The sequence below is a fragment of the Sabethes cyaneus genome, chromosome 1 (genome assembly GCF_943734655.1).
Source record: "Sabethes cyaneus chromosome 1, idSabCyanKW18_F2, whole genome shotgun sequence".
NCBI classification, from domain to species: domain Eukaryota; kingdom Metazoa; phylum Arthropoda; class Insecta; order Diptera; family Culicidae; genus Sabethes; species Sabethes cyaneus.
In genome coordinates this window covers 115,943,085-116,087,263 of record NC_071353.1, presented here as the reverse complement: position 1 = coordinate 116,087,263, position 144,179 = coordinate 115,943,085, and the positions used below count along the sequence as shown (strand labels likewise).

At 42.2% G+C, this 144,179-nt stretch overlaps 1 protein-coding gene across 1 annotated transcript; it reads right to left on the bottom strand.

The window, feature by feature from the left end:
• Positions 1-35,001: 35,001 nt before the first annotated feature.
• Positions 35,002-121,314, bottom strand: LOC128743347 (transcription factor Sp9-like). The gene is made up of 4 exons (XM_053839905.1): positions 121,210-121,314; positions 36,336-36,616; positions 35,487-36,274; positions 35,002-35,426 (listed from the first exon to the last, which is right to left on the bottom strand). Exons 1-4 carry the CDS (start codon positions 121,312-121,314, stop codon positions 35,002-35,004), a joined length of 1,599 nt encoding a protein of 532 aa, XP_053695880.1.
• Positions 121,315-144,179: the final 22,865 nt, after the last annotated feature.

Sequence of the window (144,179 nt, the reverse complement as noted above, 5' to 3'; positions counted from 1 at the left end):
ACGATCCAGTGACGTGGCATTCGACCCCGTATGGTCAAACTAATGCACCCTCACTTCGGCTACGAATGAAGAGCTCATTGCGATTGTCAGGGGCTTAAAGACGAAGAAGGCACCCGGACTTGAAGGAACACCGAACGAAGCATTGTAGATGGCGATCCAAGCATATCCTGATATGTTTAGAGAGACGCTTCAGAACTGACTAGAAGCATATAAATTTCCAGATAAATGGAATATCAAAGATTGGTGCTGCTACCAAAACCGAGGCGATCCCTCATCGTACAAGCCTAATTGTCTAATTGACACTTTAAGCAAGATATTAGAGCGAGTAATCCTAAACAGGTAAACACCTTTTTCTTGCTTAAACACATGTTATGGAAAGTGAGACCGGGCTGGCAAAGACGCAGTATGGATTCCGCAAAGGGAAGTTCACCGTCCATGCTATCAAGTTAGTCATAGAGAGGGCTGAGATACCGATGAGGCAAAAAAGGTGAGGGGCTAGGTATTGTGCCATAGTCACGATTGATATCAAGAACGCCTTTAATAGCGCTAGCTGGGGAGCGATCCCCCTTACCTAGCAGCAGCAGTAAGAGCCCTAGAGACCAAAATTACGGCAGGGAAACAAGTGATTGTCTCTAAAGGTAATGTAAGGTAATGGGAGTCATGGCAGACAACAGGCTGAACTTCACCAGCCACGTGGAATATGCTTGTGGTAAGGCGTCGACAGCGGTTACTGCGCTGTCCAAGATTATGCCGAATGGCTATGGACCTAGCAGCAGTAAGAGACGTCTGATGGCCAGCGTTGCCATGTCCGTGCTAAGGTATGGTGTACCGACTGTGAGTATAATAGCATCATATCGCTGAAAGTATATCTGCATACTCGCAAACGAGGATGTCGAGTGCCATAGGCCGGGAAATGTGAGAGGCCTTCGCGATAGAGTTTGGCCGGACTCTACAAGTAGGTGGCAGAGTGAATGCGACCATGCCGAGCACGGCAGATGGACCCAAAGGCTAATCTAAAATATTTCATTTTGGATCGGCAGAAGACATGGCGAGGTAAACCTTCGCCTCATGCAATGTTGGTCATGCCATGGGTGCTTCAAGAAGTATTTAGACGTGTGTGGAATGGTAGGTTCACCTTGCTGCTTCGTTTGTACTGTAGCCGAAGAAACTCCGAAGCACGTGATGTTTCACTGCCCGCCTTTTTGAAGCCACTCGGCGCCAGATGCTTACCGTCGTTGGGGTGGACACCAACGCCGACCACATTGTGCAGAGGATGTGTCCTGAAAAGCGCGCGAGGAGCGCCGTCGACAGGGCGGTGACGGGCGTGATGGCCGAGTTGCAATGGCTAGGGCGGGTACAACGGCAGGGCTTGACATAGCTTAGCTAGGGTCAGCTAAAGGGTGGAGATAGCCAGTTCAGGGTCTAGGTGGTTGGTACAGTAGTTAGGGCATGATAGGTGGAGTTTCAACGACGAACGGCGCAGCGCCGAAACTTGCTGCTTGGCAGCTGTGGATGAGGACGAGTGGTCTGGTTTGAAGACACAAGCCAGTCTAAACGAAGCGACTGAACTATATATATAGTAACTATAGTTATCACCTTTTCGTGTACCTAATGGCGATTAGTGGATACATCCATTCGAAAACATTTAAATGCTTTTGGCAGCTCTGCTTTCGTACACTAGAGCTTTCGGACAGCTCAAGCACCCACACTAGCGAACACGAAATACTCGTGTATATACATATTGTTTGCCTCATGTTGGGGAACAGCTGATGCTGGAGGAACAATTCGAAAAATAGCGATTATTAGTTGTGTCGCTCCGTTTGCCACACTGCAGAGCACATATTTTGGTCAAATTTATCATCCTGGTTCCAATTCAAGCACACATTTTGCATTTTGCACAAAATTTGCCGGCATTTAACCTTCTGCGGTTGAGGTGGTAGCCTGACAGACACCAGAAATCAGAAAAATGGTGCAGATGCGTTATGTATTTATTGCATTTTGATTCTTATCTTTGCAGTGTCTTCCCGATTCATATCTCCAGTCTAATTACACCCAAAAGGTTGCTAAAGATATGTACTCAATTCTAAACTAATTAATATCGGAATTTAAATAATTCAATAATAGGAATAATTAAGTTAAGTTTGGGTGTCCAGCAGACTACCACGTCAGCATAATCGTTAAGATTAGGGCACCTCAGCCGCAGAAGGTTAAGCCAGCGGAAGACGAAAATCATTATGTACCTTGGTGACAAAGGAATGCATCTCTTTTGTTTACTGTTGTTGTTTGCCTCATTTTCAAGCACCAACACACACGATTGACTGACCGTACAGAACAGCTTAAGCGATGAACTGAACATTTTGAACAACTCTTCCGAGTTTCAAATGTCAGAGACCAACAAAGCCAGCAGCGTATGACGACTACAGTTCGTCGAATTAGTTGCGTCAACTCGGAGGCGCCATCGCTGGATGAAATTGTAGCAGCCATCAAGAGTATGAAATCCAATAGAGCGCCAGGGATAGACTTTATTTCAACCGAAATGCTCAAAGTTGACCCATCTTTGTCAGCCCAGATGATGCATCAGCTTTTCAGCAATATGTGGGAAACCGCAACTTTTCCGGTGGACTGGATGCAGGGCATATTGGTCGAAGTCCCTAAGAAAGGAGACCTAACTGAATGCGGTAACTGGCGTGGCATCACGTTGCTCTGTATTACTCTCAAAGTACTCTGTAAGGTAATCCTTAACCGAATCCAGGAGAACATCGACGCTATTCTCCGGCGGCAGCAAGCTGGATTCCGTGCTGGCCGATCATGTGTAGACCATATCACAACGCTCCGCATTTTATTGGAGCAGATCAACGAATTCCAGGACTCTCTTCTGCTGGTGTTCGTTGACTTCGAAAAGGCGTTCGACCGACTCAATCACGAAAACATCTGGGGCGCACTTAGGCGTAGAGGAGTTCCAGATAAGCTAGTCCATCTCATCGAGGCTCAGTACGAGGCGTTCTCGTGCAAGGTTTTACACGACGGCGTCTTGTCCGACCCCATAAGGGTTACTGCTGGTGTGAGACAGGGCTGCATTTTATCACCGCTTCTGTTTCTCATCACTATGGATAAGATATTAGTTGGAGCAATTGACAGTAGACCAAATCGAGGATTGTCTTGGAATCCTCTAACGATGGAGCAGCTAAATGACCTCGACCTAGCTGACGACATTGTCTTGCTCGCACAACGCCGAAACGATATGCAGAGCAAGTTAGATGACCTCTCCGAAAGCTCCCAGGCAGCAGATCTCACAGTCAATGTAGCGAAAACTAAGTCTATGGTAGTGAACACTGACAATTCCACCAACTTTACAGTAGCGGGACAACAAGTTGAGCAGGTAGACGCCTTTCAATATTTTGGTAACCAGACAACACCCGATGGTGGTACCAAGACTGATATAGCCACTCGTATGAGGAAGGCCAGGGGTGCCTTTGCAGGTCTGCGAAACATTTGGTGCTCAAACCAGATCACTCTACGTACGAAAACCCGAATCTTTAATTCAAACGTTAAATCCGTACTGCTGTATGCCTGCGAAACGTGGTGCGTCTCAGCAGAGACAACGCAAAAACTGCAGGTATTCATTAACCGATGCCTGCGATACATCATTCGTGCCTGGTGGCCTGATAGCAGGATATCCAACGAGGAACTCCATCGTCGGTGCCATCAACGGCCGATAACCACAGAAATTCGTGAACGTAGGTGGAAGTGGATCGGATACACGTTGAGGAAAGGAGCGAACGAGGTTTGCAGAGAAGCATTCGACTGGAATACACAAGAACAGCGTAGAAGAGTCAGACCCATCGTCACAAGAACAGCGTAGAAGAGTCAGACCCAGAGGCTCATGGCGACGGAGCTTAACCAACGACATCCGGGCTGTAGACGAGAACCTGTCCTGGCGACAGGTAAAAGCCATGGCGGGTAACCGTCAGCAGTGGAGATCTCTGATTTCATCCCTTTGTTCTGCCGGACCGGCGGACATGGACACATAAGTAAGTAAGTAAAACACACACAAAACAGGAAAGCTCTCTTGACAGTTTTACAACAACAATCAAGGGTGGAAGTGTTCAGTTGATGTCAGCAGAGTTGCCAAAAGCATGTTAATATTTTCCGAAGGTTGTTTCCACTAGCCGCCATAAGGCATGCGCAAAGATGGAGAAGTCATCGGAAGATTTCCTATGTTCTACGGTCGGGTTTCCTTGAAAATCATTAATATACGTTATAGGAGCATCGATGTTCATCTCGATTTTACACGAGTATTTCCCGTGCAATTGATTTTCAGATTTTGAACTACATTTCGTGACACATATTGCTTTTTGCACTACTCATTTATACGTTTATTTGTTAAAAAACATTCGTGTTAAGATTTCTCACTCGGTTGAATACAACATAACTTCCTTCATAACACAATCAATGATACCTGGATCGTATGCGTCGAGGCTTCAAGTCTTCCATAAATGAGCTTGTTTAATATTCCAAGCTACATATATTCACAAATACCGTTGAACCAGGACAAATAATTGAACTAACAGATGACTATCAACCATGACTTACCAATTTAGTTTCGCAGTGCGCGAAGTTCGGCGCCGGAACAATTTCACTTCTTAAATATTCCTTGCAAAACATTTCGGTCGTTCATTAATCGTGTGGTTCTCACCGCCAAAGTTCGCGACTCGCGGCTCGCTTCCACGAACCAATTGATTTAATTCTCAATTAATCGTAATTACCTTTTCGGTCGCGCAAATCTCCCACAATCTGTGTTCGGCTTCTCGGCCGGCCGGCTGGTGGCGTTAACGGTTTGGGTGTGCGTTTATGAATGATTCCTTTGAAATACCCACTGCGGGACCTACTGCTGCGTCTAATGGGGACTTTCAGCTTTTGTTTCGGAAACAGCCACAGCCACCAGAAGGCCAGAAGAACCCTTTCATCTTTCATCGTCGTCCGCGCTGCGTGTGGTGCTGTCGGTGGCCGGCTCGGCCGGGCCAACTCCGAAGAGCATTATTTTTGACACATTTTTCCCTAAATTAAATTTATTATCTCTGCAGCCGCTGTCCGCTTCAGCCGGAGGGTCGGTCACACAACACTAATGGAGTTGGCGGCGCCTGCAAGTGTGAAATATGACTTTCCGGCTTGGAACGGGTTGGAAAGCGGGCCGCTCGCTGCTGCTGCCCATCACTTGACTTTGAACGAACGGGAATGCGAAACAGGAAACCAGCGGGATTTCTATTTCTTTGCATTTTCTAGGAATTTTCTCGGCAGGCTTAAAGATCCAATTAAACGGATTGCAAAGCGGCCGATCGAGGTTTCACGTAATTGAGCCGCTTCGTGTGCTTCGAATTACAGACGGCGTAATTAATCAGAAGTATTAGGAGGAATAGGCTACACAACGTGCGCAATAAGAGCAAATAATCGAATTAATTGAGATATTTCCGATGCTAATTTAGAGCAATTACGCACCAAGTCGATCGGAATTGAAGCTAACCTGATTGAGAAACTAGTCTCGCGACAGGTTGATTTTTATGCCCTGATTAGTACACCGGTTAATAATGCAACATTCAATTGTTGAGCTTCTTGGGAAGTAAAAACTTGCATTATTCAGCTGGCTTCTAATTAAACATACATATTGTTACTTGCTGTGAACAATCAATTAGTTTATAGTTTAATTGAAAAATAAGTTGAATATTAAATCTAATTCATTTAAAATTGATCTTGAGAATCTGAATCAATGATGAAAACAAATCAAAATGTAAAAACCAGCAGTGAGTCTAACTGCTAGGATTTTTTTCAGACTTATATACGACCAACCGCAGATGCCGCGAAATTTCGCGACCGTTACCTGTCAGCTTGCGATTTCGCACGGTGGAAAAACAAACCAATTGTTTCGACAATTAAATCACTAATGATAGACGCACTTTTATGCAGCCATTTCCCTAGCGCGCAGCTCGACGTCACTACTGCACTGGAACACAAGCGGACCGCACGTGGTGATTGTTTCTGGGTTCGGCCCTCTTAGAGTATGTACGAGCATGCTGTAAACAATGTCTATTGTTGATTGTTTATCTGGCTAAACGATGTTTGCGGTTTGAAAATATTTTCCAACTTCACGTGCCATCCGCTTGGAAGGATTCGATTGTTCTATCTGCGTTCCCCTTCCATCGTTAAAAGCAAACAAAAAAGCGCTGGCGCGAAAATTCGGTGTCCAAATCGAGTTTATTGAATCGGAATTAAGAAATAATTAAAAAGGGTTTGGTCCTGACCGGCCCCCAATCCGATGCGGGAAGCGAAGGCAAAGATTAATTTTTTGCCTTTCTACCGGTGAACGATGGAAACGTTTTCGCGCGACAGTGAGTGAAATCGAGCGCAGCGTGTGTCGGTAATTGTTTTGTTTTTATTCGAGCGACAATTGAGATTTGATTGCAGTGCTGAAAGGTTACCCAGAATTGCGAACCGTTGCGTTGAAATTGAAATTACCTTATGGATTGTGATTTTCCTGGAGATAATCAAGGTAAGCCGGATATTTAATCTATTGCTAATCGATTTCTTGCGAAAGGTTACAGATGACAGCGAACTAGCGTCTCGCGGATAGTTCATATGTGCAACCCAAGAAAAGAACGTTAAAGCAGCACTAACCATTCAATTGTTCTGTACGTTAAGAAGCTTCTATATAGGCAGCATCTCGTCTAGCTTCCAGTAAGTTAGGTCTGGGATAAAAATGAGTACAATAATAATCCACTCCAACTTTGGAAAAAACCTAGAAATACCCAAGAAATATAGCACCTGATTTTCAAGAGAACAAACTGGTTCATGAATGTCAACAAAGCCGCCGGTAATGACCACCTACTAGCAGAACCTACAAACATTGTCGAGAAATGCCGGGTACTCCGCTAGACCGGGATTTCCGAGATCTGGAAAGAGATGAAATCACCGACGGATTAGATAGAAGAATTTTTTAGTTGTGTCTGGAAAATTTTTTTTATTTCATTTTTTTTATTTACTTGCTGATCTGTCTGGATCATTTGGAGCCTTTAGTTTACTAGTTCCTATAGCCTTTTGATTTGTTACCGCTAAACAATACACATGTTGGTATACATCTATAAGTTTGCCTCTCCATCTAACCTGTATAGAGTAGGGCGGGGCATAAGTGCGATGTTTGAAGTTGTCATCAATTTTCGCAAGATATAAAGAAGGACAACAACAAAATATATTTTATTGTGATGCAGCTATTCAATGTCTTTGCATTCAAATATAAATCATCTGGAACAATAGTGTTATTGAAAATAAATTCTTCATTCTTCTGATCAAGTGTCGATTCGCACTTTTACCCCACTAGCGGGGCAAAAGTGCGAATACCGCGGAGCAAAAGTGCGAAGCTCGAATCCATGAAATTAGCACAGCAGTAGCTAACAAAACCATATAATCTTCAATCTGCGATATGCTTCGGTAAGGAATATTCTCAATTTACATCTTATTCCTATTTTGCGCTGGTGTATTGCAGCCTCCGACAGATCGAAACTTTCCCAAACGTTTGTTTTTTGTTTCATCAGCGGAAAAACATTGTTTTCCTTCGACCAACATCTGTAGAGCACACAGTTTTCTGCAGATCTTTCATTTCTAGTATCTGTAATATAGCGCCAAAAGCTGTATATAATTAGCTATACATTTTTGTCCCCTCCATGAATCGCAATTTTGTCCCGTCCGTGAATTGTACTTTTACCCCGCTAGGCGCTTGACGGGCTTTCATTAAATGATGGAAAAGCGAAATATATTTTGCAAACTCTTTTCACCGTATTTTCAAAACAGATATGCGAGTGATTTTTCAAATTTTCAACAAGTAATATCCTCCTGTTGATATCGTATTACCCGTGTAACCGCCCTAAAATAACATTTGCACATAACTGAGCAACTATGCTTCGTAAGCAACCAAAGTTTACGTTAGATTCAAGCTGTTAAAGTAGTCGCCCAATAATGCCAATGTAGTCAATTTATTCGGAATCTGCACCGATAAATCATTAAATCGGACTTTTACCGCTCCTTACTCTACAACAAAGGTAGAAATGTAGTTTCAACCACATTCATGGTTGTTTTACGCACAAACAAAAATTTCGTTTTGTTTCAAACTGATATGTATGATTGAAATGAAAATATTTATTGTTATATCAAAAATTCAATTTGACAATACTTTACTTTTCATTCTAAAACTGTTATTTTCTTGATTCAAATAAAATTTCGTGTTGAAACAAAAATATTCTTAGGTTGTTATTAAAATTTCGATTGAAACAAATTGGAATTTTTTCGCTCCGTGATAGAAACGAAACCTTTCCTCGAACAACCCCGTTGAGAATCACGGCTATAACGCTGACAAACGAACAGCGTACCGTCATCCGGGGCGAGATTGTGCCAAAAAAGCATATATTTTTGTTCTTTAGCTCAGTATACACACAATTTAGGAACTAAGTTGATTCCAAACCTGTCAAGATATACTAAATTGTTCAATTAACAACTACCGTAGAGATGGTTTAGTTACAATGAAACCTAATTTTACTGGAAGTGCTTGAACTTTGGCACAATCTCACCCCTTCTAGGGGGTGACATTGTGCCAAAAACATAAAGTTAGGCTAAAAACCTAAATAATGAACATTAGGATGTTTATAAACAATACACATAAATATAAGTATAAAGTAGTTCACATGGGGCCGTCCATGAACTAAGTGGACTATTAGGGGCAGGGGGTCCGTCAAAAACAACGCATCATACAAAAAGTATGAACGAAAATAACCCGGAGAGGTCTGAAATAACTAAAAATGAGTTCGTAGTCAATGGACAGCCTTTATATAGCCAGTAGCGATTCTAGGGTTAACAAGGGGGAGATATATGAAGGGGTGTATCCTAAGGGGCATACCTATTTGATCATTTAACAAAAGTAACCATTACTTCGTTCGAGAACCCGCGGCCGCAGAACATGTGGCCCATCCCACCCCCTCCCCCTCCTTAAAATTGGCAGTTTATACACGGTATAATATATTCGTCTTATATTAGAGTGTTCATTCAAAGTATCTGAAATTTTCAGAGAAAAAGTAACAATTAGTTTAAATTATTTAGCAGACCTATGACGCTGTTTGCTTCAAAATAAATGATACAATCTAATCTGTCAACATATTGTGCTCAATAGTAAAGAATGTGAATGTACTGGTGTATACTGACGTATTTTTGTTGTGTATGTGAAATCCACAAATTGGATCGATCATTATGGCTTGGCACAATTTCACCCCTGTGAAGCTCGAAAAGTACAAAGTTTCGAAAAATATAATTTTCGTAATCAAAACTTGTCCAACGCATAATAACCTTTCAATACATTGTAAATGATTAGTTTATATACCTTCAAAATAGCAAGTTGATGCGATTTCTTGTTTGGGTTGGTTTATGCGGGACATTTTTTACAAGCGTTATTTCCGCGTATTTTTGATCGCGAACTTTGAAACCCTGTTTTGACTAAATAGTTTGCTAATATTATCTGTGTTCCATTCTAAGTTATGAATAAATATGTTATGTTCATGATCATTTTGAATTTAGGTCACCAGTTTCTATAGATATAATAAATTTCCACAAATAAACATTTTTGGTTTTTGGCACAATCTCACCCCCGTGGCCCAATCTCACCCCGGATGGCGGTACCTTACAATTCGCAAGGACTTGCATAGTGTCGTCGTCCCGTCAGTAAAATGAGTTAGATTCTCGATCCAAGAATCGAACTTTTACCCCGTCAGTAAATCGAACTTTTACCCCGCTAGGCGCATGACGGGGTTTGATTAAATTATAGAAAAACGAAATATATTTTGTAAATTCTTCTCACCGCAATTTCAAGATAGATATCTGAGTGATGTAAAACGCTGCTACAAATTGTCAACAAGTAATATCCTCCTGTTGATATCGTATTTTCCGTACAACGAAATATTACATCAAAACTGTTCTAAAATAACATTTACCCATAACTCAGCAACTATGCTTCGTAAACAACAAATGTTTATGACAGATTTAAGCTGTCAAAGTACTCACCCATCCATGCCAATGTAGTCAATTTACTCGGAATCCGCACTGATAAATCATTGAATCGCACTTTTACCCTCATCGCACTTTTACCCCTCCTTACTCTATTTGTATTTTCCCGTATATCTGATGCACGGTAAGTACCCTTGGATTAGCGGTCAAGTATATATTTATCCATGTCCTCCAACTCCGGGTCTGCATCGTTAGTTCACTTAACTCGCCTCATATTTTGGTCGTCATATACTATTACTTCAGGTCGAAAGTGACCGCTTCGGCGAATCGCCAAAAATATGCCTCTCCTCCGAAATCACTTTCGTATTAACTTTTCCTTTGTCGTGATGTTGTCCTCGCGTTATTGTCATCTACAAGAAGGATGTTGTAGATGAAAATGCGTGCTCTCAGATCGTTTACGTTTGACTGCTGGAAGAAAGCTTGAAATACCTGAAGAGATGACCGTGACGACTGATAGATGGCTGTAGGCTCGCTCGGGGCGTTGACCGGATTCTTACGACGCACCGTACAGTGCCAAATTGTGGACGGAGTAGTTAACCGCAACGTCCACGTGCTCAATACTCCATAAGTTTGGTTAAACGGTATGTAAAAAGTAAGTTCGAAAACAGACACTGAGGAATACGTATCTGTCATAGTGATGTCCGATTTTTTCAGTTATTCGATTAGTTAACAATCGATTACTTTTTAGGCGGCCAATAATCGACATCGATTAATCGGCGCTGCATAATCGATTAATCGAAATAATCGATTGGTTATAACCTTTATGTCCTGTAACGGGGCGGGATGGGTTTTGGGGCAGGGAGCAGTGATAACCTTCACTTAAGCGCCAGGCAAGGATTAACTTGCCGTAAAGGAGCGTGTTTAGCGATACAATCCCGGTCCGGCTAGAATACCTCAGGGCAGGTCCATCAAACGCTCAACTATAAACTTACGAACGAAATGCCGACTAACCTAACGTCGGTTGAATCCGTTCGGCCGACTCAACAGGGGGACATGAGCAACCATCTGCTAGTGCAGTGTCCCCTAGGCATCCTACACTAATCTACCGGAGGCTAACTCGCGAACCGATCTGGGGGTGGGGGCACATTCGGGGACTCACACTTTCCGAGGACACATATCGTAGCAAACACCATTTCGAGGGTTAACAGATCTTCATTTACACGTTTCGCTTAATCTAGTGGTTAGTTTTCTTCAGTTTTTCTTACGGCCTGCTGCTTCTTGTCGACGAAGGGTCTCTGATGTTCCGATGAACAGGTGACTGTGCTAGACTAGCGGTTTCGTAGACCGCTTATAGATAGCCCGTACCAAATACGTGGTGGGTGGCAAATGGTGAATCGAATGTTTTAGTTCGACCGGGTCCGACATCCGGTAGCCGGTACGAACGGTGATGAATCCACGGACAGTAACAATTGGTTATGTGGTGGGTACCCAAGTAGCACTTGTAACCAATCATAAAAATAAAAAAATACAAAAAGGTTGCACAGCAGTTACATTTAGGATACTTGTAACGAGTTAGGTTACATAAAATTAAAAATAGTTACTTTTTAGTTTTCTAGTGACAAAAATCTCAAAAAGTTACCAGGTAGTTACCAAATGACCAAATTGAAACCTTTTTTGACGTAGTACTACGTCTTTGTTTACTATACTGGGACTGGGTAGCACTTTGTAAAAACGAGAAATAGAAGTGTAACGTTTGAATGAAATATTTCAAACGCTAATAGCTACTATACTACTGAACGAAACATAACAGTTAATATGTCGTTGGATAGATAAAATGTCCAGCAATTTTATAGTAACATACTAATAATAATTTTTTATACGCTAAATAGTGAAAATGTGTGTAAAGATTCAAGGTCGAATTTTTCCATACATTTCCCTTGTTATCGCCTAGCTTCACAGGCACGGACGACAATTAGATACACCAAAGGATTTGGATCCAAATGATAACCTTGAGACCACTTTGTAAGCCACACCCCTTTTCCAATCCAATCGGCAACATCGATGGCTATTGACGGCAACACCGGTCCCAAAGACAAGCGGAATCAGAGGGCAATGGCCAACGTGAATCCCACACGATGCACTTAACATTACATTTTGCATTATCCCCATCGCAGACATGCGAAATTGTTCGATAGCTTGCTCAATCAGTGTCGGACAATCATTTAAGCAGCAGCAGCCGATATGGTTTCCTCCACCACCTACACTAGCTTACAAGCAGCAGCGGCAGTGCCAGTGACTATAAAATGGTACTCTTGGTTCGCCGTCTGCTCATTCATCGCACAATCGCACTGACGGACGGTCAGTATTTACCATCGACGGCTATTGGTGGCGAAAGCAACGGCATTTGGCGGCAAACACCAGCGATCGGAACCAACAACGATAGCAATCGGGAGTTAACAACGATAGCATTTTGGCGGCTATTGGAGGCAAATCCAAGAACCTTTGCGGCATCTAATGTCATTTTCGATGACAATTCGAGGCACCCAATGGCATTTTGGCGGTTATTTTCGCAAACCAACAGTAAATGGAAACGGATCGACTGACGGGCAGCAAATTCAGCAGTAGGCTGTGTGGTCTTAAACAGTTCTTATAAGAACTATAGTAATTGAAGAATGAAAAGATTTTTCTACACTTTTCTAAATGGTTAACGTTCCATGGAAAATGCTTGCTCATTCAGCGTCGGTTAATCATTCGAGCAGCAGCAGCAATTGATCTGGTTTCCCCCACCACCTACACTAGCTTACAAGCAGCAGCGGCAGTGCCAGTGACTATAAAATGGTACTCTTGGTTCGCCGTCTGCTCATTCATCGCACAATCGCACTGACGGACGGTCAGTATTTACCATCGACAGCTATTGGTGGCGAAACCAACGGCATTTAGCGGCAAGACCGGTTATTGGTGGCAACACCGATTGTTGACTGCACTGAAGAAGTTGATGTTACTTGTAACCAATGGCCCTTTTAAGGGCCGCAAACTAATTAAATGAAGCATAATCAGAATTTATCTCAAATGTGCAAAATGGTTTTGATTATTATTTGTAACCAACGGCCAGAAACTATTTGAAGGAAGTTGGTTCAAATATCAAACTACGCATAACATATTTATTACAATGATCTGTGGGCTGGCCATTCATTGCTATTTCAACCTTTGTGAAATACAGTAGTGATTTGTTAAAGAATTCGCTATGTCTAAATGGTTGCAGGCGTTATATTTACCTAACCACCGTAAACGTATTCGTGAACAAGTGGCTGGTGTAGTAACTGAACCAAGGATATCCTTAACAGGCGCAGAGCGTACTAGATTATCACGCAAACGAAAGCGTGAGAGTGCTTCTAGTTCGGCAGGTGAAGTTGCAAGTTTGTCGCACGAAGAGGCATCGCCCGCGGATATCAATCCATCGCATACCGTTATAATTCCGTCACATGAAATGACAGGTAAGCATATTTATAGAAAATTATCGCATGCTATTTGAGCTCAGCTTGAGCTGTTTAGAAAGAAGTTTATAATAAATTTCGTAGCGAAATTACAAAAATACACTACAACTGAGTGCATTGATGGCAACAAATATTTGTTTATTCGTGAATCTAAAATTGAATCTAAAATTTCAACTTAAATTAGTTGTGAAAATCTGGTGAATACTTAAATTACATAGTGGATCGTAAAACAATGTTCAAACTATCTCTGCTCTATTTACTGCTAAATTGCTAGGGAATAGTAGGGAAGTGAACTGCTTGTATCCTCATGACTCAAGAAATGCACCGATTTTATTGTCCAGTCCCAGATACACCTGGCTGAGCTTCTATCAAGCAGTTATTAATAATTGTGTAAGACAGATTATCTAGTTTGACATATTATTTAATGAGTATTATATGACACAGTCCTACGTCACCCTTTCGTACAACCCTTAGGGCTGTATACCTTGTAGTTTTTCGAACTGTCATCAACTTGCTGGTCGCAAAACAGTTAATTTTCCGTTACGAGCAGTTACGAAGTCAAAAAAAGTCGGCTAGTAACATTTTCGCAACAATTTGTTCACTGTTCCTTGTAAACACAACGGATTAAGGAAAAACTAGACCTGAAGAATATTGCTAATGGTAAAGATAAACAATTGGTACACGGGTTGTGAAATGCTCTTGTAAATGCGTTTATTTACTTAATTGATGGTACTTGGAATCTTCTCCGCCCAGACATTGGTATTAAGTAAACAAATGATGATTATTCTCAAACGTCAAAACGATCAAGTTACATCGAAACGAAACCGGCAATGAAATTAGGTTACAGTGTAACTTAGAAATGACGACATAAGAAATAAGTGACTACAACAGATTTAATATTGGTTACCGTATAACCGATACCGTAACCAGGTCGAAGGCTAAGGTTACGTACAACTAGAATGTAACTGAAATGTAACCTTCTATGATTAACACTGGTGGTAACTGTTTTATTCAAACTGAAACTATTCTTTGATATTAAATTAACACTTTCTTTTCACAACAATCACTAAAAATACCTTTTCCCGATATCAACAATGTGAACAATGAACAATGGCTGCTTAAAATCATTTCATGCAATATGCCGAAAACGATACAAAACTTCAAGGACGATGGTGTAGTAGTTAGAACCAAAGGCAAAATGGCTATGAATTTTACTGTGATAGAAGTGATAGCGAAAACAACTTGATTTTTAATGGTTTCTAGGTGAATGCTCCACTAATTCATTATTGCTAAGAATAAATTTAAAAAATCAAAAAATTAAAATTTAAATTTTTATATTTGATTTACAAAACATCAATTTTTCAAAGAAGTAAGTAACGAAAAGCTATATTAAATAAGAGCGCGTGAATTTTTCAAAGCTAGAATCATGCATTTCACCATAAATTTGAAACTGCATTAAAATTTGTGTTGAAATAATAATTTATACACTCTTCTATATTCAACAGTTAAATTTATTGCTTGACGTTGACAGCCATAGATTGAAATAATAAACCTGCTACATTTTCGCTATGCAATAAAAGTTACAAGATAACTAATTTGCCACCAATTGAAAGTCAATTTACAGTTTATGTGTAACTTCAATAGTAACCATTTTGTAACTATACATGTTACATATTGGTTATTGAGTGACTGTTAATGCAACCAGATTTAGTTACATAAGTTGCGCTATTTCGGTTACACAACTGTTATATTTTAGGTTACTGTAACCGAAGTTTTACATTTAAATTTGTCGCATATCAGCCGCTGCGACTCAATTGTGACAACGTGTGCTACTTGGGTATAGCATACGGTTGGCTCTTCGGCGATCGGTTCCTACGATCGATGATGTATAGGGCCACGGATGGTAGCAACTGCCTGCTCGCTCGGTGTGTTGCTCGGAGAATCGGATCACGCACTCATGGTCGACACGTGTTGAGGCCGACTGACGACGGTCGCGCTCTCAAGATCTAAGGGAAGACCTCCGTTTGAAGGAGGGTGCTGGTGGTCTTTTGCTTCGTTCGACTAGGTAATCTAACCTCGCTTTAGCGCCTATATTTTCTACCCGTGTTTTTTCCACTTTACTTCTACTTATTGTATCTTTTCCGAATACTAGTTTACTTCGCTTTTCGTCTTCTCATGTATCACTTTGCGTCTTCTAACTTCTAGCCCTTTCCAATCTTGTGTGTCGTCTCTTAGGTGGTTATCTTTAAAATCGCTCATTCCCCAGACTGATTCGCCTGTCTCGTCAAGCACAGGACTTTACGACGGGACCGACGATTCAGCTTCGGCTAGTTTCGCCAGGTTCCATCCGGTGGGCATTAGCAGGGTTTGTTTACTGTCGCGGTACCCTAACCTTTTTTCGGGGATAACGGCAGGTAACGCGAACAGGTTTTTAGTGACGGTTGTGTGTGGGATTGAACAATAGGGTTTGTTACCTTATTTATTTTGTAACCTTGTTACAATCCCCGACACCAAAAAATAGTTTTGCGTCCCGTAGTACTGTCCACGAGTGTTTTGGAATGTGCAGTCAGACTTAGGTTAGTTTCATAGAAATCGAGGAGACCGCATTTTTTGGTTTTTGTATAGAAAAAGACGAAGGGTATTCAAAGAATAAAATTTTAAATAATCCGGCATAATCGATCGGCCAGTTAATCGATTATCTAATAATCGGAACATAAAGCAATCGATTAAAAATTAATCGATTATTTTAGCGGATAATCGATTAGTTCGATTAATCGAGAAGTAATCGGACATCACTAATCTGTCATTGAATAAAATACACATAGTAGAATTAAATTGGATAAGTTTTCTTATTTTTTATTTTTAGGTTTCGTATTCTACTAAGACGCTCCAAAAACTTCAGTTAAACGGTATGTGGTTTCCGGTTATTCCACTAAAATTGACACTACGAAGCACCGGACTTTGTTGCCGAACGACGCTGGTATTACGGGATCTTCTCGGGGCTCACGAAGAAGAAACTCTGGGGTACTCGAGGGTTCCACAACGTGTGGCACAGCGGCCTGCTGTTTAGGCTGCACCGTTACAATTTTCCGATGTATCTTATCAAGATCATCAGAAGCTATCTGTCAGACGGAGTGTGCCGGGTATCTCTGAATAGTATCTGTTCGCAAACAAAAGTCAGAAAGATTTAGCTGTTTGTGTAAAAAGGCACTCAGATCATAGAGAAAATTAGAGTGATTAGCATTGGCGGAACTAGCGTTCATTTCTAGGGAGGGCTATAGCCCCCGGCATTTTTTCGACCATTTTATTTCCTTGGCATATTAAAATTGAATGTACATTGATGCATGGGAACTTTAAGTTGTGATGCCTATAAAAATTACTCTCATATTTTTATTATGTAAAGTTATCTAACTATAGTTTTTTCTTAAATTTAAAAATCCAGCTTAATTGTTCTAGGGGGGGCTAAATGTCTTCTAGGGGGGGCTTAGCCCCCCCTAGCCCCCCCCTAGTTACGCCAATGGTGATTAGAGTTCAACCACAATGGGACTGAGTGGTAGAACCCATACTATCCGATGCCTTCGGGCTTTTGAGGATGCTAAGTACACGAAAGATCTGCGAAATGTTGCGAACCATATTCTGCAGGCATTGATAGCGATTGGATATTCCGAAACGTGATTACTGAATGTCGCATCGCGTATTTGCTCATCGTGTCGTCGACGTGTCCACAGATAATTTTAAGCGGTTTCTATATCTGCAAACGTCGTCCAACAGAGTGTTGCCGGAAGCTTACCGACACTTACTGAGATATTACCAGAGGTATCAAGTTTTGAAAGTCTTACAACGGTACCATCAGTGATACCGATTCAATCAATAGAAACGTTGGCGGTCAACATCGAAATATTCCACCCAGGCATCGCAGGATTCAAGGAAGCCGTGAAGTCAATCAAGCCACAAGCCTTGCGAAGAGGAGTGGATTTGAATACTGCTGTAATGCTCCGATTACAACTTGGTTTGATCCATGGAATCCGCCAGTTTGGATAAAAGTTTGCGGTACACAACTTCCTAAGCGTTGCTCCATATAATCCTCCCTTACCCTCATCTTCCGCTCTTTCCTCTTTGCGACTGATCTCAATCTGTTAGATCCTATCGACTCTTTCACTACTTTCTTCTACAGTTCCCTTCGCCAATTGTATAATCCAGCGTTTTAGAAACTTGCAGTTACAAAAAAGTAGCAGTTTCCCGAAGTGTGGTGGGTAGTTTTGTACGCCAACGGCGATTTCTCAGTTGCCCATTAACCAATAACTTTGAATAGTGGCGCATTATTAGTAACTAATATAAACTAGTCATCTACTAATAATCAACTTTATAGGTTAATGGACAAACAAGAAATCGCGGTGAGCGTGCAACACCACCCACCGCCTTTTTCATGATTTATTACTAAAACGGCTTATGCAATTGATACGACATCTTCAGCAATGTTATACAGTATTACTATGCGCATCTTTATAAAAAGTTAACCAGCTTTTTACGAGCCATAATGGCGGACGTGTTCGTAATATTTGAACGGCATTTTTGACATTTCCCTAGTACATCGCACGTTTTCTTTCCGCGCGTTCACAATTAAACTAAAGGAATGTGCGGAAAGAAAACGTGCGATTTATTACGTGCGAAAGTGAATTCCGCGCAGTAGATCCTATTGCGGGCACGACATTCAAGTATCACATCTACTACAGTGGCGGCGATAAAGCAGAGCATGGAGTCGGATTCGTATTACATGGAAAACAAATGAAGCGTGTCATTAGGTGGAGGCCCATCAATGACCGTCTATGCGTGTTGAGAATTAACGGCAAATTCTTCAACTATAGTCTGATAAATGTGTACGCACCGACGAACGACAAGCCCGATGACGTAAAAGAGGCGTTCTATGATCTTCTCGACAGGACATATGGAGACGTGAACGTGAGGACGTGAACGAACAGTGGAGACACATCCACGACGCGATCAGTACTACAGCGCGGGAAGTGTTGGGTACTACTGCTACAGCCACTTCCAGTGAGTGGTTTGACGCAGAGTGCCAGCGAGTGACTGATGAGAAGAATCGAGCCAGAAGTCACATTTTGGCTGCAACTGTGACATGCCAGAGCAGAGAGAGATACCGAGATGCTTGAGCTGCCGAAAAGAGACTTCACCGTCGTAAGAAACGTCAGCAGTGGGATCGCGTTCTTGCGGAGGCGGATAATTGTTTCGAGAGGCACGATACGAGAAGCTTCTTTAATACGATAAACGGAATCAGGAACCGGACCGTGCCAACTCCTGTTATGTGCAACGTCAAGGAGGGGAACCTGATTACCGAAACATCGGAGGTGGCTAGGCATTAGAAACAATATTTCGATACATTGTTGAATGGTGAACAAGATGGAACGGTCAACAGAAACAGGATAACGATTGAGGATGATGGACAAGCTGTGGATCCTCCAACTTTGGACGAGGTTAGAAAAGCAGCGAGAGAGCTGAAAAACGGCAAAGCAGCTGGAAAGGACGGCATCCCCGCCGAACTTTTGAAAGTCGGAAGCGAACGGCCGTATTGTGCAATCCATCAGGTTATACTAAAGGTATGGAGTGAGGAGAAATTACCTGCGGACCTGCGGAAGGTCTCGTATGCCCAATGTACAAAAAGGGTCATCGACTCGAATGCAGCAATTATCGAGGTATTACTCTTCTCAATTCCTCATACAAAATTCTCTCCCGCATCCTGTTTCTCAGACTGAGATCGTTGCAGGAAATCTTTGTTGGCTAATACCAGTGCGGTTTTCGAGAGGGACGCTCCACGACGGACCAAATGTTCGCCTTGCGACAGATCCTCGATAAATTCCGGGAATTCAACTTGCAGACTCATCATTTGTTTATAGACTTCAAGGCGACGTACGATTCAGTTGCACGAAACGAGCTGTGGCAGATTATGCCTGAACATGATTTTCCAACAAAACTGATTAGGCTGATACGTGCTACCCTTGATGGTTCAAAATCAAGCTTCAGGATAACGGGTGAGACATCGGACTCGTTTGTGACGTTAGATGGTTTGAAGCAAGGTGACGGATTATCGAACTTGCCGTTCAACATTGCATTGGAAGGTGCTATTCGAAGGGCCGGCGTGCAGAGAAGCGGTACCATCATCACGAAATCTCAAATGCTCCTAGAGTTCGCGGATGACATCGATATCATCGGTGTTAACCGTAGAGCGAGGATAGGGCTTATCATAAATTCTGCCAAAATAAAGTATATGGTGGTTGGTAGAGAGCGTGGTAGCCCTTCGGGTGTTGGAACTGCGGTGGTGATAAATGGAGATACTTTTGAAGTGGTCGACGAATTTGTTTACGTAAGTGACATGTGACAACGATGTGAGCCGTGAAGTAAAAAGGCGGATAGTGGCTGCCAACAGGGCCTTCTACGGATTACGTAGCCAGCTGAGGTCCCGTAGCCTACAACTCCGTACAAAACTCGCGCTCTATAAGACGCTAATTCTCCCGGTGGTACTCTACGGCCACGAAGCGTGGACGTTGAAAGAGAGCGACCGACGAGCTCTTGGCGTTTTCGAGCGTAAGATCCTGCGATCAATTCTTGGCGGCATATTAGACAAAGGAGTGTGGCGCAGGCGCATGAATCATGACATATACCAAGTGTACAATGATGCGGATATTGTTAAGCGACTAAAGTATGGCAGGCTACAATGGGCTGGCCATGTAGCAAGGATGCCGGATGAGAGACGAGCGAAAACAATATTTAGCAGAGAGCCCGACAGTGACCGACGACTTCGAGGCAGACCCCATACCTGTTGGATGAGCGCTGTTGACGAGGATGCTAGAACAGCGGATGTTAGGGGCGACTGGAGAGTAGCAGCCCAAGACCGAGTAATGTGCAGACGGCTCCTGAATTCGGCATGGATTCGATAAACGGATTGTCGCCGAAAAAGTAAAGTAAATAAAGTAAGTAGTAGATATTATACCTTTAATACAACAAAAAATAAATTTTTTCAAAAAAAAAGTTGTTTAGATATTTAACTTTTTAATTTTATTTTCTGTTTTTTGTCAACAAAAAATTTTTTTTTACAATAAACGTATTTTATTTTGGAAGGGCAACTTTGCTTAAGACACCATTTCGATTAAACCAACCATTTTTCCAAATTAAAATATTTAATTCATTAGGACCATTTTCGGTTAGGCTCTTTTGATAAAACAGTCGAGATCTTAAAAAAATCATTGATACGGTAAAATGACACCTTTTTTTAAGGAGAATATCTACACAAAGTTTCAGCTAAATCAAAAATAACAAATTAAAAACGTTTTGCCAAACTCCGTGGAATCGCTCATATACTATAGAGTTTTGGCGTAGGACTACGTCTTTCAGGAAGGTAGCTGGCATAGGGGGTAATTCCAAAAAATCGAAAAATGCGAACATCACGAAAAATGAAAGATTTTAGGCGCTAATAGCTTAACGGTTTCCAAGGGTATGAAATGGGGAAGGCAAATGAGGAGCGTCCAGTATAGGTCTAGCTATCCCAAGTCTCTACCTAGCGCCTCCACGTGGCCATACCCGGTAATGCTCTATTGAGTAGCCAAGCTAGGAGGTGCGATACTGGGTGGTTCCCGGCTGCCTGATCTCAAAATCGAGGTTTTAGGCAGACGGCGGAGCCACACGACCTTGTTAATAGGTAAGCATAAAATAAGTTATTTTAATTTTTTTTCCTTTTAGCTTATGAAGCACCTCTTATGGAAACTAAAAGGACGCAACTCGAATTTCATTCGAAGGACTGCTGATGAGATTGTTCTATTTTTATCCACCTATACCACATTTCATAAATAAACTAGAATGGAGAAGAGGGAGGGACCATCAGAGCACTTGTTTGAAGCGTTGGGGCTAGGGAGAGTGAAACAGTCAACTTTCTAGGGTTAATCTTGGCCAGATTAACAACACATCGTGGATAATGAGCGGGCTCTTCTTCCCACCTGCTGGAGTCATTCTGCATTAAGACGGTTTATTCAACGATTGACTCAGGCGACTTAGCCCTTGGAAGGAGATTCTCTAAATCCCTGGTACGTGTAAGTGATGTTGCTTATCGACCAATTCCCTTTTGGCCCTTCATACAAGAGTTGGGAAGCATGACCAATCGTTGAATATCTTCAACTCTTTTTGACATGATAGGCTCATTGCTATGAACGGATGTTCTGCTAAGGCAGGTGGTAGTACCATATATTCAAATATTCATAATAGCTTAGCGGTTCCCAAATCGATTTTAAACATTTTTACGTCAATCGATTGGAAAGTTTTCTACGCATCCACACCAATAATGAAACCTATTGATTTCAAAGTACGTACTGTTGAAAAATTGAAAATAATGAAGCATTGCCTAACTGTAAATCCTCGCTTCGTGATTGGTTGGAAGATTCTTTACGATGATCTAAACCTATACCAATTTGATATCTGTGCTTGGGAAGTAAGCCAAAACAAGTGACAAAGCTTCGTCATCTCTAAAAGATTTCTTAACACCGCGATTAAACCTAGACCATTTTGATGTCCTTGCTTGGGAAGTACGCCAGAAAGAGCGACAAAGCCCTCTCGTGCCAACAAATTTCTTTCGAACGCGATTATACCTTGTCTAATTTGATGTCTGTGTTTGGGAAGTGTGCCTGAAAAAATGACACAAGTTCATTGTTTCAACAGATTGCAAATTCTTTACGGCGACGCGAGTCGATTCAACCTAGGTGAATTTGATGCGCATGTTTGACGTTTCATTGGAAGTGTAGTGAAAAGATATTCTGATGATAAAATGGGATTGAATTGGTAAAATTCCTTCAACGTGGTGAAACGATTGGTACTAAAATCTTTGATTTTTGTAAGGTAACAGGAAAACATTAGTGTGTGTTCTTGATTTTGTTAAATTGTTTCCAAATGCACATAGAAATAACTCTGAAAAACGAGGATTGGACGTATACAATGTTACTATTTTGTAAATGTTACATATAACGCATGTAGCTTGTATTTATGCTGCATATAGTATGTATACATGAAGAATCGAATGATGATATGCATGAATACATGCTACTGTCACTACAAAGTGACTTGTACGTAGTCCTGCGTCACCTACATATGTGGTCGTGTCTTGTACACAACCCCTCTGATTTTTTTGAATTTCGCTAAATGAATTTTCTTTGTCGAGAAACTCAGCCGAGTAACCAGAATTTTGACCAGTATCAGAATCTGGGTTAACTCTGCAGAAGCAAAGCAGAAAAAAAGATTTGCCTTCAAATATTGCTAGCTAAATTGTTTGTTGTTTACCTTTTCATCGTGTCGTGACTGTAATTACTGGGCCCGTACAGAGTAAAATCGACTACGACGTGACGCGACGTCGCACACATTAGTTTAATTACGCAGCCCGGCTTCCGGCGAAAAAGGGTTGCGTATCAAACCGGTTTACTGTCAGGACATCATATTAGTCGAGATTTAAGTGACATAAAAAGAAACAGTAAAGCATAAAATTAAAAGTTCTTTGTAACAGTGTACAGCTTGTATCAGTGAATGAACGATAAATTCGGTTCATAAGATTTAAGAAAACAAGTACCATTGCTATCGAGTACAGTGTATGTTAAACAGCCGATAACTTGACTACTCATATTTTTTTCCCCTTTCTATCTCTTGGATTTTTTTAGGAAATTCAGCAACCACTAATATCTCACTCTCGCAGAAATTGTTACGCGTACTCTAAAAGAACTCCGCTTGTTTTTTTTAATGCATTCGTGTTTGCGTACATCAGTAATTGTGTCACACAATGTTTCTACAAATGGTTCGATCTCTGAAACATGACTGTCTAGGCAGTATCTCTCTTGTTGAGGGCCAAATCAACATATGCATTGAATCTTCTTGATACCGTTATCATCAAAATACGACCAAACAAGTTTTTTCTAGGTATCCAGAACATTATATGTGGCCTTTCTGGTTGTATTTAAGAAACCTGCCTCTTTTTGTGGAATGCAAGGCATTATTTCAGCATATCTCTGTAGGTTCCAAATACTTCGTCAATATAATGCAAAAAGTAATGATAGATCCTTTCTTTGACATAGGACTACGTCTTACGACAAGGTTTGAGATAGGATGGCATTCCAGAAAATCAAAAGATGCAAGCGTCACAAAAATATTTTAAGATTTTGAACTCAACAATGAATGCATTTCCATGGTTTATATACCAATTAACTCATAATAGATGTAGCAAAAATGTGGTTTCTATTAGAATTTTCTTCTTCAATCACGAATGAGTGAAGTGAAAATTAATGAAAAGTTTCAAGGTCAAATATCCCCATACATGTTCTTCGTGATCGCCCTACCCCGTAACAAAGTGACAGTTATTAACAGTTTCCCATAACACCCGCCAGTGTCAAAAATGTCGCGACGATCGTTTTTACATGCCAGTCAAAATTGACGCACCTTCGATTTCCAAAGGAAATGTTAATTTTTGTTACGTTAAATGTGAACGCAAAAAGCTGACTGGACAACGATTTGAAAAGTGCGTATTGATTATTTCAGCATTGTTTCATGTTTTCGGTAAAACTGTTTGAACTGTTTCTTGGTGGGTTGTTTGATTGATTTGTTTACAAGATAAAAAGCGGTATTTATTACAAGATTGCCACTCTTGTGTACGAGTTATCTGCTCTAAAGTATTTAAATATTGCGTGTTTCATTAAAAGTTATCCACTGCGCAATTCAAAATGAAATGCTCTTTCATGATTGCTGGATCGATTTTGTCGTTAACAGAACAAGTTAAGCAAAATTCAAGAGTAAATCCAAGCAATAGAGATTGTTGCAGTTGTACAAAAAACACTCTGTTACATGACAGAACCAAATAGAGCATGTTATTATGACAGAAGAACCAGTTATGCTGCTATTGTCATTACCACGGAAACGTTTTGGTACTTAACATAATGTTGTCAGTTCGTAAAATACTCTATTGAAATAATAAACCAATTCAGATCTTATATGCACAAGGGATTTTTTGCCAAAACAAATGATAATAAACCAAGATAAACTCTTTCTTCGATATTTACGCCGCTTTCAAACATCTGTCGTGAACCGTGAACCAGCAGTTTTAGGTACGTTTGATTAGTATGGGAGCTGTCACATTGTTACCGGGTTGTGATCGCCTTGCTTCGCAAGCAGGACGACAGTTGAATACACCTTCTGTTTACTGTGATTTCGATAACTTTATATTTAGAAAAAGAAAAGTGACAAAGTCCTCTCGTCCCAACAGGTCGAAGATTCTTTACGGCGTTCATACTTATACCAATTTGATGTCTGCGCTTGGAAAGTACGCCAAAAACTGATTAAATTTTCTTAGGACCGCTATAAACCTAGACCATAGACCAATTTCATATCTGTATAAGGGGAGTGCGCCAGCCAAAAGTGATAAGTTTCTTCATCCCAACAAGATTTCTTGGGACCACGATAAACCTAGTCCAATTTGATGTCCTGAAAGTGAACAATTATAAAAAAGTAAGCAACTAAGCCTATCTTTCGCCCTATCTTGTATCCACGTACTGCAAGAATTTATTCAAAGTTGACGCCTTATCTGGAAAAGAGGTTGACGGAATATTTATGCATATGACGTGATGCAGCAATTTTTAAAGTGAGGAAGAAATTAGCGACTGTCTGGTCCGAAAATAAGTTTTGGGCATTTAGTTTGTTCCTTTACAATTAGTAACACGCAATTGTTTTCATACTTTCAATTGTGTTGCTGTCCATTGTGAAATAACTGATAAACAGAGTATATCTCTATTTTCAAAGAAACTGACTATTCTCGAAGAAATTGACGTTTTGAGCAAGACCAGTTGACATTCGTTTCAAGCCAGTTACCCAAAATTGACTAGTGATACAAGTGACACAAAAATGTTCAAAACGTGATATCGTCGCCAATCAACAGAAGTGTGATTGTGGCCTAATGAAACTCTTAGTAGAATTACAAACTTTAAGAAATGGATAAAACTGATATACAGAGCACTAGCATTTAGGAAATTTTAACTTGTCTTCTTTAACATTTTGTAAGAGTTAGAAGTGTCTTGTCCGCGATTGTGTCTAGTGATTGTCTTCTTGTATCAAATTTATTGAAATGTTTCAGAGCATTTATTACAATACAGTTAATTAAAAATTTGCGTGACAAACATTTGCAAAATGTCAAGCTTTTTTGACCTGCATTCGAAGTCATACGTGAGCCCCTCGTTCGTGCTCCTAAGCCCATATCTTCATACTTTTTTTTTCGTTTTGCTTTACGCAAGTGAATGGTATTATTGTATCTACTGTTAACATTGTGCCACCTCTGCTACTATTCATCTCGCATAGTTGAAAGCATGAGAAATTAGAAATTGTTAGTTTCAAAACGTTATATCTCGAGATCAGGATGAAGCACATTGTGGTTATGGAACACGATGGCGTCGAAATTTTTAAGATCAGATTGCATTTATTGAGAGAAAAAGGCAAATTTAGTTTAGACATCAAAAATAAATACATTTGGCAGCGCTGCCGTTAAAAAATTACCTTTTTTCAGATTCTCTAAATTTGCACTTTCAAGGAGAAAAGAGTTTCTTTCTAAACGAAATTATTTCGGAGATATCAGCAAATGAAAATAAGCGAATTTGAGGAAAACGAGGCTTTATCTTATAAAAGGGGGGATCCCATGAATCGAGGGCAAGTCCAATCGGCATCCAAGCGAATATGAGTATGATTGAGTGGAGTGCATTAGGCATAGTGAGGTTTAAAAAAAGTGTAGAAGAAGAAGACATTCGACGTCAAACTACAAAAAGTTGTCAAAAACAAACCGCGTCGGACAATGGGGTTTGTTTTTGGAGTTTGACGTCACGCTTGATCGTGATTGGCCGGTTTACGATTTCACCCATACCATGATGAAATTTCTTCATTGCACTAACACCAATTTACCAACATCGCCACATCTGTATATATTACATACATTGCATTAGGCATACGGACGATAGGCGTACGGACGTTTTTTACGTATTTTACGACGAGATTCAGCCAAGTAGGGGATCGGCGTTTTGTAATTTGGCCATTCAGCACCAACCCGGTGCGCCGATGCAAGGGATAGGGAAAACTAACAAGAGTCGGTAGACCTAGAACAGCGTATAAACCTAGACAGATCGGGTAGCCCCCCGCAGTGGCCGGTATTTCCGACGACGGATCGCCGGCAAAACTCGCGGGTTGCTGCCGTCTTCCCTTGAATCATCTATGAAAGGTTGTAAAATATTTTTTATGGCGAGCCGAAAGGTCGGCGTGCCATATGTTTTTCAGCTAAATGGTCGCTTATGTTTAAGCCAATGTTTTTATGGCAAACCACCTTATGCCAAACACCATTATAACAAATGAATTTCTGTTAAATGGGCGGTCCGGTTCTCAATGTATTGTGACGGAGTGATGATTGGCTCAAATGCGTATTCAAAAGAAAATGAAATTTTGTAAAATATGCCTAACGTCCGTTATGTCTATCGTCCATCATGACTACCATCCATTATTTCTGTCATCCATTAGGCCTATCATTCGTTCTGCCTAACGTCAATTATGCCTAATGCCTAAGGTCGCGCACCCGCTTTTGAGTGATGTGTTTAGTGCGCATTTCAGGGGCACTCGTGTCCCTTCGAGACAAGGTAATGGCTTATCCTGCATGCTGTTTGACATTCTATTGATGGGGGATCCGACGAGCGGGTATCGAAACGAGAGGCACGATTTTTCTCAAGGGTAGCCAACTTCTAGGCTTTACAGACGCTTAATATCATTTCCAGGAACTTTGCGACGGCGGACGTAATCTACGCCGGACCGAAAGCGGAACCTAGGAGGATTGGGCTAAAAATAAATACGTCGAAGACCAAATACATACATGAAAGAAAGACGGTCAAAGGAAACAAATGCGTGCCTCACACAGATGATAACCGTTGACGACGACAAACTAGAAGTGGTAGAGGAGTTCGTGTATTTGAGATCGCTGGTGACGGCGGAAAACAACACTTGAATGGGGATCCAGCTGCGCATTCAATTGGGAAATCGGACCTACTTTGCCTTTCCCAAGACGCTACGATCCAGAAACATACGCCGCAATACGTAACAGACGATGCACGAAATGCCGGCAGTTCTTTATGGACTTGAAACCGTGACCGTGTTCGAGCGGAAGGTACTGCGGACGATATTTGGCGGAGTACAAATTGAAAGCGGAGAGTGGCGAAGGTGAATAAATCGCGCGCTACATGCACTGCTTGGAGGAATTCACATCGTACATCTGGCGCAAGTCAATAGGTGGGCCGGACACGTCGTAAGGATGCCGGACACCAGAAAACAGAGAGATGATGAAAATAGTTCTCTTCAGAAACCAGGAACAAGGGGCTTATGAATATGTTTTACGTGTATGTATATATGTATGCGTGTTCACTTTCAGGACATCAATTAGGACTACTCTGAAACAAAAACCATGGTATCTCGCACAATTTTGCAGAAAACGCATGTTTTTTGTAAGTACCATGAAACAGCTATTCAAATTTACCATGATTCTTGTACAAGTTGTATGTTCTCAGATAATTTTAACACCCAAAAAATCGCAGAATCGTAGTCAAAATTACTAGACATGACCATGAACATGTCTAGTAATTTTGACTACGATTCTGCTATTTTTGTTATGTATCGGGGTAACGCCGAAAGTAACGCATAGTAGTTTTGACCAGAACACTGCATAAGCTAAACAGAAATGTTTTCTGCAAAAATTCACTGGTGTGTCCTCTTAATTTTACCTTCTAATATGGTAACAATTACCATGATTCTTGTTTCAGTGTAGATTCAATGTCTAAAGATAAAATAGGTTGACGAAAAGGAGGGGTTTTACACTTTAGCAAAATTGTTTACTTTCAGGACATCAAATTGAAGTAGGACAAATGTTCAGAACCTGACCACTTTTAGAGAAATATTTTTTGGAATGACACCCTATCTAGCCAAACCTTGCCGATGTCCAACGTCAAAAGCTTTTTTTCTCTTCTATTATAGAAATTATCAGAGAGCAAACAGATGCGTATGTGGCAGCGATGCAGAAGGGGCGAACTGGGGGTGGGAGAGTGTTCGTGAGTGTATCTGTATGTTCCGCCTTAAAACCAGAACAACTTGACCATTCTCCACCAAACTTGGCATATTGCTTGACATAAGAGATTTGGCACAAGGGGATGACAAAAAGGGGGGTTGTTTTTTTCCTGTGTGGACTCATCACTGCGACCAGTATAGCTGATCTATTGTGATATCGCCTGGGTGTTTGCTGTATGACCTGCACTGCATTTCTTTTTGCTATAATCGCTATTGAATTAGCGATATCCTCATTAAATTTTATGCGTGCTTGTGTGTATTGGGGTTTACACTTCCTTCAAAGCTTGATCTACTTTACCCACTTATTCCTCTCTGCCAGTACTATCCCATATTATAGCCGTCCCTGGCGAGGACTCATTCGTTCCTCTGACCAGTACCACTTTACTATAGGAGGGACTTTTGCACTGTCAAGAGGCTCAATTCTCATTTCTTATTATATGATTTTGTCTCATCTTTCTTCTTTTATATCCCGTTTGAGCCGTTTACTCGGTTTTTCTATCGGTTTTCTTGTTCTTCTCACGCTATTCTTCCCCTTTCGTTTCTCCTGTTTTCTGTTCCGATTTTACTTTCTTGTCTCGTTTTCCCACGTTTTTTTCTGTTTCTTTCTTTTCTCCTTTTCTGTCTCATTTTTCTTTCTCTTTATTTTCGTACTGTTTTTCGCCCTTTTCCTCTAGATGTAGTCTTCTAGATTGTTTCTTTTCTGTACCATTTTTTGCTCTCGTTGCAGTCTCGTTTCGGTCTTTCGTTTTGCTTCAATCCCGTTTTTTGCTTTCTGTCCCGCTAACCCCTTTTCTTTTATTTTTGTCTGTTCGTTTTTAGTCTTATTATGCTCTGCTTTTCTTCTTTTTCTATCTCTGAGAGTCTTCATCTTTATCTGTTCTCGTTCCTCAATTTCTCTGCTCCCGTATTTTCTCCTGTTCTGTTCTCGTTTTACAAACCGTGATAGAAACGAAGGAAAAGCAGGACATAATAAGAGAATAATAGAAGGGAAAAGCAAAGGAGGATCAGGCACACTTTAGGTAAAGGGGTCATAAAAAACAACAACAACAACAGACAACAGCGCACGGTGGAGCTCCTCCATACAAAGCTTGGCCAAAAGTCAAAAGTTGCTTCAAATCGGCTGAAAATAACATCTTTAACTTTGGGTCACTGATTTCAAATTAGGGATCAAAAATCTTAAAAATGGAGGCTCATTAGGGTGGTTCACAAAATCAAAAAAAAAATTTCGCTTTTTACTTATTTTATTGTTGTTTGTTGTTTTTCGGAATGGCAATTTTTGTATTTGCCCTTGACCGCATAAAAAACTTGGATCATGATGCATTAGGGTGGTTCACAAAGGTTAAAAATCTAATGCCATAAAGACTTTAGTAAATTATAAGTCACTAATATCAATTTTGTAACACAAAATTTAAAAAAAAAACAGTTAGGATGGTTCAAAACATAACAAAACTGAAATAATTTTCGAAATGTTATGTAAAAAATCTCATCTTTACAGAAAACCAAATCATGTGGGACTCTTTGGTCTGTGTCACCATAAAAACATAAGAAATGGATATCATATAAATCTTTGAGTTTCCTACTTATATTTTTTTTAAAAGCTCACTAAAATCCCTTCCATCTTATATCACAATCATTCAAACCGGTTCAGTAGTTATGAATGTTTTAAGAAAAGCAAAATAATGATTTTTGAGACCACCCTTACTCAGAAAGTGGCACGCTAAGCGCCAAGTAAAAATGCAGAGGTCTAAAATTTTCCCAAAAGAAATAACTACACAAAATTTGAACAAATCCGGATCATTTTGAAAAAGGAATTTTTCATAGAATTGCACATATATGGCATCATTCCTTCATATAATGAGAAGAAATCACTTCCAATATACCCTTCAAAAATCGATATGCCTTCCTTAGCGCAGCAAAGCGCAGAAAGCCAACCAGTTTTTCGAAAAGTAGAGAAAATTTCGTATAAGATGCATTTAACGTGATCGTTTTCTGACGCTTCCCACCATACTTTCTTGATCGCTGAATGTTGGTGTTGAGTTTCCCATACATTTTGTATGGAAAAAGAAAATAACATTCTCCAACATGTTCAACTTCAGGCATTTGTCAAAAATTCATTTTAACTTCAAACTGGCTAAAATCTTCAGGTTAAGCTTTCAAACTATTCCAGAAAATGATAAAAATATAAAAATGGCAAAACCCTGAAATTGGATTTTTGACTTTTGGCCAGCTTTGCGCCATAGTGCAGCGGGCAGAAAAGAGGAAAAACGAGACAAAGAGAGGGATGATAAGAAAGAAAACGAAACATTTTCACGTGTTGTTGGTGGGAAAACGGAAAAGAAAAAGTGACAAGAAAGGGAAAATGTAACAGAATAATGAGAGAGAGAGAGGGAGAGGGAGAGAGAGAGATGATTTAAAACGGGGTATAAAAGGACGACGACGAAAAAATCCGGATATAAAAGAAGAAAGATGGAACAAGAAGAAAAGAAAAACAAGAGAAATAGACCAAAGGAAAGAGAGAAAAGGGAAAATAGGAGAGGAAATGCAGAAAAGGAAGCCAAAAACAAAACAAATGTAACAGGATGAAAGAAAAATGGGGAATTTAAAAGCGGAAAAGCATTACAGATGAAAACGAAAGACGAGAAGCTCTCCTCCTTCTCCTTCTTAGAAAAGACGAAAACTGGAAACGGAAAAAGGGAAGCGAAAAAACGGACCGGGAAGGAAATTGCAAAAAAAATTAGTGAGAATAAACGGATAAACAGGACTGAAAATGAAAAAACAAGCGAGACATGTGTACCATCCGTACTCTACCCTAACCATGCACAACATCATGTAAATAAATATTATGCAACAAGCAAAACAAAACAGACAACTCCGATCGTATTGAGACACACGGCGGGCACCGAACGCAAGCACCAGCGCCATGCATACACTTCACAAGTGCACGCATTTTGCTGAGCTAGCTCTCCGACCTGTCGGTGGCCTATGTGACTCGGTGTAAGGACTCGAATTACAATTCCAGAACCGAATGTATCGAACAAAGAATCTTTCTGTCCCAGTAGTCTATCTCTTTTTAACTTTAAGAATGCATTTAGAATAAGGAAAATATCGATATGCATTACCGATATTTTCCACCAAAATTTAGCTATAAAAGCAAACCTTTCGGATAATAAACCAAGCCATTTCGACTTCAGACTTTGTGCGTTTAATGCGACCCCAATCGGGCTATCGCTAACAAAAGAACTTAGTCCCGCAAGCAACCCCGAGATCAGTTGATCTACCACGGGCTATTGCTTAAAGTCCAAAGGCTAAAGTATACTTCAATAAACCGTCCGCGCCAACAGTGCTGTTATATGGCGACCGTGACAGGACAACAGCAACAACACTGTTGGCGCGGACGGTTTATTGAAGTATACTTTAGCCTTTGGACTTTAAGCAATAGCCCGTGGTAGATCAACTGATCTCGGGGTTGCTTGCGGGACTAAGTTCTTTTGTTAGCGATAGCCCGATTGGGGTCGCATTAAACGCACAAAGTCTGAAGTCGAAATGGCTTGGTTTATTATCCGAAAGGTTTGCTTTTATAGCTAAATTTTGGTGGAAAATATCGGTAATGCATATCGATATTTTCCTTATTCTAAATGCATTCTTAAAGTTAAAAAGAGATAGACTACTGGGACAGAAAGATTCTTTGTTCGATACATTCGGTTCTGGAATTGTAATTCGAGTCCTTACACCGAGTCACATAGGCCACCGACAGGTCGGAGAGCTAGCTCAGCAAAATGCGTGCACTTGTGAAGTGTATGCATGGCGCTGGTGCTTGCGTTCGGTGCCCGCCGTGTGTCTCAATACGATCGGAGTTGTCTGTTTTGTTTTGCTTGTTGCATAATATTTATTTACATGATTTTGTGCATGGTTAGGGTAGAGTACGGATGGTACACATGAGACACACAGCGGACAGAAAAAAAAGAAAAATGAGAGAAAAAGAGGAAAGAAAAATGCGTGCAAAAACCAAGAAAATGGCACGAAACGTGGAAAACTGAAAAAGTAACGAAAAAGAAAAAAACATGTCAGAGAGTAAGATAAAATACGTTTTAAGTGAGTCCATGTCCAAATTCTAGCCTAATTTAATATCCAATGTTAAATTTCATAGTTTTTGATTTTTATAACGGTATTTTTTACAATCAATGGAAGAGATGGTAGAAGAAAGCAATGAAACAAAGATGTTGATAGGATCCAAACAGAATGGGACCAGGGGGAAAGAGCAGAAAAATTAGTCAGGGGGAGTCATTAAAGCAACGATTAAGAAGTTGGACCACGATTACTCGATTTTCCAGGCCAAAACATTCTTCTAAAAGATGGTGTACCCCACCTTTTATTTATGTCTGGGCAGGCTAATGTTTATCACTGCAGTGACAACCAACTGATACTTACCCTTTTCGGATACTTTTAGAAACAGAATTGTGATACATTTAAAATTAATGCCTCGTCGAAGATACAAGAAAAGATTCGTGAATATATTTAGCCAACGTTTTACGTAATATTTTCATGAGTGTAATTTGCACTCATACAAATCCATTCACGTGACAATCAGATATCTCTTTCTTTTATATTTACCATTAAATGTAAACTGAAAAGCAAGCTGTTCTACACTACAGTGAAGTTAACGTGATTTTTTCCAAAGAAAGGACGTGTGGATTTGTAAGAGTGTACTTCATAAATTTCTCTCAAATAAAACACCCCTAACAATACTTTTTAATACAGTTTGATTTTAAACTTTTTATTCTCTGTTTTACTTATACCAAAAATAATTAAAATATTCAATAGTTTTTTTAAGTTTTACTTGTTTCACATTTTCAATTAATTAGTTATACCTAGCTCAATGCCATCAAATTGATGATAAACTCGCCTTACTCTTGAGTGCGGTTCGGCGCAGGCTGCCGCTTCTTTCTTAGCTCTTACTTAGCTGGCTGTGTGTATGTTGTATGTACCCTGTTTACCTGTTCCGCCTGCCTGCGAAAATACCTACGTCGGTGTGTGGTTATTACGATTAATTGGACATTCATTGCATAAACAATGAGGCTTGCCGGGTAAGCTGTTTCCGGCCGGGCTTCTATCTCGATATAAACGGTGGCTGTCTTCGGCTCTTGCCGTTAGCGCCGCGCCGCGTCGGCCGGCCGGAGTGTTACTCGAAAATGCAACAACTTCAACATGTTTCAACATACTACGCTCATAATAGGTTTTTTTTCTCTCTCGTCTCTCTTATCAATCGTTTAATTAGTTTGCCTTTATCGGGACGTGATCGTCCGGCAGTTGCAACTGCCCAACCAACGCAACGCCAGTGAACCTAATTTTCTGTCAATTCTTCTTTTTTTTTATTGTGGGACAAGAGCATCATCTCCGTCCGATATAAGTACCTGTGCGCGTCAGAGCACGGTTTGTTTTTTGTTTTTACTGGAAAACCCTTCCACGTGCAATTATTTTTTATTTGATATGTTACAATTATTTTACAGTAAGTTATAACGATAAGTATTTTCTTTTGTTTTGCTGCTTCTTCACGCGGTTGTCTGTTAGTATGAGAGAGATAGTGAGTGAGTGAAAGAGAGAGAGCGCGCGCGGATATTCGGGTTTTGATGATGCTTGCATAAAACATTAAAATATAGTAATTTACTTAGCGCTTACGATTAAACTAGTAGGCGTTACCCTCGTCAGCGAATTACACCGAATTATTTATACAGTTTTATTTTATTTTCGTTTCATACGATTATGACCACGTCAAATGGGATTCGCTTTTCGTGCCTTTTTGCTACATTTCTATAGTAAGATAATTGGTTGTTTTGTATGTTTGTTTTTAAGGAAAATAATTTAACAGTGATTCGTAAGTGAATATGTGGACTTTAGTGTTTAAATCGTTCATAACAGATTAACTATACGAATAGACACAGTTAGTGATAATAATTAAATTACAGCTCGTCCAGAACAGGAGGCAGCTTTCGATCAAATTTTTTTTAATTACTATTTACATTTAAAGACATCACAAATTGTTGATCCGTTGTCATCGTTACCCGCAGAAATGGAGAGCCACCGATGCCCCCTCGGGGCAGCCCTCTACCCAGACCTGAATTTTCAAACACAACTGGTCACTAAATAGTGATTTTTTTTTACTTTGCTCATCATTTAGTGAAGCCAAAACATTTGTACCATTGCCATAGCGATGCCAAACTGAATACCCATTGGATTTATAAAATGCTTACTAGAAGGGCCCCGCCACCTGGTGGTGATGGCTGAAAAAGGGCGCCCCAAGCATGCCTCAAACGATACCAGGTTTGACATCTAACTGGCTAACGTGTTCCAACCCAGGGCTGGGCGTGTGGGCATGGTGGTGAGGTCCACCGGGTTGCTGCGACGGATGACTTAGCGAACCGGGGTGTCCACCCATCGCCGCAAGCGATCCGGAGAGCCCTGGTGGCATAGCACCGACATGGCTAACGTGGCTGGCCGCACCGGGACTACCGCCTATACCGCCACCTCCACCGGGAGCTCCGCCTCCACCGCTAGATACTTGCTGTTGCTGTTGTTGTTGTTGCTGCTGCTGCTGCTGTTGGTGGAGATCGGTTTGGCTATGCTGTTCTTCGGAGTCACTGCATGAATCGGATGAATTTTTCTTGGTCGTTCCAGTGCCACCGCTGCCGTTGCCACCACCGGAGGTCGTTCCGTGCGTTTTGACGTGTTTTGCTAAATGATCACTTCGCATAAATCGCTTGTTACAAACGGGGCATAAAAATCGCTTCTCACCTGTATGTGTACGAAGATGGCGCTGGAGTTCATCGGATCTGGTAAAACGCTTACCGCAGAATAGCCAGTTGCAGACGAACGGCCGCTCGCCTGTGTGCCATCGAAGGTGAGCCTTCAGGTGACTTGTTTTCCCGTAAACCTTGCCACAGCCAGGAATGTGACAACTGTGAATATTTTTTTTACGTAGATGAACTCCGGCCGGCCCGAGCCGTTCCGCTTCCTGGCAGTTCGGACAGTCGCAGGTGGCACGGCCCGAATAGCGGCGCTGACTGCGAGGAGACGGAGCTTGCGGTGTTGGCGGTGCCGGTGAAGCCGGTGCATGCGGTAAACCGAAGCTTCCGACGCCCTGGGACGGTAACATACTTTTGTATGTATCCTGCAGCAGATGCTGCCCGGTACCAAGAAGGTGAGCCGTATTCGTTAGTGAATGCGTCAGTGTTGAATAATCAGAACTGACAGCAGCACTAGCTGCATAGTTTGCCATGGTGGCGTGCATACCGGCACTTCCCATGTCCAGCCAGCTGCCAGCCGCACCGTGCATATCCCACCAGCCGGAGTTCATATTATCGGTTTTGTGTGCCGTCGCTGCCGAGACAGCATTGAACGGCCAATCGTACGGATGCCGCGAGTAGACCGACCCGAGAGTCGTTCCCTCGACCTTCCCTAAAATACCGTGCTGCATGTGCGGATTTTCGGCACAAGCTGGCGATGTGGTGGCTCCCGGGAAATACAAGTCACTGCCGTAGGACGGCGTTGTGGTAGCCGCGCACGACGAAGTTATTGGGCGACTGTAAAACGGAATAGGTGTCAAAGAGAACAAAAGCCACACGCACACACGCCGTTACTTACCTGGTCGTAACGTTTGACATCGGGCTCGTCGACGAAGCCGACGACGAGGAATGGGTCCGCTGGGTTGATTGTATCACATTGCTCGCAGCACTGCTGGTCGCCGTTTGGGAGCTTCCAAGGCTATTGGGTGAATGTGGTCCTGACGAAATTGGGCTCTTTTTCCACGGATGAAAGCCTTTGCCGACAGCGGCGTCTGCCAACGGTGGCGGTGACTTACTGGACAGTTTATTGCACTGTGCTGCCAGCATTGCCAGTGGTGTTCCTCTTAAGCCGGGGTGCTCCTGCAAAGAAAAAATAACAACAAAAAACCTTTTGTTAGAATTAGCAATTACCAGAATCAACTTCAAACTTTAATCTGTTCAACGGCATGGATGGATTTTCTTTCTCGGTTCGGAAGTCATTGTCTGGGTTGTAAAAAAGTTCCGAGTTCCGAACTAATTCAATCGGTTTTCTCGCGCAACTCAAAACTCATTAATTCTGCTTCTAATTTTTACCCTAATTTTTCAAATTCTTCTTTCGAGTCCCGATTGCTTTGCAGAGCCAGCACACACAGAGCGGGAGGAAGTCATTATTTTCAGTGTTCAACAGAACGGACAGAAAGACAACAATCGTCGTCGTCCCACTAGTTTGCACTGCTCTGGTGGTGGTGGCGGCGACGGCGGCGGTGGTTGACGGCAGCGGCGACTGGCGCTACGCAAGGTTCAGACACGCGGCGTTTATCATTTTCGTGGTTTTGTGGCTTGCCACAGTCGTTCGAGAAAAAATATTAATTCATAACACCCCTTCGCTCCCGCATCACGCAGACCCTGCTCCCCCTTCCCGAAACATCACAGGATCAACACTAACTGGAATCGATTTTACGATGCTGGCTCTCCTTCTCTTTCAGCTGGCGTTTTATGAGCCTATTTCTACTAGCACTCTAACCTCATTTACAGTTTCCAGAGAGGCCACCAGCAGCCGCGTCAAAGGCAACCGTCTACTCTTTCCGGCGAATTACCGTCAATAAATTACTGCCGTCTCAGTATGACCCCGCGGGCACCGCTTTTATTTGGGGGACGACGACGACGACGGTCGGAATTCGTTCAATGTTTATATTGCATCACTTCGCGGTTGTAAAAGGTGATGCCATAAGGCGTAGTAATGACCACCGTAAACAAATCAACTCGAGTTAACAAGTATCGCAACGACTTTGTTGCTGATGATGTGCCCGGTCCCCGGTCCCCTGTTTACAGTCAGACGGATGACGTTTTAGTGTATCTACTAGATAAGTTTTTTGTTAGATCCGAAATGAACCGAAACAAAAACCAAAATTTGCTAGTCATGGAACGATCCCAATCAGACAGTGATCCATTTGGAGTCGCACGATCAAACTCTCCTGATAAAAAGCGGTCTACCTAACAGCAGAAGTGCAGAAGCAGCAACAGTGGCGGCTAATTTGGTTGCGCGGAAAGCTCTCTCTTTCGACCGGTCGGTCCGAGGCCGCCCGCCACCCGGCGCGGATGATGATGATGGCCGAACGCGTTCAAAAGTAGCCTAGCCGGCCAACGGACGATTGGCCACTACTGACTGGTGCAGTTCGATTTGTTGATTCGATTAAAGTGGTAAAACGATTCGGAGCGGGAGTTCTTTTTTTTTTTGGTTTCGGGTGGCGATTAGGACCATTAGGTAAGTGCGCTCTGCTGCGGCAACCGCGTCCGCTGGCTGTTGGTCTGATGGGCTCAAGCGGTGAGTGGCCGGCCTTTTTGGCGTCGGTAAGGGTGGCAAGGAAGGTGGCGGTGGCATGCTTCGGTGTGTTTTGATAATGGAAAAGCTTTTATGATTCGAGGTAATTATGACACTGGTAAATAAGCGATCGGCTGTGAATATGTTTGCTCATAGAAAAGTAAAATGTTGCTGCAGGCCAGTCGTTTTGAAATTTGCTTTCCATATCGGTTTCGGTGTGAAGACCTTTTTTCCGCCGAAATTGCGATTCCATTTAAATAAATTTCGGTTCGAAATATTGATCCGCGAACCGTTAATTGGTGAACTGTATGAGCCATCAAGAAAGGGAAATGTAGTATAAAGGAATCTCTACTTTATCTTTGCTTATGAACTTTACCTCGCATTAAAACACACTATCACACAAAAAGTCAAAAGGTCAAATTCAGCAAACAGAACATAGGGCCAGAATTTAGCTTTACTAAACTTTCATGCAAGATATAATCGCGGACAAGACACAATCTCAATTTTTCTAAATATTGTTTTCGATCACAAGTCTACCGCTAACAGTCCGTATCCGAATACGAAATTTATGCCAGGTAAACCTTAAACTGCTTCTCGTTTCTAACAATTTTAAGTAACTTATTTAGGTTTCGAAGCTCTAACGTTTTGGCATGGTCCTGCACATTATTAGCGGCATACCACTCCTTGGCCTTTCTTCTGTAATGGCAGGGTTGAGCCAGGCAATGTGCACTACTTCTCACCCCTGTACAGTTTGCACTGTAATGTGCCTATTGATTCAACCCTGTGTATAAAACGATATCCGACAAACTCAAATGTCAAATGTTTTTTCTCATTCCACATGTTTCACTTTGTAGTGTATAGACGCACATATTTCATTACCCGCTAAATAAAACGTTTATAGAAGTTTCCGCGAGTGTTTTATTTCCGCTTCTGGCTTCAGTCCTGCATTTGACATCAGGTTATATGTCCAGTCACGGAAGCGACGGTTTTGTGACGATCCGTACATGCATACCGTCAGATCGTTTGTTTGCCGCCGCGAGTGTGAAGAAATTACGAGAACTTCTAGAACCACCATATTGTATGTGTGTGTGATACCACGAAGAAAGGCTGACGCTAAATTTGTGATCCCAAAGAACGTCGAAGAAGTTCCTGCTGATCCAGACGCGCAGTGGAAGACCGCCGATAGAAAGGCGAAGGCTACGTTGGTGTTACTTTTAGAAGATAGCCAGCTGCAGTGACCCCGCTTAAAAACAGTGAATATGCTCATAGTGCCTTTAACGCGTTGAAAAGCTACCACCAGAAAACGACCCGGTCAAAACGTGTGTCCTTTTCAAAAAGAATTTACAAGAGCGTGGTAACATAGAAGTAGGGTTGCCAAGTGACCGATTTTTCACTTGCAAACCCGGTGGCTGGTCAATCCGGAAAAAACGCCGGTTTTCCGACATATGAAGCCGGACATATGAAGCGGCATTTTTTGAGGCAAGACCGAATGGCCGGTTTTTGCAATTTTTAGACTTGGCAACCCTACGTGGAGGCGCACTTACTCGAGATCGATGCTATTTTTGATCGTTTAGACGCCGCGGGAACAGCACTTGATGCTGATGTGAATGTTCGTATGTTGCTTCGGAGCCTCCCCGAAACTTATGACGGTTTAGTTGTAGCTCTCGACAGTCGCTAAGATGATGATATTACCACAGAAAAACAGACATAACTCTTGGAGGAAAAATCAACAAAAATTATCGTACCTCACATTCAGTCTGAACACTAACACCATCTATGATCGACATTTCCAAACATCAAATAGCAACATGGGTATTCCTCGTAGCAGCAAGTATTTTTTATGGGGAATTCACCTTCTTTCGTTAAAAAGCGTCACTTTGACCAAAACGGAAACATTCCCAACTAAGCCCAAATTTGAAATGACGGTTTAATCGGTACGAAGAATGGAAAACGAGTGTTATGTCTGTTTGTCTGTGATATTACGCTCGACGTAGTTAAATCTAAAGGGGGAATCACATCAAATTGCACCACGGAAGAAACGCTGCAAACAGTTACCCATTGGATATTTTCTCTTGAAAATAGAAGGTAGAGGGTAGAAGTGGGTTAGAGTGTATTGTTTACACTGTATTTTAACCCTCCGTTACTCGCGCTGTTGTATTTTGTACAACGCCTGTGAACCGGTAACTTTATCTCGTTATATCTCGGGATTCCAACAATAAAGAAAATTTTCAGCAGGAAATTTCAGCAAAGTTGATCCGCAGACCAAGATCTTTCAAACGGTGGAAATAGTTTCATAAGTTTTTCACCAAGTGGCATTAGTATTCGAGCGAATTCTGTTAGGTTTTAGCATACGAACGAAATGAAAGGTTAATCGCTGTCAGTTTTTCGAAAATGGGAAAAATGCCATCACCCGAAAAGGAACGTCGCGAATTGATTTTGCGCAAGCACCTGGAAAATCCTCAGCTATCTTAGCGGGACATCGGAAAGCAACTCGAAATCGTGCACTCAACTGTGAGTCGTGTGGTTAAACGTTACTACGAAACTCTAACGGAAGGAGAAATGCGGTCAGAATGGATGTTCTATTAGTGATCAAGATCACAAGCGTGTCGTGGAAGCGTTTAAGGAGAATCCCAATGCTTCGGTCAGGGATGTGGCCAAAAAGTTGAATTTGCCCAAGTCTTTCGTCCAGAGAGCCAGGGACCGGGAGGGACTGCATACGTATAAACTGCAGAAGGCTCCAAATCGTGACGAACGGCAAAATACGGTGGGAAAGTCGCGGGTTCGGAATCTGTACATCCAGGTGCTGACGAAGTCTCATTGTCACATCATGGATAGGGGCCAATCCCGGCGTAATGGTTAGCATTCAGCACTCACGCCTCTGCTGAGGACTCGGGTTCAAATCCCAACCCCGAAGAAGCTGTTAAAGTGACTATAATCAAAAAACAAACAACAAACAACATCATGGATCATGAGACTTATGTCAAGGCAGACTTCCAGCTGCTTCCGAGACTATTCTTCATCGTCCATCGCCCAAATATGATGTTCCGGAGGAAGTAAGGAAGCAGAAACTTTCAAAGTTTGCCTGTATTTCTTGGCTCATCTGAAAACGGAGTGCGCCGTTCGTAACTACCGGGACTGTAAACGGGCAGATCTACATCAAGGAGTTTCTACAGAAGCGCCTGCTTCCTCTGCTAAAACAACACGAGAGCCCCACGATCTTCTGGCCGGATCTAGCTTCGTACCACTATTCAAAGGATGGCCTGGAGTGGTACGAAGGGGTTATTTTCGTAACCTATGAACCCCCCCTCCCCCCAATGCACCGGCACTAAGGCTTCGACAAATACTGGGCTATTATGAAGCAGGTACTAAGGAAGCATCTAAAGGAGGGCAAATCTAAGGAAGACATGATGAAAAAAGGGGGTTTCGTACTAAAGAAGCTGCAGTTGTACAGAGGCCTTATGAGTGGAGTTAAGCGTAAGGTGCGAGCATACGGTTGTGGTATTGAAGTTGAATGAAATAAATATGCCAAAAGCTTACTAATGGGTTATATTTTATTGTTTGTAAGTTTGAAAAGGATCGGTCAATTAGGTAATTTTCTACAGTGTTACAATTTGAAGTGAGACACCCTTTAAGGTGATGGACGAATACCATCGACGACTGGAACGCGATGGCGGTATGGCGTGAGTGACAAAAGCAATGCGATCCGTAGAGAAGAAGCCGGAAAGAGAACCGCGAGTGTGCCATTTCTGCAATAAGCCAGGCCAGGAGTTTTTTGATATGTTGAAAGAACTTGAGGGCGATATGAGAACACTAGCCGACAGGAAGGAGATTCAAGTGCGCGGCGAAGGCACAAGTGTACTGTTCGGAATCGATGGCAACGGTGATCAAATAAAAATTGAAATGAGCGGTGTGATGTTTGTTCTTGGTATTTCTACCAGCTTAATCTTTGTTAGTAAGTTTTTTTTTGTCGGAAGATTTGACCACTGCGACCATTATTTTGGTCTATTGTGGTATGTGAATAAGCTTGCGCAGAAGAGTTTACTAGTAACGTTCAACGAATGTGAATGCCGAATCAGTGATTCGAATGGATTCCTCGTTACTACAGGATGTCGTTCCAGCAGATTGTACTATTTGCAGCAAGCGGAATTGTCTCTTCAGGCTTCAGTAATGCAGCATAAGAACGATTGTACGTTCGATGGGTAGAAAATATCTTTGTCTTAAAGCCCAAAGTAATTCGAACAGATAGTGGGGGAGAGTTCAATAAAGAAAACTTGCGAGCATTCTATCGGGCGGACGGTATTAAACCACAGTTCACAACTGCATATTCCTCTCAGTCTAATGGCGTAGCAGGGCGAAAGAATAGGTCTCTCACCGAAATGGCCACTTGTGTGCTACTTGATTCTGGGATGGACAAACGTTACCGGGGTGAGGCTACTCTAATCGGCACATACCTGCAGAAAAGGTTACCCTCTCGATCTGTGGTGAAACAAGAAACCCAATCTTAGTTACCTGAGAGTTTTCGGCAGTAAAGCCTACGTACACGTACATGTTAAGCGGAGTTAAGCGAAGCACGCTGGGAAGGAAAGCGATCAAGTTGCATTCTGTAGGGTACTCAATGGAACATAAAGGGTACCGTTTTGTTGACCCTGAAACCGATACTCCAAAATGGATCATCACCTGTGGATATACAGTAGCCTGTTATCGAAGAAGTGATCTTAAGGGGGAGACTCCAACGAGCGATGAACTGAGCGATGTATCTAACACTGACGAATTCTACGAAGCTTCCGGCTACGACGAAAATATACTACAGGAAGTACGGCGATCGGATCGTCAGTCACGTGATGTGGCGCCCCGTTTCTTGGATGATTGTGTTCTTGATTACGCTGCGGGTATAGCAGCATGCGTGCAGGAAGGGCCTGTAAGTTATCAAGCAAGCAATTGAGCAGCACGATTGGCGCCATGCAATGGAGGACGAACTTGAATCACACCGTAGAAATGGAACCTGACATTTGGTACTATTACCATCTGAACGTAAAGTTGTTGGCTCTAGATGGGTTTTTAAGCTTAAACGAAACGAAAAGGACCAAGTCATCAAACATAATGCCAGACCCACTGATTGGTGCTTCCGATTCTGACTGGACAGGAGATCCGGAAAGTAGAAAATCGACTTCTGGTTCAATGTTTACTTTTAAGGAGGCGACCGTTTCTTGGTCAAGTTGTCGTCAATCCTGTATCACCACAGAGAACAGACATCCAAGCGATACTGGAAGGCGCTTGAGTCGAACCAAGCTATAATCTGAGATTATAACCGCATTCGAACCCACAACACCCGCCAGGGCATGTGGTTCGCTGGTACTTGTACCTTTGAACCATAGACGCGCTGGACAAAAGGAGACTACAAAACCCACTTATCAAGATAGCGACGCGTCTGGTAGGGTTTTAGACACAAATTGTGCCTCTTCCTCCGTCTGTTGTAGATAGGTCGCCACTTGGATAAAACTTATGCCAAATTAGTTACGAAACTATTGTGACGATGTCGCTAAAGGCGCATGAAATTCTACACTAAACTCACAACAGCTAGCTTCTGGCGCTGGCATAACGCTTATAGTCCATATATACTAGTGCCAGAGGAGCCAAAGGTTGTCAGTGTGCAAATCAACAGAATCATTTAGTTGGGAAACTATAGTGTTGGTGACGCTAGCATATTAGGTGAGTTTTATTTGTAGTTTTATCCAAGAATTTTTGGAAAATTTGTTCCTGAATGTCGTCCATGGAGTCGGAATATATGGCCCTCAGCGAGGCGTGCCAAGAGACCACATGGTTGAGGCAGCATTTGCGTGACTTTGGAGAACATCAGCAGCAGCCTACCGTTATTCGTGAAGACAATCAGGTCAAAATTAGGACAAAAAGGTTGTTTAGAGTTTGTCAAATCCGAAAGGTGCAGTCGACGATCCAAGCACATCGACACCAAGGAGCGCTTTATCTACGAACCCTGCAAGCGAGGTGAAATCAAGTTGGTGTACTGTCCCCTCGACACGATGGTTGCAGACACAATGACGAAACCTTTAGGTCCGGTCAAGCACAAGGAGTTCGTCAAGATGCTTGGATTCGTTGTAGATGAAAAGGATACACATCGACGACTGTCAAATGTTTTTCTCATTCCACATGATTCACTTTGTGGTGCATAGACGCACATATTCTTTTACCCGCCGAATAAAACGTTTATAGAAGTTTCCGCGAGTTGTTTTATTTTCGCTTCTGGCTTCAGTCCTGCATTTGTCATCAAGCAGGATGCCAAATCCGACTAAAACAGCACGGAATAAGCGTGGTTTCAGGAATTGTTTTAACATTTCGTCGAACTTTCTCGAACAACTTTCTCCGAACCCTTTAGTCAGGTTGACGACAGTTGATTTGGCCTATTTTGACGATTTCAACTAACCCAATGTGCCAGTAGTTCAGTAGTAGATTTTCGTGATGCACGAGTAAAATTTTTGCTTGGTCATCATTTTGATAACTGAAGAGCAAAAATCAAAATACAGGCATTCTGCATGCGTACGCCTAACAGATAGTTGACGAGAAGTGTGTAAAAGGTATTTGAAGCAAAGGTATTTATGTAATCAACAAGTAATCCTTCAATAGAGCACTGCTCAAGCAATTTTTTTTCCTGTGTGGACTCATCACTGTGACCAGTATAGTCGATTTATTGTGATATCGCCCGGGTGTTTGCTGTATGACCTGCACTGCATTTCTTTTTGCTATAATCGCTATTGAATGAGCGATATGCTTATTAAATTTTATGCGTGCTTGTGTGCACTGGGGTTTACCCTTCCTTCAAAGCTTGATCTACTTTACCCACTTATTCCTCTCTGCCAGTACTATCCTATATTATAGCCGTCCCTGGCGAGGACTCATTCGTTCCTCTGACCAATACCACTTTACTATAGAAGGGACTTTTGCACTGTCAAGAGGCTTCAGTGGGTAAATTTAGAATTCAGCATGAACGAAGGATAAATGAGGGGCCTGAGAATAAACCCATGCTTAAGTCACTTGACATCGAATGGCTTGATTCTACTAAGATTCGAACCCACGACCACTCGCTTGTCAAAGCAGACTCGGTAACCTTACGGCTACGGAGCCCCACTTCCTCAAGCAATAAGTGACAAACCAAAACTTGATGTCCCTGCCATCGCTACTATATAACTCCAGCACAAAGTAATATTAATAAAGGTACATACATATTTTTAAACCAATTGGCAAACTGTTTCTGGATTTTAAACACAAAAATGCAAACCTTAAGTGTTTTTATTCCTGTTGCTTCTCCGACTACAGTACGTCGATTTTGTCAAGGTCGAACGACGTTCGCTGCATTTGTAATCTCAATCGCAATTTCAGCCAAACTACGTAAACTTGCTGCTTGCTAGCTGAGTGCCGACGAGGTGTTGCTCATAATTATGAGGGCCTAATTTCGGCGTTCGGAATTTTGACCACATAAAGAAAAAAAAACGAGAATCGATTAAATGGCACACACAGCTAGAAACAACAGCCCCAGTCACCGAAGCCACCGACACGTCGACGTCGACGACCTATCGCTCTATCCCGATCCGAGGAGTGAACAGCGATAACAATCTCCATAATGTAACTCAATTTAGCTGGACGCACGCTCACATAGCACTTCACACAGTCACCTCGCGTCAGTGGCGCTATTCGCCAGCTGGCGGTGGAGGAGGAGCGGACCGTGTCGGAACGGAAACCGGATGGCCGCTACCACGAGCAAAGCTAATAGCGCTATGACAAATTAGTTTTGTTTTATTCGTTCTTAATTTCGAGGAAAATGAAATTGGTGACAGCTTGAGCGTCTAGTATGGCGGCCACCCAACCCACCTATGAGGGGCGCAAAAGGTGACAATTTTACGAGCTTTTAATAGCTGATGGAATGTTGGAATTTGGGCTCGTTAATGTCCAAAAAATGTCCATTCTTGTTAGCCATGCGATGACACGGGCATATAGTCAGTCGGAGGTGTCTATTTGATCGTAATTACAGGGCCACACAAATTATCAGCCGATACTTTCCAACAGCGGTCGCTTGGATCAGGGTTGGAAAGTCGATATCATTAACACGACGTTTTACAGTGCCCTTTTTAGCCAATTGGCTTCCCGTCCGTCAGTGCGTCGGGGTAAATTAAAAGATCAAATTAATAATAATTGAGTGGCTATCCAACACCCTCGCTTTGGTATTTTCCTTTTTGATATGTTGGTGGCTACTTATCGTCGAGCTGAGAGCTCTGCTAATAATTGTGCCAATTATCGCTTCTTCCTTTGTGCTCAGATAGCGCAATTTTCCGTCTGTTTGGATAAAAGTCACAGGCGTTGCGATGCACAGATGTCTATGGTTTTATTCAACCCTTGCTCAATTTCGTGCTAGAATTTCACACTTTTCTATCACCTAATTGGATTTGTATGTCGTTCGCCGCTCTAAGTCTCTACTATACTAGACGTGTCAAATATCAAACGTCAAAACCTGCATGCTGGCTACCCTCTGTGATTCTTGACAAGTTACCACAACATTGCATGTAGCGAATTATTAGAGAAGAAGCTGTAAAACATCTAATCATGCCGCTGACATATTTCCGTTCTAGCCTGCACAAAGCACAAATGAGCGCCACAATAATAGCAGAAGCTCGCTAAACGGCTGTCCGTCATTATTTCGCGTTGTTAAAACGCGGTACTAAACACAGTTCAAACTATTAGCACACTATTTGGAGTCGCGCTTTCCCAACGCAGTTTCCGCAGTTAATAACGTTTGAAAATAGAGCATAACAAAACAACAGTAGGCCGGCGGTAGAACGTCAACAAAAGGCCTTTCCGAGCTTGGTTTACCGACATGCTCAACAATGTTGCCGAAGAGATTGTGCCTTGTTCGAATCTTTAATTGCTGGACCGGCAAGAACAAATGAGCAGCGGAGAAAAGAAACGTTCACGTACAAAAATGACGTCAATTTGCCGCAGTTAAAAATTACAACACGCAACTATTTATTCTCGTTTCCCAGCAAAAGCAGAGCGAGCTTCCTCCGCAACTGGTGCAATAGGATACATAGTAGTAACAGAAGGAAGAAAAAAGAGATATTCCGACCAGAATTACTTTCCAATCTTAGCATGCGGAGGGCCTTCGAGAAGCCGGTTTCGAGCGTCATTACCGATGCTTCGATGATGACTCGTTGCCAGGGTAATGCGACTTGGACTTGGAAGTGCGTGAGACATTAATTGATTAGTGCGACGGCACGGCCGCTGCTACATTGTTAAGAGCCGATTGTTCCTTGCCCCAGGGGTGGTGCAATTACTTTCAATTGGTTTCAGTTTTGTTTTGTTTTTTCATATAGGATAGGAAATATTTTCTTGTCCCCTGCTATTCCTTTAAAATGTTGGAATCAAACGACAGAATCATCTGGTAAAACTCAAGCGAGCCTTCCGGTTCTGGACAGTATCCGTATCTTCTTTTTGGATCAATGGGCGAAAAGTTTCGCCTCACATAGGCGGTGTCAGACAGCTCTGGAACTCAGATTAAACTGCAAATGTTTTCAGCATACCGAGCAGCGTCTGTTGCAGTTTTCCATGAATTATTTTGAATATCTCTGATTATTATCTCGCCGCCTCTTTTTATCGTGTCCGTCTCCTGGTTTCTTCTCCAACGAGCTCGAGTTCAAAACTTTTTAATTGTTAATTCTGCTGTCGTGTAACTAACATCACACTGCTGCACGACCTGACGGTTTGATTTCTGGATTGTTTGGCCTTGACGGCGGCTTGACTCACAACGAGCATCGATACTCAAAAAGATATCCAAGACCTTGGATCGGAGGTGCGTTCCAATTACCGCAGGGGTTCCGCAAGGTTCCATACTGGGCCCAGTGTTGTCGAAGGTGTTGAAGCCAAAGTTCCCGGTAGGGATTGTGAGTGTCGGTTTGGCGGATGGCATCGTCTTGGAAGTCCACGGTGAATCTATCAGAGAGGTTGAATTGACGGCCGCCCACTCTGTACGCATTGTTGAAGATTGGATGCGCTCCGAGAAACTGGAGCTAGCGCTGGACCATAATCCAGTAGTTATCTAAGAGGGTGCGTTAAGCACAATGGCTTCTCCCTGAAGTAATACCGATAAGGTGGTGCCAGGGAGGATTGAGGCTGGAGACTCCAGTGGGGTTTTAGTGGGTCGGGATCCTCACGCCTAATTAGGGGGGGATCGGGATAGCCTACCCCAGACTACCTGAGTTGTCTTCGCAGGTGTCTGATAGCACCGTATCTTCTCAGGTGCTCAGCGGATTTCCCTACTCGTAAGAAAAAAAAACCTTGGAAGCAATGCATAAAACAAGGCAAGATCGAATTTTGGAGCGGACAGAAATTAACTTTCTTGCGGACGATACAGAGCTGTTTGTAATTGCGAATAGCTACGATGAGGAGTTTCATTGTGATGAACAATGAATTGAATGACTTCTCTTAGTGGTTGAAGTGGAAAAAACTTAAGTTGAACGTTGTTAAAATAAAATGTATGGTCGTTACTTTACGCTAGAGAGTAACGGGGATAGAACAATCCGAATTGACGAAGAAGTGGTTCAGCAAGTACTGGTTGTAAAGTATCTTGGAGCGATGATTGACGAAACGATCCGTAAGGCTGCTTGCCTCCCAGTTGGCCTCGAGGTACGACGCTGGTTTAACAAGCAAGTAGTCGTATGTTCAAATCTCTACATTGCTTTATCTCAACTCTTCCAGATTTTGATACGCCGGCTGTCACCGATAGCACAAGCACAGACAAACAGACGAGTCACTCGAGTTAATTCCATCGTCCAATCAAAAACCACTCATTTTTCAAAAAAGCATGTTTCGCAGCATGGCCACACCGCGGCGCGCTTCGAGTTTTCCGTATAAAACCATACAAATGTAAAAATCCTACCGCATAAAACCCTGCAAATGCAAGCTACTCCGCAACATGCACAACAGAGGGTGCTAGTGTGCAAGCAAAATATGTAGGACGAAGGTTTTTAAAGGATTTTCTTCTATGTGTCATGTCAGTTCGTCAGTGGCACAAGCTTTACTAGGTAATTACTACAAATCAAGTTTTTGCAGATCTTGCAGAAATGTCGGGAGTACGCCGTGCTTATTCTTCACATATTTACTGACTTCAAGGCAGAATACGATGGAGTCGATCGAGACCAGCTATGGAAGATAATGCATGAAAGCGGCGATCGCTCTTGAGGGGATGATCCGACGAGTGGGTATCGAAACGAGAGGCACAATTTTCACCAAATGTAGCCAACTCTTGGGCTTCGCAGATGACTTTAACATCACAGTCAGGAACTTTGCGACGGGGAGGAGGCAAACTGGAAATGGATTCTGGGAGTATTTAGTCTGAGGCTAAATATATAAGAGGAAGAGGCTCTAAGAAGACGAATACGTGGTTACGGACGTAACCGTTGACGGCGACGGACTAGAATTAGTAGATGAGTTCGGGCATTTGGGATCGCTGGTGACTGCGGACAACAACACTAGTAAGGAGATCAAGCGGTGCATTTAAGCGGGAGATCGGGCCTTTCGCAATTACGATTAATAACCATGCGGTGCCGTACTAAGCTGATAATATAAATAAATTCTCAATTAACTGATTGTTCATGACGGACTTGAATCTGTGACGCTACTCACGCAGGAAATGCGCGCCCTTGCCATGTTCGATATGAAAGCGGGAAGTGGCGGAAGCGCATGAATCACTAGCTGCAGGTACTGCTTGGAGAGATTCCCATCGTACATCTGGCTAAACTCGTTAGGCTACAGTGGGTTGGACACGTTGTAAGGATGCCGGACGACTGTGCGACGAAACGGCTCAACACGCAAGATGGTGCGACCAGGTCGAAAGTGCTTTAAGACGACTGCTTCAAATAGCACGAGCCACCATCTTACAGCCGCTCGAAGTTCAGCTGCAATAGCGTTCTAATCAATAGTCTCACCGTTTTCACCTCTCTGATTGCCTTCTTAACCTCCTCCAGTGTGTTTGACTACACAGTTTGGCCATCGTTCACAATGATTATCGTGATGTTCCTGCTGATTTCCATGTTTACCACTCCATTCAACAGCATCTGGGAGTGCTGCTTCCACCTGGCTGCTACCGCCGTTTTGTCACTAATAAGATTGCCATCATTATCATTGCACTTCACAGGCATGATAAAATTCATGCGTCTGACTGTTTTGTAAAAACTTCGTGTGTCGCAGACTTCTGTCACGACAGCTGTTAGCTGAAGCCGCCTCCGATAGTGGTGATAACAGAGGTTGACAACAAGTTTTGAAGAAAGTTTACACGGAACATCGCATCTATTCCGAACCAGCAAGCCTGGCTCAAACGGCTTCAAGCAAAATATATGAGAATGACGTTCGGGCCAAGGATGTGCTGTGTCGTTGCTGGCGAATCACCCCTCTGTGCATTAAATAGTCAACTAAGTAAGTAAGAAACAACGAAATCTGCATGTGAATTTGGACAAGCAATAAGGCTACCGCCGTCCACACTGAGCAAAAATAGTCTATTGTTTGCAATGGCGCCCAAAGCTGTAATGTTCTTGCAACGAAAAGTGTTGTATATTTTGTAAACAAAATTAATACTGTTGGCAAATCGTTTTAATGACATTCCACTAACCTCTGATGATGATGATCACTAGACTGTAGCAATCATGCCTCTGTTTTGATCAAGGTTATGATTCGGTAATGGGGCGCGATGCTTTGCACTTCCTACTGCAAATCTGTACTTTTAGTAAATGTTGTGAAATCACAAGAGTTGGTGTCGTTATTCTGGGTTGCAGGAAGTACCGTTTTGGCGTTAGTCGGATTGATCTTGGAGCTGGACAAGCGCAGAAAACAAAGTTTTGTAAGATTTACTGGTACTTGGTACTTTTCATTCACTTCGTAAACATATTTAAATGATTGAAAGAACACAAACTGGTTTGAGCTGGTTGCAGTAGTTCGAGCGCACAGAGTTCTCCAGAAACAGTACTGTGAAGAACTACTATTCGTTGGCATATCGCTGCAGCCACAGCAGCTATTAATGATCGTTATTATATAATTTTAAAACAACCAAACACTGTTTGCTAAACGATTCGTACGGCAATCTGAACGATCGCGCGATCAAACACTTGCGTCCACGGACGGTTCAAAGCCATAGCTCATGCTGTGTTGCTGCACGGCAAACCGCTATTATGACGGCTGCAGCAGCGACGGCGGCGGCGGCGGCGGACGGCTCCAGTGACGGCGCGGCGGTGGTGATGGTGGTGATTATTTGTGCAAATCGTTGAGCTGATGCATACAACAGGATGCACGTAAATGGATTAGGAAATTATGACGACGGCGGCGATCAACCTTGAACACGTGAAGGGTCAGCAAAAAGTGACCCCTAACCTATATATCTAGCCATCCGACAGCACGATCGCTGTGGCAAATTACCCCAGCAGGAGCGCGTGAGCTTGGATGCCTTCAACTACGGTCATGGTGGTTTACGTGGTACTGCATCGTGACAAATAGGTTTCTAACTGCGCTTTGACGCCATTATTAGACGGATTATTTACGCGAATGTGTGAAATGTACTTACACATCAGAGACAGCGGGTCGTGCGTCCTTATCAAGGTATTCGACACCAGTATAATTGCGTGCTCAATTAAAATTGCGCTAATGAAGACGTGACCTGTCATCCACTGAGCAAAAAAGTGGTATTTCATACGTCATTGGTAGTGCGGCGGCTAATTGGAGCGCGCGGCGGCAGTAATTATCTTTCTCGCACAGCACATCAAACGGAGGAAATTGATTCCACAATCCAATCGGGGGCGGGGTGGCTACCGGAGCCAAAGATGGATGAGTCGCCGCGAAGGGTAAATTGATTTGATTACTGTGGGAAAGAATTTGATTTCTATCAATCGGGCCAGAAAGGGCGGTAAATAATTGCGACCATCCGTGCCGGTTCAGAGGGTACCGTGTTTATTGCTTTTGTCATGCATTGACATATTGCTTTCGATAGCCGAACGGGCGGCAAAGCGGCAACGGCGACGGCGACGGCGGCGATACACCAAACAACTTATTCGGCTATTAAAACTTCGCTCCTTTGCGTTCTTGGTCTTCTGGGCGCGTTATGATTGACGTTTCGTTTTTTTCGTTTAGTTTCTGTTCGGGTGAAATGATTGAAGATGCCAGTTGAGCTGCGAAGATTTTTTTTGTTCACTCCAGTCGGAGACGCTCAGAGGTCTGTGTTTTTGCACCCACCATCAACAGCCTAGGGAAAACGAACAAAAAGAGGGCCAACTTTGGCTTTACATCATCGCAGACAAACACTCACACGAGATCATTCCGTTTGATGCGTTCCGTTCAGTTTTTGGCGGATCGTTAGACGAGGGTCGTACATGCAATTCGATTCCTGGAAGAACTGCGATCCAAAAATCAAATTCTCGAAAAGTGTTATAGCTGCTAGCTGTCGAAATTGGAGCACTTTCGCACTCGTTTCTCACAGTAACAAACCGCGCAGTTAACAAGCCGAGTCAAGTGTCGCCCTTGGTAATTGAAACATTATCGTGTGCTTGAAAAATTGGATTTCTTCGCGATTAAATCGCCGCGGCACGTTACTTTGCTCTCCGACGTGGAACGCCGCCGGGCGTGTTTCTGATGGCGTTTCGCCTTTGTTCGCGGTCGAAAATCATCTGATTAATTAACTTGCTTTTTTCTTTGCTCGTCCCCTTTGGCACTACTGCTGCCGGCAACCGTCGTCGTCGTTGTCCGTCGACGAAAAAAAGAGCCCCCCGAAACAATAGACGAGCTGTCGGCCAACTGCAAGAGGAGCGAGCGAGTGCCCGGTACGTGACAAAGCCGCGCCGATGAATTGGCGCTATCTTGGTGCGGCGGCGGTGGTAACTGACAGGTTCTTTGAACGATGCTGTCTACCGATTCTAAACTACTGCGCCGCCATACCGCGCCGCCGCATTGTGCCGTCGTGATGAGGCGTGTATAAAATGTAATAAACACAACAGTTCGGTTTCGCCGCTGCGGCGCTGCTTCCCTGGCCGACAAATGGCTTAGTCACGCTAGAGGGTCATCGGTTGTCGTCACCATTTTCACGGTTCGTCATGTTGGAACGGGGCCAAGTTTTGGTGTTTTGAAATTTAAGAACAATGGATGAGTTTCATTCTTCGACCATTCAGGAGTCCCCTGTGCACTGTGATAACCTTAGGAAAAGGAATTGCCAAACCGTCCACGTTTTTGGCGTCTGTTAAAGCTATGAAATATCAACTGTTTTCTAATTTATTGCTTAATATGCATCGCACCTGAGACGAGATGAGACAATTCGTAACTGATTTGCCGACCATTTTAGACTAGCCGAGTCACTGTCAGCGGGGCTAGCAGAAATAAAGGTCCTTTTTCGAAAAAAGGCTGCTCCGAAAAAATACACACGCTCGATCAATGTGGAAACCACATCGAACTCCCTGTCCCGGAGCTACAGGCAAGTATTACGTCGGGAGGAGAATGTGGTGCCTTTACACTTCATCGTTATCTATCGCGATGTGAACCGTTCCAGAGATGGTGACAGATGACAGGGTTTCTATGCAAGCTCGCTGCTGGTCCACCGTGTTCATCACTCCGCTTCCAGTGGGTCTGTCGCAGAGATGCCAGGTGATTTTTTGAAAAGTCTTCACGAATCAAGGAAAAATGTCTTCATTTGTCTGCTTTCGGCTTTCCGCCCATTTAAATTGCATGGTGAAGACATGTCTTCACATGTCTTCAAGTGAAGACATTTCACTTTTTTGTAACAAAAATGTCTTCAAAATGAAGACATGTCTTCACTTCTGGCATCTCTGGTCTGTCGAGACGTGCGCTGATCCAGAGACGGCGACCAACATTACTACTCCTTTCGCAGCCGCCCATTGTGCTGGGCGCTTTGCTTCCAAGTAAACCTGTCGAGACGTAAACCGATCCGGAGATGGCGACCAATATAACATCCATCCTTTCACTACTTCACTCGTCACTATACCTCCGATGCATCTATTGAGACGTGCCAACCGGCGTTGGTAGTTCGTTTGTCATTTCTCCATTTTTGCTGCAGCTGCAATATAATCTGTACTACAACGCTATTGGCGGCATTTCAGGTGCTCTCCTCTCGACACATTTTGCTCACTATGTTGTTAACACTCAGGAGAGTCATTTGGTATCGCAAAGCGGTAAATCTTGGACAGTCAAAGACCACGACCACGAGTGCCTCACTAGCTTCCGAGCTCCTTTGGTGCTTCTTAGTTTGTATTACTCGTTATCTTCCATAAGCATGATACCGGTAGAGATCATTCCAGCGATAAAACATCCCGCCTCCGACGGTACTATTTAGCTTCGCGCAGTTCCACTTGGATCGTAGTGCTGCGATCCAGGCTGGACCACCATACCGCAGTATTGACGATGGGACGCTAGACAGCAGCCGCCGCTTGCTATTACTAGGCTTGTAACTATTCTGCATGATTCTGACTATCGTATTGATAGACTTCGCCGCCTTCTCACAAGCATAGTGAATATGTCTGTTGAAATTCAGTCGGTCATCTATCATTACTTCCAAATGCATAACCGCACGCGTTAAAGTACGACGTGCTCTCCGACGGCGGTAACAGTCCGCTTTACTACTTTACAGTTACTGACCAGCAGCACTTCGGTTTTATGATGGGCAATTTGTAGATTGGCCTCTGCAACCAGTTCTCAATTGTTTCAATCGTCTCTGTCACCAGCATTTCCACCTCTTCCAGTTACTCGCATGTTACCGATAACACGATGTCATCCGCAAAACCGATGATCACTGCACATCTGAGCAGCTTCAAGGTCAGTACACCGTTGTACATCCCGTTCCAGTGCGTAGGCCCTTGGAGGGAGCCCTGTGGAACTCACAACGTAATGTTCATCGTCTTAGGCCCCTTGGCGGTCTCGTAAACAAATACCCGGATCCGGAAGTAACTCCTCAGAATTATGCATAGGTTTCCTACGACCTGCAGTCCACGCAGCGACTCGGCATTGGCCTCCCAGCTAGCGCAATCGTAGTTATTTTTTACGTCGATCGTTATGACGGCGCAAAAACGATCTTCTCTTCTATTCCCACCGTGAACTTCTCTTTCCGGAGCCCAAAGTGCAAGTTTGACAGACTGAGTTCACTTTCCTTCTGTGTATTTTGTCAGTCTGTTCAGAATAATCGTGACCAGGAGTTTTCCGAATGTATACGCAGACATATTGACCTATAATATGATGCCTGATCCCCTGCAGGCTTTCCTGGCTTCGGCAATAGCACTAGCTTCTAGAGCTTTCAGTGGTCCGAGAAGTGTTCCATACTCTAGACATTTATGCAGCCCTGTCCTGAACATGTCCGGGAACGCTTCTTTTGCAGTTTTCAGGGCCACGTTGGCGTATTCTTAATTTTTAGCTGTCTAGCCACTGCTACTAGTTCAGCGTTTAGAGACTTGCAGACTGTTGGCATTTTCGCTCTCTTCTACATTGGACGGTGTTGGTAGCCACATCGTAGGTTTGTGTGACGGGAAAAGTCCTTCCACGATAGTCTTCAGCTTATCCGGACATATATTCCCAGGTTGATACCCGTCACACCAGGGGTTGGGGTCTTCTCGGCACAGCTGCTTGTAGCAGTTGTGTTTACTCTTGCTCATCTTCTGTTTTAACACAGTCCTTGCCAATCTGAAAACCATGCTGCGCTCTTCACACTCCCCTGCAATTCTGAGTCTCTGGATGTGTCTTCTGACTCTGAGATAACTAACACGAAGGTTGCTAAGTGTCTCATTCCACCAGTAAGCTGGGTGTCCGGCATTCCTCCGGTGTTCGTCAACTCATGCACACTCAGGATCAATGTTCCGCTGAGCACCTAACGAACAAGTTCTTGTCGTCGTCTACCACTTTCCCTCGCATGTTCAAGCTCTTTGCTTTGTCACCAGATTCCGCCAACCGATGCTATATTTAATCGTCTGGTGATCGCTGTGGGTATACCCTTCACAGACTCTCCAGTTCATGTTCGGACGGCATCAGGGATGGACTGCCAAAGGTGACGTCGATGATGGATTCGCGGCCATCCTTACAAACTGTACTAACGGTGCCTTCGTGCAGTGCGACTTCCAGCTTAGCTAAAGGCCCGCGTAGAATTAGTATGGTTGCGTTAATCTGACAGTTCTCCCATACAATTTGACGGATTATCGGATTAACGCTACCATAAAGTACCAATTCAGCGCGGGCTTTAAGGTTTCCAACAGACTGCACGTCTCGCGTTAGTATGTTCGGCCGTCTTACTGGACTTTATGTAAATCGCGTTCGCAAAATTCGACCAACAGATAATAAACAAACCACGAAGGGATGTCAAATGGATGAATCGTGCTCATTCCTGACGTTAGCGTGCAAAACTCGATAGCGAATTTGTTTATTCAACCCGAGTTGAAATTGAATTAATTTTATCTGTTAAATAGGAGCAAATGATCGTCAAAAATTCATCCAGTTCCAATCCGGATTGAATAAACAAATTCGCTGCGCAGCTTTGTATAAGGTTTTGCAAGATGACGTCACGAATGAACGTGATTCACCCATTTGACATCACTCGTGGTTTGTTTACTAATTGTTAGTCGAATTTTGCAAACGCGACATGCATAAATTAGAGTTAAACGTCTTAAAAGCGGATTGTCCTCCAAACTTCTTGAAATGGCAGATTATATACTTTTCTGACTTGCCGTTAAAGCCTTAAGCAATATTCACTTTCATCATATTAACCCACATTCTAAGTTCATGTAAACAAACCACCGATAGACGTTAAAGAAGCGAGGTTATGTTCGCCCGTGCAAAACTCTATGCGGATGTCACGAATGAATGCAAAATTCATCCATTTGACATCCATCCGTGGTTTGTTTACTATCCAGTAATCGAAATTTGGGAACGCGATATACATAAATCCGTGTTAAATATCTCAAAAGCGGTATGTCCAGTAGTGTTCTCTTCCAAACTACTTGGAATGGCAGTTTTGTGCTTTTCTGATCTGCCGTAGACGCCTTTAACAATATTGTACATTTCCCACCCTTACGTACGCGATGAATTATAACCGTCGCGGACGAAACCGTCGCCAGAATCATCGCGAGGGCAAATATCGTTTATTTTGTCAAGTAAATCAATAGACCAAATCAAGGTGACGTCATCTGGCAGATACTGGCGCCCTTGTTTACAAACAGATCGCAGAGTCCAAACAGAGTCCAAAAAAATTTCAGCTGTTAAACGGCAAGTTTTTTGTTTAAACAGCATTAGGACTAAATTTTAAACGCCATTATGCCTGTAACATGCTAAAACACACGCTACATTCGTTATAAACGAAAAGGAAAATTTTCCAAAATGTAAACAAGGGCGCCAGTATCTGTCAATTGACGGTATGATGATTTGGTCTATAGCTTAGGTGCTAGACAAGCATAATAGAGCTTTCTGACAGCTCAAGCACCCACACTAGCGAACACGAAATACGCGTGTATATACATGATGTTTACCTCATTTTGGGGAACAGCTGATGCTGGAGGAACAAACCGAAAAATAGCGATTACTAGTTGTGTTTCTCCGTTTGCCACACTGCAGAGCACATATTTCAGTCAAATTTTCCATCCTGTTCCAAATTCAAGCACATATTTTGAAAATTTGCTGGTATTTAAGCCAGCGGAAGACAGAAATTCATTCTGTACCTTGGTGACAAAGGAAGGCATCTCTTTTGTTTACTGTTGTTGTTTGCCTCATTTTCAAGCACCAATAGACACATAACTGGAAAGCTCTATATATACTTATAGCGCAGACAAACAGACATAACCCTTGGAAGAAAAATCAACAAAAATTATCGTACCTCACATTTAGACTGAACACTAGCACCATATATGATCGACATTCCCAAATATCAAATAGCAACATGAGTATTCCTCGAAGTAGCAAGTATTTTTTGTGGGGAATTCCTCTTCTTTCGTCAAAAAGCGCCACTTTGACCAAAACGGAGACATTCCCAACTAAGCCCAAATTTAAAATGACGGTTTAATCGGTACGAAGTATGGAAAACGAGTGTTATGTCTGTTTGTTTGTGCTTATAGCCAAGCAGATTCTTTTTGCGACGATTTCAAACTGTCGAAAAAGTGAGCAGCGCATTTTGTTACCAAAGAAACGGACAATATTTACTCTAAAAGTTGATGTAAACAAAACGCCGACAGACGTCAAAGAAGTGAGGTTATATTTGCCCGTGCGAAACTAAAGTATCGCTCGTAGTTATAAACACTTTTGCCACTGTTGCGTATCTTGTGGTTTTTCACCGAAGAATCTTTCGATGCTACCATCTAAAATAATAAGGTCTAATAAAGCATGGCGGCGATTGAATCGTACCGTTGTTGATGCTATCGTTTCCTGATGGAGTTTTAAACCGGTGGCAAGTTTACCACCAATTTAATCGAAAGTACCGCAAATATCCGCAGACATCCGGGATGGTGGCGGCGGCAGCGGCATATTATTGAACTAGTTGGGCAAAAACCATTGGGATGTTACCGACGAAAGATTCAGGCGAAAAATGGTAGAACAATTCCTTCTTATGGGGTAACTCATTCCTTCACCGTTTGAAACTACGTGAACAGGAGAGGAGAGGGAGCAAAAGTGCTTTTAAACATAAATCTGAAACCACAACGGACAACATAATTATAGATCCCTTAATATAGGTTTAAGTAATAGAACAAACTGCGTAGCGTAGCGAGGAGTTTCCCGCGCGGCCTGCAGGTTGGTGAGCAGCACATGGAAGGCGGCCTGGCGCTGGCTGGCCTTAGTTGGAGTGCTCTAGAATGGGGAGCAGAAGGTGCGCACAGTCCGGCAAAATGTACTCGCTTTTTTCGTAGAGAACCGAGGGGTTAAAAGCTTCTTGCCGAACGGACGGGCACAACATTTTACTACATCTTCCTAAAACAAATAAAACATATGCGTGAAATTGACCGCGGCTGCCGAAGACGTAGACGTGGCAAGCCGGGAAAAGTGGGTAGCCCATTAGTGCGGTAGGTTGGCGTCATCATCTCTATGTTTCGTGCGGTTTTTCGGTGGCCACACAAGAGACCACATCGTCAGCGGTTTTCCTTTCCAGGAAGGGGAAAGGCCGAAGCAAATGAAAACATTAAGGCGATCGTCGGTAGGTGTAGCCACAAGGTAGTGTCCCTCCAGTTGAAATAAGAATGGACGCATTCAAACGGAACAGTTGGTAGATCTTGGGTTATACCGACGCGTCACTTCAACCAACTGTCACAGTTTAACACGAATGAGAACTGTCGTGACAGTTGTCCTGTGAACGGTGCTAAGTTGAAAAGTGGGTCATTTTTCGGGTTCGTTGACTTGTGGTCCTTTTTATTGCTTTGACAAAGCAACGGAGTTCAGCACAATGTTTTTGCTGAACCAAAGAAAACGAGGTAAATACTGCTAATCATCCAATGCCATAGTAGCGCATAATTTAAACTTACAAAACTTTACCCTAACCACAATTGTTCAATAATCACCTTCTGTTTGGAAAATCACCACAATTAGCTTCTCGCCGGGTGCGCGCTTCTAGACAGCCTCTACCAGCTGCTCTGCCTCTGCGCTTCGGCAGCACACCCAATCAGGTATCAAATTGAAAACAAATACGTACTTACGTGCGGCGCGAGATCTTATTATTTGTAACCTCCGTGCCTAGTGCCTTTCCTTCGAGGGCGGTACGGTACGGTACGGTGGCTTGCCGGTACTCACACTTGCCCACCTGTCTGTCTGTCTAGGCCAACATCGCCTTTTTATCTCTCTCGCTCCTGCTCGCTGGCCCCGCCAATTACCCATAGACTTCGGTGAAAAAAAAAAATAACAACATCCACGTACGCTTCAGCATGGCGGTTAAATTATAGGTATTTTCAACTTAACTCTCATTTTCAAGTAGTTCAAAGTTATTGTTGCCTCAATTGGAGTACCCAGCGTATATTTGCAGTACTCGTTGCGTCGTTCGTCGCCGTCGTCGTCGTCCGCAGCGATTTCCATTTCACCATCCAGTTTCAGGCCACCCCTGCTGAACCAAGTGGTGGCCTTTCCGAAAGTCATCAAGGCAAGGTGCGGAATAGAACAAGTAACTTCAAACACCTTCTAATAAACTATGTACGTAGTTCGCAAAAAGTACCACCATTTCTGCACTTTAAACTGGGGGCGAGTGCCTTCACTGACCAGCGCAGCTGCAGCAACGAGGGGTCTTGGTGTGGCGCTTAGATGTGCAGTGTATGTACTCTAGGATGAATAAAAAGCGGAAACATGCAATCGTTCCATTTTCCAGTGAATGGGTACGGTCTTGGAATATGAGAACGAAAGTAAACACAGAGTTGCAACCAGAGTCCGAATGCGAAGGTGTACTATCTAAACATAGAAGGCCTTCGGAAAGCAAAACCAAATTTAGCCAACACAGCCTAAGTAGCCTAATGGCCGAAAATCACGATTTTACACCTAGAAAGGAACGATGAGCCGGCGAACTATGGGGAAGCCTATTGTTGCGTGTTGGCTGGAGTGCATTGTTTTTATAGCTGGAAGTAGCGCTGCACCTGGTTGTGCTATTCTCCTCCTATAGCTTCTATCTGAATTAATTATTGTACAGGTTTTTTTCATTTGAGAAATTAATTTATGTACATCATGATTTTCGATGCGATTTGATAAACCATTCGTTAGGGGAATTGACTTAAACTAGAATTGTTTTGAATTTTCGTTACAGTTACCTTATAACTCATAGAAAAAAATTAATCGTATGTTTAAGAAGCTCCACAAACGCCTTCTTATCAAAACTGTCTATCAACTTTAAAGGCCTTAAACCCATGTAGCTTGAGCTTGAATCATTATTTCCATTAAAAGATAAGTGTAAAATATTAAGATCAGTTGAAAATTTTGAGAAAATCAATTTTCTTGTCAAAACTAGAGTGTAACACATTTGGCAACACGATACACTACCGTCAATTTTTCATTGAAAATCAAAATATCCGGTCACACTGACCTAGTTGGTTTGCAATGTAAATAAACAAACCGAAATCGAAGCAACTCCGTGAGTAACGCCTCTTCGTTCTGGATACAAAAAATGGAACCGTGAGTTGATAATATTTGTTCATTGTATCATATAAAGTAAATCAAAATATTGTCCGGTCATTTTATTTGGTAAACAGACACCAACGTGACCACGATGCTGATAGTTATACGGCGGCGACAAATAATGAGCATATTCTGCGGTCAAATCAGTATGATGCCGAGAATAATGATTCAATTACAAACAGGTATGATAATTATAAATTTAATTCAAAATGTTTGTTTATTAATTGTCGCTTTTTTGCCTCTAGATCATGCGAATTTGAGCGGCTTAAACGAGTGCGGTGATGCCGTTGAGGTTATGGATGAACTTTCGCGGATGAACTTTCAAGTTTTTGCGTATGAAGAAGTATAAAATGAAGTGTTAGTTATCAAGGAGAACAACCAGCAAGAACCGCTAGATTCCGAAGCAAATGAGACAAATTTAAACTGCGATAAATATTTCACTTTTGCCAGAGTGTTTTGTTGGAAATTATACTATTCCCAGCAGCTTCCACGTGAATTTGAAACGCGTAATGTAGAAGGTAATAATTTGACGGAAATTTTGTAGCCACTACGGTGAGTAGCGAAAAAGCAACTGCATAGAGCAGTTAGCTTCAAAAATGATATCCTCAAATGGGTTGAATATGATCTCAAACTGAAAGACGTACAATAATTTGCAACGTTGAAAAATGTATGTAAAAAGAAACTTCATTAGGAGTCATCAATTTCTCCCAGGCTTCTGCGGAATTCGCGTCATAGGACAATTAAAATTTTTGTGTACGTCTATTCCTCAAATGTCGAAAATAACACTAATTATCGTCAAATTCTAAAGAAATTAATTATGCCACAAAACCCGGTTCGATCTGGTGTCAACACAACAGTGCTGCGGATAAATCTACAGTAACTCCTGAGCTAAGCTCCACAGCAATCATCCTGATTTCCTGGGGCATCAATAGTTCGTGGCTTCTTTGGGCAAACTTCATCATTTCCTCTCCGGTACACGAACCAAATAAATTGAAGGCACCCAAGACACCACCGTTAGAACTGGCAAAGTATATTCGTTAGCCTGCAATATCGGAAGCGGCAAGATTGCAGTCGTTGTATCGAGAAAACAGTGAACGATGGATGGACAAAGCAAATCGACCGTGTTTCAGAGAGTTGTCAAAAAATTTAACACTAGTCTCGAGTGAAGGCTGAATCTAAACTGTCTACTAACGATGTCATCGGCATCGCAGCCTAAAGAAGGTTACATTAGCCAGAAACTATCGGCGAAGGATTGGACGGTGGATCATCAATGAGACTTATTGAAAAATTGTGAGGTATACCTTAGGCCTTAGGCTTAGAGAATAATGTTCTGTCTGATTAAAAATCACTTGATATATTGTAAATATGTTTTAATTTTTATTAATATCGATAATAAAAGCCGAGCCTTTTGAATCTTGGTCAACACTCTTTTCAGAAAAAAAATTCGAAATGTTTTCAAAACGTTTATTTTCGTCAAATCAAAACAACAAGCTCATAGGGTGCGCACCTTGTGCTTATGTGAAAATGAATAGAGTTACCAAATATTCAAATTAAAAAGGAATTCACCTAATCTGAACGTGGTGTTTTTCATATTAGCGGGAGTCGAGTGAACATATATAGTTAGGCGGAAAGAAACCAGGCGAATTGTCATTACTGAGTTTAGGAATTAAATTTAGCATTATGGGGAAATGTGCAGGTATTTATGGAAAATAATCGCAAGCTAATATCCAGCTTTTTACGAGCCATAATTTTTGACATTTCAGTAATACATCGCACGTTTTGTTTCCGCACGTTCACGGTAAAACCAAAGGAGCGTACGAAAAGAAAACGTGCGTTGCAGTACATCAATGTCAAATATTATGGTTCTTAAAAAGCTGGATTGGCTGGTAAACGGCTGAATAATGCGTACCGTCGGTGCCTTGTGCACGTGTAGGCATAAAATAGAGCCTACAGTGGTTCATAGCCTCTTATTCAGCAACTCCTATTATTACCTCCTCGTGGTACCAGCCGGGATACGAGCAACTTTGCTGGAGATCGGGTAACCAACCCCAGTGGAAGCCAAGGTCGTATGCTGACAGGAAAGGAGGGCTCTTTCGAGCTTCGTTGGCCCTCCGGCGAAACAGGGGGTTGGTGTAGCAGGCTTTCCAAGCTATCATCACGAAAAATACTAAAGCACGTAACGAAGAACAAATAAATTCTTACTGGAACAATCGGAATAGACCCACGCGACGAAAAAGAACTATGGATTGGAAACTCGGAACGTGGAACTGCCGATCTCTCAACTTCCAAGGGAGCACTCGAGTGCTGGAGGTGTGCTGGAAGAGCTCAACGGTACGTACGTTCAGAGATGGACATACCATCTACCAGAGCTGCGGCAATACAGACGAGCTGGGTACAGCTTTCATAGTGATGGGCGAGATGCGGAAACGGGTGATTGGATGGTGGCCAATCAATCCTCGAATGCGCAGGTTGAGAATCAAGGGCCGATTCTTCAATATAAGCATCATCAACGTGCACCCTCACCTCAGAAGTACTGATGATAACAAGGATGAATTCTTCGCGCAGTTGAAGAGTGAATACGACCGCTGTCCAAAACATGATATCAAGATCGTCATCGGGGATTTCAATGCTCAGGTCGGCCAGGAGGAGAAATACAAACCGGTGATTGGAAGATTCAGTGCACACCAGCGGACCAATGAAATGGGCCTAAGACTTATCGACTTTGCCGCCTTCAAGAATATGGTCGTACGTAGTACCTTTTTCCAGCACAGAATCCATCACAAGTACACCTGGAGGTCACCAAATCAGACAGAATCACAGGTCGACCACGTTTTGATCGACAGTCGGCACTTCTCAGACATTATCGACGTCAGATCCTATCGTTGACTCGGACCACTACCTAGTGATGGTTAAGATGCGCACAAGACTCTTCGTTGTGAACAACATTCGCTACCGACGCCAGCCTCGGTTAGATCTCGCGCGGCTGAAGCAGCTAGATGTCGCCACAAACTACGCGCATTCACTCGAAGTTGCGCTGCCGGAAGAGGACGAGCTGGACGAATCCCCTCTCGAGGACTGTTGGAACACTATCAAAACAGCCATCAGCAGTGTAGCGGGGAGCTCCATCGGGCATGTGGCCCGGAATCAGCGAAACGATTGGTTTGACGATGAATGTAGGAGAATGATGGATGAGGAGAACGCTGCGCGGGCGGCCAAGATGCGCAGTGCCACACGTCAGAACGTGGAAAGACACAAACAGAAGAAGATGCAGCGAAACCAAATCTTTCAGGAGAAAAAGCGCTACCTGGATGAGCAGGAATATGCAGAGTTGGAACGGCTGCATCGTTCTCAGGAAACGCGAAAGTTCTACCAGAAACTGAACGGATCCCGCAAAGGCTTTGTGCCGCGAGCCGAAATGTGTCGGGATAAGACTAGCGGTATTCTGACGGACGATCGTGAGGTGACCGATAGGTGGAAGCAGCACTTCGACGAACACCTGAATGGCGCCCAGGCGAAGAACCATGGCGGCGGGGAAAGCGATTACGACGGTGCAACAAACGGGGAAGAGGTGCCAGCCCCAACGAAGGCGAAGTTAAGGAGGCCATCATGCAACTAAAGAACAACAAGTTAGCTGGAAAAGATCACTTCGGAGCGGAGCTTATTAAAATGGGACCAGAAAAGCTGGCCGTTTGTATACACCGACTAATTGTTAGAATTTGGGATACGGAACAGCTACCGGAGGAGTGGAAAGATGGGGTTATCTGCCCGATCTATAAAAAGGGCGACAAGTTGGATTGTGTGAACTATCGAGCGATCACCGTTCTCAATGCCGCCTATAAAGTGCTGTCCCAAATCATTTTTCGCCGTCTATCACCAATTGCGAATAGATTTGTGCGAACTTATCAAGCCGGCTTCGTCGAAGGTCGGTCTACAACGGATCAAATATTTACACTGCGACAAATCCTCCAAAAGGGCCGTGAATACAGAGGTTCCACGCATCATTTATTCGTTGACTTCAAAGCCGCATATGATACCATCGACCGGAAAAGGCTATGGAAAATCATGGACGAGAACAGCTTCCCCATGAAGCTCATCAAACTGATTAAATCTACGATGGATGGTACATAGTGCTGTGTTCGGATTTCAGGTGGATTGTCAAGTTCATTCAAATCACACAGAGGGCTACGTCAAGGTGATGGTCTTTCATGCCTGCTGTTCAACATAGCGCTACAAGGTGTTATGAACCGAGCGGATATCAACACGCGGGGCACGATATTCAACAAATCTAGTCAATTCGTCTGCTTTGCCGATGACATGGATATTATTGGCAGAACATCTGTGGCGGTGCCTGAACAGTACACCAGACTAAAGCGCGAAGCAGAAAAGATTGGGTTAAAGGTAAATACGTCTAAAACAAAGTACATGCTGGCCAGCGGAACCGAGGCCGAACGACACCGCTTGGGCAGTAGTATATTGATCGACGGCGATGAGTTTGAGGTAGTCGATGAATTTGTCTACCTTGGCTCACTGGTAACGGCGGACAATGATACCAGCCGTGAGATTCGGAGGCGTATTATCAGCGGAAGTCGTGCTTACTATGGGCTCCACAAGCAATTGCGGTCGAGCAGACTAAGTCCCCGTACAAAGTGCACCCTGTACAAGACGCTTATTAGACCGGTTGTTCTCTACGAGCATGAAACATGGACAATGCTCGAGGAGGACCTGCGAGTGCTCGGAGTTTTCGAACGACGAGTGCCAAGAACGATCTTCGGCGGCGTACAGAAGAACGGAGTGTGGAGGCGGAGGATGAACTATGAACTCGCACAGCTCTATGGCAAACCCAGTATCCAGAAGGTGGCTAAAGCTGGACGGATACGATGGGCAGGGCATGTTGCAAGAATGCCGGACAACTACCCTGCAAAGATGGTGTTCGCCTCAAATCCGGTAGGAACAAGACGACCAGGAGCGCAGCGAGCAAGTTGGTTAGACCAGGTGGAGCGAGATCTGGCGGAGAGTACTCGGTGTCCGAGGAATTGGAGAGCGGTAACCCTCAACCGAGTTACATAAGGAAACTTTTGGCGAATTTGTTTATTCAATCCGGGTTGAAACTGGATGAATTTTATCTGTCAGATAGGAGCAAATGAACACATAAAGTTCATCCAGTTCCAACCCGGATTGAATAAACAAATTCGCTATTTGTTCAACAGGCTTTGTCTTAGGACAGCAAGCCACATAAGTTAAGTAAAACGCTGGATTCAAAATGAATAGTTCTAGGAAAATAAAATGTGTTTCTTAAGATTTCTTCTGCATTTCGAATTTTAAAAAACGATTGGGTCCGCATTTGACGTTTAAATTGGCTCCCGATTTTGTATCCGGCAGATGAACTCTCGGTTTATTCATGATCAATTTGACAGTAGTTAAATCTGAGTGCTATTCGTTCTGAGCTAGGTTAGTTTATCCAGCTTTCTACAAGCCATAATGGCGGACTGCATAATCCGTTTTCGTAAACAGCAAAATCCGTGAACAGCATTTTTGGCATTTCAGTATCCAGCTTTTTACGCGCTATAATGGCGGACGCTATAAATTGTGTTCGTAATATGCGAACAATCTTTTTGACAACTCTGCATACATCAAAACTGGGCACTCTTCTCCTGTACGACAGTGTTGCTCTTTCTTTCGTTTACGCAAAATAAGGAGAGCAATAGTTTTGTTTACATTTCGCACATTTTTGCTTTCCTTATTTGGCGTAAACGAAAGAAAGAGCACGGTAGTGTTGCAAGAGAAAAGTGCCAGATTTGATGTATGCAGAGTTGTCAAAAAGATTGTTCGCATATTACGAACACAATTTATAGCGTCCACCATTATAGCGCGTAAAAAGCTGGATAGAGCTTTCCAGTTATGTGTGTATTGGTGCTTGAAAATGAGGCAAACAACAATAGTAAACAAAAGAGATGCATTCCTTTGTCACCAAGGTACAGAATGAATTTCGTCTTCCGCTGGCTTAAATACCAGCAAATTTTCAAAATATGTGCTTGAATTTGGAACAGGAATTTGGAAAATTTGACTGAAATATGTGCTCTGCAGTGTGGCAAACGGAGAAACACAACTAGTAATCGTTATTTTTCGGTTTGTTCCTCCAGCATCAGCTGTTCCCCAGTTTTCCCGCACGTTCACAGTAAACCTAAAGAAATGGGCGGAAAGAAAACGTGCGACGTTTTTAGGAAATTTCAAAAATGCTGTACAAATATTATGAACACCGTCCACCATTATGGCTCGAAAAAAGCTGAATATATATCTCTGAGGAGTCCACGAAAACTTACAGCGGTCATTAGCTGGTATGATGCCCATGACGAAAGCAGAAAACTAAGATGGCAGGTATTGAATTTTACCGTAGCTCGAAGCCTAAAAAATCTTCGCTGTTTGTACAATTTATGAAGAACTTTACTCTAATCTGTGCCAAATACCAACGCCTATCAAACTTCTACCTGATTGGCTTGCAGTTATTTATTTTATTATACAGCTTGATCTTATGAAAGTAAAATATCTAACTAGTTTAAAAATAAATTGGTTTCATTTTTGTTTGGAACGCAGGTTCCCGTATTACCTCCAAAATCACCGACTGCAGCCTGCTGCAGCTGCAGCTCCGTGCAACTTTGTAGCAAAAATTCCATCGGAAAAACGTACTTAGCAAGTTGGCATTGCAGGAAGATGAAAAAACCTACAGGATCAGCCACCGGCTCACACTTCTCGTACCCACTGAGAGTTCACTCCCTGCTGGAACTGCTGCTGCAGTCGTGGAGTGAAAAAGTGGTGAGCTTAGTCCGGCCCGCAGGGCTGCACCGTACAAGAGATCGCGTGATAAGCGCGATAATGGGCTTGTCCCGGTATTCCAAATAATGGTCAGCCGAGGCTGCATTAAGGAAATTGGCTCCGGCAACACGTTTTGCATGCTTGCTGGGAGAATGGTGGCGTCACTCACCGGTACCGGACTGCGATAGCCATCCCGCAAGCGAAAGCGGTTTTGTTAGTAAACAAAGATTGTTTGTGCTGTTGGTTGTGCAGAAAATGTCAGTTTCGGTAGGGTTCAGACTGTGAACCGAAGTTTGCAACAAGCCAGAAACATATGCAGTAGAGAGCGAGCCACAGAGAGTAAGATCAATGTCACTTGCCTCAGGCTCGGACGCCGTGCTGCAGTATGATGGCGTTCTTGGTGTTGAGTGTAAAAACTAATTGATCAGCAATAATGAATGGAAATAATCATCATAAACCGAAACAAGTGAGAAGTTCAGCAGAGGACGGCCGGCGCTGGCTGTTCGGGCGGAGTCGGTCGCACTGGACTGGTGGCCAGCAAACAGGTGAGGTGTAATTTAACAGCTGAAGATGACTTCTCGGAAAGAAACCATGCGAGCGAGCCATGGGAGCTATTTTGCAACATTGCAACAATTTTAATTGGACCCAGCGAAACCGTGAAGCCTGTCTTGACGGAGTCGGACTCGCAGGCGAAGGCCCCTAGCTATGACCAAAGGTGCCATCACCAGTTTTTGACGATCGCGGTGGTCCTGCAGCTTTTGTGCTGAATAACGGAGAGGTAACCGAGCAGCATACTTAAATGTAGTGTATAATGATTGTATGCATTTGATGGGTAATAGTTGTGAAAAATATTATAACGGCTAGCGCTTTGCGCTAGTAGTGGATTCTGTTTTGAAATGGTCTATTTGCTGTAAAAATGACGTGAGAAAAGCTGTAGTTTTAATGCTAAATACGATCACAAATGACACCGCAATGTACGTTGCTCTGTTGAGTGTCGTAAATTTCCTTCGGCCAGAGTGCACCCCGCCGGGAACAAACCGTCAGGGACCGCGAAAAAGCACAGCCAGCCATTAGGCTACCGGATTACATGATTAAAACATCATTTACTGCGAGAAAAGAGCACTCATCGCTTTCTATCTGTCCCGCAGCAGTGCCGCGGCCGGAAACAGCGTGGTTCCGTTCCTGTAGCTACCCTGCTGGGCACCAATGAAACGGTTTTTGTAACAACATCGAGCAATCGGGTCTCGTAGAGATCCTTGCCATCGTCATCACGACGGACGGGCTCGGTGTAGATTCTGTTTAATCATCGCAGCAGGATTTGAGCACCGAACGTAGCGTGTAAAACGTGTGGAAAATTGCTATTTTTGCGACTTAGAGGACACATTACAGCAATGATTAATTTCAGGGTGCGCTGGCCCGACGGGAGGCCACTCTCTAGAGCATGTGGCAAAGCGCGCTATCAAAAGATTATCGCTTTTCCACTCATCCCTGCATATCGGGTCGATGATTGATCATTAGAGAAAATTCGTACCTTGATCTAGAACGAGAATCGTTCAGGTTGATTTGTCGTAGCTGACGGATTTCTGTTGCACTTCAACGATAAATTGATGACGATGGTGATGACTTACCTAGAATAAAAAGAGAAAAAAAAAACACGTGAATACGAAGCCGTGAGCAAAAAATGGAAATCCGTTTAGACGGTGCAAAATCAATAAAATGACAGGAAGCGATAGTTGCTTCTCGGTAAAGTAACAAATCATCATCTGACTCTCATCTTTCTCAACCCGAGCTAATCGGGTTTGTCGATGGGGATGATGACGTTTTCAAATGTAAGGCAAAACGATAACGTATCATTAAAAGAAAAAAAAAACCTGAGCCAAGAAAGGTTCGGTTCTCGATTGTGTGCGAAGATGAGTTCGGGATGCTGCGGACTCGTCACGATATAGTCATTATCGTTCAACGAGCTTGCGGACAGTATTACGGAATCACAGCATATCCTGGGATTTGTTAGTTGTTTCCTTCCCTTGAACGGAGGTTAATTTCAATTACTGTGGTGGTTTTAGTACTGGACTCTATGCAGAATCTACAGCTTTAGTAGCTCCTCAATTAATTACGATAAAAATTGCTCCAGGATGCCGAACCGTAGGAAGTCCTTGGATATACCGGTACTCATCGGAACGTACACAATAATTATAAATTATTCACGATTTATTACTAATCTGCTCATGTGCACCTAGCGTTGCGCAGTTTGCCTGGTGCCGTCAACGATATCGATGCGAGCCCGCCAGGCAAACGGGAGACTATCGGCGACTAGTTTGAACACATCTATGCCCGCCATTTTTCCCAAGATCCGTGTCCAACTCGACAACCGTATGGTGCGCGGCGATGAAATGCCAGTATACTGCCAGGCTTGATGTTTATCTCAATCACATTTGCATTACCCCGAACGGCAGAAATGTTGTTGCGCGCTACAACAAGAAAGCCTAGTTGCTGTCGATCTACACGTGTCCAAAAACATATTTCGAGGCATAATCGAGCTCGGTTCGACAGGGCACCCACTCGGAGTTGAACAATCCCGCAGGGCACGCGCTCCACACGGATCGACTGACCGGCCGGCCGGCCGCGCATCGGAACCGAGCAGGTTATATTGATGGTTTGTTGATGTAAAGTGGTGCCTTTTTCCTTCCTGCTGGTCCTGCTGCGCTCGGTACGGTAAGCGAAGTCAAAATCAAAACAACGAAAGGATCGTTGCCTTCGGCGCGTTGCAGCTCGGCCGTCGTCGTTCGTCGTCGTCGTAGTCATCATCGATCGTCAAGAATGAAGCGGATAATTTATGCCAGTAAACCACGTCGCCGCGTCGTTGCCGCTGCAGTTGCCGTCAATTTTTTTGTTTTCTTTTTTTGTTGTTGTTGTTGTTCCAAGTGGGGAAACACGGAACATTATCGATCGAGAGATAACCGACATTCCAGTGGACCGTGTCGCGTCATCCGAGTGTCCTAAATGTGAAGAGTGAAAAGACGAAATCCTAACAGATTACTCGGGCTGTGTGGTTTTCTTATTTTTATAGTTATTCATGAATTGATAAGTCCTACTGGCGTGTAAACGGTTGGCCTGTGGCGGTAGATTGGAACAGTTACTTGATAACCGGTTCTTTGAACCACATAGAAAGGTTGATGCTCCTGGTTTTGCGATGGAATCTGCACGGTTTTATGCGGGCTTGGTACATCGGTTTGGCTTGGCAATTGTAGTGCGTTCTGGATGAAACCTAGAAATGATTGCGAGTATTATCGAGCCTTTCCTGGAGTGGTAAATGGGCTGATTAAAAGGACGCAAGCCCAGGGATGTTAAATATACTGGTTGATGACAAACTTTTGAAGACGTGTGACAATGTTTCTTGTCATTAGTATTACGATAGGTTTTTAGTACACACGCACCGAGAAGAAAAGCCAGAATAATGAAAGCATCGTAGGCTCACTGTGTCGTATCCAGCTTTTAACGAGCCATAATGGCGGACTGCATAATCCGTGTACGTAATATTTGCACAGCATTTTTGACATTTCAGTGATACATCGTACGTTTTGTTTCCGCACGTTCGTTTGGTTTGAGTCATTCGTGTTTGTGTCAGTGAATTTGACTGGGTGGTGGACAATCGACAGTCGTATGGTAAGTTGAGAACTGAGAGACAGGAGCCAGCTGGGATTACTTTGTTGCATCGAACTGTCAGCGCGAACCGAGTACGAATTGTCACTGTAAACCGGGCTAGCTTGATCGAATAAAACAGAAGGATCTATTTGCGATAAAATTTCAAACCCTTCGCAAACCCTACCATGCTGACTTGATTTAAATTGTACCATTTAAACTTTCTGCATCAAAAATAAGAAGGTGAAGAAAACGAAAACAATTAATCTGTCACTGAGCTGGATTCTCTCTCTCTCTCTCCCAGGTTTAGATTTAGACGCCGTTTCTATAATATTAGCATCATCAACTTAGAAGTAACGAGGTCGATAAAGAACGCTTTTTACGCGTAACTTGTGCGTGGCAGCCACAACTGCCAAAGAAATGACGTCAAAACCGTTATTGAACATTGGCCAGGAAGAGGAATTTAAACCGATTATTGGAAAGTTTAGCATACACCCGCTTAAGAACGAAAACGGCCATCGACTCATTGAGTTCGCCGGCTCCAAAACGATGGTCATACGAAGTCCCTCCTTCCGGCTTAGCCTCCAATATCGGCACACCTGGATATCACCACAACAGACTGACTCTCAATTCGACCATGTCTTAACTGATGGTAGGCACTTCTCGGATATCATCGACTTTCACAAGACTTTCTGTTGTTTTCAACATTCGATACCGTTCGTTACCGTGGCACCTTTCGCAGCCATCAACAGCGCTGCGAAAGGTGCCATTGGGTTCGCTGAAAGGAATCCACGTAACGACTGGTTCGACGAGAAATGCCAGAGGTTGTTAGAGGAGAAGAATACAGTGCGGACGTCGATGTTGCTGCAAGCAACCCGTCAAAACGTGGATCGATATAAACGGAAATGGAGACAGCAAACCCAGTTTTTCGGCATTAAGACACCGTCTGGAAGAGGACATGGAACAGTAGTATAGTTCTCATGGAACGCGTAAATTCTGCAAGAAAGTGAACGTATTCGGCAAAGGTTTTATGCCACGAGCAGAAACATGTCCAGATAAAGACGGAGAAATCTAGTCGGATGAATGTGAGGTGATTGAAAAGTGGAAGCAGCACTACAATCAGCACCTGAATGGCACGAAGACGTAATGTCACGACAGCAGGAGGAACGATTGGGGAGAACCAACCACCGGTTGAAAGCCCCATTAAAAAGTAAATAAATAAATAAATAAATAAAGAGGAACGACTATACTAGTACGACGGATGATGGTGTTGTGCCGACTCCCACAATAGGTGAAGTGATCGAAGCCCTCAAGCAGTTCAATAGCAACAAACCAACTGGAAAAGATGGCTTTGCAGCGGAGCTTATCAAGATAGGCCCTGTCTGCACTGACTGATACACAGAATCGGAGAAACAGAACTACCAGAGCTACCAGAGGAGTGGAAGGAGGGGCTAATAAGCCCAACATACAAGAAGGGCAACAAGTTGGAATGTGAGAACTATCGAGCGATCACCATTCTCAACGTCACCTATAAAGTGCTTTCTTAGATCATCTTTTGCCGACTATCGCAAGCAAGCAGATTCGTGGGAAGTCGTCAAGCCGTTCGTCATTTGCGAACGGGAGATCGACAACGGATTAAATCTTTGTATTGCAACAGATCCTCCAAAAGTGTCGCGAATATAAGTCCTTACGTACCACTTATTTACAGATTTAAAGACCGCCTACGATACTATCGACTATGAAGAGCTATGAAAATTATGGACGAAAATGACTTTCCCGGGAAGCTGACAAGACTAATTAAGGCCACGATGGATGGTGTACAGGGCTCTGTGTGGATATTGGGCGCATTATCAAGCCCGTTTGAACCACGCAGGGGCTTCGACAAAGCGATAGTATATTCCGCCTTAGAAATCCGGTTGAGCACGACCCGGAAAGTGTGGGACACTCGAGTAATTGGAAACGATCAATCATGGATAGAGTTTGTTGGCCGCTAATTGTTAGCCAGGTGAAATTTCACGGAACATATTTAACGGTATATTGTACGGAAATTGCAAAAAGATACTGAGAACCAGCAAATTTTTGAATGTCCGGAGTGAGGAACGTTTCATGAATTACAATTACAACTTCGCGTTGTAGCAAACGAACTGGGATATGGGATTCGGATGATGAAGTTACATCTTCGTGGCTTGATCAGGTGACCGATTAAGGATGCCGGGGTGGAATCATTTGTGAAATTAATGTTATTGCAAAGCAGATGCGAAAAAATATCAAGATGAGTATGAATTACGCACCTGAGCGCTGTGATCAGGGAGACAGGTGCCTGTGTTACAATCAAATCAGTTGGAAATGGAAAGGTCCTGAGTTGATTCTTCACTTGCAAGAATACTTTGAACATTGATTGTCCCAGTTTGACCTATCTGGCTACGAGCAACCTGCGGAGGTGCAAAACGAGTCACACATCAGAGACCGTCAACGCATTCGAATTAAACAGATGGGTTGTTTGTTTCGGAGTAGGTTAGGTGCTCGTGAGTTGACGGATGGATCTGGGGTGTACACTTGGTTCAGGTTGATCTGGTTGTTTGTCTGTTGATTGTTGGTTGGCGGTGGTCAATATCTTGGTAGACAGACAACGCCCGATGGTGGTACCAAGACTGATATAGCCACACGGATCAGGAAAGTTAGGGGTGCCTTTGCAGGTCTGCGAAACATTTGGCGCACAAACCAGATCAATCTACGAAAACTCAGTAACGAAAACTCGAATTTTCAATTCAAACGTTAAATCCGTACTGCTGCGTGCCTGAGAAACGTGATGCGTTTCAGCGTAGACAACGCAAAACTGCAGGTATTTATTAACCGGTGCCTGCGATATATCATTCGCGCCTGGTGGCCTGACAACTGGTTATCCAATGAGGAACTCCATCGTCGATGTAATCACCGGCCGGTAGCAACAGAAATTTGTGAACGTAGGTGGAAGTGGATCGAACATACCATGTAATTCACAAGAACAGTGTAGAAGAGGCAGATGCAGAGGCTCATGGAGACCCGCTTAGCCAACGATATTCGGGCTTTAGACGAAAACCTGTCCCAGCGACAGGTAAAAGTCATGGCGGGTAACCGTCAGCAGTAGAGATCTCTGATTTCATCCCTTTGTTCTGCCAGACCGGCGGACATGGACACATAAGTAAGTAAAAAGGCGTTTGTTTAGTTTCTTTTCGATGGATGGAATGTTGTGTACTTGATTGCGGGACTGGTCGAGGTCGGTTTCGGAAGCTGGCATTTAAGATAGAAGATCTCTGAGACTTTTCAGATCGGCAGACTTTGAACCGCAGGTTGTACCGGACATTGCGGAACAGACATTGACTTCCCAGATACGGCCCATTACAGCCGTTTCAGAAACTTGATCCATCGGTACTTCGAGTCAGCTCGAGTTCGCTGTTGGAAGGGTAGCGATCGTTAACGAGGCTAGGGTATTGACTTTCAATGAGAGTGCGCTGTCGTACCCGTACGCAGCATTGAAGGTTTCCGGGTTTATCGCGATGATCTCGTTGCATAAGTCTCGTGCCTCGAGTCCATGCAGGAGTTATTCAATGAGAATCTGGTCCAGAAACACGCCATATCCGCAGTAGGCAATACCCTACTTCAGCTGAAGGGCAAATTTAGCGATGGCTTTACCCTTTTGCTGTATAATATTCCTGAATTTCTCGATCTCAACGATCCCATTCCTCATCCGCTCGAAGTAGTTTCTAAGGGCTGTGCAAAGATCCGTATTGGAGATCTCAGCCGGTTCACGGGGAGTGATGAGAAACTTCAGGACGTTAATCAACTCCGCCCCCATTTGATCTCGAGCAAAATGCTCGTTCTGGGCTTCTGGGATGTTACTTAGCTGTAGTGTTCACGACGAAAAATAGGGTAGCTATTATGGTCAGAGGAATGCGTATTCGGTGCAATCCTAACCTCATTTCTATAAAAGACAATCCACGAAACAGTAGCATTCTGTATCCCATCCTTTCCTAACATTTAAAATAAACCAAACTTGATTACAAACGAAAACGAAGATCTTCTGTTCCACTAACCTCGATTTTGCGAAATAAAGAAAAACCTTTCATATCAAGCAATGCTTGATTTATGTTCCTCTTGAAAACCAATTCCGGCTTCTGAGACATGCAGATACAGATTTTTTTTACTCACAGTCGAAATGACCTCTAGTTACAGTGCGTTCTCCTACCAACCAACCAACCAACCAACCAACCAAGCGACCAACAAAGGCACCACACACTTTAATATCTGTCAAAAATTATTGTTTCTGCATTCCGGTAGTTCATTTGTAATCGCTGGGGGGCACACAGCTCGGATGTTGAAGCTCTTCCGAAGGTTGAAATTAATGTTTACATTTGCATATTCAGCCTTCTTTTGGCGGATCCCGTGTCTCAGTGGCAGTAAAATCGAAAACGACTAACAAAACACCGGTAGCACGGAAAGCAATCAGAAGTGGGATATAAACAAATCCAAAATAAATTAATGAATATTGTAATAAAAATTTATTCTTTCATTTATTTAGGAACGCCAATCCTACGCGCCCACAGGTTCGGGTGCATGAGTTAGCGGCACTGACCGCAAATGGCTGTCGTTTTTCATTATCGGTTCTGCCGGGGGGCATCGCTGTAGCACCGAAAACGCAAAAGCCTTGGTCTTTTTTTTCGAAGCCTATGTAAAACGCAAAGCGATAGCTATTCATACATATACACGCCGATCGTGGCGTTACGCGAACGCGGCGATATGAGATCGTTTTTCTCATTCCCGATGTGGCAATAAATATTAATCACCTTGGCTCTCTGTAGCTGTCACTGCTGCGTGCACCGTACGACCAACGAGCCTGCCGGTATGGTTTCGCAACACACACTCCCTGCAACGCTCCTGGCTGGGCCTGGGACCAGCTGGGGCAGCCAAGTGTGTCTCCGCCGGACTAGTGACAGGAAAACGATAAAAAAATATACATGCAGTCGTGCAAATGAAATGACATTAGGTAGTTCGGTTGCAACCAACCAACAACCGATGGCAAATAAGTTCGCAATTTATATGACACATTAAAAAGAAGTTTACTTTCACAAAAGAGGCTAATTTTTCGAGTAATTACCGCACCTTCGGTCGCAACATTGTCAACACGTGAACATGCACAATTGATGTATTTTAACTTGCCGTGCAGGAAAGTTTATTAGGTGGTTTTTAATTGATTGCCGTTAAGGTCAGGTTGTCAAGGTGTTTTCTTGGCAAGTTTTGCATAAATAGAAATTTAAACCTGAGTCGGTCCCGTCAGAATCAAGCCAAGCAAGCTAATGACGTATATTTGAGGAAAGCAATCGCCTTCGACGAGTGATTTGACTAAAATGCATCTGTTTACCAGATCAGGGGCGCCTCAAATAGCGTCTGTCTCAGAGCGAGCGGCTCCATCCCATTACGTCTAAGATGACTGCTCCATTGGCAGGATAGAACCTGTAGGCGAAAGACCTTTTGTAGAGGTAAATAAAACGGCTCTTTTATATGAGTGGTTCGGAACCGTTCATTTACTGCTGCGAACCGATTCAAATGAACGGCTCATGGTTCACGGTTCCTTTGTTCGCCAAGTTGACAGTTCGGTAAATTACGATTCACGAACCAAACTTCCTGTCACCTTCGAGTGCTCTTGAAGGACAGTGGCTCTTTTTCATTTGAACGCTTTTTCTTGTGAACCGGTTCATTTGAACGGCTCGTGAGCTCATTGTACTCGTATTCTCGTATTGTACTCACCTATTGTACTCGGAAATTATTCAAGTTACGGAAAATAAAGGAAGAAATAATCTGGATTATTGGCAAGAACCTTAAGAAACGCGCGTAAGAATCGGAACATAAAATATACCTGATCCTTGCCCTGCAGGGCAGAACATAACATATACTTACAAGCGAAGCTAGTCGCTTAAAGCTTGATATCTTGGAGTTGAGCGAAGTCCTTTGGCCGGAACCGGGCAACATACGACTCTATCCTGGCAAATCTTGCTTTACTCTGACATACGAGGAGAGAATGTCACGCAGGAGTTCGATTACTGCTGAGCTCAAGGGCACATGCGACACTGATGAGATGAGCCCCGAAAAGGGAAAGAATAATCTTCGCCAGATGAAATACACGGATTAGAAACTTCTAGTCTATCCACTGCCATGCGCCAACAGATGCTACTGACTGCTGAACTGTAAGAGAAGCTTTTCCAGTCATTCAGAGACATTCAAATGCGTTCGAGCAATTTTAACACGGAGATTAGCTGTAACAACGCGGACGTTGAACGCGTCATGAAACGCCAGGGCCCAGGAGAGATGAGTGAATACGGGCAGCTGTTTATAGAGTGATATGGTAACAACATGGTGATTGGTAGTTCGCTATTTTAACACCGATCATCGCACAAGGTCACATGGGTTTCTCCGCTGACCAAATCGGCGTCTGCGCCCGCCGAAAGCGGAGAAGGAACCTTCTTGATTTGCGCAACATATGCAGCGTTTGAGTGCGCACGTGCCCAACGATGAAAGGCGAATGTTTTATATCGTTACGTTGTCCATCGACTGGAGAATCCTTAAGTGAAAAGGGATGTTATCAAAATACTTGAATCGTGAGTCTTGCATCTTAGTGGAACTTTCGATGAAGAATGGATCGGCATTAAGAATACCGTAATCGCGAGTTCAAAGTGCGCCCTAACTGCGTCAGAGGGGCTCTATTCTTACAGTCACTATACCTCACCTTAAATCCCCCATTTGATTTGAACAGCCGCTGAGGTGACTATAACAATTGGGCCAGTTATCGGATGAAGAAAGAGAAAACATCGCTACCAATGGTGATGACCGCTTACTATACGACATATCTTATCACCTTAGTGGGACCAAGATGTATGTTTAGAGGTCGCTAAAGGGCAGAACTGACCAGTTACTGACTGACCGTACAGAACTGCTTCAACAATGGGCTGAACATTTCGAATATCAAATATCGGAGATCAATAAAACTGACAACGCGTAGTTTCTATGATATGTCGCATTTTAGCGTCATCACTGGTAAAAAACTGGATTAAATGAAGCAGTAATGAAGAGTAGGAAATACAAGGGAGCGCCAGAGATGAACTGCATTTCAGTTGAGTTACTCAAAGCTGGCCCATCATTGTTAATTCAAAATGATTCATCTTTTATTCAGCAAAATATGAAAAACCACAACTTTTCTTGTGGACTTGATGCAGGAAATATTGGTCAAATTCCTTTAGAAACGAAACTCAGCTGAATGCAGGAACAGGCGTGCCATCACTCTGAATTACTCCTAGAGTACTTTGTTAGGCAATTGATTGGATCTAATACGGCGGATGAAGACGAGAAGTAAGTTGGCTGGTGTGACTGTGTTGACAGAGAAGTGAACGGTCAGGACAGTGAATGACAAGACTGTTTTGATTATTTTTTGATCGAGTCGTAGCTAAACAGATTTGCGAAATAAATTATTCTTCCTTTATTGAATATCGTACTTTCGCATAAGGTATCCAATTTACAGACTGAATTCGAATCAAAATCATGATTGTTGAAGTGAATTCAAATGCGTAGTACGAGACTATTTGTAAGCTTGTTTGATATTCAGATTATGAATGCAATCAATAGATTCCTGCTTAATAAAATTACAGCTGTGAGCTGATCTCATCGGAAATGGATGCAATTTGCTTCTGAAACTCCGAATCGTCAACCCCCTCAGTAACAATCCTAAAGAAATTCGGTAGTTATGAGTGCACAAGGGTTATTCGTTGGCCAGATCCGGTCAAAAGCTCGAGCGACTCAACAATATCCAGCAGGTAGCGGTTGTCACCGATAGCACAAGGTTTCGTAGGGATTTATCAGGCGGGTTTCATGGGGGCTCGCGCAACTACGGACCGAATTTTTACTATCCAACAGATTTTGCAGAAATGTCGGGAGTACGTTGTACAACGCATCACATCTTTATTGATTTCAACGCAGCATACGATACAGTCGATCGAGACCAGCTATGGCAGATAATGCACGAACACGGTTTTCCGGACAAACTGACGCGACTGATCAGAGCTACATTGCATCGAGTGATGTGTTTCGTACGCATCTCTGGGACACTCTCGAGTCCCTTCGAGACGCGGTGAGGTTTGTGACAAGGTGACGGTTTATCCTGCATGCTGTTCAACATCGCTCTTGAGGGGGTAACCCGACGAGCGGGCATCGAAACGAGAGGCACGATTTTTACCAAGGGTAGCCAACTTCTAGGCTTTGCAGATGACTTCGATATCATAGCTAGGAACTTTGCGACGGCGGAGGCAATCTACGTCAGACTGAAAGCGGAGTCTAGGAGAATTGGGCTAAAAATAAATGCGTCGAAGACCAAATACATGAAAGGAAGAGACTCAAAGGAAACAAACGCGCGACTCCCACGTAGTGATGCCCGAAATTTTCAATTATTCGATTACCGATTAATCGGTTAGTGTTGTATGCACTGGTCGATTAGTTCAGTATTCGTGCTAGTAGTATTCAACTATAAACTATAAATTCGAATATTTCATTAAATTTATTCGATTAATCGTACGATTATGAACGATTAATGGGGATTATTCGCATTTTTTATCCCATTTGAACTATTCGATTAATGAATTACTCGTGCCGGCAGTATTCGATTACAAATTATTCGATTATTTTATGTATTACTCGATTAATCGAGCGATTACCGGACATCACTACTCCCACGGACGGTAACCGTTGACGATGACGAACTAGAAATGGTAGAGGAATTCGTGTATTTGGGATCGCTGGTGACCGCGGACAACAACACTAGTAAGGAGATACAGCGGCGCATCCAAGCGGGAAATCGGGCCTACTTTGCCCTTCGTAGAACGCTACGATCAGGAAGCATTCGCCGCCGCACGAAGCTAACAATGTACAAAACCATTATTAGACCGGTAGTTCTTTATGGACTTGAAGCCGAGACGCTGCGCACGGAGGACATACGCGCCCTTGCCGTGTTTGAGCGGAAAGTGCTGCGGACGATATTTGGCGGAGTACAAACTGAAAGCGGAGAGCGGCGGAGGCGTATGAATCACGAGCTACAGGCACTGCTTGGGGAGACTCCCATCGTACATCTAGCGAAAGTTAGCAGGCTACGGTGGGCCGGCACGTCGTAAGGATGCCGGACGGCAGTGCGACGACAATAGTCCTCTTTAACAACCCCACCGGCACCAGGAACAGGGGGCCCAGCGTGTGCGATGGCTCGACCACGTCGAAAGCGATTTGCGACTTCTGAAACGACTAGGAAATTGGCGACGAGTGGCCCAAGACCGAGTTGAATGGAGACGAGTGCTTGAAACAGCACGAGCCACTCCGGCTCTAGGCTGAAGAAGAAGAAGAATCGGTTCTCAACCACTCCGTGACGGTACACCAGTAATAGAGTCGGATGATGACGGCTTTGAACATCGACATCGAGCACGGTGAGTATTTCGATTGCGCGGTATGCACACGGCTCAGCAATGCGGACCTGTATGTGGTATAATGCGGAAAATGCGCGCGTTGGTACCATTTGTTCTGTAAGAAAATGGACGTTAGTACACCGCCGATCCAATGAATTCAACTGTGCGAAGTGTGTTCCTCTGTCCGGTGCAGGCACTAGACCGGGAAAATCCAGCACGACGAGTTCCCGCAGATTGGCGATAGTGCAGGAGCTTCAGGGGTTGGAAGAAGAGCGATGATTGCGAGAGAAGCTGGAGGAGAAAAGGTTGCAGAAAGAGAAACCATTTGTCGGTTGTCGAGGAGACGATGGCCGAAAAACATGAACGAGAGAAGGAGTACTTGGCTCGGAAGCATCAGCTGCATCGCCAACGGGATGAAGACGCGATAAGTACTCGTAGCAGCCGAAGCAATCGAAACCACGCAAGCAGCCGAAGTGAAGTAGGAGTTTGGTTCCACCAGCAAGCGGTTCTCTGTTCGACTGGAAATAAAGTAAATCAACCAATCTCGGTTCGAAACGAGGAACTGATCAGGTTGTTGACACTTATCGAAATCAGTGATGGCTTCGACGTGAATTGCGATCAAATAATAGCGGACGTCGTGCTAAAAGATGGTTTGAAGCAGCAGTATACTGGTAGCGCAGACGTAACACTTCGAACAAATTTTCTAACAAAACATCGTTTTAATGACACCCCTTAAACGTGGAAAAAACACTAGCATCACCTGGTGCAGTATTCGCACTACTCCAGAGTAGGTTGCTATAAATTTAGCAATGCTACAAATTTACTTGTATACTATCTGACAACAGTGACAGCGCAGGCAAGCGGCGTTCTCGCGCAGCGACTGTTGTTTGAGTCTTGGCTTAAGCGATAATTTGAAATGATCGTTTTTATTGGCGATGGAATGAGGCTTCAGTGTTACGTCTGTTAGTCTGTGCTGGTAGTTTACGGAATCTACCGCTAGTCAACGTCCTACCGTTAAGCCAGCTGTTTGACATCAGCGGAGCTCATCAAAAGTAGAAGCGTTCCCAAAAATCGTCTCGAAGTTGATTAGAAATCCACTACCGTACGAAGAATTGTAACGCGAGACATGCGAAATGCGGAAGCATGCCGAGCAGTGGGGAGAAGAGCTCTGGCAACGAGAACAGCAACAGCAGAATTTAGCACATAGGGAGTAGTCACCACATGGAAGAAATTTATGAGCAGCAACGTGAGAAAGAAGAGATACCGCTAAGACTTCGAGAGCAGCGAGTGCGAGTGCCAGAGCACGTGAACAGCGCAAGCAAAACAGGCAACGACAAATCGAAGCTGACTTAAAGAAGCGGTACAACGTCGAGAAGCAGCACCGAAATATGGAAATGGACCTAGTTCAACAGACCAAATAGCTAGGATAGCAACGCCAAGTTGAATGATCAAAAGAAGATTAAGAGAAGCAGAGGTTTCTAGTACAGAAGCAGAATCTTGTGGAGAAGTAATCGGCAGTTGCAGCAAGGCGTACCCGTGAGTATCAGTTGTCAGGTATCAATATTTCTGGCTCGAGCGGCACGTTCTTCACAATCATGTGGAAGATTTGTACCTAGCCTATCTTGCCCGTGTTTACCATCATTTACCGGAAGGAAAATTTAACACGAAAAAAGGAACAAAGTGTAACAACTCTCAAACAGCTTCCGACAAAGTAGACATAGTAGGGACACCCAATCAAACACTATGTATTTCCTCAGCCCCTATTCTTCTTTTAGTTGATCCGTTAGGCACACCAAATGCCACCGTAGATGCAAACTCTGGTCATGCAATGCAATACCTCACGTCCCATCAGTTGATGGCAAGGCAAGTCATCACGAGAGAGCTTCCCGTCTTTAGCGGGGACCCTATCGAGTGGCCGCTTTTTAGCGGGAGAAGAAGTTGATGCCGATGGAATTTGCTTCTCTAACTCTGGAACGCCAACCCCCACAGTAACACGATCTTTAACCGGATCCAGAAGATCGACGCTACTCTCCGACCGATGTGTGGACTGTATTATAACGCTCCGTCTCGTACTGAAATAATACTACTACTACTACTGAATGTAGTAATGTAATCTCTTTAACTTCGCAGTAGCGGAACAACTTGGTAGTTAGATAACGCTGGATGGTGCTAGCAAGACTAATATAGCAACATGTCTTGGCTGCAGGTGAAAGCCATGGCGGGTAACCTCGGGTAACCGTTGGCAGTGGAGATCTCAGATTTCATCCTATTATTGTTCTGCCGGCCCGGCGGACACGGACCAATAAATAAAAAAGGGAACTCAACTTTCCAGCAATATTCACTATATTCAACACTTTCATGAACTGTCAAAATCTGACAGCATGCTGGCACTGCCCACCATTTCCGCTCATGGAAAGCTTAATACAAAAAGCAGATTGGCGACAATCATACATCCAAGCTGAAGCGAACCACGTAGATTTCCGATGATTTACAGCTGATATAAAGACTGAAGCTTACATTAACGCAGCCTCAGGCAGAAGTTATAAGTTATAAGAAGCATGTTTACCTGAACAAACCAATATGCATATGTTGACAGAATATATAATGCTGACATTTAGGTTGATAAACTGTGAAACCAACCTAAGACCTTTTAAAGAAAAATCTACACCAGCACGGAGGACGATATCTTCTCACCAGTACTCTCAGCGCAAGATTTATATTTCACATCTCACGTTACCTACTTTGCCAATGAATGTCTGCTCGCAATTTTATACTTAAACATCGTACAGATTATAATTTGCTGCCAGTTTTAAGAGATTTCATAGAACGCAACGATATCAAATTTTTCACCATCCTCTTTGCAGACCTGTGCCAAATGTCATTTTCAACGGAATGCACGTGATCATGCAAATGTTGTCAAAACAATTTTTTGTGGAAATGTGGAACCGTCAATTAAGACACCAGCAGTTAAAATTACTAAAGTGCCAACCAAATACCTCGGTAGCAGCCTGAAATTCCGCTCCGACTATCGGCTATGCATATTTCCGGACGATTCACTCCGGCAATTAATTATCGTGTTCGGCATTGTTTTGCTGCCGTACCTACTGACAAATTTCGGAATGTTTAAGAAAATTAGTCGGGTGCGAAAATAGGAAGCGAATTCGTCGGGTTTTGCCGATGCCGCCGATTTTTTTTGGTTCTTCTGTTGAATCCTTCTTCTGCTACCAGGCTGCCTGGATGAACGCATGCGGATGCATGGTGGAATGCTGTGGCGGACAGTCATTTACCGACTTTTCTTCATTGTCATCGCGTCGTGTTGTTTTGGGAATGCGGCTCGGTGCGACGAAGGATTTCGCTGCGGCGATGACTCGGAACGGTGACGGTGCGGAACGCGCGCAAACCAACCATCGGTGAACCCGACAGCGAATGGATGGCGGAATGGCGGTGTTAACATGTTTGAAAACATGTCGGCTTACTGTGCTTCCATCCACATTCCGGGGGCCCGGATGGACCGCGCGCGCGGATTTTCCTACCCGCGCGACCAAAACCGACTAACGCGCGAGATTTATTGGTTGGCACTGGGATGAGTGCAGTTTACCAGATGTCGGCTATATGTTGGCATTATTTTTGCAACGGATCCGCGATTTCCAACGAGGTGTATTAGCGGAGAGTGTTTGATGTTTTGGAGTATGAGCCTGCGGATGGGTTAATGATGCGGCTGCAAAAGGTCTTCTCAAGGGAAGTTACCGATATGTTAGTAAAGAGCTGTTTTAGATACATATTAAACTTTTCGTTGATCATAAACTGCTCGAAAATGGCTCGTTTGACTGTAAAATTAATTTATGGTGAACTAGTTTTAGTTGTTTCGGAGAAAAAACCAACGTTTAAGGCTAAATTATTGGTATTCCATTCCTCTCCATTCCGAATGCTTTAAGTTTGGTTTACTACGAAGCAATTTGTTTTCATGAAAGATTAGCTTATTCCGCTACCTAGGTTGCATACTGGAGTACATTGACACGTTTCGCTTACGGGAAATGTAGATCAGAGCTCTTACCCGGCTTTGGTTGATTAACCTTAACCTGGTGAATTGATTGCAGCCCCAGTTGCCAAGAGACAATCAATTCTTCTGATTAACCCCAAGACTACGGCATCTGGCGGTTCATTTTTTTAAAGTAAAAACAAGGTATTTGCAGTAAAAGTCTGTGATTGACTGTGGTTGTTTGGAATTTTTAAAAATATTATTGTAATTTTAAATTACGTTGCACAATTTGTCTTGTACGCGGTTTATTGTTTCGACTTTACATGGCATTGAAACAAGCGGACAGGTTAAGAATCCTTTCCAACTCATTTCTCATTACTACTCAGAGGAAAAACTATATGTCGAAGGGCACATGAAATAGAGGTTATCGAGGCTGCTTTGACAAGTCAATACATGGCATGGTCGTGGGCGAGGGGTAAGACACTTCATAATATTATCATATATTAATGACACATTCTGCGGGCCGGTATACCAACCAGACATTTTATAAAAGTTGCTTTTAGCATTGTTGAATATTTTTTCATGATTGGGCAATGTTTGAACCTTTCAAAACTGCCATGACTGATATTCTAGCATTTTCAGAAAGTTATATAAAACGTGTATCGAAAATAAATGAAATTTACAACACTCTTAAAAAAAAGTGCCGAAGTCAGCAAAATTTTGCCGAGATTTGGACAGCCGAGCGTTCGGTAAAATTTTTTATGATGCCAAACGTTAGTAAAGATCCGTAAACGTCGATTTGCAAAACTGAAATTTTCACCGAACGCTCGGCTGTCCAAATCTCGGCAAATTTTGCTGAGTTTTTTAAGTGTGAAGAAATAAATGATTTTTCGTCATATTTTTAAAAATACTGCTACAGTGCGCTAAAACATTTCATGATATCATTTGTTTTCGACCAACTTACAAAGGAATATATGCTGAATCCATTCCAAAAATAGTTTGGATGTAATTTTGCAGTTATTTTGTATTTCAAGTGGATGAAATAGGGCCATTTTTTTGCGTTGTAACGTCACGAAAAAGGTGTACTTTTTCGCTTTCGCAGAAAAGTACAAATTCGAACAATCTAATAATCCGTATTGTCTTTGTACTCAAAAATACCTTTAAAACGGTGCCTAAAGAATGATAATAAGTTAAGTAGAACCTAAGTTACAACTGATTGAAGCTCGCGTTGTAACGTCACGGCGGGCAGCCGGACGGATTCAAAACAAGTGAGACATGAGTAATAGCATCGAAACCTTAAGACATAGCATTATAGTTGCTTCAAGAAAGTTTCTTCATTTAAAAAGCACTTTCTAGTGGTGAAAAAATATTCGGACATTAGGGTGTCCTCAAGCAGATACAAAAAATATTTTCTCTATTTTAATTCAGAAATGATTGCTGTCTACAGAAAGTTTGTAAAAAAACTAATTTCAAGAAACTTCGTTGAATACTGAAGATTTATATTTCTTACATGAAAAAAGTTATAGAGCAAAACTCTTAGAGACACCCTTAAAAAATTTTTTTTTTCGAACTAGTTCTCTAATAACGCTTCGTACGCCTTTTACATGTTCTACGAAATTGGTAATAGAGTTAAATTGCACATTTTCGTCGAAGATAGTAGAAATCTATCTTTTTTCCTTAAGGAGCTATCCCTTGTTTCTTTTATTTATACATGTTCACCTACGGTTGCCCTCATATTTTTTTTTAGATTTTCCACAGTCTTCTACCCTAAGATGTACATGGTGGAATACAGCATAAATTAACTCAAAAAAAAAACAAGTGAGATTAGCTGCTCATAGCTGCTCTCCCTCGAGATAAACCCTCTTAAAGAGTACATATAAAAATAAAAAAGTCAGTGATAGTTTCTAAAGGGAAAAAGATAGTGCTCTACTATTTTTGACAAAAATGTGCAATTTAATTAGATTATCAATTTCTTAGAACATTTGTAAGCCATACGAAGGGTTATTAAAGAGCTAGATCGAAAAAAAAATTTTAAGGGTGTCCCTAAGAGTTTGGCTCTATAACTTTTTTTATGTAAGAAATATAAATCTTAAGTATTCAACAAAGTTTCTTAAAATTAGTTTTTCTACAAATTTTCTGTAGACAGAAACCATTTCTGACTTAAAATAGAGAAAATATTTTTTGTATCTGCTTGAGGATACCCTAATGTCCGAATATTTTTTCACCACTAGAAAGTGCTTTTTAAATGAAGAAACTTTTCTGAAGCAATTATTATGCTATAACTTAAGGTTTCGTTGCTATTACTTATGTCTCACTTTCTTAGCATCCCTCCCACAGCGCGACGTAATTTGTGAACAACCCCACAATTACGTAGGCGAAATAGTGAAAGACAAATTAACAACGCATTTTTGGATAATCCCTTATGTACAGAGGGCAGCAACAGCGATAATTAATGAATATTAAATGAACAGATCTTTCGTGACGTTACAACGGAGCTACGACCCTCTCTGTGCAAAGCAGAGCGTTGTAACGTCACGAAAAGTAAAAGCTGTTTAAAAATTAACTTCACTAACTATCGGAATTCTGGAAACGGCAAGTTGTTCAGTATTCATCTCTTATCAAATCATAGAAGAAAATCTTTAGATAAAATTTGAAAGAGAGCAGAATTTTCATGTTTTTTAACAGAAGAACCAAAAGACGTATTTCTGGCGCGTTGTAACGTCACGCTACATATTTGCTTTTCAAAACAATCTGGGCAAAGTAAATGCTATTAATTTGTCCACTTTTAATAGGAAATTTTATGCTCTTTCCAAATATATAATAATATTTGGGGGTTTCTCAACGATTTTCCCAGCTAAAACATAAATACTGTGCAAAGAAAAGTCAAAACGTTGTAACGTCACGGCGGAATGTGTCTAATATATTAAGCCCTATAATGTATATCTTTATAAGGCTTTATGTTATATTAGGTTGGGAAATATTTCCATAGGGAAAAGTAATATATTTTCAACAGTGTCTTGCCCCTCGGGGACGGTAGAAGAAAGTAATGAAATTTTAGCGTGAAGGAGAAAGAGCGGAAAGCTGAGAGGGGGTGTTATTAGTAGCCACACTTAACAAAATTCGAGCCCACAACACCCGCCAGGACATGTGGCCCGCTGCTACTAATGTACCTTTGAACCATAGAGGCGCTAGACAAAAGGAGACTGCAGAACCCCCCGATTAAGCTCTCGAAGTGTCTTCAGACTCCACCATCCGGTCCAGTTATAATCTCAAATTATAGTTTGGTTCGACTCATGCACCTTCCAGCATTGGACAAAAGGTAGGAGGCACAACGCCTACTTGTTAAGCGTAGCTACCAATAACCCCCCCCCCTCTCACCTTTCCTCTATTTCTCCTTTACCCTAAAGTTTCATTACTTTCTTCTACCGTCCATTCGTCAATTGTAAAAGAACTACCGTTTCAAAAAATATTAATTTATATGCCTGACCTCATTTCAAGGTCAAGACTAAAAAATACGAGGATGGTCTATAATAGTTTCCGTTGACATCATTTATGGCCTAAACATATCTGAACCGTGGCACACTTTATGCGGTGTTACCAGATAAAGAAAAAATAGCTTCACGCTATTCATTATAAATGGTACTTAAATATATTACAAATTTTCAGAATGCAATACAGCTTTAAAAATCTGTTTAAATATAGATCAACCATTGTATCTGCCAAAAATCAAAATACATCAATAGTCTAAACCTTTAAAACTACATATGTGCATAATTTGGTATTAGATTCACACTGAATAAATTCAACAATGATCGTTCAAAACCATGTAATTTTTAAATAGTCGTATCTAGCGACTTCATAACTTGTCATTAAACTATGGTCGTGCCGAACCATATACTTAATTAAACAATGAACGCATCTGATCATTTTACTTATAAATGTTCGTATCAAACTATTTAATTCATCTAGGGTTGTACCGAACCATATGCTTCACTCAACAATCAATGTATCGAATCATTTTACTTCATTTAATTTATCTATGGTCGTCCCGAACCAAATACTTCATTCGAAAATGATTGTACCGAATCATTTAAGTCATCTATGTTCGTACCGAACCATATACAGCCCGGACTCGATTATCCGGGTGCTCATTTTTATTTTCAGCCCGGATAATCGAATCACCCGGATAATCGAATCATCATTTTTGCAAATGCTAAAATTTTGGCTTCCCAGATGGCATTGAGATACGTTGTATGTTCGAATCTTGGCTGGGAGAGGGTGCTAGAGACTCCATTGAATCGAGTCTCTTCGAGATACGGCGAGGGTATTTATCCTGCATGATTTTCAACATCGCTCTAATCGCTCACCAGATCCTACGAGCAGATATCGAAGTGAGAGGTTTGGTTTTCAGTAAAAGTAGCAAACTTCTTGGCTACGCAGATGACTTTGATCATTAAGCCAGACAATTTGCCACGGCGGTGACCGTCTGCGGTAGACTAAAAGCGGAGTCTAGAAGGATTTTGCTTAAAATAAACGAGTGAAAAACCAAGTACGTAAATGGCAGAGGCTCAACTGAGACGAGCGTGCCTTTTTCGCGGAAGGTAACCTTTGAGGGCGATGAACCAGAAGTGGTAGATGAGTTTGTGTATGTGGGATCGCTGGTAGCCGCGGACAACGACAGAAATAAGGAGATCCAGCGGCAATTCAAGAAGGTCATCGAGTCTACTTTTCCCTTCGTAAAACTCTGCGATTACGGGGCATAAGCCACCGTACGAACCTGACAATGTACAAACCCCCAATTATACCGATAGATTATACTCAGGTCTTAAGCGCGCCTTTGCTGACGACATTTGGCGGAGTACAAGTGGAAAGCGAGGAGTATCGAAGGTGAAGGGGGGGTATGGAGGGTGTACGGTTTGCTGTATTAAGATCCGAAACCCAAATGAAAGATTGCGACAACTTTCTGCTGGACCAGGTGGTAAGGTGGAAGGTTGTGCAAAATTATCAATTGTGTCGTATAACCTTGGGCAAGCATGGCAAGCGACCTTGCAAGTCGCAAGCGCGGTGCAGCTTTGAATGATGTCAGCTACACGTAGAAAAAGACAGTCATAGGGCAGCCAAATTTGTACCGAAAGCAGCAAGGCCATCATCATACCAAGCAAGGGATACTCTTCCGGATGCTTCCCGTCCAGCTTCGTTGGAACGGCAGGATGGTAGAAACCTACGCATTCCTGGATGGTGGGAAATAGAGAATGGAGAACCAGCGCCGCTGTGTCTCAGCTGAACAAGCATCATCACAAGATGTGAGTCGTAGTTCCAACGGGTTCAGGTCCAAATTTGCGAAGTCGGCATGAAGGATTGCTTCCGGTTGAATGACACCCACACAGTGGCCAAAGCTATTGAGAGGTTTGCCGGTGCGGAACAACAATTCTGTATCACCTGGTAGTTTGATTGGATTGAAAAACATTGGATTCGATGAAGATCCACGAGGGTTAACTCCGCGACCCGATAGCCACCAAATCACAACTTGGCTGGACTATTTGTGGCACCGCTGAGGGCTCGAAAAACCTAGCTGACTTTGCTATGCGCATTTGTGAATGTACCAACGACGAAGGACTACATAATCTGACCAAACAGTTCTTTGCAAAAGAAAGTATTGAAGTACTTCCGAATAGCTTCTCAATGGCCATGAAACGATGGATGTGTTTTCAAAAAGGAATGACAGTTGATCGCGAATTATAAAGAAGTCTGCACCAGCAAAGCAAGGAATATCTGGAGGATGGATACATTCACGTTGCGCAGCCGGACGAATTGTCGGTCGCTCTCGGGAAGGAACGGTATCTACTTCGTAAAGCTGTTCAGAACCCAAAAAAGCCCCGAAAGATTCGCCTTGTCTGGGATGCAACGGCTATGATAAAAGGAGTATCTCTCTATAGTGTACTCCAAAAAGGTTCAGACTTCCTAATAGTCTTGTTGAAGGTGTTGTTTGTGTGGATTCCGAGAGCGTAAAGCGGCGGTGAGCGGTGCTATCAGGCAGATGTTTCACCAGTTCTTCATTCGGCAACCAGATAGAGCATACCAGAAGTTCCTCTTTCGTACTAAGTAATCCGTCCGAAATCATCCAGGTATGTGTATTGGACGTGGACAGGATAACAACCCAGACACAGTTTAGTGAAAGCTTGAATGCAGAAGTGCACAAGGAGTAACAACTTCAGAGGACCTGAAATCGCGTAAATAAACATTGTAACTTATCAACTGATAAATATTCCATTTATTTCAACATCATATACCTACTTGGATTTTTTGACGCAAAGGTGACTCATTGTCAAATAGAGTTTTGTATTTTAGCAATAGGTAACTTTTACACATGAAGACTCAGGCTTATGAGAAAACCAATTGATATACTAAAATATGGATTTAGCTGAGACTCTGTCGACTGTTAGTTTCGTAGTTTTTATCGTAGTTTTTTTTTTGACCTTTTCAGTCATTTAGTTGCATTGCCAAAAATAGCAACTCTCAAGTCATAGTTCAAAAGATATGTTTCAACCAAGACTAGGGTCATACGATGTTATAACCAGTTTCCAAAGCTAGACAAACGGAATAAATACCTCGTTTCGCAATAGTAAGCTAGTTTCCGATCTATCATACTCTATTTAGCACTTTGGAGTGGCATTCAAATACCGCCAAACCGATTAACGCTGCCAAATGAAAAGGGCATATTTGCGTTGATAATAAAACATGCAAGTGCTTAAGTTTTTAATGTCTGTTTATAGATTTTTTCTCACATGTTGTGCTTGTTTACGTTAAAAAAGAAACACGCCATTTTCATTTGTGGATGCAGATTTATTGGCGGCAGCGAGTGAAAGACTTAAACGTTCATGGGGAAATAATTGAAAAATACAGCATTCAATCCAAACAGCGATACCCGATACAACACGGCCACGACGGCCTAAAAGCCTTCCATACGTTGTTCCAACACTTCTTAGGCTTTTCATTCCCTTACGAGGCTTTCATTTTGATTCGTACATTTTGCGCCCACCAACGCAAAACCGCACAGCGTTTTCTGCTTATAAATCGATAAAATTGCAAACACAATAACAGAGTGTCGGGAGAGTATAACCTAACCTCAAATTGAAAAAGTAAAAAAATATAAAATCGAGAACCAGCCGCCAACAAAAGCGGATAAACCGGTCGCGGTGGCGAGATGGATCAAGGCGAAAATAGCAGCAGCAGCAGCAGCAACAGCAGCGGGGAAATGATAGTTGTTATTTGGCGTATTAAATAAATTTTATGCAAGGAGTAACAGATCATAAAGGTACAGTCAAACACATATATACCTTCAGGTGTGGCAGTTTCGCATGGCTATGTCCCGTCTTTTCGCTTCGCTTTGTCCCGGGACGGGAGCACAAAGCTGCCAGCTGTCAACGGGCGAGCGGGCGGGCTTTTGTTCATAAATCTAGATTATGACCGAGTAACCGAGTCGTAAATCTAACACCGACCAACCAAGCAACCAACCAACGCCATGGAGGGCTCGCGTTTTGTCAACAAATCGTTTCCGGTGTATCGCTGGAAGATTGCTAAAACCTAGCTATTATTGTTGGGCTTAGCTTTCGCTATTCGTGTGCAAGTGCAAGGGTATGCAAATCACGACGCTGCTCATCGAAACTGATAGTAAAATGCAACGAAGATAATTATAATAATTATTCAATAAGCATATTCATGGCTGTAAACAAGCCCGATATTTTTTGCACACTATTTGCTGCGCCTAACGCTCGCCTGGTGGAGGCACCATAAACTAAATGATTTTGACAGCTGTCCGGTGGTCGGTGTTGAAAGACTGCGCTGGACGAAGAAGAGTCTTCACACGCTAACCGATGAGTGAAGCCTACTGAAAGCACTGAGCTGAAAGCCTGATTTAGACAAATTTACATTTTTACACCTCAGCTCAGGTGTAAAAACACGCCTTTCCTATGGAATTTACCAATTAGTTGTTTTACATTTCCATTCACAGCGCAAGGTATAAAAACGCTGCAGTTGGGTTTTCGTTTAGCAGAAATTTCAGTTTCTAACATAAATACTGGGAGTTCTAAAAGTAAACTAATTGATCGAGTCAAGAGTGAAGTCAAACAACTGACGTTTAACGTCACGAATTACACTCAACTTTGTTCAACCCGTGAATCTAAGGGTATTTGGTTTACTACAGCAATGTTCGAGCCAGAACCAGACGCGGACGCGGTCTTACAGTGCAGTTTGATTTATTGGAGATAAATTGATTTGCCGTGCCATCATTACTCAGGCTCCGGTGTACCGGTCTAAATTTTGCAACAACGTTTGTGGCACCTTTTTTCAAAAAAAAAAAAAGGTAGAGAAAACGGTTGATTCGTCGCAGGTACTCTACAACAAGCAGGGTTCGAGATTCAAAGCAGCCGGAACCAATCGGTGAAGCACTCGGAAAAATCCCTCTCGTTCAGCGCTCGGCCTAGTGCCTGTCTATTATCCGTATCCTTTCAGCCAGGACTATCAGGAGAGGCAAAATCGGAAAATAAGGCATGAAATTTAAACAGCCATTTCTCACCCCCTGGCTCTCCGGTTTGGTTGCTCCCTTGACGCTCGCTGGAAAACGTAGGGCCATTCTGTGTGTTTTAATTTTCATGGTTAATAATTCGGAAATGTGTTTCTTTCTATTCGGGTGTTCTTGTGGCAACATATACCACACGCATTGTGTCTGGTTCTTCCGGCGGAGGGCGCACCGAACGCGGTAAAAGGTTTGCACCCAGACAAATTACGATCTGGTTCTGGCTGTGATTAATGATTACGGAAAACATAGAACGGCACGGTTTTCCGCTCGCTCAAGATTTCGGTGGCGTTGAACTGATCGCAGTTTGTTGAGGTTATGTTCTTTATTTTTATTTCTTCACTACAATGTTTTTTATTGTTCACAGAACGGAGTTTGCTCAGGTTTATTATAGTAAAATTCGTCAAGAAGATCATGAAAAAGGATGCCAGTTGTAACGTATTTCGCGATTTTTCATACGAGCACCCTGCCACGTGGGGTTGAAGCCACCATTGATTTGCAGCAGCCATGGCGAAAACAGTGAAGCAACTATGGTCGATTCATTATTCGTCCTGCCAGCTTTACACCGGACCGTTGGACATTGTGAGATACTTCCTATCTGCAGAATATAGCCGATTCGGCATTTAGCACATCCATTTCTTTCTGGAGAAAGGTGGGAGCGTCGAACGGCAGCCTGGTTCCAACCGGCAGACGGTGCTGCGCGACTGTATAGTACAGTAGAAGCTGAAGACAAAGTCCAAGAGAAAGGCGGTCCCATCGTTCCGCGCCTTGAGCTGAGAGGTTGGAACAACCGGCCAAACTTGAAAAATAACTTGGCCAAAGTGGACAGTTTTAGGCGGAGACTGAGCAGCAGGTAATCACCGGCAGGAAGGAGCGGCTGAAGCGCGATACCGTGGTCATAATGGATGATGAGACCTACTTGATGCTGGACGGCAACGATTAGCAGGGGAGTGGTTTCTTTACGTCTCCCACCAAGAAGGTAAGCGTTGATGTTAAATATATCTCCCATACCAAGTTCCCGCGGAAGGTCCCCCTGTGGCTAATGATTAGCGAAAAGGGAATATCCAAGCAGCTGTCCTTTCCTGTGGGGCTTGTGGTGAACGGGGAGTTTACAGTACGAAGTACCTGTCGGAACTTGTTGCCTTCATCAAGATATATCACAAGAAGAACGATGTGGTCTTTTGGCCGGACCTGGCTTCGGCCCATTATACCAGGAGAACACTAGAGCTGATGGACCGGAAGAAGATAACCGTTGTACCGAAGACCACCAACCCTCCCAACGTCGTTAAGCTGGGACCAAAAGAAAGTTTTTAGACGAACCTCAAACGGAGGATCTGCTCCTACGGTTTCATGGCCAAAACGGCGAAGCAGCTGATCACCGCGGCCACAGAAGGGCTGAAGAATATGCCGATATCCTTACGTTCATTGGTCATGGCTAAGGTTCCGTGAGGTCGCCATTCAGAGCGTCCAAGCATTTTTGTAGAAGGCTTAGTCGTTTTTTAATGTATTCGAAACAATTCTTCTTTAGTTTACACCCGCCCTTTGGTGTGTCCGTCGTCAGCCTGCAGTTTGCTCGATCCATCGTTGTCAAGTCGTTGTCAAGAATCGTTTCGCGTAAGCTGTCGTCAAACATCTTCACAACCGACGTGCCCAGCTCACCGCAGCCGGTCGATTTTCGCAGCTAGGGCAATTCATCCACGTTTCATTATCCATCTGCCATCTGACTTTGTGCGAAATACCTCCCAATCAAAAACACCAAGAACTCTTTAGGTTGTAGTCCATTATTGGTGTTAACAGTGTTTTGTTAACGATGTCCTGCCACAATGCGTGTTCGTATTTCTCTGCTGGTTTCATTATCAGCGGTCGTCAGTTAGCCCAAATACACGAACCCGTCTACCATTTCGATCTGAATTCATGGTGGCAGGATAGTATTTGTCTCCTTAGAGCTTCTTTCGATCAGACGAACAAATCACGGAATGTACGGTGGTGCAGAACGTCTCGATGCTGACAAACAGATGAGACTGTAGCATTAATTGTACTGTCCATGCAAAAACAGTCGGGAAACCCTTTGAGACGCGGCGAGGGTTGAGACAAGGTGACGGCTTATCCTGCACGCTGTTCAACATCGTTTTTGAGAGAGTGATCCGACGGACGGCCATCGAAATGAGAGGTACGATTTTCATCAAGAGTTTCCTACTGTTTTGCAAATAAAAGGCGAGATGACTTTGGTACTGTACCAGGAACTTTGCGACGGCGGAGGCAATCTACACCAAACTGAAAGCAGTATCTAGACTTGATTTTTGGTAATTGACTAGGTTGCACCACAGACAAACAGACATAACTCTTGGAAGAAAAATCAACAAAAATTATCGTACCTCACATTTAGCCTGAACACTAGCACCATCTATGATCGACATTCCCAAATATCAAATAGCAACATGGAAATCCCTCGAAGTAGTAAGTATTTTTTATGGGGAATCCCCCTTCTTTCGTCATAAAGCGCCACTTTGACCAAAACGGAGATATTCCCAACTAAGCCCAAATTTGAAATGACGGTTTAATCGTTACGATGAATGGAAAATGAGTATTATGTCTGTTTGTCGGTGGTTACAGCGTGGACCCTCGTTCGTTTGACCATTTTTAATCTGAACACTTTTTAATTTGAACCCCGCTGGTTTGCACGACGTGCAAATTAAAAATGGTACCAATTTCCCATAAAGGTTGAAATAGTAATGAATGACCAGCCCATAGATTATTGTAGTAAATATAATTATGCGTAGCTTGACATGTTTCAATAACCTTACTTTAACTCGCTTGTGGTTTTTAAAAGGGCCATTGGTTACAAATGACTTTATAGCCAATGCACGTTCATCGCAAATATGACGTGCCATTCGAATGTTCTTCTCTTTTGACATGAATGGTAACAGGCACGTAAGTTAGCGGCATCGAATCACTGTCTTTTGCTCCGAGAAGATTTTACTAGTTTACTTTCACAGCTTATCGTTTGTTACATAGCAGAAAATATTCTGTTTTATTTGCATGAGAGTCCTTATCCTCGTACCACAGAGGTGAGGGGTCTCAAACCATCATAAAATAAATTCATGTCTCCAAAAACACCCACATGCTAAATTTGGTTCCATTTGCTTGATTAGTTCTCGAATTTTGAGGAAATTTGTGTTTCATTTGTATAGGAGCCTCCTCTCTTACGGTCTCCTCAAAATTGCTCTCTTACTCTCTCCACAAAATTGCTGGTCATTTTATCTATCCAACGACATATAAATTGTCCAGTTTCGTTCAGTAGTTTAGTAGTTATTAGCATTTGAAGTCTTTCATTCCAACGTAACACTTCTATTTTCGTTTTCGCACAGTGCTACCCAGTCCCAGTATAGTAAACAAAGACGTAGTCCTACGTCAAAAAAATAGAAAACAAGTATAAAATCCCGAGTTCGAGAAATAACAAATCACACAATAAAAGCAAGAAAATTTAAAGCGTCAATATTTAGTGTGACCTCCTAAAGCTTCAATGACCTGTTGAAGACGTTTGGGCATACTTTCGACCAAGTTCTGGTGCTGAGGATCGATTTTGTTTCACGCCTTCTGGAAAGCCGTGAAATAAATGTCCTTATTTTTTGCAGCGTTTTTTGCACCATATTAGACTCCTGTGCAAAAAATTTCTGCACAATGAACATTTTTACACTCACCTCTCAGTCATACTTGGACTTTGTAGCGCTTTGTACACTTACACTTGTACTGTTTTCATCTACTGTCAGACGATTTACAGTGTTGAACAAATGTAAACATGATCAACATGATTGATTGTCACCACAAATATTTGGTAGTATTAGTGACGGCGAAAGTTTAACTGTCATTGGAATTATTTGGCGAAAGTCTAAGAATTCGTGCAATCATCAATAGTAACACCATCTTTCACCACAATCCGGTTGAGATCAGGACTTTGTGGTGGCCATTCAAGGGGTTTTATTTTGCGTGAAGGGAAAATAAGGGAAGGCTTTGGTTTTCGTAGCAGTATGCTTTAGGTCGTTGTCCTGTTGGAAAACGAAGCAGCTTCGTAGGTCAGTTTTCCGAAACGATTCTTTCAGGTTGTTCTTGGGGATGTCAATGTAGCCATCTGCTGTCATGATTCCATGAATTCGCACCACATTTCCAAAACATCATTCCAGGAAAAGCATCCCTACACCAGTACATTGCCTCCTTCATGATTGACTGTAGCCTGCAAATGACGTTCCTGCAAACCTTCATCATACTTCCGCCACACTCTTTCGTGAGTAGAATCAATATATATAGAATGCCAGTGTCGCTGCAGTGCTCGTGGTAAACATCACACATTTGAAAATTATGTATTTACATTGTACACTCAACCCCCGCTAATATGAAAAACAGCTCGTTCAGATTGGGCGAGTTCATTTTTAATCTGAATATTTGGTAACTCTATTCATTTTCACATACGCGCAAGACGCACACCCTATGAGCTTGTTGTTTTGATTTGACGAAAACAAACGTTTTGAAAATATTTCAAACATGCGCAAATTCTAAACGTTCGGTTTGTAGAAGACGAAATTGGTTCGGCCAAGGGGTCGGACACTCAGCACATAGTGCCCCGGCACTGCAGAGATATCAAACGGCACACCTCTAAAGCCTTATAAAAATAACATTTATAGGGCTTTACACACCTCCGGTTCAATTTTACATATGAAATGGGAGCACTGCCAGTTCTCAAAATCATCTCGCACGGTTGCCAGATCTATCAGATTTTATCGAATTTAACAAATCTTGCAGTTCGGCACTTTCGGTACAGCATCGGCACAGTTCGGCTCGTTTCAAGTCGCCTAACATAAAAACGGCTGTGTCGAGTGACCGACCCCTTGGGTTCGGCAGTTTCGACTAAAATGGTCTATTTTGAGTGCTGGAGAGAGGTAAGCTGCATATGAGCTTTATTGCCAAAGCTCCTGAGCAAGAGGAAACGCATTTAGATTTTTTGCTTTTTTTAATTTACCGGTCAACTTTAACGTCAATTGTGTGTGACGCTTGATCGGTTTTTAATGTGAACGCATTCATACCACCGGGGTACAAATTAAAAATGTTCAGATTAAAGAAGGTTATACCAACGGGGGTACACGGTATGCGCGTATGTGTGAGTGATCGATTCGAAACTGAATCTGATTGTCAAACTAAAAAGGCAACCCAATAAAAAAAATTTCTGCTTTTTCGTAAATTACGTAGGATAAATCACCCGATTTGGTCGTTTTAAGGTATTTCGTCGGCAGGAAAATTTTCTATTGGGCAATTTGACAATGTAGTTCCCATATCCAAGACACGAACCAGCAACATGTTTGCCACCAAAATATCCATGAAACACCAGCGACACTGGCATTCTATATATATTGATTATACCACAGAGAACAGACATTTATGTTCATATAAAATTTTGTTCAAATGGTGTGTAAACTTTTGAACAAAACACTAGCGACATCTCTCTCAAGGTGCACCCGTTATATTAGTTCCATGTTGCCAATTATTAAATATCTTGTACTAAGTTTTACATATTCGAATTACTGGCAACTCTAATATCAGGTGCTCTAGCAACGGCTTGTTTATGTTTGTTCAATAAATATATTCTTTAAAGCTGGCGATAAAAACGCATTTGAAGAATTACTTGTTTCAAGGAGTTTTAAATCCACATAAAGCTTCCAGAATAACGTGTATAGAGTTTTTTCCATTTGATCGTCCTATTTTTTCATTTAAAACTGCCGATCACACCGCGGCGGCACCGGCAGTACCCTTCTTAGAGCACCTTCCGGAAAACCTCCTGTCGAAACGAGGACGACTAGAACCAGGTTGCTCGAGGATCCTTGTTTAATTATACTCTTTGTTATTAAACTCGCGCTTCGGATTTATTAGCATTTATCAGTGAATTAGTGTTTATGCTGGCGAACTGAAACGGAAAGCAGCAATTTGCTGTGTTTGAGGGAGACATTTTCATTTAGCTTTTCCGTCTGATATGTCCACTTTCTGAAAATGACTAGAATCATTCTATAAACCTATGGATTTACAGAAAAGGAATTTACAGCAACTGTTTCAAATTCATAATTGAATAATTATCGTTTCCGATAAAAGTTGTTTAAGATTTGTTTGATTAGATAAACAATGTGTTAGTTACCTTAGCAACTTTGTAACGCTTTGGTTATAACATGCATTGATGAAAAATCCCTTCCTGTTTGTGATGCGAGCGCCGCCTAACGGGAGCATTACCACATACTTTCAAAATGGCGGTATAGTTTTTACACATCCCGTGAGATTAAGATGAATGTCTGTTCTCTGTGATTATACTCTTTCGTGCCGCTTCTTGTTGTAAAGCTCAAATTTCGATTCGTCAGTTCAAAGTACTTTTTTCCAAATGTCTTCGGGTTTGTTAACATGTTTCCGGGTAAATTTCAGTTTATTTTTCTTGCTGATAAACGGACGTTTTTTGTGAATCTGTTCTAGAGTTCGTGCTCAACAAGCGTGCGGTGTGCGGTTCCAGCTGATACCGCCAACGAGAGGTTTTCCTAAATGTCTTTGATTGATATTTTTGGAGATTTCTTCAGTTCCCGGATATTTCGTTGTTCCGTCCGGCTATCGGTCTCTCGACGACGACCTCTTCCAGATCTGTTGGCAAGCAAACCGTAAGCTTTGTGCTTATGCACAATTTCACGAACTGCTCTCCAGCTTATTCCGAATTTCTCTGCAATCTTCCGCTCTGAAATCCGCTACCAATGATCCTGAACAACATGATTTCGGACTTGCATGCTAATTTTCTTTCCACTTATTTTAATTTTGTTGAAACTCTTTGAGTAGACAACAACTATCGACTTTTTGGCAAGATGGGCCAACGATGGTCTTAGCCGTCTCAGTCACAACACAAATAAAAAAACTCGACTTTTATGTGCCAACGTAACAACACTTTGTTTATATCGCGTCAACTGAATCGCAGAAAGGTTGTAAATAACATTGCATAGCCCTAGCTGTCATAACATGAAGAAACGAGGGATTACTCAAAGGTTTTGAATGATTTTAATATTATTTTTTGGGTGTGGGTTTTTATTTTTGTTAACGCATATTTGAACACATTAAAAAAGTCATGTAAGGGAGTTACCTGAATCTAACAAAAATGGCAAAACTTGTTAATTACTTGAAAGAGTACCCAGGTAACCAATAAGCATTTCCAATTTCAATGCAAGCCAATAAGCATTTAAGTTGCCTTAAATGCTGCTTAAATGCTATTTTGGCAAAATATGCAGCTACTTTACTGCTAGCCCTCTTATAGTGCTGACAATGCTTATATGCAGCTAGTTACCGACAAGAAGAATTTAAATAGAATTGTGCATGCCAATTTACAACAGTTATGCAGTCAAAAGGCTGATAAACAGCTACCTGCAGTATAATACGCCAGGGATGCTAATAAACGATTGATTTACTGCTTATACTAATGCTTATTGGTTACCTGGGTAATAGTTAACAAACAAACAAACAGTTTTTATGCCTATCACTGTGTGGTTCATATCAGTTCGTCCGTGGCTTTGATTTTTATTTGTCCATAAGAGCACATAAAGGTGTTTTGAGAAAATTCTTCTTAATTTAAATATTATTCTAATATAGTTCTAGCCTGTTGATAGTGTAAATAGCTAACCAAAACGTAACATTTTGGGGTAGTTAGGCTGTTAGCTACCGATAAATTCATTTTAGCATGGAAAATAGTTTTTTAAGCAAATACTTAATATCCAACGCCGAACTGGCGTGAAGAGTTTTGCGACAATAACGAAGTCATTCCTTCGATGAGAAAAGTTTCATCCTATCCTCATTCGCGAACGCACACGCTCTGCCCTACCACAAACGCCAGCAAAATTTCCCAACCCATAAAAATCTCTAACGAGTTTGTTTTTGGCTGACCCTCTGCGACTCCGGAGTCCGGACAGGACAGGAGCAGTAGATTTTGTCAAAGGCAGCTGCTGGGCTGGCACTGGCTGGCTGGCTGGCTGGCTGGCTGGCTGACTGGCAGCAACTGATAACCGATTGATGTTCGCTAACCTGGTTTCGTTCACTCTTCTGTTTGTTTCAAGAGGAGCAACCAACATAATTCGACCTATTCGGAGGAAATTACGACGAATTAGCCCTGGTTGCGAGTTGCAAATATGCCTGCACTTCCTACTCGGGCCTTCGCCGCCGCCGATCCACAATGGGATCATTTTGGCAATTTGACAGTTGTTTGTTGGGCAATTTCTCATTTCACCTAATTTTGCTCGAAAAGTTTGGTGTCTGCCCATCAACAACAACGAGAGCAGGAATGTTGAATTGACTTTTTGTTTGAATGGCAGCAACGATCCTTCGTCAGAAAATGGAAATGAAAAAAAAACTGCAGTCAGCTAATTTATTTTTTCCCCTCTCACGAAGACTCGATATGAATTAAGCTTATTTTTTTCTTCCAAATTTAGGTAACAGGACAACGGAAAAGAAGAATGAAACACGGAACCTTGATTGATGTCGTTGGATGTGAGGCCCTGGTTGAGGACGTCCTAATTAGGCCAATTATCGTCTAGAATTATATTGTGTTTGAGAATATTCGGAGGAACCCTGGAACAGATGAAGATATGGCTGGGCCTGGGACCATTGTGTCGAAGAGCTTCAACGTTCCATTACGTCTATAATTGCTTTGATTTGCTTGGATAGATGAAGCTGAATACGAGAAGCTTTCTCGCGAGATTGATCTATATTTTTTCTCTGTTTTCTACAATTGTTCCGACTTATAAGGCGCCAGCTAAAACTAACTTTTCGACGCCTGCTTTGGTTCGTTTGTTCCAATGTATTTTGCCCTCTCGCTACTGCCTTCGGAACCTTAGGACGCAGGCTACAGCGAGAGCAATTGGTAGAGGACACGCTTGGGACGAAGCTATAAAACTTGGATGGTGTAGCACACAAACGATGACGATGATGGCTTCTGTTTTTATTGTTTTAGGTTTTTATTTTTATTGCTGCCTCTCTCCTATGTGTCTCTATCTGTTGGCTTACCCTAGCCTGGTCTAGTTTGTGAGATGTGATGGTGCCGAGGTGATAATGTCAACGGGTTTGTTTGAGTTGGTGAGTGTCCCGTTCCGCTTGAGTGGCAATGTTGCGCCATCGCCGCTACCAGGTTGGCCACCATTTGTGGAAGGTGGAACAAATTAGTTAGCCGTTTGGCTACCGGAGTTTGTGCTTGAGATAAGAGGTGTGATGAAAGAAATGGGAAAGCGGTACCGTGTGGCCGCCTCGAGTTTGGTATGGTTTCGGCATACGGCTAAAGCGATGGTCAGGCCTTCATACGGTTGGCTGGTGGCGAACACTAACTGTTCGCTTTGATAGTTAATGGCTACTGTTTCATCGTCACGTTTCATATGCTTGACAGGTCAACGGTGCCTATTTTGTGAATTATGATTGTAACTGGAATTAATTCTTGGTCGAATTGTTTAGATTCTTTTGCTCTTCGTATTTTTTTTTCAGTGGTACCTAAGTAATAAAGTAACTAGTTACTACTTTTATATTAAAATGAAGTTTTCAGTTACTTTGAAAATTAAACTAGATTTAAACAGTTTCTATCGTCATGTGGAACATGATATTCTACATCCATAAAAGTGCTCATTCATCTGTAAATTCAACATAGGCACAAAAAACAAATGAAATCTCTAAGGCGCTCGGCTTATCCACAGTAAACATAACCCCGAAAGCAAAACAAATCTGCCTCGTTCGAGTGCACACTGGGAACAGGCACTGACAAAGAAAGCGCAACAACACACACACAAAAAAACAAAATCGTTCCGAAAGAACAACACTCGAGAGGGGTTCTCCGATTTGCCGATCTGCTCCCTACTTGCTATATGCTATTGACATTCATTCGCTTTTGTTCCCTTTTTAGGTGCTCGAACAGAAATTAGGTCTCCCGCAAGAGGTCCTCCATTCTTTCTTGACTTAATCTGGTTTCTGTTGTTCTTTTCAACTTTTGGTAACGCATCACGGTGTGTGCTTCAACTTCAACTTCAACGGTACTCGCTCAGCTGGGTGCTGGACAAATAATAACAAATATGACATTTTTTCGGGGTCGCCTTTCGAGTGGTATTAGAAATAATTACCTGTTTCTTTTGCATTCTTCTGCGTCTCCCCGCTTTATTATATCTAGGCTGCCGTAATGCAGAACAAGCAAACGATTCTCGGTCCTGGTTGCCAGATTTGATGAGGACTGTCAGCCGAATATACGCTTGTTTGCGTGTTGCTGCAGCTGATCGGTAATCTAGATTAGTGCATGTACTTTTTGCGAAAACAAAAATTTCTCTTCATAGAAGATCCTGTTTATTTTCCTCCAAACTGTCCTAATCTTGTTTTTCTACTTTTGAAAGTCTTGTCATTGTTGCGATGAAGTGCTGGTTTTTATTCTATTCTTTTGACTACTGTGAACTCAACGGGTCGTTTGCCCCTTGTTTCTGATTTGGAGTTAGTTCTTATTGTAAAGTATTGAAAAGTTTGAAAGAAAAACTGAAAAAGAGATAGTTCCAATCGTATCGAAAAGAATTAATTACGTGCTATTATCAATTCAGCTCTTTGCGAGCCATAATTTTTGACATTTCGGTAATACATCGCACGATTTGTTTCCGCACGTTCACGGTAGAACCAAAGGAACGTATGTAAAGAAAACGCTTTTGTTTTCCCAGTCCTACTAAACCGACTTCATGTCTTGTCTTTCTACCGCCACTGAGTAGTGCATAGATGTGCTACTTGCAAGAAATGCTTACAATAGGATCTACTGTACGGAACTTCCTTTCTCCGGAATTTGACCACCGAACTTCCTGAATAGCAGCAATCTCCACTCCGAGTCGATGAAGCTCTCGAGCAAGCAAGTCCACTAGTGCCGGTTCATGGAGAAGTTCGACATTCCAGGTACCGAGTTTCCAGCCGTTTCCAGTTTCCGTTTCCATTAATCGATTCTTTGTTCTTTGCCGTGACTTATTTCGATTGACCGTTTAGAGATCTTCTGCAAAACGCGTGTTTTGAGTGCATTAATAATTCCTCAAAATAATGTATTTTTGCCAAATGTAACTAACAAAAGTTAAATATGAAGAACTGATTTTTAAGGAGATTCTATTCAAAATGCTCTATAACTCTGCACCCAATGGAGGAAGAAATTTCATTTTTCAGCGTATAGTTTAGTTACTTGCTTTTACATTTTCTAAAATTTACCCGAAGAAACTAGAAGGGTCTGCCAACTCTATGCCGATAAATTCGCTCAAACTTTTTACGATGAAGTGATCCCAGACGCCGTAGTTATTCCGGCTTGCTTGCAATATAGCTCTGTTCCAACTGTACAGTGTCAAAATACCGTTATTTTTAATACATTTCAGTTAGTTCCAATACAGCGCAAAACTCGTAAAATGGTCGCCAATGGGTATATGTTGCATAAAAAATCAATACCGGCAGTGATTTACGTTCATTTTGGAAGTGTTTATTTACATTATGTGAGCAATCTGCCCATTAAAACTTCAAAAGGGCGTAGCTCAAAAATTCTTCGATCGATTTGTTTAAAAATTGGCTCAAAGGTCTAGGATGGCAATACAGACCAACTGGCATTTGCTGTTTAAATGGCCTATTTTATTTTTTAATAACGGTATTTTGAACATCGTGGACTGGGAATACTTTGAATACACTCAACATCGACGAAGCAATGATTTCTAGAGTCACCTCCTTGTTAGAATACCCGACTAAATCTGGCCCAGATGGTATTCCGTGGGTGTTTCTAAAAAAACATATCCTGCTTTTTACGAGCCATAATGGCGGACGTGTTCGTAATATTTGAACAGCGTTTTGGACATTTCCCTAATACATCGCACGTTTTCTTTCCGCGCGTTCACGATAAAACTAAAGGAATGTACGGAAAGAAAACGTGCGATGTATTAGAGAAATGTCAAAAATGCTGTTCAAATATTACGAACACGTCCGCCATTATGGCTCGTAAAAAACTGGATTCACAAAAAAGGGGACAGCAAAGATATGGACGAATACCGAGAATTCTCGAATTCGTGATCGTAATATTTGAATCTAATTTGTTCATGGTAAAACTAAAGGAACGTACGGAAAGAAAACGTGTGATGTATACAGAAAATGCCAAAAATATTACCAACACGGATTATGCCATCCGCCATTATGGCTCGTAAATTGCTGGATATCCAGCTTTTTTGACATTTCCCTAATACATCGCACGTTTTCTTTCTGCACATTCCTTTAGTTTTACCGTGGACGCGCGGAAAGAAAACGTGCGATGTATTAGGGAAATGTCAAAAATGCCGTTCAAGTATTACGCAATATTGCGGCGGTTATGAAAAATCCGCATGCAGCGGCGGTGATAACACGCTCAGGAGATAACCGCGAGATAAACGCAATATTAAAATTTAGGTTTTATGGTTTGCAGTTCTACAAAATAACAGTTTTGTAGCATGGTTTTGATGAAATACAATTGATTTAGTAAATTTTCATGTTTTAAATTGCAGAAATCTGCTCTGCGGTGATCTTTTGATGGTTTGGTTCAACAGTTAAGATAACCGCGATGTGAGGATTTTTCTTGCAATCTGCAATAACACATCTCACGTACAGAGACTGTAGATTACAGAGGCGCCGAGACGCTCAAAAACCGCTAAATTTTGAACGAAAACGGAGAGTTACCTTTATTTATGATGGTACTCTCCGTTTTGTTTCAAAATTTAGCGGATTTTGAGTGTCTCAGCGCCTCTGTAATCTACAGTTTCTGTAAACGCACGTCCACTGGAAAACTATAGGAACGCGTGGAACGAAACACGCGATGCATTACTGAAATGTCAAAAATGCTGTTCAAATATTACGAACACGGATCGGGCTAGTATGGCTCGTGAAAAGTCGAATTCCCAGATTAGGCCTTAAAATATAATTCCGTTCAAGTTACACACTCTTCCTTGATTAACATCAAACCATTACGGACCGTTTCGCACTTGTTCTGTTTATAGATTGTATCAAATGTGTTGAATTGCCAGTACATAGCTAGCTAGCTAACTAAATCGGCACCACAAGCCAGAAAGGTGGTCCATCAATGGAAGAAACAACTTGATCCCGGTAATGCGGTGTCGATGAGACGAGGAAGCAGAAGCGGAGGGAGGAGGACGGTGCGGCCGCCTACCAGGAAACAAACAGAACAACCACAAAACGAGAAAAATATTCATGCGGAAGAAATTCGCTCCAAGGGGATGACTTCGGTCGGTATCATTTTTCATTCGAAGCTCGGATGGATCGGGTTTTGCATGAAACAAAAGGAAAATTACCAAGCCCAATGTTATGTTGAATAGCTGTTGGTGTGAAATTGGGAGAGGGGTTCAGTGGCAGGAGCCGGTTGGAGTTGGCGTGCAAGCGAAGCATTATCAACGCTGAAAGTCAAGTACACCGATCGAAAGGGTTTTGCAAATAGCACCGGTTGGTGGTGAGCATCGGAGCTGGTATGCGCCCGCTGCGGAAGGTGTTGTTGGACAGAGAAGGAAGATAAAAATATGATAATCAACACTGTCTGGTGAATCGAGATTGAATTCGTAATCAAGTTCCAAGAATCAGCGCGACGACGGTATACACACACACCGGATGGGCTGTTCGGTTGGTACAATTGTTTTCCAGGGGTGTTTGCGCTCGAAGGGGATCAAAAGGTTGGTCATTTACATTTTATCAATTGTGAAACGATGTTGGTTTTCTGTTCTTCTGCTGGGGCCGGTTTTATTTCTCCCGAGCTTAAGCAGCGTGAAGGGTTTCCAACCGCGAGCTTCTTTAACCGTAATGGTGGACCCCAAAATTATCCCACAAGCTGGCAGAACACATTTCATTTCACAACATTTACTGAAGTCTTTGAAAACGAAAATAACTTTGAAAAGGAATTGAACAATGAAATAGATGTAGAGTTTAGTTAATTTGCGTTGTAGTAAGGAAAGTCACTTCAATTTTCATCATTTATTGAATGGGTTTTAAAAAAGAATCCAAATTTCTTGTGCTGATTTGACTCAAACACACTTACACGTCCACTCTGTTCACTTTAGCTTCACTAACGACCGATTACTATAAGTATTTTATTGAAATTACGGCACTAACTTTATTTTTTAAATTCGTCATGCTGTTTTTATCCGTCCGTCAAAATTTTCCTTCGTCCGAACCAAAAAACGCAAAATTGCATGTACCAAGGGGTTTTTAGTAACGCATATTTTATGTCTTAATTACGTAATCAGTGGCAATCAATATAATAATCAGTATTAATCTTAAGTAAAAATTATCAAAAATTACGGGTAATTAGAGGTACCTAATTAGTAATCAAAGGTAACTTATTTCAAAGGAGCGTTGTAATATAGGTTTTGGAAACCCCTTGGCATGTATACACACGGAAATGTCAAATTGATATCTTCATTGTGTCCGAAATATTTTTGGTCTAACCACAGTTAAACAATAATTTCTATTTAATGAATATAATGCGCTGGCGATAAAATTTAGTAATTAGAGTAAATTAATTCTACTTTAGACTTTCAAATCGCCAATAATGCTGTAAATAAAGTGGAAGATTTATTTAACATAATTCGGCGCGAACTACTCAAAGGAGCCAATTATGGAGCCAAAGTTAATTTTATTGGAATCATGGACTCAACAGCGATGTGAGATTGTGGAAAAACATGTGTTTTATAAGGTTAGAAGAAAATGTTGATATTGTTGATGTCGTTTCTTCTTCAAACTATCGAGGAACAGCACAGTTTATTTTTCCGCCTGTCTTAACCAATATTTAGATTGATCGTTTTGAATTCATTGTATCAAGTCGATTGATTAAATTATCAACCTAAGTGGTAATGCCATGTAATGTAATGTATACTAGATCTAGTAATGGTTCGCTAGTAGTAATGGCACTGCAGCGCCCTTAGGGGTCGGATCTGGAACATTTTGACAGCTGAAAAGTTATACTTGAAAATCCGACACTGTCAGGTTCAAAACTTGAAAAGTCGTTGAAATTGGTTCAATCAAGCATGTGCAGTGTTATCAAACATTTGCGTGAGCGGCAAACTGTCGATCAGTAGGATCATAGCAAGCGTCGTAGTGAAACTAATGATCGAAACCTGCATTTGAAGGTGTTGAGAACGATTAGTGCAAACCCAGCGCTGTCGGATGATGATATCGCACAGAAACTCAAAGCCAGGTAAAGCACCGTCAGTAGGATTCACCTGCGTAAAGGATTTTGATCTTTTCGGGCCAGGAAGCAACCAACTAGGAGGGTATAAAATGGGGAAGGCAAATGAGGAAGCGTTCAACATAGCTCCAGCCATCCCAAACCCCTACCTAGCGCCTCCACGTGGCCTTCCCCGGTAATGCTCTATTGAGTAGCCAAGCAGGGAGGTGCGATGATGGGTGGTTTCCGGCTGCCTGATCTCAAAACTGCGGGTTTGGATGACGGCTGAGCCACACGACCTTGTTAGTAGGTAAGCTTAACATAAGCTATTTTAATTATTTGTTTCGTTTTAGCTCATGGGTCAAGCACCTCCTATTGTACAGTGGAAACTTGGGATGAAGAAAGTTTAAATAATGCTCATGGATACCAGAAGAAAAATTAAATTAATAATGGAAGCACTCATGTAAACTCAAATGAAGCAACTCTATTCCATTCGAAGGACTGCTGGTGAGATTGTTCTATTTTTGTCCATATATCTCCATATAATGTATATTCATATAAAACATATCTTATTACATTGCCATATACCATCATTATCGTAAAGGGGAAGGAGCATCAGGGTATCGAATGAATCGAAGACTGGATGAGGGATGTGGTAACCAGCCCAAGTCATATAAGGTCGGAGAGGATTTTGACGCGCCTTCTAGCACACAAATCCTCACGCAAGATAAGTTTGCACGGCGAAGTTATGTATCTAGAAACCGGCAGTTTATGCTGGAAGGAGTGTCTTATATTCCCGTGGAATCATATAAGCGACATTGCTTATAGATCCACCCAACCACTTTTGGTCCTTCACGAACAGCATTGACATGGAAGTTGCTAGGTAGATAAATTCGATTCTGCAGTAATTCTACTTGCATACAATGTACTGTACTTTATAGTTGTACAATAAAGTTCACAATGAACCAGAAAAGTTTTGGCCTGATTTTACAACCTGTCACTACAGCTTAGCGGAGAATTACTACAGTGGGGTCCGCCCAGTTGAGCAATTTTCAAACAGAAGCTGAAAAAGACTAGAAGGTAACTTGAGATGCGACAGAGATGAAGAGATGGTAGAACAAAATGGTCACTTAAACCCCTACAGCCAACATAGTGTTCAAAATATGATCAGTGGTATTCGACGGCAAGTTCGCCGTCGCATCAAAACCAAATCGGGATAATTTTTTCGTTAATTTTCCTTTAAAGCGCAATAAATGACCTTTATTTTGAGTATTTAACATTGTTATTTTACTAACATGGTTCTGAGATAGATTCGTTGATTTGCGTACAGATATTAAATGACTCAAGCTTTATGAGTTCATAATATGCTCTTGATTAGTCGTGCTCCCAACACACTCGTTAAACAGACTCGTCACCTCTTACCTCTTCATATTGTTTTCCCCAAATGTGAGTCCTACACATTTGAGGATAATCCTGAATCTGTAACGTACAATTATCGCAAAACTGGCTTCCTGAAAATGTATCAATCCATTTGCAATTTACACTGGGACGTACTGGTCAAAGGTAGTGATGCAAGCTTAGCCACGAATTTTTTCTAATGTCTTGCTTTATGCAATCGATCACTTTATTCCCGTCTACAAAAAGGGTTCAAAGCAAAATATTACTAATTACCAAGGCATTGTATCGTTATTCGTCTGTTCAAACTTTTCCACCAGTTCAATCCACGTGCCAAAATTTGGTTTACTACCCGTCGCTCATCGCACAATTATGACATAATCACCTACAAATCGACACAGTCTATACTGATTTATTAGCGTCATTCGATCATTAAATTGCGCTATCGGCATTTTGGTTAAGAGGGTTAGAATCGTCCCTAATTGGCCGCTCAATGTTCGCCAAATGAGTAATCATGCATCATGATCGTTCGCAGTTTCATCTGATGTTCCTCAAGGAAGCTTCCTTGGACCGTACTACTCTCGATCTAGACCTCAATAAAGGCAACTTTAAACTTAAATGCTTAATGCTCTCATATGCCGATGACTTCAAGCTCTTTGCTCTTATCGGAGACCGATCAGATGCCGACTTTTTGCAGGCGTAGTTGAATATTTTTGAAGATTGGTGCTGTACTAACAGAATGACTAAATCCTTAAGGCACCTAAAATGCTATTACATATCGTTTTCTCGCAAACGCTCGTTGATCAACTGCGAGTTACGATTTCGGAAACGTCAAATCAAAAGAAAAACTGCTGTTAAATTCATGTAAAGAATACTTTGTATCAGTGGGTTGTGTTAACAGTTGGTACGTAGAGATGAAGGTGTTGTGCCTGTCTGCTGGAGAAGCAAAATTGATTATTTATTTTGTCGAGGATCCCACGAGGTGTTTCGGAAAACCCTTATAAACTGATCCTCCTTCTTACCTATGTTTGGAATAAATACTTCTATGACATGGCGACGAGTGCTAAATTCTTTGGCTAATACAATGGCACAGATAAGGAAGACATTATCACATGGCTTAGCTTCTGCACTACCATAGCGAATCTTTTACATTTGGACGACAAGACTTTTTTTGACGTAGGACTACGTCTTACGGCAAGTTTTGAGATAGGGTGTCATTCCAAAAAAATCGAAAAATGCGAGCGTCACGAAAAATGAAAGGTTTTGAGCGCTAATACCTCAGCGGTTTTCCGATCGATTTTCAATATTCTTACACCAATCGATCGGAAAATCTTCTAAGAATTGACCCAAATGAAGAAAAGTATGGATTCTTGTTGTTGAACTATTGAAAAATTGAAAATAATGAACTTATGTTTTACCAAAATTCTCGCTTCGTGATTGGTTGGAAGATTCTTTACGATTATCTAAACCTATACCAATTTGATATCTATGCTTGGGAAGTAAGCCAAAACAAATAACAGTTTCCTCATTTCAACAAGATTTCTTAACACCGCGGTTCAACCTAGACCATTTTGACGTCCTTGCTTGGGAAGTACGCCAGAGAGAATAACAAAGTCCCCTCGTGCCAACAGATTTCTTACGTACGCGATTAAACCTAGTCCAATTTGATGTCTGTGTTAGGGAAGTGTGCCAGAAAAAATGATACAAGTTCGTTGTCCCAACAGATACCAAATTCTTTACTGCGAGACGATTAAACCTCGGCGAACTTGATATCTGTGTTGGAAAAATGTGCTACAACTGTAGTGTTCGGTTATAATACGACTCTGTATGAATACGCATGCTTGCCGTTTCATTAGAAGTGTAGTGGAAAGATGTGCTGTTGATAAAATAGAATTGAATTGGTAAAATCCCTTCAACGTGGGAAACTATGGGTAATAAAAACAATCTTTAATTTCAGTAAGGTAGCAAGAAAGCAATAGTTTGTGTTCTTGATTTTGTTAAATTGTTTACAAATGCACAATCTTTTGAGAATTGAAAGTATGCAATGGTACTACTTTGATAAATGTTACATACAACGCATGTAGCATGTATATATGTTGCATATAGAATGTATACATGAAGAATCGAATGATTACAAGCATGAATACATGCCACTATTACTACAAAGAGACTTACGTAGTCCTGCGTTACCTATATATGCGGTCGTGTCTGGTACACAACCCCTCTGATTTTTTTCATATTGGTCACATCCTTTCGAGGAAGAGCTAGGCTCAGGTTCACGTCTACGCCTACACCATCAGATTCTCACCTTCTCAAAACAACAGGAATATTTTAGACAGATTTCAAGACATCAAAGTGATTCGCACCAGGAAACGGTTTTGGACCTTAATTGACCTATCAATAATGGTTCCACACAGGAAACTCATGAACCACAAACATATTGGAACAGTTCCTCTTCAAAGTTCCTCAGTCAGTCACAGTCGTATTGTTTGTTGAAACCAGGAATTCAACTAGTTGGGACGAAGTCATCGCAATAACCATTGACATGCTCTACATTGCCTTCACAACTTCACAAACTCTTATTCTGAGTAAAGCCACAAGTTACAGGAAAGAAAACATCAGGTCTATGAATACTATCGAGGTACAACCACAGAGAACAGACATCCAAGCTAGAACAAATTTTTCGTAATTTTCTGTGTAAAAATTCAAACGAACTCTCCAATTCCATCCATCAAACAGGATCCTGATTACGTTTTATCCATTGCTGGAATCAACCAGCTATTCAAGTCTTCTAATTCAGAAATCTCTATTTAGGACGGCAGCCATCACTCATTCATCAGAATCAGATGCGGACATCCCTATCAACAGTTGCATTCAAGTTTCTCTTCCGATCACGGTACATCCATCAAGCACAAACTTCGACTCAATTCCAGACATCCACCGTAAGGTGGTAGGTAAAGCCAAAAACATCTGCGTTCCCATCGGTAACGTCATATCTTCATTCAACGCCAATGTTATGAAGAAATCTCCCTTCATTATCAACGGGGAAGACACCATCACGAAGGATAACAACTTTCATACGAACATACTCAACTGTTCTCAACGCCCATCCACTATCATCACGGCGAATAATCCTACCCTTTCCTATCCACTATTATCGAGTTAGCCTTTGCAACATCCGAAGTTATCCCTATCTTCACACGAACGTGCTCAATCGTTCTCATCTATCATTGACAGTATCACCTGTTCAATCACTACATCATCGGACAAACTCCATCTTCAGTACAATCTACTCTTTATTACTTGAAAATTACAAAAAACAAATTAAACTTAAGTATACTTCTTTACTTAAATCAAGGCTCTCAGAAATGCCTTTTTATACAGTCAATCAACGCTCAATCCTTACATTTTCTGAAAAATTTATTTTTCATCGGAGTCCAACTTAACTCTTAGCAATCTTCATTCAAACTTTAGAAACATTAAAAACAGCATGGCCAAGCCCAGCTTGACTCTTAGCGGGGGGTATGTCGAGGATCCCATTAGGTGTTTCAGAAAACCCTTATAAACTGATCCTTTTTGTTACCTATGTTTGGAATAAATACTTCTAGGTACGAGATATTCAATTCAGCGGCGGTTTTTCTTGCAATAAAGAAATAATGTTGAAGTACTTACAGACAAAACAATGCAAAACAATGACGTCAAAGAAGTGAGGTTAACTCCGACCATGCGGTATAAAAGTTGTCCCATACATTGTACACTTTTAAAAGAGTTTACTATTAAGCAGGTTGGATTTAGCCAGAGCTTGGTCGAAACTATTCAAAATGCCCCTAAAGTTGTAACACTTGTAACATTTCACAATGCCCCATAAACTTTAATAAAAAAATATAAAAAATTGTTTATTTGTTTGCTTTGAAAGGAGTTAGGTAGGGTTAGTAAATATTGTGAAAATCTTTAAATAAATCCCCATCTCGAGACGCCGTCACTACCTGGTCACTAAGTCTGGGATCGCAAATTTCACTTGGTACGTAGTAGCGGAAATCCCGAAAAATGCACCAATTCCTGGATGCTGCAGCTGAAGATAATACAACGGCAATTTGTCGCTCTCTTCGGCATAAACCATCAACAGAGTCAGACGTCCAAGCTATCTGACGTTTGGTTTCTCAGGTGCGCACTACTTAGGCTATGTGAGTGAAGTTCACGATAAGGCCCGGTAACTGATCTTAGCCGGCCATTCCCTGGTCACTGTCCGCGGGTTGAAAGGGGAATATGTGCTAAAGTGCCCGATACCTGAAACACGTGTTCACGAAAGCTCCTCGCATTGCATTATAGTGGGCCGATCCAGTGGCAAACCACGACGCGAATAAAACGGACAGGAATCCGGGTTGCAAAGAGTGTGTCCAATATTAGTTAAGGGAAATTAGTTAAGTGCATTATCAATTGACTCTCGAGAGATCGCCAGTAAGGCCGTCCCTGAGGTCTAAGGTAAGTCTGAATGCTTTTTCTAAAGTTAAGTTGAACCCTACCTTACAAAGTATACAAACTCAGATTTTGAGTAAAAAGTTTCGACTATTTGCTATCAATAATTGAACTAATCGCTTTGTAAAATAACCTGCTACCGTGCCTGCTACCAATTTTTTGGTTGAACAACTACTCAAAATCTGGGTTTGTACACTTGAAGGCCATTTTGAGTAGTTTTAAGTAAGTTTTTTAACTAAATCGAATCTATTTATAAATAAATTCATATTTTCGTGACCTTACAAATTTTTCTTGCTTTGCCCTTGCTAAGGCAATGGAAACGTAGCATGGAATATGTTTTGAAAAAGAAGTAAACCAAAATGGCGCTCGAAAATAGTGGCTTGATTACAAGCAAGTGATTGACACATCATTAGAGTCAATCCAGCCTTTTAAGAGCCGTTTGCACTGGCCCCGAAATGGTCGTGTCCTGTGCAAATGATACGAACACGGAATATGTCATCCGCCATCACGGCTCGTAAAAAGCTGGATACACCGCACGTTCCTTTATCCAGCTTTTTACGAGCCATAATGGCGGACGTGTTCGTAATATTTGAACGGCATCTTTGACATTTCCCTAGTACATCGCACGTTTTCTTTCCGTACATTCTTTTTTTTACCGTGAACGCACGGAAAGAAAACGTGCGATGTATTAGGGAAATGTCAAAAATGCTGTTCAAATGTTACGTCCGCCATTATGGTTCGTAAAAAGCTGGATAGTTTTACCGTGAACATGCGGAAAGAAAACATGTGATGAATACAGAAATGTCAAAAATTGTGTTCAAATATTACAAACACGGATTATGCCGTTCCCATTATGGCTCGTACAAAACTGGACATAAATTGAAAAAACACAGCTGTATTGCGGACCTAGATCCACCTAGGGTATGTTGCTGCTTCGTCGTAATTGCCTATTCCTGTCCTATCCATCACAAATTATTAAAAATATCAGCATTTTTATGACATACAATGCAAAACTAGTTATTCCCTAATATTTTAGTTTGTTGTCTATCATACGCGATCAACCAAAGTAAGCTGAGATCTATTTAAATGCTTATCATTAAAGAAGACTTCTCGCGTAACTTTTCAAAAGGACCTAAGTAACAATGAGAGATTCTCTTTGTACCTCTTCTCTTTCGGTAGCCACGGCGATGCAAATGAACTTTAATACATCAGCCTAGCATAAATCGGTTGCTGGTATCACTAGCTACCTAATCGTCAAGAAAACTTTTGTTTTGTTGCACTTATGTAGCCGTAATAATCGGAAGAGAGGAAGATCAAAGAGAGTTTCTCAATGTTACTTAGGTCCTTTTGAAAAGTTACGCGAGAAGTCTTACCAGCCAAATTTCCTACGTTTTTTCGTGCGACGAAGAAGAAAATGTCGTCTAATCGTTTTAATTTCCGTCATTCATAAATGAAAATAACTCACGCAGGACATTGTCGCTATTCTACAACCAGGAAAATTTGCCTGACGTGCAGAAATTTTGCAGAATAACATTTGTCATGCCGTCCTACATAAATACATTCGCGCTTCGTAAATATTGTTGTGATTTTTAGTTCGGACGATGAAAAATTTTGATGGACGGATTTTAAAACGGTACGACGAATTTAAGAAATAAAGTCAGTTGCGTAATTTCAATAATATGCTTTAATAATCGCTTTTCAGTGATTTCCAAGTTCACGGATCGGAAGGTAAGTGTGTTGTAGTCAAATCAACACAAGAACTTTTGGAGTATTTATTAAATCCATCCAACAAATGATGAAAATTGGAATGGCATTACTTACTACGACGGGAATTAGAAATAAACCCTATTTAGATTTTCTGTGTATTCCACACATGCTTGCAATTTAGCAATTGCAATTTAGTTTTACGTTATTGCGTTCCCACTGTACCACTCCTTGCTTGATAAGCATATTTTCAATGCAATTGATAAGTACAAGATAATTATTATTAAAATATGGATTTGCGCAGGACTAGTAAAAATGTTGCAAAGCCCAATAGCTTTTTTATTGTTTCTGATTTCAATGAAAACAGGAAATATTGGGGAGATTTCTCCAAAGTATCGTACAGTTTGGCCCGGAGGGTTCATATTTTATAAAATTTTGTACACCCGCATAGGATTTCTTCACGAAATTCGAGATCGCCAATTTTTCCAATAAACTCGCACGGAAATTCCTTTATCTGAAAGCGTTTATTTAAAAAAAGGAATACATATTTCTTAGACCAACTCTTCAATGATAAAATCGTATATTTGAAAAGATGCCATAATTATCACGCCAAGGAACTCATATGCAAGGTGATTAGAGTCACCAGTTTTTCATCAGTGGGTTTTTCTTGTACAGTTGATTTTTATCTAGAGACTGTTAGAGTATTTCTTATGAGGGAGTAAATGTATTTTTGTGAAGAACGAACATTGGAAGAATTGGGAAAAATGATATGCAAACTGTGAAAAATAATTGACTGTCCAGGTGGGATACCGTAGTACCATAGATTAGCGGAAACTAATGTCAAGGATTTGAGCAACAGTGTACCAAAAATGCCAGCACTTGTCGCAGAGCAAAATATTCCCCAACGATTCCCAACGATTATGGTAGAAATCGGATCGGAGAATGAAATATTCGCTGCTTGCAACTGCCAACTGAGTCAAACCACCAAAACAATAACAAAGAACAGGGCAGCCAGTTCACACAAGCTCCAGCATATTTAGGGTGACCAGTTATTCAAATTAAAAGCTAACCCCGTTAGTTTGCATGAGGAATCGTTCAAACGCATGAGGGTCCACTGTATCTCAATTTGAAAAATGTAAAATGCACTGCTAAGTGCGTCGTTGGCATGTAACAATTGCAGATGTTTTAACATAAGCTTAAGTTGATTTAAGCACTGTTTCAACACTTCCCAGGTAACTCATAAGCACTACAAATGGTCGTTGTTAAATCAGACCGGACCAAGCAGCAAAATTAAAAAAAAAATGGGTTATGACAGCAAACGATCAAGAACTTTCTAAGCTACATTTTACTTCAATCGGACTACATAGATGTTGCAAACAGCCAGAGTTATTAGATGATTTCGAATGATTGATAGCTATAGTCCAAACAGAGCAACAAAATTTGAACGCGTTTTTCTCGAAATCAGAGTATTGTCACTTGGTTCGGACTGACTTAATACCGATCAAATGCAATTGAAATGCTACATAAAAAAGTACTTTGGCGAAATATACGCCTATAGATACTATAAATACGCTGCTTATAGAGCTTACTTCTTATAGTGCTGATTGCTGACAATGCTTGCAAATGATTACGGACAAGAAGAATTTAAATCCAGTTTTTTTACGAGCCATAATGGCGGAAGTGTTCGGAATATTTGAATCAGTTAAATAGCTAACGTATAGTAACGTGCATTAAAAATGCCAGAAGTGCTAATAAATGATTGATTTGGTGTTTGTTTTTGGTGAATGGTAAAAAGGTGAATATATTTCGTTCAAAGTGATTATGACATTTGAGTGGTGCAGTTTGCTTTAAAAAATTGTTTGTTTTTGTGGAGTCAAAACGAAAACTGAAAATAAATTTGTATTTGTCGTAAATCTTATCTTATGAGATTTCGATCTTAGATACATCGGCGATTCTGTGGAAAATTTATACGTCGTTCAACTATTCCCAAAGGGTTGCTGTAATTCCTGGTACGTCAAGCTATCAGTAGTACGTTCCCTGGGGGATGCACACGTAATCCAGCGTTTTACGAGCCATAATGGCAGACATGTTCGTAATATTTGAACAGCATTTTTGACATTTTCCTAATACATCGCACGTTTTCTTTCCGCGCGTTCACATTAAAACTGAAGGAATGTACGGAAAGAAAACGTGCGATATATTAGGGAAATGTCAAAAATGCTGTTCAAATATTACGAACACGTCTGCCATTATGGCTCGTAAAAAGCTGTATTAAGTTGTATTCGTATTCGAGTTTTCGTGAAAACCATCAACAAAATGTCTTTGAATAGCAGTATCCTGAAATTCAAATCATTTAAATTTCGTACTAAAAATTTCCTAACATTCGTTTTTCAATTCTTTTCGGCAAATCAATATAAAAAAGTACTGCATTATTCGTAATTGAAAAACAAATCGTAGAGCTGCACATTTAACGACGTAAAAAGCAATAAACAAATGACTGTAAGCTGCAACCAGTACCGTCGCGCCAGTGAACGTAGACGGATTCTCGCCGAAGTCGGCAAACGGACGACTGAAATTAGCTGAAATCCTCAGACCTACGTACTTGAATTATCAATAGAATTGTCACGTTTAGCTGTCTCGAATTGAACTCGTAAAGTAGTTTAGTCCTAACAAAAAAAAACTTGTAAACTGCTTTGTAAACCTAACCTCAATTGGGCGTAAAAAATAATTATTGTCTGCAGTAAACCGGAGAAGCTTAAAATTTGCAAAGATAAATAGAAGGCTTCCTTATATGCAGTATAAGATTACTTGTAGTTACTGCAGAGAGTAACTGTAGATAAAAATTTAAGACTGTACAAGCGTTATCACAGTCATGTTATTCAAACATTGAGTGTAACAACTTCAGGCTGATTCAATATTTTTATAGCTAATTTTATTCAGCCTTTGTCTGGACAACGGTTCTGCTATTAGAAATAAATTTTTTGGTGATTTTATTAGGTTTTGGTCTCGTTAGCGCTATTTTCGAAGCTACAGTAAAGCTTAACAGAGACCAACAGAGCTTTTTGAACACCCTTAAAGTAGTTTGAAACTTGTGAGCCTAATGATAGTTTCTAATGGGTTGTAAAACTCTTACGGAGCTGTAGACGGCACTCGCATGTGGAGCTTTACATCCACATACAACATTTGTTTAGAATTCACAATATGAAAAACTTGTTTCAAACAGACTTTTTGTCATTTTGATATAATTTGAATTTAAATTTTGTTATACTGATCCGCCCAGTTAGCTTCGAGGTATAAATAATGCTGATCTAACAAGCTGGTCGTCGTATATTCGAATCTTATCGTATACCGTTTTAGGGTTTAAATTATGCAGATTTGATCGCTTCAAATCAACCAGTAAACAGACTGCTAAATTTGGGGATTCTAAGCTTCTATTGAAGGTCGTTATCCAAGCTGCAAAAAAGTTTAGCAAGTATGCTGTGTGTTGGCTATTTGTCCAGCTTTTTACCAGCCATTATGGCGGACGACATAATCTGTGTTCATGATATTTGAACAGCATTTTTGACAATTTCTGTACACATCGAATTTTTTCTTTCTACACGGTCATGGCAAAATTAAAATATTAAACTAAAATATGCCGTTCGCCATTATGGCTCCTATATGCAAGGGGAAGCTGTTACATTTTTTTGTATTCTCGCAAAACAATACATGTCACAAATATTGTGTGATTTCTGGTAATCAGAAGTTCAGTTAGAGTTGCGATGCAAATAAACTAAACCGATCAGACGTCCTGGATTTGGATGACGTGTCCCGGAAAGTGTCCCGTTTAATATTGAAACGCTCACAGAATGGTTACAGGTGAGACAAAATTTTACTGAATTGTGAAAAACTTTTCATACAGGCTAACGCAAATCAGTAAGTCCCGCAATAATCTAGAAATAATCTGATCATTATAGAGTAAGCGCCAAATTACTTAGGCAGCGCTTATTCAAATATGTATGAATTGATATTATATTGATATATCAATACGTATCGCCTTTACTTCAAATCCTTTTAAATATGGCAAATCCAATTTCAAAATGAACTGATAGTCACAAAATCTTCCGATTTCCAGTCCAGCAATCTTCTGAATCAACTGCACCTAGCTTCAGCTGGGGTGCGCCACTCTCAACTGGTCATTTATTGGGTCAGCAACCTCCGACCAATCAAGGTTCCATTGACAGGGCGCCATCATCAACCGCCTACGGTTGTTTGATTATAAATCAAACAATGAAACCGACCGAAGCTGGCGCCACACCGCCGGCCGGTCTTCCTCGATCGAGAACAGGTTCTCGTCTATCGTATATCGCTTTCACACTCTCGCGTTCCCTTCCCGGTCCAGAGCAGTGGTCCAGTTTGTTCGAAAACTGGGACGCCTTCCACAGCTCTCACCCTGAGCTCATAAGTGCTCTGTGTGGCGCACACAGCATTTTTGGTAATTCGTTCCGGATTTGTGTATTCCATTCAGACCCGGCCCGGACTCGGCAGGGAGCCTTGCCGAAAGTGCCAATCAAACACGCGCGCGCACTGCCTCAGACGGAGCAGTCGGAGGAGGTCAAACGATGTGCGAACCATCGTCGGATGTCGGAAAATGTTAAACAGAGTTGAGCGTTGAAGTTGGTGTATTGATTTCAACCGCTCATCAGGGTTAGCAAAGAAAAAAAAAGTTAACTTTTGACACTTACCGTAGGTTTCTGCATGTGGGTGATGTTGGCGATGTTCATGCCCATGGCCGGTATCTGCGCCCCGTAGAATTGTCCGGCTGCCGACGGACTCATGTCGGTCAACATGCTGAACGTCGTGTGGTCGAGCCTCCGCGTGGGATCCGACGTTTTGGCTGCCTATCGGGGAAACCACGATCGTTGAAAACCGCTTCGCACTTCTCCGTCGCGCGTCGCTTCTACTCCGTCTGCCTAGATTGATCGCTTATCGGAGATCACTTTTTGCTCTATTTTTTTTCCTGAATGTCGATTTTGAATATGTATTTTTCTCTTTTTTCGTCTTTCGGTTCAACTTCTTCACAAATCTTCACGTGCAGATACAATTTTCTTTCGGGAGAGCGCGTGCAATTAAATCAAATGAGTCATCTTAAAACACTATTTCTAAAGCGTTTAGTTTTTTTTGCCTACGGATTCTCGCACGGATTCAGTAACTTTTTGTTCGGCTGGTTGTTGGCCTTCCGATCGCCTATTTGTTTAATTTGATATTTTGAAAACGATAGGCGAGCGGCAACTTCTAAAACATTTTTCAGCATTCAATTTTCCGTTTTCTTTACTATTGGCCTAAACTCTGGGAGCTATTAACTTCGTTTTTCGTTTGATGCTTCTTTTTTCATTCGCTAATTGCGCGTTGTGAAAATAACAATGAGCAATTGTATGTGTTCATTATTGTTGCTCGGTTGGTCCGGTCGAGAGCTTCGTGTGGCCAAGAAGAATTTCACCGCACCTAACCTAACAATACGTACTGAAGATGCGCGCGAAAGAGAAGCCGACAATCGCCTGCTGACAACGATAGCGATTCACACAAAAAGAGGACGACGCGTTAATCACTGCGCTATCAATCACCAGAGCTCGCTCACTTCTATACAAGTCAAACGATTTGTTCACCGCGTGAAGTGTCACCGATCAGGGCTTGATTTTCACAGCTGTTATCACACGACACCACGCTCTAGTACTCGGACAGTCGAGAATTTAGGCTAATGAATGTCAATCGATTAATGTTTCGGTTTGGCTTAGCAAATCACGGGATGCTGGAACGAGATGTTCAAAGATACACGACGATAAAATGACGTATGTACATCAAATACACGCACGCACGACGGCAGCAGCAGATCAAACTGTTTTCATTCGATTTTTTCTTCTTTTCTTCAGGGTTCGTCTCCTCCGGATGACAGATTAGAATTTATTGTTTTTCTTTCCCAAGCAGCAATCGCAGTACCGCCGAGCCGAGGGTTCGTCGTCACCGGGAAACACGCGGAGCACAAAAAACAAAACACTCGCACTCGCAGTTTGACACGTCGGAACACTGTTTCCGATACGCGGAAGACGGCCAGTCAAGTCTAGTGAAAAAGGGGTTCAGCTCACAAAACCAGCACCCAGCGGCAGGCCAGTAACGCTTTTCCCATTGATAAATTAGACTTTTGTACGTGTACGTTCACCATTCAAGATTATTCTTTCAACTAACTTGAATAGTTTTTTGAATAATATGGAAAAACTTGTTTGATGATAAATTACTCATACAACAGCCGAAGCGAAACGAGTTCGAGTGTGACTGCTGATGAGGGCGAAAGAGAAAGAGCGCAACTACGATCGGAGTGAACTGAGCCGAACAGCACCCAGCGATACACTGACGGCACACACCGAAAACACAAACACAGAGGCAAAACGAACGAACCCCCCGTCGCAAAAGCGCAAGCGAAATGGAAAGAAACCGGTCCCGAAGCGGATTCGGAGAGAGGATCGGCTTTTCGTCTCATAGATTTCACCAGCGAGTGTGTGCGTGTGCATTGTGCGCAGCATCAGCAAGCACCCAAACCAGTTTCGGGCACTGGATCTGACGCGACCACTCGCTCAGCTGGTGGGCTGTTTGCGTGCCTGTGTGTGAGTGTGTGTGCATCTGTATTGGTGGTACCAATCTTGCGAAACGCAGGGCCCGAACCCGGGAACGCCTACTTTCTCCCACTCGCCTTTTGCTTTGCCGGTGGTGCAGTGGCAGTCGGGTGCACCCGACAGAGCCATCATCATTGTCATCCGGCTGGTTGTGGTGCGGCAGCTCGGCAGCGTGAGTGAGCGCGTGCTCGCGCTAGGGTCCACTCGCGCTAATCACGCCCCCTTCGCCGCCCAGCCCGAAGCGGCATGTGTGTGTATGCGCGCCCGCTGGGAGGGGGAGGTTACACAATTGCTTTTACCTCTTACTATTCGTTGTGATGTTTTTATTAGTCAATAAAAGTCTTACTTCTTTTTTTTGCTCGACGACACCGAATGTGTACATTTCTTTATGTTTGGATTAGAAAGGGTTCTTCTAGCGGAATATTCTTTCCGTTGGGAACTGCGGATAGCAATTGGCCAGAATTAGTCTCGGATGGAAAATGTTTGCTGATTTATACTAGATTTTTACTGACTCTCAGAAAAAAAACGGACCGAGATTGAGAATGTGTGGTTACTTTTCGGTGATAATTGTGTTGATGATTATAAAAAAGATTAAGTTGATAAACTTTACTTACTTGAAAGATCAAAAGTGATTTTATGGAAAACAGCCTTAGATGCAATATTCCTTGTCAACTTATTAGTTATTTCAATTGATCCTGGTGACAACAATGGCGTCAACGTTTTAATTACAACAATTCGTATACACAGATTCTGAGTACTGTTTTCCGTTCGCGTATAGAGAAGTGTTTGCAAAAAACACAGTTGCTTGATTTGTTCCTTTTTTGCCGTTAATTTGACCGGACTGATAATATTCCGCTTTTTTCATAATCTGTATGGGATACACTTGAATTACGAAAAACTGTCTTACTTTTGGAATACCGTCGTGAAATGCGGGGCTACTTTGGGCTATTTAAATTTTTATACATTTTCAACAGACAGCCTGATTGATGTCATATCATATCTATGCCATTTTATAAAACAACATTTAATCTACCTTTTGACATGAAATAAGTTTAAAAAATCTGCCACCGCTGTACTGTTTGTCAAAACAAAAAGAACTCTATCTGAATGTTACACGGTGGCAATTATCAGCTGCTGGAACTTCTTCTCTGATAAACATTGTTCCATATAGCGGTAATATCGAAATTTATACTCAACAATTATTTTTTATCATATTCGGGTAGTTGTTTTGCAAATTTCAAGTCGAAATCAATTATTTTTTTGAAAAATACCAAACCGGTAATACTCTGTATCCGGCTATATTGCGCAATTATATTTGTTTACTTCGTCCAGGTTGAAAAAAGGTGCGGAATTATCGAAAACCTAACAATTGTCGAAGATATACCGCATTTGATGTGGTAAATTTAGAGGAAAGTCTCAAGATGGTAAGAATCTTACCGCTTCTTACCATCTTGAGTGTTTCCTTTAAACGTCCCATGCAGAAGCTGCTAGACAATTGAATTTTAGCCGACAAAGAGGCCAGAGGGAAGGAACCGCAGGAACAGGTGATCTCGAGGAGATTGTTTAATTTTATTTGACAAAACAGGACAGAATTGTTCCAGTTTTCGTAAATAACAAACCTTCACGAGATTGGGTGGCACGGTTCCTTCGTGATCATCGAGAGCTGAGCAAACGTTTTGTGCAAAATATAGAGATAAACCGTGCTGGAAACTCTTGATAGAGCAGTTTACTAGCTATAAGCGCAAATTAAAATATTTGGGCAATGTCAGAAATTTTAGTCAGAAAATCTGCCATCAAAGGAGGGATACATGGGCATACTTTGGTTCACGCAATCTGTGGCTGGAAAGTTATCGAAAAATGTCACACTGACAGACGCTGTAAGTCAGTCGTTACCTAGAAGTTTATGCTTTAAAATCTCGCACAGGATTTAACTCAAGGCAACAAAAAGGTAAAAGAAAGGTATATGTTCATTTTTTATAGAACCAAATCCTACCAGTTTGATCGTAGCTCTAATTATTTTAGAGTTAGAATATTATGGAACTTTTTACTGATTCACCTGCATGTTATTTGCACGAACAAAAACTTTAGTTCGGATAAATCCTGCTGCTGCACCTTGTTTTCAATTACGTTGGCTGCCTGTGACATTTGAGTTGTTTACATTCATCGAGTTAATTGCTTTTTCATGGAGCGAAGTAAAAATCTTTGGAATTCTTGCCAATTGAAACAGATTGGTAAGTTATTTTTGCTGCCTGCCAAATTTTAGTTAGTTGATCGCATTGATTATTTTATAGATTTTCTCTCGGATTTTTTTGGATCAGAAATCGATTCAACACGACGATTTCATTGATAAGAACGACAATACCTAATGAAATAGCCTAGGGTGCATTTATTAGATTCCGACGAGTTTGAAGAAGACAATGCAGGTTGCGAAGCTTTGAATCGTAGAATGGAAATCAGTAAGGAAGGCGTTTGCTCGAATCACAGTAACGAAAAATCATGTACATCGAACGAAGACAAAGTAAGTACTTTGTTTTCTGTTAGCTTTGTTGTATCGTTACACGATTTTGAAGGACAAACTACGGGTAAGGAACTCAACTCATGGGTCATGCGCGTTAATAGCGTTGAAGAGTTCGTGCACAGTGTTTGGGAGAAGGTTAAAAAGTATCTCATGTGACACGTAGCTGTTTATGTTTACGATAATGAAGGAAAAGTACCCTGCACCTGGAGCCCGAGCAAAACAATTGACGAAACAGATTTACTTTATTTTGCCTTGTTCTATGATAAAAAAAAATCGTCGAGCATTTGCTGTGGATAAATTAACAATAAAAAATCCGCAAAACCTGCCAACTAAATCTTCCGTAGAGTTATTGCTACATAAATACTTACTAACAGTAAATTTGACAGTTCGAAGAGGTGCTGCGACTACTGAACACGCTCAGGAGCTGGAAAAAGTGTTGCGACTAAAGGACCTTTGGAATAGACACGAAATAGCGTCGAACATCTGGGCAAACAGGATAAACTACACCGGCTTATCAACATGAATCATTAAAGAATGATGCGACTCCTCCAGCTAGCTGCTTGGATTTGTTTTCATTTAGTAAAAGTGGACATATTCGAGGAATGCGTCGCGAGTATCATGTTGCTCACATTCCTTTACGGAATCCAAACTGTTCCTCGAGCTCCAGGAAAACACCATTCTCATCAGCAAACGACAGAATTTGGAATTTGGATTACTTTTTCAAACAGCTTGGTGAGGACAGGTAGCAAACTGATTGACCGTTAACTCTTAGAAACAGAAGAATCTTCCCCCGGTTTGAGAACTGGGAGGGATGATTTTGTCCTACGAACTGGGAGGGATGATTCGATTCCAACGAGATGCTATTTCTAACATTTCTCATGTCAGTAATTCGGCTTTAACGGCGGATGTAGTTCACGCTTAGGTTCAATTTCGGGTAATAACGTGGGTAGCTGATCCATGACTTGCTAGTAATGAGTAATTCCTAAAAGGGCACCTATTCCTCTCCATAATGACACCCGCAATGGTCCCTCGTTGCGTCTTTTGAACGTTAAATTGGCAGAAAGTGAACAGAAAAGAAACAAAATAAACGAATTTGTGTATTTGGATTGGAAGGGTTTATTAAAACGAGAAACGAGTTACGAGAAACTTAAGAAATTACGAGCAAAACTGACAGGAATTTTTCAAATCGTAGCAGCAAGCATGATACAGCATCGTACATTTGTTGCAAACACAGCGATCCTTGACCATCAATGGAGTTTGAGGAGCACAGTTCTTACAAATTGCTGAATCCTCTGTTTTCCGTGATTTCAGATGTCTGAATTTATGGTTTTTGTCAAGAAGCCCGCCTTCTGACTTAACTGAATGGCTTTGATTTCTTTCGTCGCTTTTGCAGTAGCCAAACATTGTTTGAACTCCTGAGAAGTTCTGTCTACCACTTTTTCAGGACGGCGCGCCACTTTCGCATAGTTCTAGGCTTAATCATTTTTGACAGAGGAACAACTTCTGTTTGGTGGCATACCGAATTAAACATTTCGTCCAGGAGCAATCTCAGCACCATTAGTATGTAGTATGTCTTAAAAGGGGCCATGAACGCCACGTTGAGTGGCTGAAGCCGGTGGTGGTGGTGAGGTGAGGTGGTAGCACTAAAATTGTTACATGATTGTCTCGGGTTTTGTCAGTCACTGTCAAGTTTTTTGTGTGAGATGAATGATCATCCAGGATCAACACCACAAAATCTATTGCCATTGGATGGGTTACACGCGAATCCCGTTCCAGGAGAAGCTGCGTTTTTCATTGATCCGTTTTAGGAAAAATTAAAATCGGTGGAATGTGATGATCTACAGCGGACATGCACATGTCTACTGTCGTCGTTTCTTCTCTTTCAGTAGAACTGATGCTGCTAACCTGCTTTTTACCCTTCAATGCGACAATTTTAGCTTTTTTGTTACGTACCTGAATATTTTATTTGTTAAAAACCTTACAAAAGTAACAGGTATAACAACAGAATTTACCATCGATACTGCTGTTACATCCGCACTGTAAATACGCGAACTTTGAAACTGTTTTGTTTCCAAAACAGTCCAAAAACCTGTTGATCGTCGGGTTGTTGAATCCTCTACCTCTAGTCGCTAATGTAGCCTATGGTTTGGGGACGTAAGCTTCGGATTGCGATCTAGAAAGTATTCTAACCAGTGCCACACTGTAATCTTTCTTTTCTTATTTAAAGGCGGTAGAATATTGTTCTTTTCGGCAAACTATAATGCAGAAACGACGGACATCTGTCATGGTGATCCTATAAAAGTGCTTCTCAAAGTCAAGCAGTAGACGGACCAACTCTTGCTCTTGGTGCGGAGTAAACAGGCAGGTTTTTGAATCAAGCTTAGTGAAACATTCGCCGGAGATGTGTCCAAGCAGCTACGTTGACCGAGGAATACCATAGATCTTTGTTACCATCTTTTGTGACATTCCACTGTCAATGACACTTTTGGCATTTATTGGTTGTGTTTGTAAATACGCGGAAAATAAAACACAAAGATAACCGCATTAAACGTACATACACATTTTGCCTAGGACCATAATATCAGAGCCGGTTTTACTCCGACTGAAAAGGGCCAAACACAATGCATACGGATTTTAGTACGTTGCGGCAATTTGCCAGTTTTTCCATGGATTTTCTTTCAAATTTCCGCAATGTAGTAAAATCCGTATGCTTTGTGTCTGGGTCTTAAGCATCGGTTTTACCCCGAATAAACTTTTTAAACAAAGTTATTAAGCATCAGTTAAATCGCTTACCTTTTCTTGAAATCCCGTAAAAACTGGTCTTCGATAAATCAGGTACACACAAAATAACGATTATTGCAAGGTTTCGCGACTAAATCACTTAAATTCCGCTCGCGAAAGTTTATAAACACTTGCTCACTGCAAAGCGACTTTGTTTTGTTGTTCCATTTGTTTTTGGCAGCTAAGGGATTTCGGCAAGTATAGGGTGACTCGAACCGTAAAATAACAAATGCACAAAAAGGGTGGATCAAAATATTTCCAAAAAAGTAGATTATTATTCAAAAAACAAAAAAAAAAACTTCGATTACCCCTGTAATTCAGCAGACACCACGTTAGTAAAATTATTTAGACTGGGGTTCATTCGCCGCAGAAGCATATAAACACGATGCTAAAGATTTCTAACTAAAGATTTTGCTAGAAACTTGCGCAATCAGTCTTTGATCGCTTCAACAATTTTTGACTTGTTTTGATGTGGTTCTTTTTTCTTCGAGAGAAAAATCATGACCATAACCCTCAATTTAGATTGTTTCCAGCTCTATTATGTATAGAAGCTGAGGTCGTATGCTGACAGGGAAGGAGACACTGAAGCGATGGCTGAGTGTTGCTACGAGGGAGCGTCTGTTCTTCTGTTCAGGGACGATTGTTGGCGTCTTTGTGTTTTCTCAACCTAGTGAGTGCCTGAAATCTTGATTAGGAGCGGCTCACGACAGCGCCTGATTCGAAGCTGGTGGTTTAATTAAGAAACGTGTTGTGTCAGCACTAATGCCAAGATGGTAGCTACATCCCGAGAGTCGGTAGTGCGGCCCTATTGAGGCAACTTACCTAAGCCTATTTAGGACGAAAAACTTTGAACATTCGACTCGGAACCTTCGGCATGGACAAAGTCGTCGAAATAAGGACGTAGAATGGATGCTTGGTATTTGGAACTGCAGGTCGCTAAAATTCGTGAGACGTGCTAGGCTAAACAGCTAGAACCATGAAAGTTGGGCATCGTGCCGCTGTAGGAGATTAATTTTAGTGCCAGAAGGTATGGAGAACCGGTGATCCGTTGGGATTGAAGCGGGATTAGAACGGGGATTGGAATGTTGATTGGAGAGTAGATTGAAACGGGTATTGCAGCGGGGATTGGAACGGATTTGGAACAAGGATTAGAGTGGGAATTGGAACGGAGTTTCTAACGGAGATTCTAACGGATATTGGCACAGGATAGGAACGGGGATCAGAAAGAGTATTGTACGATGGTTTCGATTCTACCTATTCAATCGTAAGCTTTATGCGACGATAGCTAATCAGCAATTTGAATATTTATTGAATCTCTCCGGTATTCCACAGCGGAGCGGCACAATCTAGGACCATTGCTCTTCATGCTATTTATCAACGACACAATGGTTTTGCATCCGAAAGATTGTCACATGCTGCTTCTTGCGAATTTAACGGCAAAACAATTTTGAACTTGCTAGGAACATTACCTCGACCAGTGGTGTTATAGAATTTTTGTCCGGAAAGCTGTCCATTATTTTGATTTATTGTGGCAAGTCCTGGGTCGTCCTAAAGTCGATAGTCCGTCCGACGCCGCGTTCCTGCAAGAGCAGCTATTGATTTTTGCGAAATGGTGCACAGATAACCGCATACTGCTGAACTCCGACAAATGTGAAATAAATACATTCTCCAGGAAATTAAACCCTCTCGTCTTCGACTACATGGTGTCAGACGTGCCTTTACGACGCAAAAATTGTGTCAAGGACTGATGAATACTGTTTGACTCTAAGCTTCACTTCAAACAGCATGTCGCATTTATTGTCAACAAGGCCTACAGGAATCTGGAATTTATCATGCGGATCGCCAAGAGCTTCATTGACGTCTACTGTCTCAAAGCTCTCTACTGCGCTCTTGTCCGGTCCAATATTGAGTACTGCGCTCCAGTGTGGAGTCCTTATTACCAAAATGGAGTTGATCGAATCGAGTCCGTGCAGCACAGATTCATACGTTTCGCTTTTCGGAGATTGCCTTGGAACGACCCATTTCAGCTGCCTTGCTATGAACAACGCTGCAGACTCATCGATCTCGACCTTTTGAACACTCGTCGCGATGTGATCAGAGCTTTAGATGTTGCCGATTTGCTAACCTCGAGAATGGATTGCCCTTGTCTACTCACAAACATCAACATATACGCTCAAAGTCGCGTCCTACGTAATGGTCCGTTTTTACGTGTACCGCATCGGCGAACCTACTCCAGTACTTTCAGCACAATCACCGATGTACAACGCCATTTTAATCGCTTTATATCTAGCTTCGACTTAAATATTAACAGCAAGGTACTGAAAACTCGATCCTGGCACTAGCTCGTAGATTCTAGGTTAAGTGTATCAGTAGGGCCAAAAGGCCTGTTGATATTTCTATACAAATAAACAAATAGTCGTTTTCAACACCTTCAAATACAGCTTCCGATCGTTAATTCTCCTACGACGCTTGTTATGACCCTGTCGATCGATAGTATGCCGCTTACTCAAATATCGGAGAGCGCTGCACACGGTCGATGCTGTTGTCAAAAAATATTAGAGATGCGACTACTAGCAATGAGGTTGTGGTGTGGAAGAAGAAGACATTTGATGGTATTAGTAGCGAAAAATCAGAAAACGGCGTCAAACTACAAAAACAAACCGCGTCGGACAATGGGGCTTGTTTCTGGAGTTTGACATCACGCTTCATCGTGATTGGTCGGTTTACGATTCCACCCACACCATGATGAAATTTCTTCATTGCACTAACCCGCTTAACCAAAATCGCCACATCTGTATATATCACATTGGACTACTAGAAGCGCTGCGCTAAAATAAACAGTACTCCCAGTTATTAAAAGACTTGAGCTTTGATAGTTTCATAGTTGACGTACACGTAATGCCCAGCATAATTAACCAGTACAGTAAACTGCTTTTCACGAACTTTACACCAAACTATGAGAATGAACGTTCAACAAACAGTCTGTTTATTCACAAATAAGATGTGTATGCATTTTTTAAACACAACAAGCATAAAATAAATCACAAAACCTTATTTGTCCCTCTTTTGACCAATTAGCTTTACTAAAATGACAGATCATTTGATTAAAAATGTTTATAGATTACACGGCTTTAAGTGTTTTTCACGATAAAAATGCTTTTGAGACGTAATATTTCAAGTATAGTGAAGTTTATCTTCCAATCCCCATTTAATACATGTAATCATACTTCTATATAACAAAAAATTACCTTGGATTTCTCATATCACGATTTCATAAAATATTCATTACTCCGAAAGTCAACCGGTCATAGAAACCAAATGTTTTTAATTCCCCATTCCTACTGCTCTGAAAGAGTAGGACTATTCCATCTGATTCACCTTCCAGTTTTTTGTTTCGCTATCCGCGAAGGAACCTTACTACAACTCGGTTCGTGACCGGCCATTTGTGACGTGAATGGCTGTCGGGGAAAATTGAGACACCATCCTTGCCTGCCGGGACAAAGACCAGCACAACGGATGGCGACCGAGTCCTCATAGTCCATGGTGCGGTTGGTTCCCAAACCGTTGTAGGTATACCAAACCCAATCCAAGCGAAGGAAAAACTCAACCAGTTAATTTCCCAGCTGTCATCGCGGTGAATTACGAACTCAAATTCTGGTCGCTCTGGTACACATACGGAATGAAATATTTATTTTAAAAACAACCACGCTTGTCTGTTGGCTGGCTTGGATTATTATGTACCCACCGCACCGCTGCTATTCCAGGCCGTTCACAGGGAAAAGTCACTGCAAACGGGCCAACTTAAAAGTCAAAGTGAACCACAGAGTTATTCTACGCTTGCGACTGTCAAGGGTGTTGTACAATGAAAACATGAATTTTTCCGTTGTTCGCTGCAACAGCCACCCACCTGACGATTCCCTCCGCCAGCCAGCACGGAGCAGGCGGAGGAATGACCCTACGCTCGGAATCCCCGTTTCGAATGCCACCAGTTTATATTATTACCACTCGGCTCACATTCATTTCCCCCGCTCGCAGCGGGAAGCGCTCCAGTTCGCCAAAGTTTTGAACGAAACAAGAGTCGTACCTTGTAATTATTGAAACAAGAGCGCTCGACCGATTGGACTTCCTCCTGTACACCTACTGCCACCCAACTGTCAGAACTTGGCTTCGTTAGTGAGAAAAAAAAAGTGAAATCAAAATGAATGTCCTACCGAAATGTAGCGACGAAAGGTGAAACATGTTCTACTCTGGAAGTATGTACAACTCTATAAAATAAAGTCAGTTATTTAGGTAGTTATCGGTCGGTTGATTTGAGTACCGGTGGAAAATAGAGATACTTCACGGGAAAACCGAACCATGCTTTCCTCGTTCGGCATCAATCAACATTGTTGTTTATAATTGCCATAAGGAGTGATTAGCATGAAGGTCTTTGAAATGTTTTTTGTGTTGGTTGTAGCCATATTTTTCATAAATGGCGCTTTTATTTTTTACGAGTAGGGAAAAGCCTGCGTTACCATTTTTGTAAATATTTTGATCTTTTTATCGTACACTTTGTTGCCACGGATGCCACGAAGTCTGGCAACGCTGGTGTTATCGATAATGGCGCTTCGGAATGTTTTGACTCTGATCAGCGCAATGTGGTTTAAAAAAGTGAGGAAGAAGAAGACATTTGATGGTATTAGAAGCGAAAAATCAGGAAACGACGGCAAACTACAAAAACAAACCGCGCCGCACAATGAAGTAATTTGCGGTTTCGTCACTAACGAGAATGATATTAGCTGCGGATCGTTTATGTAGGAGTGAGAGGGGAGCAAAGAGTGGAGGAGGAGATCCGGGAGCTCGAAATTTGATGTTGTTGATACTATTCCTACTGCAAACAGTCTCAGCGAGGGCCCCAGCTAATGTCAAAAAATCTTTATATGTGTGCGTGGTGGAATACTTCATGGGGTTTGTTTTTGAAGTTTGACGTCACGCTTGATCGTGATTGGTCGATTTACGATTTCACCCACACCATGATGAAATTTCTTCATGGCGCTAACACCACATTACCAACATCGCCATACCTGTATATACCACATTGGGATCAGCGAACCTAGACAGAAGCGTTGTCAGAGAAACGTCAACAGAATAAATAATTTTGGAAGAAGAGTAAAACTTAACTAACGTTAATCTATATTAATTGCTAAGATTCTGATGCTCCACCTGTAATTCCTAAACCTAGTGATTTGTACAATTTATCTAATGGTTATACATACAATTTGAGTATTAAACCTAGAGTACAGTGCGAATTGTCGCAGCTCCCAAATACATCAATAATTGCTAAATGTGAGTTATTCGCTATGCGAGAATTCCCAAATTTATTGAACCGAAATTTACAGCCTAAATTATACATTATAATCTAACCTTAAATTACGAAGCCTACATTGAATTGTAAGTTACCAACCTACATGCAAATATTATCGATAATTTAATTAATAATCTAGCTTGAGGCGATCTGGAACCAAGTGTTTCAACCGCTAAAAGAAAGTGTTAGTGTTCATTGGAACAATGTCAAGAATTTACGATGGCCAGCAATGATGCTAGATCGAGCACCTGCACAGCACAGGACCGCTTGAAAGAAAAGCAGCAAATCCATCGCAAGTGGTTTCTGAAAAAGATGGTTTTAGAACAGGAATCGATTGAAAAGCAGAAAAAGCAGATTGCTGAAGAACAGATGCAAATGTTATTCTTTCAGGAAAAGTTTGCGTCTCTAGCAGAGCAAGAAGCAGATGAACAAAGAAGTGTTGCTAGTGGCTGGAGCAGCTATCGGGCGAATATTGTCGAATGGATGAGAAATGATGGACCGACGGAGCCGAAATCCAGTACATTGGATGAAACCAGGAAGGCACCAGATGCGGAAACCCCTCGTCGCAGTAAAAGCCCCTGTAGCAGAAATTTAGGTTCGTCTCGTTCAGCGGACAACTGATGTGCATCGCTTCAAAATCCTATTGCTTTGAGTTCTTAATCCCTCTCTTCTGCTTTTGCGAATTAGAATATCGTAGGATTCGTAGCATATAAAGTATCAGTGATAGCTTCACGAAAACCGTCATGTTTAAGGTTATGTGAACCAGCAGTGCCTTCACTTCATCCCGCGCACAAGGGCCTGTCTGCATTGCATCCTGCCTGTACAATGGCAATCATCGTTGCAACTTGCAGCTCGTCGGTTAATGCGAGAATGCGACGGAAACCCCGACGACTAGTCAATATTTATGAATGAGTACAATATCACTACGGAATGTTATGCTGTGGGTTCAGCGACGCCGAAAACCTAGTCAGTAGAAGACGCGAGTGTGAAAAGAATATTGGCTGAGACTACGATTCGTTTTGATGGTAGTTATGAAACTGGGCTCCTCTGGAGATACGACCATATCGAGTTCCCTGAAAGCTATCACACGGCCCTCGGTCAATTGGAATGCCTGCAACGCAGAATGTCTCGTAAACATGCGCTGAAGGAAGCTGTCTACCGACTAATCGAAGACCACCAGAGAAGAGATTAAGCATATCGCGCTTCGGAGGAGGATTTCTAGCCATCCTAGAAAACAAGACTCGATTGATTTGGGATGCTACGGCTAAATTGAACGATATTTCTCAACACGCTCCATTCAAAGTGACCGGATTTGCTGACAGGCTTAACAGAAGTTCTTTGCCATCTCCGGGAGAAGCCAATAGCAATAAGCGGTAACATACGTGAAATGTTTTACCAGTTCTGTATACGACGTGTAGATCACTCCGCTCAATGATTCCTCATACGAGAAAACCCAAATCCAGAAGTGTATTTCATGGACGTAGCCATTTCCAGCTATTCGCCGTACAGTGTGCAGTACACTAAGAATCAGGATGGCAAAGATTTTATTGTGGAATACCCCAGGGAAGCAGAGGTGATAGCTAGGTACCATTATGTGGACCACTATCTGGCTAGCTTCGAAAGCAAAGAGGAAGCTAAAAGAGTTGCAACGGATGCAAAAATGATTCACTAAGAAGGGCAATGGTTGGCGTTCAAACTACTCGGAAGTGCTTACCCATTTGGGCGAAACTGAGGCTCCAGTAGTTAAATATTTGAATCTGGACAAAAAAGATGCAGTAGAATGGGTTCTTGGCATCCCATGTCTTGGATTTGATTCAGTCGGACTTGCTTATCATGAGAAGGCAAGTGTTTCCGTGATCCAGACTTTCTTTACTATCCACAGCAGCAGTGGCCGCAACGGACCTTCAAGCAGAAAATCTTTACGGAAGAAGAACTTTGGCCGTGTTTCGTGCACAAAATCACAGCAATGCAGCCTATAATGCAACGATTTTCGCGATGGATGAGCCTCCTTCAAGCAGTGGGCTATGTTCTGCGTCAGTAGCAGCCAAAGTATGCGTGGAGCAACCTTCCGAGAAAGTTCTTCAGGCGCCTGCACTTGGCACGTCAGCGACGGTTACAAAGTTTCGCACGATTCTTCGCCAGGAGAATCTGTCTCAACTCAACCGTACGTCGGCGATGGTTGCGAAGGTTCGCAACGGTCCCCTTAATAGAGCTCTGCACCAAACACTAGCCACAAATCGCACATCACAGAATCCACCGAATTGGTCGTGATTTGGTCCTATCCTATCGAAGTCCTCTGATGTAGTAAAGCAGGCTAATCAACAATGCGTTCACGCTACTGGCCGTCGTCTCCCAATCTCTGAGTCTAACGACTCTGCCAAGGACAGCATATCTCAACTGGTGCACCTTAGAGCATCCGTAACGGTGCGCTGCTAAACCCAATTTACCAGCTCTCTGTCATCATTCCGTAGCGTACCGCTCACTGCTAAAATAGTAACCGGGCTTTCGGGAAGCACCGCTTGCACAAATTTAGCAACCCGATAACAGCGCTGGAGAAGGCTGCTATCTCACCCAAAGAATTGTCAAATACTAATTATTATTGAAAATTGTGGATCAAATGGAAATTATTATTGCAAGTATTGCTTTCGGATAATAATCTGTCTGTCAGTCTTATAGGCTCGGAAACTACTAAACGGATGGACGTGAAAATTTGCATGCAGGGGTTTTTGGGGTCGGAAAGGTTCTTATGATGGTTTGAGACCCGTCTCCCATGGACGGGGGTGGGGTGACTCTCATATACAAATGAAACAGAAATTTGTGCATAATTTGAGAGCTAATCAAACCAATGGAACCAAATTTGATATGTGGGGTTTTTGGAGGCAGAATTTTTTTTTCTATGGTGGCTCAAAATACCTCCCCCCTCTGAAATGGGGGGCTCCCTTGCAAATGAAATAGAAATTTCTGTATAATTCGATAACTAATCTAGTAAATGGAACCAAATCTGGCGCGTGGGAGTTTCTGGAGGCAGGATCTTTTCTATGCTGGTTCGAGACCCCTCCACTTTCTATTTCATAATTCGAGAACTGATCAAGCAAAAGGAAGCAAATTTAGCATGTGGAGGTTTTCGGAAGCAGAATTTTTTTCCATGATGGTTTGAGATCCTTCTTCCCTCTGGAGGGAGGGGGGGGGGGAGGGGGGTGGCATAACTCTGCATAACTCCAGAACTAATCAAACAATTGAAACCAAATTTGGCATGGGGAGGTTTTGAAGGCAAGAAATCTGCAGAGAAGCCCTCTGGAACTGGAATCCGCAAGGACAGCGTAGACGGTTGGCTGTGGAGATCCCTGATTTCATTCCTTTATTCTGCTGGACCGGTGGATACAAACACATAAGTAAGGTAACAATTCTTACACTCCCATTCGCCGCAATTCAACGATCTCTACATCCCTGGGAACTCGGGCTTTAATCTCTCTTCCAGTAACCATCTGATGTCTGAGATCGGCCGATAAACGAATTAAACGTTGGCAGCTTCTCTACGTCCTTCACAATGCACATGATTCCGCCGAAAGAGTTCGCGGAATTACTCGACACTGTATGTAGGATTGTTCGAGAAGTAATCGTCTATCAAATGCTCTGGTCCTTCTTGTGCCGACTAATCGATATTCGGCCGTCTTTCAGTTCGTTCCCTCGCGTGCGTACCATTTCCGCCACTTCCGTACCTATCACTTGGATCTGGAACAACATCCGCCTCATTATGTCTAAATAGTCAATCATTTAAATTTATGATTAATTTTTATTGGTTCACAAATTGGCTACAAAACAACTGTTTGGTTTTTACCGGCACGGAAAAAGGCAACTAAAATAACAACCGCGATAGCAACGACCGGTGCGAAAACGAGCGACTAAAATATAGCAGCGCTGCTTAAAGTCAACAGAGCAACTAAAATACTAGCGCACCATTACGGATGCTCTTAGCAGCTAATATGATAAAATCAACAAAACAGACAAAAAATTAGCATATATGATTTTGTATGTCAGAACCATTAGATATTTATTTGTTTTCATTTACCGCCGCACTATGGGCAAAAACGAGAGAAAAAACGTACGCAATTGAGATACGGGCTGCAGGCTTATAAAACATAGGTGATCTTATGTAAACTTTTCCGGAGAATCGCGTGGTGCCGACTCCTTTCCTGTTTGTCATCGGGAAGTGCCCCATTTTGCACATTTTCTCCTATTTTTAACGTTTTTCACCCTTATTGGATTATTCAAAGTAAGGTTTTGAGAAAACAAACCGGAAAAATCTACTAATTGAGATATGAGACTAAATGAGATAAGCCCTATTTGATTCTGCGGATTTTATTACACAAAATTGTTAGGTTTTTAACTTTTGTTTTCTCAAAGCCTTGCTTGGAACAGTCCAATAAGGGTGAAAAATATTAAAAATAGGGGACAATGAGCAAAATGGGGTACTTCCCGATGATAAACAGGAAAGGGGTCAGCACGACGCGATTCTCCGGAAAATTTTACTTAGGATTACGTATATTTTATCAGCCTGCAGGTCGAGTCTTAATTGCATCCGTTTTTTCTCTCGTTTTTGCCCATAGTGCGCCGATGGAATTGTTTTGTTTCGGCTAGTTTTCGGATCAGCATTACAGCATAATTTGGTCGGATAAAATTTTGTTTTTCATGTATAAAATATCTTGCATTAAATATTGTCCAAGTTCCATAGTTCATTTTTCCATAAAGATATTCAATTCGTTAAAAAATTTAGATTGTATTCAGTGATTGTCGTCACCCAGTACCGGACACCGAGCCGTCCCCAAATACCGGATAGCAAAATGCTTTACTTGGTTCAGTCAAATTCTAGATTGAAATCAAGATTTTGCAAAAAAAAAACAGGTTGAGGAGAAAGAAAACATCACTTATACCGGTTATCTTAAGTATGAAAAAAAAGTAGGAAACCAGTTGATGATCAATTTTTCGAAGAAAACAGAAAAGTTTCGCTGTAGTGCATAAAAAGACTTGATTTTTATTCAAAGCAATTTTTCAAACATCAACAAATCAACAAGTATGCAAACAATAAGAAATTTTAAGCATTTTGAAATGTATCTTTCAGAAATAAAACCACTTTGGTTTATTTTATGATTTCTGTTAAGTGTCCGGTACTGGGAGACACAATTTTTAAGTAGAATTTTTATCGATTCCTCATTTCCCAAGTAACAGTCCAATAGCAAATTGGTCTTATTAATTTCTTATTGTAGTTTTATCAGAGCATCACAAAGTCTGTCAGGTTTTATAATGATTTTTCTCAAGTGAATTTTATCTTATTTGATTAACATTTCTGAAGAATGACTGAAGGAGACTTGAAGAAACACCCATAAAACTGCATTATGAATAAGTGTAATTCACCTTCTAAGTGGTTTTAGAGGAAACTTACTTACTTACTTATTTAGGTGGCTTGCCGTCCTAAGACAAAACCTGCTGAACAAAGTTTCTCCATGTAACTCGGTTGAGGGCTACCGCTCTCCAAGTACTCTCCGCCAGATTTCGCTCCACCTGGTCTAACCATCTTGCTCGATGCGCTCCTGGTCGTCTTGTTCCTACCGGATTTGAGGCGAACACCATCTTTGCAGGGCAGTTGTCCGGCATTCTTGCAACATGTCCTGCCCATCGTATCCGGCCAGCTTTAGCCACCTTCTGGATACTGGGTTCGCCATAGAGCAGTTCGAGTTCATGGTTCATCCTCCACCTCCATACTCCGTTCTCCTGTATGCCGCCGAAGATCATTCTTAGCACTCGTCGTTCGAAAACTCCGAGCACTCGCAGGTCCTCCTCGAGCACTGTCCATGTTTCATGCCCGTAGAGAACAACCGGTCTAATAAGCGTCTTGTACAGGGTGCACTTTGGGGTACGGATATTGACTTAGATCATTACCTAGTAGCCACCCTCCTCGGTTAAACATTCGGTAATTAGACAATCCGCAAGGTGCTGAAAACTACGCGCGTACTACGCGCCTTCCTCTGTGACCAGGTGCTTCGACCCTCGAAGGTAAATGGAGCAGGATATGTTCGGCCATCAGTGCGGCCACAAAACGCCAGAAGGAGAGCCAGCACCACTATTTCAGGCTAGTGAGATGCGCAAGTGCTATGAGAAGGTGAACCGATCTCGTAAAGGTTACACACCGAGGCCTGACACGTGTAGGAACGAGCAGGGAAACCTGGCCACAAACGAGCGCGAGGTGGTTGGTGAGTGGAGGCAGTTCTTTGATAGGGATCTCAATTGCGATATAGCAAAAAGAAATTGAGCAAAAGTCAACGTAGGAGAGCCTATAGGCGTTTCGACTTCCTATCTCAAAGAGATCCGGCGATAGAACCCCCGAAAAGGACCGACTCTCGTCAAAACTCTACAAAAATTGCCAAGAACCATTAGGAACGGCACTTCACTGAATAATTTCATGCTTCGGACTCACCGTTCTCCCGAAATGCTACATTAGGGCTGGCAAATGAGTAAACATGTGCAAATATATCACCTCTGTTTTCTAACTCTTATCTCTACCTCCACGAGGTGCCGGCTGGGGTACGGTAGCCAAAGTTGCGCACCTGGTGGTACGCAACTTTGATTGTCGTATGCAGACAGAGAAGGTGGAACACTCGCCGTGTGGTTTCCGGCTACCTAATCATGCAGTTCGGCGCAGGATTTTCGGAGGGCGCGGCTGCGGGATGTGAGCACACCGGGAGAGAGTTATTTTCTCAGCTGGCTTAGCACAGAGAGAGAGAGACTCTTAATCGGTCTGTTTTACACAATCTGCACTTACGCCCTTTGGCGGTTGGGGCCGAATTGTACGTTTGGGCAAAAATTGAGCCACGGGACCTGATCCTGCCGGGAGTCGGCAAATTAGGTGCCCCTAAGTCAAGGTCTACCTCCGTGCCGATGACTGAATGGCTGGAGGGGTGAAAACATGCCAGTCGCGAACGGAGTGCTTTGGGCATCTTGCCCCTACTGTGCCATGCGGGGCTCTGGTACGGTCGATCTTTGTTGTCCCTTGCGTTTCGTGGGAACAGCATAGTAGTCCTGCCCAATTTCCCTTATGGGTTTTACGCCAAGTGCGTTCTGGCCAACTTAATTGGCTTCGCTTACAATTTGCTGTCTGATCTGTGTTGGAGATTGTTTGTGCATATACTGCGCTAGTCAAATAGTTAGAGTCGCACAAATAAATCTTCAACACAAACGGGCAGCAAATTTGTATTTATGCGAAAAACTTTTTAATGGCTGTGTCACCATCGCATTGGTTCAGGAGCCATATTTTCGCAAGGGGTACTTTCATTCGACGGATATTGGAAACCAGAACTTTGCTGTTTTCAGCAAAATTGGTATGACAAATCCTCGTTTGATGCCCAGGGCATGCATATTGTTGCATAGGTCAATAAGTGCATGCCTTATCTCTGAGTTGACTACTCGAGATATTTGTGCAGTCACAGTAGAACTCGTCGTGGATGATGTCCATAGGCGCTATGTCTACTGTTCTGCATACTTACCACACGATGAACCGTCTCCCAGCGACGAGCTCAGAAATGTGGTGAGATACTGCCAATCTAATGGGCTTCCGCTCATTGTAGGCAGTGATGCCAATGCCCATCACATCATTTGGGGCAGCTCGGATATCAATCTGAGAGGCTCTGATTTGATGGAATATTTGAGTAGTACCAACCTTGGAATACTCAACATTGGCAATTGTCCAACTTTCATACGAGCTGGTAGAGAGGAAGTGTTAGATATAACACTCTGCTCTAACAGGATCAGTCATGAGTTGGCACAATGGCATGTTTCAAATGAGACACCAATATCTGATCATTGCTTTATATATTTTGATCATTTGGGTGTCTCCTTGAACGCTGCAACATTTCGCAATCCGAGATTTTCTGACTGGGAACTCTTTGAGGAGGAACTGGCGACGAAATTTCAAGGATTCGAACCGACGATTGAGTCATCGATCGACTTGGATGTGGCTGTAGATGTCACAACATCTTTTATTGCGGAAGCTTTTGAAGTAGCTTGCCCGCTAAAAACTATTAAAACGACTAGAGGAACACCGTGGTGGAACTCTCATCTCGCGGAACTAAAGAAACGATGCAGGAGAGCCTGGAATAGACGTCGGAGGGATGGCGTGGAGCCTTTTAAGCAGGCCCGGAAAGCCTATGCAAAGGCTCTACGATCTTCAGCACGCACGAGCTGGCACAGGTTCTGTAGCAACGTTTCCAGTTTCGGCGAGGCAAGTCGAGTTAATAAAATACTGTCAAAATCGAAAGATTATCAGGTTAATAACATTCGAAGTTCGAACGGTGAATACTGTTCGAATGACAATGAAATCCTGGAATGTCTCTTTTATAGTCACTTTCCGGGCTGTGTGGAACCTGAAGTTCGAAACGATCCAGAAATCGTTTTAGGTGGCTTAGACTCATGGGCTTTTGCTCGGAGACTTGTCACAACTGAAGCGATTGAGTGGGCCGTGAACAGCTTCTCTCCATACAAATCTCCTGGAACAGATGGAATATACCCTATTCTACTGCAAAAAGGATTCAAGTACTTCAAACACATTCTGAGAAGGATGTTTGTGTGTAGTATTGCTATTGGGTACATCCCAACTCAATGGCGTGAAATAACCATTAAGTTTATTCCTAAAGGTGGACGCGCGACATACGAGCAAGCGAAAAGTTTTAGACCAATCAGTCTAACGTCTTTCTTGCTTAAATCACTTGAGCGGATTGTTGATCATCACATCCGCGAAACAAGCTTAGTAGAAGTTCCTCTTCATTCAGCACAGCATGCTTATCAAAGTGGCAAGTCTACAACCACTTTATTACATGATGTGGTGGATAAAATTGAGGTTGCTTTTTCACAAAAGGAATCTTGCTTAGGAACTTTTTTGGATATTGAAGGCGCGTTTGATAACGTATCTTTCGCTTCCATTTTGGAGGCTGCTCGTTATCATAATGTGCCTTCAATAATCATAAAGTGGATAGAACAAATGCTTAGTAACCGATTGCTTTTTTCGTCCTTACGGCAAGCAAGCATTTGGAAGAAAAGTGTTTGTGGATGTCCACAAGGTGGCGTTCTCTCGCCTCTTTTATGGAACCTTGTGGCGGACGGCCTATTGAGGAAACTCAATGGTCTAGGCTATCCGTCATACGGTTTTGCGGATGACTATCTCATCCTAGTAGTTGGAAAGTGCATAAGCATATTATTTGACTTAATGCAGCAGGCACTACGTGTCGTAGAAACGTGGTGCCGAGAAACTGCACTTTCGGTAAATCCGAGCAAAACATCTATCGTCTTATTTTCAAGACGTAGAAATGCCAATGGAGCTCGCGCTCTGCGCTTTTACGATTCGGATGTTGATGTTGTGAACGAAGTGAAGTGCGTGGGGTTGATTCTCAACTCCAAGCTTGACTGGTCCACAAATATTGATTTCCGAATTAAAAAAGCGTGCATGGCCTTTGGGCAATGTAGACGAGCAATTGGCAACTCTTGGGGGCTTAAACCCAAATACATACACTGGTTATACACGGTCGTTGTCAGACCAATACTGGCGTATGGTTGTCTTGTATGGTGGCAGAGAGGGGAAGTTGTGACTGTCCAGACAAAGCTAAACCATCTTCAAAGGATGTGTTTAATGGCAATGTCTGGTGCATTTACTACAACTCCTACTGCCGCCCTCGAAGCTATTTTCAATATTAAACCTCTACACTTCCACCTGAAGCAAGAGGCACTAATATGTGCTTATCGACTACTCGCGATTGGCCTTTGGCAGTCTGTGGACGGTTCCACTGGTCATACTCGATTGTGGTCGCAAATTGTTGCTGAGGACAAGTTTGCCCTTGCTCCTAGCGATGTAACGCTCATGCGTACTTTCCCGTATAGGACTTTCTCAAGTGACTTTCCTCCTAGAGAGGATTGGATGCCAGGCTACATGGCAAGGAAAATTTCCGACTATGTGGTCTGTTATACCGATGGTTCCTTGTACGAAGGTCGCGCGGGTGCTGGTGTTTACTGCCGTGAGCTGGAATTGGAGGAATCCTATTCGTTGGGTAGTTACTGCACCGTTTTTCAAGCTGAAATCTTTGCAATTATGTGCGGAGCTCAGTTTGCACTTCAGAAAGAACTGATAGGCAAGATTATCTACTTCTGTTCTGACAGTCAAGCCGCTATAAAAGCCCTTTGTGCGGCTAATTCTAAATCTAAAACAGTCATCGCCTGCCACACCTAATTAGAAGAACTAAGCATTCTAAATGCCGTTCATCTGGTTTGGGTTCCTGGCCATTCTGGTATAACCGGAAATGAATGGGCTGATGAACTAGCAAGATCTGGAGCAGAAAAGTCGGTTTTCGGACCGGAACCTGCTTT

What these genes read in the sequence shown, in the direction of transcription:
- LOC128743347 (XM_053839905.1), bottom strand. Translation starts at nt 121,314, where the DNA reads ATGTTGACCGACATGAGTCCGTCGGCAGCCGGACAATTCTACGGGGCG. An exon ending in ATGTCAAACGTTACGACCAG is followed by an intron (nt 36,275 to 36,335) that starts GTAAGTAACGGC and finishes TCCGTTTTACAG; the next exon opens with TCGCCCAATAACTTCGTCGT. An exon ending in CCATCTTCGTACACATACAG is followed by an intron (nt 35,427 to 35,486) that starts GTGAGAAGCGAT and finishes GTGATCATTTAG; the next exon opens with CAAAACACGTCAAAACGCAC.